Source organism: Pseudorca crassidens, chromosome 3 (genome assembly GCF_039906515.1).
Source record: "Pseudorca crassidens isolate mPseCra1 chromosome 3, mPseCra1.hap1, whole genome shotgun sequence".
NCBI classification, from domain to species: domain Eukaryota; kingdom Metazoa; phylum Chordata; class Mammalia; order Artiodactyla; family Delphinidae; genus Pseudorca; species Pseudorca crassidens.
The window spans coordinates 9,285,874-9,397,813 of record NC_090298.1 but is presented as its reverse complement, the minus strand read 5'-3'; the positions used below and the strand labels follow the sequence as shown (position 1 = coordinate 9,397,813).

Here is a 111,940-nt window from a genome sequence, read left to right as displayed (position 1 = left end):
AGACAGAGCAACAGGGGATGGGTGATAGATGGATGGATACATGGATGGATAGATGGATGGATAGATGGATGGATAGATAGATGGATAGATGGATGGATAGATAGATGGATAGATGATAGATAAATCGATAGATGGATAGATAGATGGATAGATGGATGGATAGCTGGATGGATAGATGGATAGATGGATAGATAGATGGATAGATGATAGATAGATGGATAGATGATAGATAAATCGATAGGTGATAGATAGATGATAGATGGATAGATGATAGGTAGATAGGTGATAGATGATAGATACATAGATAGATGATAGGTAGATAGATATAGATGGATAGATGATAGATAGATGATAGATATAGATATAAAGAACTAGGTAGATGATAGATAGATGGATAGATAGAATAGATATAAAGAAGCAGGTAGATAATAGATAGATGGATGGATAGATAAAGAGATTTAAAGAATTGGTTCATGTGATTATGGAGGCTCACAAGTCCAAAATCTTCAGGGTGGGCCAGCGGGGAGAAGAGCCAATGCAGTTCAAGTCCAAAGGCATTCTGCTGGCAGCTTTCACTCTTCTCTGAGGAGGACAGTCTTGTGTTCTCTTCAGGCCTTCACGTGATTGGATGAGGCCCACCTACATTATGGAAGGTAAACTGCTTCACTCAGAGTTCACTGATTTAAATGTGAATCTCAACCAAAAACACCCTCACAGAAACATCCAGAATTGCGTTTGACCAAATATCTAGGCATCTGGGCCCAGCCAAGTTAACACATGAAATGAACCATGACAGGAGTTCCCTGTAGCTCATTTTTCTTGGGATCCTTGAGCATCTTGGATCTGTTTTTACTTTGACCATGTGGGAGCATCTGCACATGTTCACTACATTCTTTTTTTTTAATTTTTTTTGTATCTTTTTAAATTTGTGGCTGTGTTGGGTCTCCGATGCTGCACGTGGGCTTTCTCTAGTTGTGGTGAGTGGGGGCTACCCTTCATTGCAGTGCACAGGCTTCTCATTGTGGTGGCTTCTCTTGTTGCGAAGCACGGGCTCTAGGTGCGCGGGCTTCAGTAGTTGTGGCGCACGGGCTCTAGAGTGCAGGCTCAGTAGTTGTGGCGCATGGGCTTAGTTGCTCTGCGGCATGTGGAATCTTCCCAGACCAGGGCTCAAACCCATGTCCCCAGCATTGGCAGGTGGATTCTTAACCACTGCACCACCGGGGAAGTCCGCATCTTTACTACATTCTGTGTGAGCAACATTTAGCTTGCTCTTCCAAACAGACATTCTAAAATTCGATTAAAGGCATTCATGACAAGAGAAAATAGTTTTTCCCTCATCCTCCCTTTTAATCCTAAATATTATTATAAATCCAAATGCCATGCTTTAAGAAAAATCCCATTTGTCTACTAGAAAAGACCCAACATGATCTAACATAATGAAATCATATAATCTGGAGGATTTGGGACTCTACCCAGGAGCCTTGAACGAGCTTTTTGATTACATTTCAGCTTTGTCCTTCTGTGCTGCCGAGGGTCACCTAAAAAAGAGAGTTCAACATTTTATAGCACAAGGGCTCAGCTTCTGTGCAAATTAACCAGAAACCTCTTTGTGTCATTCTTTAAACAGAGATGCATTGAGAGCATGTGATGCGCTTGGAGTATTAGTAAGGATCTTCATTATCTCTAGGGCAGTGATTTCCACCGGAAGGGTGGGGTGCGTGGGCAATGTTAGCCCCAGAGAACACCGGGTGATGTCTGAAGACATCTTTGGTTGTCACAACTGGGGATTAGAGAGGAGGGGGATGCTAGCAGGTAGCATCTAGTGAGTGGAGGCCAGGGATGCTCATACAAATCCTACCATGTGCAGGACTGCCCCTGCAACAAAGAAGTATCCAGACCAAAACGTCAGCAGTACCGAGGTTGAGGAACTCTATTGGTCCTGTTCTTATAGTAATGCAATTAAACAATTAAAGGCAAATTCCCCTCATCCTTGAATCTTGAAAAAAGTTTTACATGTGTGTCAGTGACAAGGGCACATTTCGTGGAAGCAGCTAAAGTAGCTCAAGCTTGTTTATGCTTTTCAGTCCCTGGAGCAGAAAACAACCAATTGCTATGATGCAGATTTGCTCCTGGATGCAATGGAAAATTCTAGATAAAGCAAGTCTTTTCCTCCAGGGAGAGCGTGCAACAGCTCTACAGCATAATGATTGTTTTCTCAGACACTGATACAAAGAGGAGCAGAGATGCGTTTCCCTGGGTGGCTTCACTCACCCAGGACAGTCAGGACAGACTCTCAGCCTTTTGGCTCAGCTACTTTCATGTTCTCCAGAGAAGATCTATATAGAAACTCCACTCCGAACAATTGCAGCCTATTTTCCAAAATGGACCGAGTGTGTCTCAAGCTGATTAACCTCAGAGCTATCAGTAAGCGCGGCGGAGCAGGAAGCAGAAGAGGAAAATGAGTCTCTGCAGAGCCAGCGGCTAAGCCTGACTCGGGGGAGGGGAACCTTGCGTGGGTGAAGCTTGCCTTCAGCCCGGTCTGTGTCCTCATCCTGTATCCCTGTCTCCTAGCATAGCTCCCACTCCCACCCCTCCGCTGCCCCTTCTCAAATCCTTGTTTCTATCTCAGAAGGACTGAGGCTAGCTGTGAACTCCTGGGAATGTGGCCATTTCTTACCCCTGGAACTTACCCATAACTCCACACTACCTAGATTGTAGACCTGGGAGGCTGACATCCCTCGGTACTGAAAATGTTCAATGACTTGGTTCTACTTTTAGCTGCAGCATGTACCACTAGATTACATCACAAGGCATATAAAAAACAAATTTCATGGAACAAAAGTTTGCAGAAGTCACATGCTTTGTCACAAAATTCTCTACCTTGGGTGCCAAGGATGCTGACACCTCTGTACGTCAGTTGGCTAGCAACTGTCAGGTTCAGTCACCTCCCAAAAGCATGATTTGTCAGGGTGCCATTACTAATGGGGGAAGCCGTGTGGGACTCCCCAAGTCATTTCGTGTAAATGAGCAGTACTTTCAGCTGGGGGAAGACTCATCTCAATCCCCGTCACCAAAGTTAACAAGCATCAGATGTATCATATCAGAACCAGAAAGGCTTTTAAAGTGTTTGTGGTTCCCGGACCTCCTCAGTCTATCTGAAAACTGGAAACCAGAGTGCTGTGGGTGAACATCCATCCTCACCTAATGGGACCAGTGTGAGAAACCCGCATCCTGACGAGTGCCACCTCTCAGCCAGACACACACTAGACCTAAGAAGGGAGATTTTAAGAGTAGAAAGGATCTCTGAACAAAAACAACAATAACCAAAAAAAACCCCAAACCATAGACAAAACCTAAGAAACAGTGTTTGGGGTAACCATAGTGAGGTTTCCATACAGCATAATAAGGGAACCCCTCAAATTACATATAATGTCACGTCATGTATACTTAACAGCCCTTAGCCCACCTTGCCAGTTAAAATAAGTAATAAAGTCCCTCATATATTTATTGTTTGGGTTTCACAGCTAAAGCTTTTTCTGACTTAATACTAATTTTTTTCAGCTTAATAGGGTAAGTCATGTAATTATCCTCATAAAGGCTCTTAACATATCAAAAGGATCTCCCAGAAAAAGTTTTCCTACGAAACAACAACAAAACCAAAGATTATTAATTTTCAGGCACAAAACTGCAACATCTAAGAATAAGAACTGGCGTTAGTTTGATAAACAAGTAGTTTTCAAGGACAATTAGATAACCTGAACATAAGAAGACATGATAAATGGGCATTTACTAATTAACACTGTGTTTAAACTATATAAACTTAACCAGAGTGACTATTTTCATGTATCACAAAAGCATCCAAGTAGACAGATTACCCTCAGGAAGAGATTCTGAGCCTAAATCGCCGTCATCACCACCACCACCATCATCCTCATCACCTTCACTACCCCCACCACCACCACCATCATGACCACCACCATCATCATCACCTTTGTCATCATAATTCTCATCACTTTCACCACCTCCACCATCACCACCACCACCATCACCAACACCACTAGCACCATCATCATTACCACCAACATCATCATATCACCACCATCATCATCACCATCATCACCACCACTGCCATCCTTCTCACCTTATTGAGCATTTACTATGTACCAGGAACTCATAGCAACTCTACTTAGTAGACATTGTTATTATTGCTATTATACAGATGAGGAAACTAAGGCCTAGTGTGGTCAAAATAATGTATGTAAGTAGTAGATGGCAAAGCTAAGATCAATCTGACACCAACTCCTATGCTTTCCACCACCAACCTTTAAAGACCAGAACACTCCACTGTCATTTCCACACTTAATCCATCCCCCACCCATCTGATTTCCATTGCCACCCTCTGACCACCAGCCCATCTCTGGTGTCCTCTGTCTCCTTACAGAAGAGTTCAGATGTCCCTCTGCTTACACAGTTCCCATCAACCAGCAAATGTCACGCCAGGTGACAGTAGGGCCCTCAGAGTTGGAGGAACAGTTAGGTGCTCTGGTTGTCAAACCCTGATTGGCACCTCAGAGATGTCTAGGTGCTGCTCTCAGGATGGGTAACCCTAGGAGAAATTCGAAACCCATTCCTCTTGAAGGTCTTCATTGGGCCAGATTAGGAAAGGGTAAGTATCTTGAAAGACTAGATTTCACTTTCACTGCATGGAAATCTAGCTCTAAGTTCTCCTCCTGAGGATGGACCTCTTAGCCAGGCTTCACTTATGCTCTGGGGAGAAATCCATTATATATCCTTGGGGCTACCCTTCTTCCTTCTCACCGTGGTTGGAAAGATCTTGACCCAGACAGTCTGGGACACTGTTCTGGGCACTGAGGACACCACAGCAACTAAGTCAAGCACAAGTCATAGAGTCCACTAGACCACGATTGCAGCGTGAGCTGAGATCACCTCTCCACCTGCTTGGAGACCATGTGTGGTCTGAGGCACCTCACCAGAACTGGGGCTCACACAGGGCCTGGGGCTGAAGGGCTCTGGCCTGATTCTCCCTGGGGAGGATACTAGCACTCAGAAGGCCTTTCAAACATGCATCTCGCCTCATCCCCACTGCAGGCCATATTATGCTGATCTACCTTCCATAGGGAGTCACTGGGGTTCTGGAGAGACATTCCTGATCACCTGCTGGGCATGGAGGCAGAGAAGAGATGGAGAACCCTTGAGGACTGTCAATCAAGGTCATGAGCACGGAGTCTGTGCTCAGAGTGGCCCCCAGCATCCCTCTGCCCGGGATGGGCACCAGGCAGGGTGTGTAGCATTCACACAGAGACCCATTCTTCTGTAAGGAAATGACTACCCTGCCAGGATCACAAAGAAAACATGTAGCAAAGCCAGGACCAGACCTTTGTCTGTCTGTCTCCAGAGACCCTTCCCCACACAGCGTTGAATATGCCTACTGTCATTTGGTTTAATTAAGCAAGCCGAGCATCTTCTTCCCGTATGCTTTTCTGGGAGGAGAGACAGGCTGAGTCTGATACCGCAGAGTATTTTCCACATTGCTGCTTCTACCGAGCAGATTTAGCTCGTTTCTGGCTGTCATTTAACGTTCTCCTAGTTAAACACCAGCGCCCTCATCAACAGGATCTAATCAGCAGTGTCCCAAGAGGCATCTGGTAGCAGGACAGCCACCATCACCCCCCGCAGCCAGTGGGAAGCAGCTGATGGCCAGTCAGTTCTGTGACTCCCGGGCAGATGAAGTGAGGGCCACACGGCTGCCCCAGCTGTGTTTCAAGCTTCCTCCAGCCCCTGCTCATATCCCAGGAACAGAGCTCGGGCCCCAGGAACGACCTCCAGAGACGCACAGAGAGCAGCTCAGAAGGCAGCGCAGCCCAAACGGGGAGGCCCTCGATACCCTGGATGACAGTCCTCAAGGCTGTCCCAGGGCGGAAACGGAGAGTGAAGTGAGGCTCTTCTCTCTCTGGTCCTGCCTCCGTGGGGTGTAGGGGCTTTGGTGTGGAAGACACTAAGTACATTTGGTGCAGGAACCAGCTGTAACCATACTTTCAGTCTCAGGATGAAAAGGTTTGGCAGGTCATGGGTGTGGCCTCTGTGAAGTCAAGGAGATTTCAGAGCCGACAGGAAGCGACTGGGTGGGTGCGGAGATGGGGCGGGGGAAGGGGCAGTGTTCAGAGCTCCACTCACTTACCTGGGAGTCCCACCCATTACGCTAAATGAAGTAAGTCAGAGAAAAACCAATACTGTATAATCTCACTTGTATGAGGACTCTAAGAAAACAAATGAAGAGCAAAAAACCCAGCTCACATGTACAGAGGACAGACTGGCGGTTGCCAGAGGCAAGACGTGGAGCGGGGTGTGAAACAGGTGAAGGGGTCCAAAGCCACAAACTTCCCGTTATAAAATAATAAGCCATGGGATGTAACGGACAGCATGGGGACTCTAGTGAATAATCCTGTGCTGCGTATTTGAAAGTTGCTAAGGAGAGTAGATCTTAAAAATTCTCATCACAAGGAAAAACATTATAACTATGTGTAGTGATGGATGTGAACTAGACATTGTGGTCATTGTTCTGCGATACCTACAAACAGCAAATCATTCGGTTGTACACCTGAAACCAATATAATTTTTTACGTCCATTATATCTCAATTATTAAAAAAGAAAAAAAAAAAAAGAGCTGTCTGGGCACATTAGGTCTTCAGCGCCTCTTCCACACCAGATGGAAACATCCACCACCTGTGGGACTGGTGCCCAGGCAGATGTCAGCAAGCTTTCTCTGTAAAGGTTCAGACAGTCAGTACTTTAGGCTTTGCGAGCATATGGCCTCTGTTACAGCTACTCCACTGTGCCCTGGAGAGTGAAAACCACCATAGACAATATGTCATTGAGTGAGCAGGGCTGTGTTTCAATGCAATTGCATTGACAGAAACAGGCAGTGGCTGGATTTGAAATGTGGGCTGTGGGCCCCAGGCCTAGAGGTGGTGGTCAAGGGCACAGCTGAAGGTCGGCAGCCTCTAGCTGGCATTTAAAGCCATGAGCTGTAGAGATGGCCCAGGCAGGGGGGCAGAGAAGGGTCCCCAGGATGGAACCAGCTTCTAGCCTTCAGGGGTAGGGTGGGGCCTGGGTGGGGGGAAGGGATGGTAATGACATGACCCCCGTGGTCAGCAAGGTGGGAGCGAGCGTGAGTGTTGGGTGGGAGCCCGGCAGGTGTGCAGAGTTAGGGAGGGTGCACTCCCAGACTCACAGCGTCTCTGGCTCAGTAGCTCGGCGTGGTGTTGTAGGTGGAATTGTGTCCCCCAAAAGGATTTACTCTAAGTCCCTGTGAATGTGACCTTATTTGGAAACAGGGTCTTTGCATATGTAATTAAGTTAAAACAAGGCCATGCTCAGTTAGGGTGGGCGGGTGCTAATCCAGTGACGGGTGGGCGCTAATCCAATGACTGGTGGCCTTATAAAAAGTGGGAAGTGTGTTGGGCTTCCCTGGTGGCGTAGTGGTTGAGAGTCCGCCTGCCAATGCAGGGGACACGGGTTCGTGCCTCGGTCTGGGAAGATCCCACATGCTGTGGAGGGGCTGGGCCCGTGAGCCATGGCCGCTGAGCCTGCGCGTCCGGAGCCTGTGCTCGCAACGGGAGAGGCCACAGCAGTGAGAGGCCCGCGTACCGCAAAAAAAAAAAAAGTGGGAAGTGTGGACACAGACACACAGAAGGAAGCCGGCCATGTGGTGACAGAGGCAGATGGAGGCTGCCACAGGCCAACGAACGCCAAGGATTGCTGGCAACCACCAGGAGCTGGGAGAGGTGAGGAAGCACCCTCCCCTGGAGGCTTCAGAGGGGCGTGGCCCTGCTGACACAGCGATTTCAAATGTCTGGCCGACCGAACTGCGAGGGAATACATGTCAGTTGCTTGAAGCCGTCCAGGTAATTTGTTACAGCAATCACACGAAACTAATACAGGTTCGGCCTGAGAAGGCGTATTTCTGAAAATTTTCCAAGTGGTGCTGATGCTGCCTGTCCCGGGAACCCCGGCCCGTCAAGCACCATTGCTTTATGCAACCGCAGAGGGCCATCTGCCAGCTCAGGGAGAGCACGAGGGTTGCCCAAATCTCTCTAGAGTCACCTGGAGTCACCTAGAGTCCAGGACTAGGAATGTGTAGAGTTAGAGAACCACAGGCTGGGGCTCAGGACGGGCCCAGCGCCTGCACAGCAGTGGGAGGGAAGGCAGGCAGGGGTGGCTTTTTCGACCCCCAACCTATGACCTTTCACCCTACAGAGGGCATCAGGCACTTCAACCAAGGGAGGCCCATTCCAATGGAGTTTGGTCAGGAAGGACATCGAGTCTGCACCTTTCAATGATCACTCAGGTTAGAAGGTAAAAGCTGGTCCCCCAACCCCCAGGGGCAGGGCGTGAAGGGGCCATGGGATGGCTAAGGGACTCCTCTGCCGGGGAGCGGGGACATTCTGTAATCTTTCTCACTGTAGGGTGACAGCTTCCCCATCACAACCCATGTGCCCGAACCCTCTTGTCTCTGATGGCCCAGGACCTCTTGTCCTGGTCCAGCTTCTCCACTCAGCTCTTGACCCTAATAAACCTTCTAAGAGCTCATGAGAAATTGGTGTCATATCCTTGCAGCTACCTGACTTCTTGATTTTGTGTCACGCTTTTGAAATAGCAAGGTGGATTTGAGTGTCATTTATATACTTATCCAGGAAAATGTATTAACATCTTGTTAGGTTTGGGGGTTGAGTGAGAGCAGTAACGAGCTTGGGCGGGGTGACCAGGCAGATGATGTCGAGTGGGCAGGGTGGCTGCCCCATGCTTGTGATCGGCTGCCCCTGCTGCAGGGGCAGTGGCCCCCTGGCACTGGGAGCTGCGGCTGAGCTAACAATTTACCTGAGCAATCTGCACATCAAAGTTGGTTTTGTTGGCAGACGGCGGGTTTTCGGACCACCTTTCACGTCCCTGGCTGGAAACCAGCTAGGTTATCATCAAGGGAGACAGCCGGAGTGACCTGTTGGGAGCCAGTGACCACGTGAAGGGCTGCTTGCAGAAGCCCGCGAGGTCCTCAAAGGGCAACGCTCTTGACTGCACGACTGCGCAGCACAGACGCACTGCTCTTGGGGCCGGGCCGCCGGACGGGAAGAGCATCCGTCCATCTGTGCTCCTCAGAGCCTCAGGGTGCTCGACGCAGGTCCAGTCGGGGGAATAAAGACCACCTCCCTCACTTTTCATGTCAGTTCTCAGATTTTCTTTCTTTTTTTGGCCATGCCCCTTGGACTACAGGATCATAGCTCCCCGACCAGGGATCGAACCTGGGCCCCCTGCTGTGGAAGCGCGGAGTCCTAACCACTGGACCGACAGGGACGTCCCTAGTTCTCAGATTTTCTAATAAGGACAGTTCCTTGTATATTACCTTCACATCATTTGTCTTTCACAACAATAAATACAAATAATCTCCAATAATAATCTTGGCCTAGAACAAAACCTTATTTAAAATTTGACATCCTTTGTAGGTCCTTAATAATTATGATTCTGGATGAGTAGAATTTAATGACTAAAATTATGGTTTTTAACGTGTCAGACTGCAGATTTTTCAAATGCTGAATAGAACTTCCCAAATAAATAGCTGTTTGTCTTCAGTCCCATCAAAAATTACTGAAAAGATGAATTGTGTATGAATGTCTTTTTAAAAAGTAGCTACAAATCATTAGATAAAACTATAGAAGAAAAATGTTGATTTGGTGTAGGAAAGGCCTTCTTAAATAAGAAATGCAAATATAAACTAAAAAGTCTGGCAAGTTTGACTAAATCAAAATTTAAGACTTACACACGATACCTTAAAGATAAGTGATAAAATGGGAGAAAAAAATGCCGGATGTGTCAAAGAACTGACTCAAAATTTATAGCAAACTCCTATAAATCAGCAAAAATGACACCAAAGGGTAATTTTTTTTTAAATGAGAAACAGATATATATAACAAAATTTTAAAACAAGAAATAAAAAGACACATGAAAAGATGCTCTACTTCACCAGTAACTCAGGCAATTAAAACGAGATACAATTTCTTAACCATCAGACTGGCAAGCAGCAAGTGCGCTGCAGGGGGAAAGGGGCCTCTTTTGTCCATTGTCGACAGGTGAATATTCAGCAGGCTTTGAAAAGGGCAACACAGCAGTGACTACTGAAATAAAACTCGTCTTCCCTTCTACCGGCAAGTCCCACTTCTACACGCTTGTCTTAGAGAAACATTCACTCGTGCATACAAATAGGTAAGTCGGATGAAGGCGCTTCATTACTTACAAGTGGTAAGAACTGAAAAGACTCTAACAGTCCATCATGAGGTCATGGTTAAACGTACCAAAGTGCAGCTCAGCAGAGGAACACTACACAGCAATCAACAAGAACCCTGGGTGAAACTGTATATACCACACTGTACATCACACGAAGGGGAGAAAACATTAAAAATATATTTCTATGTCAAACAGAGAAAAGACAAATATCATGATATCACTTATATGTGGAACCTAAAAAAAATGATACAAATGAACTTATTTACAGAACAGAAATGGACCCACAGACATGGAAGACAAACTTATGGTTACTAAAGGGGAAGGGGCAGAGGGAGAAATTAGGAGCTTGGGATTAACGGATACACACTACTACATATAAAACAGATGAACAACAAGGACCTACTGTTTAGCACAGGGAACTGTACTCAGTTATCTTGTAATAACCTATAATGGAAAAGAATCTGAAAAAGTATATATATATATATATATATACTTTATACTGAAAAAGTATATCTATATCTGAATCACTTTGCTGTACACCTGAAACTAATACAACATTGTAAACCAACTAATAAAAAATAAACTAAATGAACAAAAAAATTATATTATAAATGTATATATTATATAGTATATAACTATATTATATAACATATTATATAATATATATAATAATAATAAATAAATAACAAAACTAAACTTGTTTCTATATACACAGGTAAATAAATCCACAGAAACACAGCTGAAGGATGCCTCCCTACCAGTGGGTACTTCTGAGAAGAGGCAGAATGTAAAGAGATTATTTTAACACGTGCAGAGGTATTCACAGATAGCTCATGAATTTAAAAGTCTTACTTTTGAAATGTGAAAAATAAAAGTGTGTCAGATGAAGGAAGTGCACATCTATTTCGATCAAAATAAGTAACACTAAAAACACTGGTATCATTGTATCATTTTCTAATTTACACACACTTAGGTTTATCCAAGTATCACACCGTTGTACCATAAGACTTTATTTCACAAGTGATTTTAAATTCCGTAGCCAAAACTTCCCCACATTTTTACATGACCCATATCCTTTTTGCTATGTTTTAAACTTTAGATACAGAGTTTGTTAAAAGAGAAGCTAAAAGGGAAAGACACATTCCTTCTGCTGAATAATATATCCTATTCAACTTAAAGATGGTTATTAACCTTTTGGGTATCAAGAATTGAAACTGCTGGGGTCACATTTATTTGTAGATCCCCAAATAGCCCTGAGGTCTAAATAGAAAAATATCTTTTATAAACTGTAACAAAACTCTCACCTCAAAATAAAACACTATGAAATTTACACAACTATATCCTTATTCAACATTTTTACAATATCCGGAAATCTACGGGATTTTTAGAAATGACAATGAAAATAGTTTTACATTCAGAAAACAAAGCTTATACCAACATGACATAACCTGAAACCAGGCACCTGTGCAGAGTCCATACAGTTCTTAAGTCACCCTTGTTAAAAACACACATTCTCAGACACCCAATACATGAGAGTCAGAACAAGGATTTGAATGAAGAGAATTCCAGTGAGATTAGCTTTGCCTGTTTGTTTGAATGGGGTCTATTATTCAAATTCCTTAGGACGGCCGAGAGGCTCACGGGGCTGCTGGTAACACGGCCAGGTTTATAGCATCCTTTTCTGGTTTTCATCCTGTTTGACAGAGCTGTGAGGTTCCAAACCAGCTTCTAGAACTTCTGCTCAAAAGCTGGTGTTAAAGTGCTTCAATGCGTCCTCCCAAAATTTCATAAAGCGTCAAACCAACACAGGCCACTGCCGTGCCTGCAACCGCTGGTTTCATTTTGTTTCTCGTCTTCATTTTCTTCAAAAACAATATAAAGGTGTCCCATTATGATGAAATGATTCTCTCAAAAACCAGACTGTGTTAGTGTTTAGAGTACTGATACTCGGGCAGACTTGGGAACATCTCAGCGCCTCCGCAGGGTAAGATGCTGCCTCTGTGGCTAGCCTGGTGCCAGGGGGTGAATACCTGGTGGGGCTCCCCAAGCACCCTCTCTGGATTCTGCCCCTCCACGCCAAGGACGCAGCCAAAAGCAGAGCGATGGCCCAGGCCCGGCTACACAACCTCGCCCCGGAGCTCCCACATGAGCCGCCCAGGCCAACACCACCTTGCGACAAGAAGACCTGCGTTACGACACACTGGCTGCGTTCTGTGCCACAGGGGACACACTGGAGGGCTCCCAGTGGGGGTCTTGGGCTGTCCCATCCTCCACTACACGCCATCAAATCAGGTCACACCAGACATTACCTGGGAGCCACAACGGCAGTCCCCTCTGTGAGCACAAAACCCGGACTCCTTCCTGTGTGTGTGTGTGTGTGTGCACACTCACATCACATCACACACCTCCACCTGCAGCTGAGGCCATCAGAGCACTGCAGGGCTGTGCCTTTCACATGAGCCTTATTTCAGGCTGGGTCAGGGTAAGGAGAGTTTTGCACGCAGCCCTGGCATTCAACTGAGTCCCTCAGAAATGAGCTAAATCAAACCAGGCAGTGGTGGTTTTTTGTTTTTTTCCATTTCTTTAAAATAAAACGAAAAACCTCCAGAGGAATTGTTTTAGCCTCTTATTTTAAATGTTAACGAAGAAACACGTGAATTCAAGGGCACAGCCGTGAGTAGCTGATTCAAGAGTTACACGGACGTTTGAAACAAAGTCTAAATGCACGGAGAGGAGAGCAACCAGCGTCTTCAGGAAGAGCTGTTTTGTTGTAAGTTCTTCATGGCAACAGCCCTCCCTCCCGCTGCCATGATTACGTACCCAATGCCAGCTGTTTTCGCAAAGGGGACTTTGTTTTATAAAGGATCCGTCGTGGTGGGTCTTCTGCCATTCTTCCCCTAGAAGACCACTGTCCTGCAGGCCCAGCTGAAAGGGGCCCAGCGTGAGCCTGCCGCCGAGGAAACCGAGGACCAGATGCAGACCAGGGCCCTGAGGGATCCTGTGAGCCGGGCACCCACAGCCAAATGCAGAATCCAAACAGTCACCCACGTGGGACGAAAAGGCTCGCAAGGGAACACTTGGGTGGCGCGTTAGGATTTCCCCAAATACTGTGAGAAAGAAGAAGTGTGTCAGCACTTCATCCTATAAAAGATAGATTGCGACTAGCAGCTTACAATAGTTCCTGATAAATCTTAGCACTGCAGGGAACACCTGCATTGTATCAGGATGGGAACTGAGCGAGCACAGGTCTCCAAGTGAACCCGGGGGTAAGCGCTGCACCTGACATCCGTCAGGGCTAGAACTCCTTTAGTGGAGCTCAAGTGAATGATGAAAAGACAGTCTTCCATCTTAATGCAGCGTGGATAAGGGGGGAATCCTGTGATCCTGCCAGAGGCCGCAAGAGTCAAATCGTCCCTACTTCTTAGTCTTAGCTCATTTATTGGCCCCTCGGGGGGGTTTACTTCATAATAACTCGGTACCCATGATTCTTCCCTGGAGACAGCAGGCTTTGCATCCACTTCAGGATTGGGGTGTGGCCCCCCTCACGGGATTGTTTCACAGCCTCATCTCCACTCAGCGGACTTCCAGAGACCCGGTCGTCCACAGCACGGAAGGAAGCAGACAGAGGCAGCCTGGACCGGCCACGCTGCATCCACAAATCCCACTTTCCAACTGACATCACATCCTCCACTGCAGAATGAGTGAGTAGCAGGGGTGCCTGAAGTTGAGATGACGAACTACTGCAATTTCCAATCCTATTTCTGGCATCTAGTGCCGCCAGGAGCTCGTGGGGAGGTGCTGCAGAAAAAGCCACGAAGGTCCGCAATGTCACGTGTTGCATTTCTCAAAGGTAACCAAAGACATGCAAGGTCTCTGAACGACGCGGTCATTCCAGCTTTTCCCTCCCCACTCCCAGCGGTGAGCTTGGCGCTCGACTGACTGCAGATAGAAAACACTGTCACTGTCACACCGCACACCCCTGGATCAGATGGGGAGGAAACAATTGTAGAGGTAAGAGCGATGAACGGTCCGTCTGTGTTGTCACAGCCATCTCTACGTACATAAAGGCTGCAATTTTTTTTTTAATACAAGGGTTCACATCCACAAGAGGCAACTGAGAGGCACTGAAGTGACTTCACATCCACTCCAAAGCCGTTTCAGCTGCCAGAGTCCCGAGTTTCTAATAATCAAGAAATCTCAACACGAGGGGTGATTCCCAGGCATCTCCCCAGAAAACAGCAAAACTGACATTGTCTTAGAAATACTTCTTCCATCTAGTTTAATCATAACTCACTCAGATATTAAAAAGTATTAAAATATACTTCAACTCTTCCCCTAACTGTATTTATATATAAATCCCTGAGAGGGTACCTGTCAAGTTGAAATTCACTATTTACAGTTAACAGACATCAGGAGTGCAAGCAGACACGGGATCTACAGCAGGGCGGTGCTGTCACCCGCCAGGAGGGCAAACCAAGTCTCCCTCCCTAAAGAAAAAAAGGGGGAAAGTGCGCGGTGGAGGTGGGGGAATTGTGCCAACATTCTGCACAGAAGCAGCGGCGGAATCTGCCGTTCATTCACTCCTGGGTGTTGGGAGGGCACGACATGATAATTCCACAGGGCACTGTTGATCTCTCAGCATTGCCTTGCTTTTCCGCCCTTTTTAGATCTCAGAGTAGTGGTGCCAGGGATGATCAAGGCATTTAGCTAAATCTGGAGCAGAAAACAGGCAAAACAAAGAAAATGCAAATAAGGAAAAAAGGAGGCAAAGGGGTCAGCAGGGAATGTATGTGGTGACGGAGCTGGGGGGGACACTGCTCATCAGTGCCGCATCCCTGACCGACACTGGAGGGGAGGGAGGAGGGCTGACTCCTTGGTGAGAAAAATGCAGCTAACCATTCAAAGCAACGAAAATACATAAACACGAAAATGATCTCAAAGGATATGGATTGGACTGCCAGGGAAACGGGTGTTTCTCTCCACGTCGGGGACCAGCTTTCATCTCATCCAAGGGGACTTGGCCAACCTCAACTCTTAGACACGAAAGTGATCCAACAGCCAACTACATCAGTGATGCTCAAAGTGGGTCCAGACCTCTGTGCCTTTCTTCTTGTGCCCTTCTGGGATGAGGGAGGAACCCACTAAAATCTGACTTTAAGAGCTGTATTATCGTCACGCCTGTCTCCCACCAGTCTGGGTGCAGCCTGATGGTCTGTTTATTGAGATTTGGGGGAAGGTGAGTGTGAGATGCTCAACTCTGAAGGATGGGGCAGAAGGGGGAGAGTGGCGCTACCCCGCCCACGTAATGAGACAGACACGTGCTCATTACCGCATAGCCAGGGAGCACGACTTCCCCTGCGAATCTAGAGTTATAATAAAGAGCTTCCAAACTGGTCTGTAATATTTTAAATCTATGGCTTCTGAGCAGAATAATATTTAAATAAAGTGCTGTTGGTAGTGCATATGTGAGAGAGACTCTGCAACCCAGATGGCCAGAGATTCATTAGAATTTCTCAGTGCTTTGGAGATAACTCCCTCGGAGAGCTCAGGGCCCGGGGCAAATCACATACATGCTCTGCCGAAGGCCCAACATCTTGGAAATTCTACAAAGTCGGCATAAGGGTAAAGTGAAGATCAGGGGCAGTCATCAAAGGAAAAATGAAAGTAATTCCACACCAGGGATTCCTTGGAATTGAGTCAGGAGGAGGAAGCAACCCAGCTCACTCCAGGCAAATTTGCCTAAAACATGTTTGCTTAAGTATTCGATTGTAATCCCTGTTTCTCTAAAAAATTTACGCCTGCCCCCATTTCAGCAGTCTGCAGAACACTGGGTTCCTTAGGCTTTTTGCATCTTTTTTACATTTTAAGGATATCTGAATTCAATTTATCTAAGAGCACATACCTTACTTTTGTATTTCTAGTAATAATTTATTAGATTTGCCCCTATTTTCTTAAATACTTTTTTCTTATGTCAATATCTATGTTTCAATATGTTCAAGACTTTGTATACAGTTTATCGAAAATCCCTTGCTTAAAATGAGTTTAGTCCTAGCAATAAATACGTGCTTCTCTACGCAGTCTCACACTTTGACAACTGGGTTTTCATCATTTTTTAGCACTGGATGGACAAGAGAGCTTAAAAAGTAAGATACAAGGAAATCTGATTCCTCTATCTTACTTGATCGTTTTGCTGTAAAGTAAATGTCTCCATCAAATGGAAAGAAATATTCTGCATCACTTAATCCAATTAAGAACGTGCAGTGCTCATGGGCACCCCCATGAGATGGAAAGGCAAAGACCCAAACAAACAGCAAAAGGGGGGAGAATGCCACTAATTCTGTGTGAAATCATAGAGATATCACAAGTAATCATTGCTAGAAACGGTACTTTAAACAAAGGGTCTTCAGACAAATGCATTAAAACCATCCTAAGTACAAAGAGCCCCATCTTTGCATGGGGCTGGTAAAGTGCTGCACATCTGACTGTGATTAAAAACAGAGAATTATACAGAAAACGCCCTTCTGACAAACTGGTCTTAAAAATTTCTTAACTGAGGTTCTAAAGATAAACTTTTAGGTAAAACGCCCACTAAGTGTACTGACTGCTAGGGGAACTGGTTTTAGGCAAATCGATTCGTGCTATGCCCAATTCACTCTTGGGTGCAGCCTGAACAAACACAAACGCTTTCTCGGGCCGAAGGAGCCTGCGGGCACTGGGACGTGTGGTGCGTAAAAGGCAAGGGCCGGGCGGAGGTTCTGCGTCCTTCTCCCCGCCGCCCCCCCCCCCAACACCCGCACCCACCCACCCCGTCACGTCCTTTTCCTCCAGGACGGTGCCCGCTTCTCCTTGTGCGCCGTGGCCAGCCGCTGCTTCTCTGCCTCTTCCGCCTTCCTTCTTTCCTCCTTGGCCTCCTTGTACCGCCACTTGGGGAGCTGCAGGTGGGTGCTGTCCTTGGTGCTGCCCTTCGCGGCCCGCTCGGGCTGGAAGGCGGGCGCGGGCGCCTTGCTGATGCGCACCTTGGGGATGACCACGCCCGGCCGCACGCTGCTCCGCCGCAGCAGCTGCAGGGACAGGAGGCTGGCCTTCCGCGGGGCAGCTGGCAGCTGGGAAGAAGGCGTGGAGCTGGCTCTGGGGGCCCCCTCTCTGGAGACCCCCGCGGTCTGGGAGGTCCGGAATCGCTGCTCGGCGCCTTGCGCTTTGTCCCTCTCTTGGGCTTGCGTGTCCGGGCGCCCCCGTGCCGCCAGGATTTCCTGCACCGCCAGCCGCCTTTTCCCCACACAGGGGGGGTTCTCGGGGCACATGGTCTGGCAGACGACGGCCACGGCGGGGCTGTAGAGGCTCGTGGTCATCCTGACCATGTGGTCCAGGACGCCCCCATCCTCCAGGCCTTGGCGCAAGCGGGAGGTAAGCATGGACCGCACAAACGCGGTGAGCCTCTGCAAGCAGTTCTTGGAGCCCGCAGGCTTCGGACCCGCCTCGGGGGCCAGCGGCAGCTCTGGCTTGTACTTTTCCCCAAACTGCTCTGGGCAGGGTCGCTCCAGCAGCCTCTGGATGACGTGGACCGCTTCAAACCGTCCCGTGTAAGTAGCCCACTCCTGGGACGACATTCCGCGGTGAGGGTCCCTGGCGTGGACATCTGCCCCTGAAAACCGCAAAGTAGAAACAGGAATGGGTGGATGCAATAAGACCTCCCTTCCACAGGCAGAAAACGAAAAGACAGTGAAATGGATCAAAGGCGAAACTTCCAAAACCTTCTAACAGACCCTACCCTGGAGCTGGGCCACCTGGATGAACCCACACCTGACCGTCACCTCTTGCGTTTACTATTGTAACACAACCGACCTTTTGTTTTTGCGGTACGCACTGCTGTGGCCTCTCCCGTTGCGGAGCACGGGCTCCGGACGCGCAGGCGCAGCGGCCGTGGCTCACGGGCCCAGCCGCTCCGCGGCATGTGGGATCTTCCCGGACCGGGGCACGAACCCGTGTCCCCTGCATCGGCAGGTGGACTCCCAACCACTGCGCCACCAGGGAAGCCCCACAACCGACCTTTAAGTGTTCCACTTAATGGTTTATCTTTCCTAAATAAAACCCCCTAAACTCAGCACCTAAATCGTGGAATTTTTTTATAGAAATAAGATTTCATGGCTTTCCAGCAATGGAGGCACAATCAGACCAGAAAGGTGCTTTGTAACACTTGGCAGATGATACTAGAATGTTCTAAAAATACTAACAGTAACTCACGGGCAAAGCATTCAGTGTCCTATTTATTTATCATCTCCCTTTTTCCTCCAAGAGCTCTTGTGGGGACGATTATGGTTCTTATCTTAGGAAACGTGTGGTCCTTCACTTTTCGTGCTGGTGGTTAGTTGGTCGTGGGTCGTGGGCTTCTCCAGGACAGAGGCAGTTTAAGCAAAAACTTAGTCATTTTTGCTTCCTTAACACATATAGTTCTGGCTGGTAGGAGGCATGCATTTAATAAACGTTTGTTACAGAATAGATGGTGGTCCCAGTGGCTGAGGGCACTGCTGGAGACCTCGAAGCTGGTAAGAGAGAAGTGCTCAGACCTGGGTCCTGACCCTCAGCTGCCTGCACTTCCCACCACCGTGCTGGGGGGCTCTTCCTCTGTGACACTTTTCTGTGTCAACAGGGCCAGGGTCAAGTACTCAGGGACTTAATCCAACACTAATCTAGATGCGCTGTGAAGCTGTTTTGTAGGCGCGGTTAGCATCCACAACTGGTTGACTTTTAAGTCCAGATTACCACCCCAAATGTGGGTGAGCCTCGTCCAAGGTCTCAGGAGCAAAAGTTGAAGTTTCCTGGAGAAGAAAGAATTCAGCCTGAAGACTGCAGCATCCACTCCTGCCCAGGTCTCCAGCCCACTGGCCTGTCCTATAGATTCCAGGCTTACCAACCCCCCAAATCACGTGAGCCAATTCCCTAAAATAAATCTCTTAATATATATCTCCCATCGGTTCTGTCTTTCTGCAGGGCAGAGGCTGCATCTCCTACACCCTCACGGTCTCCCTTACACTGGTCACTTCCTTAATCTCCTCCTACCAGCCACTGCCCCCTCTTAACATTGCAAAGTTAAACTTCAGCTCAACTTGATGAAATGTTCGTAAGTTTCAGCTTGGTAGTAAAATAGAAATTAACCAGGGATTGCTGTTCAATTAATCTCGGTCCAATCTCAGCTGAATACACAGTTAAAAATCATTCAGGATTTCAAGTCCCATTAGTCATATTTCCACTGGCAGAGCAATGTGGGAAGTAGGGCAATTATCTAGTCTACCCAGGGACCAGGCCCAGCAGAAGCTTCCGCGTTTACATCCCACACAGACCGGGGCATCGGTGTCCGACACGCGATGGCTGGTGAATACGAACGAGAGCAGCAGGGGGTCTCAGCAACTTCCCCGCCCCATAGCCCTCAGTGGCCCCACGGCTGAGGCAGATGCAGCTCACCTGAGCTCGCCCGGTAATGCTCTTAATTCTGTGACACGTTAAAGAACGTATCAGAAGAGTGGTAATTATTGGGAACTGGAAATCACGATGGAACTCATTAGCTACGGTACAATTTATAAACGGACTCAAACGAAAAGGGGGCAGTAAAAATGTCATTGCAAAAAATAGATGACACATTAAACCTTAATTCGTTGCACGTCACTTAAAAAAGGAGCAAACTGAAAAATTAAAATCTTAATGAATGCTGCTTGAAAGAGACATTTTTCAAATGCTAATGGAAAACTAAAGGAACAGCTGTCAAAAGTTGAGTGCACCTCTTCCTTTTCAAAATCACCTTGGAAAATACAAACACTGTAAAGAATAGAGGCCATTCTGACTGTAATGCAGCTCGAGAATCTGAGTCATGCTGTAAATGAGGGATTCACTTCCTTAAGAAAGTACTATTAAGGGTAATATTAAAGGCCTGGGCATAGTCATTCAATCATGAAAAGCAAGTACTGACGATTAGCACGTTATACTTGTATCTTTTTAGAAAATACGGCGCACCTCTGAAAGGCCAAAGTACCCATCGCCTGCCCCAGAGACGCCCGGCATCCTCATGCCCCCACCCCACGTTGTTTCGCCCAGGGCTCCAGCCGTGCAAAGGCTGGGCTCCTGCCAATGAGTCCCTTTGCTGCCACGTTAAGTGCTGTGAGCTGTCTGTACAGAATCCTCTATTTTATTCAAGGCAGCAACTGCTCAGTTCTAGGCAATGCATCATGACTGCTCTATCCCTGAGGTTCAAAACTTGGCCATACTGACATTTGGGGCCAGATGACTATTTGTTTGGGGGACTGTAGGGCTTTTAACAGCATCCCTGTTCTCTGTGCACTAGATGCCAGTAGCGTTCCACCAGTTGTGACAACCGAAAATGTCCCCTGGGGGATCACACATATCCCCACCCCACTGAGGATTATGGTTCTGACCTCGATGACCTGCCTTGTTGTTCCCCATTCTCCCAGTCTCCCTTGCAGCTGGTCAGTGAGCCCCAAAGAGAAGGCTGCTGCACCCTGATCGAAGAGACCGATGGATCTGAGGCCTGGAGCTCTGGTGACCATCGTGCAGTCATGAGGTGACCAGTCAACACACTGGCAGGTGGCTGGGGGGCTGTGTGGAGCTGAGTGGACAAGAGGAAGAAACCTGGGTCTGTGATGTCCTCACGGAGTCCAGGGCCAAGCTCTGCATGGTGACTTCCAGTGAGGTGAGACAGACAGACACTTGCTTTCTTTAAGCCACCGTCAAGTCAGGATTTCTGTTACTGGAAGCAGAAAGCATTCTAAAAGGGACTAAAGGAAAACAATCTACCTTCCGTTGCTCATTCTTAGGACGCTTTCCCCCAACAGTCAAGGCCAGGTACGTGGGACCAGCAGGAGGCAGGCAGAGCCCAGCGTGTGTCGCTTCCTTTCCTATTTATCTATAAGCCCCCATCCCCATGTTATCTTATCTATAAGCCCCCATCCCCATGTTATCTTATCTATAAGCCCCCATCCCCATGTTATCTACCCTTGAGAGCCCCAATCTGGTCCCCCTCCTGCCGAGAGACCCTTCTGGTCATGTCAGATAGTTAGACATGAGCGGGTCCCTGCCCCAGCCTGGACGGGGTCATCTTTCCCTCCCCCATCTGGACACTGGTGATTAGAACATGCCCAGAGAGCCACCCTTTTGTGGTCAAGGACCGTTAAGTCTCCAGCCTTATCAAGACCAAACAAGACAAAACCACCAGCACAGCTTGGTGCAGGCATACCAAGACCTAAAAGGTGACTCAGAGTAACCCGGGGTCCATTACGCCGTGTTTGTAATAAATTAGCATTGCGGTTTCTGCATCCATCACCCTTCTGTGGGTTCTGCCCGGGTGCCTGTGGGTAAGCGCCTGCGCAGAGGGAAGAAGTTATATAACCTAAAGCTGTCGATCAGCTTGGCAGTCAAATGATGCAGGACCTCAGGGGATTTCCACCACTCTGAAAAACCAACCCCAGCCCTACCGCGGGGCTGCTTCCAGTTTCCAAACAACCCCGCGCCCCTTCTCTCTCTCCGGAGTGTACTTTTGCTTTGCTTAATAAAAAACTCTTGCTACTTAAAACTGCTCTATGTCTCTGGACTGAATTCTTTCTCTTCGAGAGGACGAGAGCCGAGGGAATCGCCTTTTTCCGCCGGTGACAGTCACCACAAGACCACTGTGGACCGGTCCTTACAGGCCTCCTCCTGTGCTGTCTGTGGCCTGTATCTTGGGCACTTGGGGTATACTCAGGATGCAGGGTCACAGGGGAGAGCCCTTGAAGGGGGTGGGGCGGGTGATCCCACCCTACCCTCAGGCATTTCAGTCTTTCAGAGGGTCTCAGCAGGGCTCAAGCCCACAGCCTGCAGGGTAGCCAGCTAATGAGCTCACACTGGTTCGTTCTCCAGTCTTCCCAATCTGGCTTCCTTATCCCTGACCAGCTTCCAAGGGTGACTTTCCAGAACAACGTGCCCCACGGTTGGCTCTCGTGGGTGCCCAGGCTAAGACGGTGCCCTTGGTGATATGAAATGCCTGATTTTTAGCCCTTTCTCTGCCGAATAACTTGACACTATTCCAACTTAGTCACAGAAAATTCATGTTTTCCTCTATAAACAGAAAGAAACCTCTCTGGTGATATCATATCCTTCGGCTTTCCAGAAACACATAGTCAGGGCTTGCCTAAGACAAGGATGAGCACACGATGTACAGCGGGAGTGCCTCTGCTCTCTGTTCATTAAACGAGCCTCCTACACCTTCCTTTCTGTCTGCTTTGTTGCCCGGAATCCCAGGGAGATTCAAGGCTTCTGTTTGCTTGTTTTTGCTCCCCAAGTGCCGCAGCAATGACACCAACACCTCAGGTATGAAAGCCAGCTCTCTTAAGCCAGTCTGGAACCTGCCAACCTCCACCAGGTTCTGCTTCTCTTCAGAGATAATCACGGCTTCCCTCATACGGCTTCTAAGAGCATTTATTAAATACACCTGTCACTTGGGGGTATTAATATTCCACTGAATTAACAAGGCTCTGCAGCCCTATCCCCAACCCCTGGGATCTCATCAGCAGAGCTGACGTTACTCCTCGGGATGCCAAAAACCAAAGAGCCAATATATCAGCTGTTCAGAACTTGGTTATATATATATATATTTTTAAATTTATTTATTTAATTTATTTATTCTTGGCTGCGCTGGGTCTTCGTTGCTGCGCGTGGACTTTCTTTAGTTGCGGCGAGCGGGGGCTACTCTTCGTTGCGGTGCGCGGGCTGCTCCTTGCGATGGCTTCTCTTGTTGGGGAGCACAGGCTCTAGTCACACGGGCTTCAGTAGTTGTGGTGCGTGGGCTCAGTAGTTGTGGCTCGCAGGCTCTAGAGCACAGGCTCAGTAGTTGTGGCCCACGGGCTTAGTTGCTCCGCGGCATGTGGGATCCTCCAGGTCCAGGGCTCGAACCCGTGTCCCCTGCATTGGCAGGTGAATTCTTAACCACTGCACCACAAGGGAAGCCCGAGAACTTGGTTATATTTCTATTAAAAGCCTGAGTTCTGGTAATTCTGACACTATTTCGTTCTGCCCAACAAGGTAAGATAAGAGCTGATATGCACCTACAGGTTATGAACTATTGGAAAATCTAAACAGTCTAGGGGGGCATTCAATTCAATGATTCATTATTTCCAAAAGGAAATAGTTCTTATTGAATATTATGAAACTGCAACTCGGAAATTCAACCCAGGTGCAGAAAGACACTCAGGTTCAGAAGAACACGGCACTTGAAAAAATGAGAATGAGATACACAGTTTTATCCTAACTATTAATATGTAGTAATGCTCATGCCTTTTGCTTTTAAAATGATCACAGGATGACCTGATTCTGTAAACATCAATCCGAAAGAAATACCCAGATTTTAGGATCTTTACAGGCTTAGTTCTTCTTAATATTGATAAATTCAAAAGGCAATAAGAAGACTTTAAAATACTGTTGCAAATTGTTTAACCATTTCAACAAGTATCCTATTGCTATGTACCAAACCCAGGAAAGGCATTCAATCACGTATTGTTTTTTCTTTTAAAACATACACACTCATCTGTAAGAAGAAAATGTGACCCACTTTCCTGGGAAAAAGTATAAGGTAACTTAGTGGCAACAGTAAAAAATGAAAATAGTCTGTAAGTTAAACAAGAAAAGCCTTAGAGGGCAGCTCAGAAGCTCCCTGAAAAAGGCGTCAGATTTTCTTTTCACTTTTCCCTTCATTTCCCATTTACATTCGTTATATCAGTGGTTTTCAACAAGAGGCCACTTTCCCACTAGGGGACGTCTGGCAATGACTGGAGATATTTTTGATCATCACAACTGGGGGGTGCTACAGTCACCTAGTGTGCAGAGGCCAGGCATGCTGCTAAACAACCCACAGGACAGCCCGACCACGAAGAATTATCTGGCCCCAAACATCAGCAGTGCCAGGATGAAGAAACCTGAGTTACCCTCCATAGAAAGTTTAAGTATCTGATCACAAGGATATTTTCAAAGGGAAAAATATACCATAGTTTTTCATTCATTTAACACATAATAGTGAACACATAAAGTCACCAATAACAATGACAACCAACAATGACTGATGGCTTCCTCCATGCCAGGCGAGCCCCTGAGAGCTGTGAAGTGTGAACTCACTCAATACACATCATGACCTCCTGCAGTAACTACTGACATTCACCGAATTTTACAGAAGAAACAGGCCCAGAGCAGGAGGTGGCTGGCCCTGGGTATAGAGAGCCTGAATGGTGGGGCTGGAATTTGAAACCAGGGGTCCTGATTTCCAAGTTGGTTCTATTGGCCATTCTGCTCTGACCAGTCACAGTTCAGGAACAGAGGCACGAGAGGTCTGCACTCGTGTGGATTATTCTAGACTTTGATGGGGTTGTGCTCACGTTGACAGGAACAGGAAAGGTAGGGTATATAAAACCTAATGCCAAATTTGTTATCCAAATAACTAAGGGAAAAGAAAAAAAAACACATGAGCATTGAACACACTGCCCTCAAGCAGGCCCATCTCTCGCGAGATCTGAAAGGTTCTGTGATCTGTAAATGCCTGAAACCTCTACCAGACTCAGGGAAAAAATGACAGCAAATCCCATGCACGGTCCAGACTGATTAGAAGGCAATTAATCTGAAAACAAGAGGGTTTGTAATTCAAATTAATTCATTGGGGAAAATGCCTCGATTGACACCGAAAGGTTTTGGTTGTAAAAGTGAATTGCTAATTTACACTCAATTATAACTAGATCCAGAAGCAGTAAAAGCAGACGAAGCTCCCCCCAAAACACAAAAGCATCCTAATCACCATTAAATTAGGAGGAACCGTCCCTCCCTGATGTCATTGATAAACCCTGTGGAAACGGCTACCTCACTTTAAAAAAATGAAACTGTCACTGAGTCAAAAGAACCACCAATGAGATTAATTTTAATTAGTATCTTTTTTAATTCCAAGAAGGTTTTCATCTTCGAAGCCTCTGTCTTCGCTTACTGAATTTATTTTTCTTACAGCATCCCCTAAAACACTTCAGCTAAAGCAGGAGAAAAAAACAATCCAAAGTAGGTTTGTAACAAATCCTGTAACCCCAATCTAATCACAAGGAAAAAGACAGATGGGCTCAGGTTGGGGGACCAGTGTTCATTGGGCAGTGTCAAGACCAAGTCATGGACAAGGCATGAAGACTGAGCAACTTCTGGGGACCAGAACAGACTGGGGACATGTGACAACTCAGTGTGGGAGCCTGGCTGGGATGCTGGAACAGAAAGGGGCCATCTGTGGAAGAACTGGTGACATCTGGATAAAGTCTGGACTTTAGTGACTTGTATTGTGCAGTTTCTGCCTCTCGGTAAGATGCTAACATGGTCAGGGGAGGGAGGGCGGTGCTGAGTCGGGGCTCTGTGGGTGCTCTCTCTACTATCTCTGTCGCTTTTCCATACACCTAAAATTATCCCCAAATGAAGGTTTATTTACAAAAAGAAGCAAGTTGTCTACACAGAGCTACTAGCCCAGGCTGATGCCTGGAAGAATTTTAACGTGGTCCTCAAGATACTGAGACTGGAGGGGATGCCGCCTCTCTGGGAGCTCGTAGGGCCAAGCAAGACCGGCTGAACCCAGTGCCAAGAACAGAAACAAAATAAACTAAGATAATGAAATCAAATAATGGCGCAACAGCAACTCCCCCTGCTTGAGATGCTCCCTCTGCGCCTGACCCTGGGTGTGTGCTTCACACACATTTTCTCATTTTATTGCCAGAATAACCCAGTGAGGTGGTGCCCTAACAATGATCATCAATTCCATTTTAGAGTGAGGGGGAAAACAGCTAGAGATTAGTCGCAAGGAATTCAGCTCAGTAATTCCTTAAATATGTATAGCCCCAGAGAGTTTACAAAGTGATGTATTTCATCCTCAGGGAGGTGGGGAAGAAGTCATTACTCCCATTTCACAGATGAGGACAGAGAGGCTCAGAGGAGGGGCTTCCCTCAAGATGATGAGGCCAAAAGGGCAAAGGGGGGCCTGCCGTGCTGGCCCAGCCTGAGAACATTCCACTGTGATGCCAGGCAGAAAGAAACTGCCCCACACAGAAACCAAGACCCCTAAAACCCAGTCCCACTCCCGCAATTTATGATGAACCTCTCTACCCAAAACTTTAATCCCTTTCTTGTCCCACTCCTGTTCTCCTCAGGATTGATGCAAATCAAAGAAAAGGGGGGATTGAAACCGAGCAGGACCCTGTGAGGTCTTCCCGGGTGCAAAAGCCCATCTGTGTCCCCTGTTTCTTGTTTGTAGAAAAAGGCTTTAGTCTCCTAGGCCTTCCTCGGGTTCCAAAGAGCAGACTTAAGCAGTTAATGACCAGGACAACAGAGTCACAGGACTCCGAGTTCCTCCTGAAGGGATATAGGTGACAATCTGGTGCATATCTTTGAGTTGTTCTGCAGAAACTAAGACCCCCTCCCAGTGGAGGATGGTGACTCTATGCTGACCACAAGCACTAGATCCCAGACCGGCTGGAACCCAAAGGTTGATGGTTGAGACTCCTGAAGCATCACCCCGTTACCTCACCACCAGCTGATCAGAAGGTCAACAAGCTGGTCAGGCAATCTATGACCCTCTCTCCTAACACCATCTTTAAAAACCGTTGCCTAAAAGCCATCGGGAGGTTCGGCTCTTCTGAGCCTAAGCTGCCGGTACTCCTTGCTTGGCGCCCTGCAAATAAACCCTTACTTTGCTGTGAACAACCACCGTCAGAGTACGGCTTTCTGCACTGCAGGCACACGAGCCCTTGCTCAGTTACAACATCATAGGACCACGTGACTCCACCCACCAGCAAGCAGACACCTGGGATGGCTCCTGGGTAGACCCTGCCATCCCTTTGCCCACCTTCAATAGGACCATCTTACCGGCATCAAGACCAGAGCACACGTTTGTGAAGAAAAATGCAGGCAGGATGAGGCTAGGGGGTGAGGAAACAGGAGGGCTGGCCTACGGGGTGACCAGTGCTGTGACCTCCCAACCCACCCTGAAAGCAGGAGCTTTTTCTTTTTTCTTTTAAAAATTAAGACTGGGGTGATTTATTACTCTTGTTAGGAGCTCTGACACAAAGCGCAGTAAAAGGCCGCAGACCAGTAAATAAGCAATGCGGCTTTGGGTTACTTTACAACTGCTGCTACGGCACTGAGAGGAGAACACGCTTTTTCATCACTTAGAACGAAGGAGTACAAATGGCAAATAAAAGTTTTAATCACGTCTCTGATTAAAAAGTTTAATCAAGCTTTAAGTGTCTGCTGCTTTAAATATTACCAACCTAAAAAAATACTTTAAAAATTTTTAGTTAACGCGAGATTTATAGAGAAAGTTACTTGGTTTTGAAGGCAACGCAGTTGGCTCCTATGCCATAAGAAACTTATCCTCCAGCTTTATGAATTAGTAAAGTAGCGGACCGTATTACAGGCCTTGAGTCACATAAATTTATATAGGTTATTAGCATTATCTTTAAATGTACAATATAAACAAAACTGTACATGTATGGCATATTAACTTTGTTTTCCAAAACAACAGGCAACTCGTTAGCTAAAGACACCATAGTCTGCAAAAAGGCACATCTGTATAAGATATATGCCCTTTTCTCCTCTATGATTGGGTTAGGTAGTCTGTTTACATTTCGACAAAACAATAAACACAGTGCATTCTATTATTTTCGTTCTATTTTTCACTTTTGTCTTCAGCAGCAAATTCTGGCTTTTAAGACATGGCATTAAAGAGTTTAAGAGCAGTGGGTGTTATTCACGATCTTCCGAAATGTAAAAACTAGACATAAAAACTAGAAGATGGTCAAAGAGGCTTAAAAATCAGTATCACCACACACCCCCTATGTGTGTATAAATTCACTGCCTTAAAAAGTCATCTGTCACTCAAATTTGAAAAATTCCACAAATGCACTATCCGCTTTCAGTGCCATCAATGTCACTTTAAACCATATTTTAGCAGAGTCTACAGTGCAAATATAAATTCTTTATACTGGCCTTTGGGCAGCACTGAGGATCCAAGACAAGGCAATGCTACTGATCACCTGAGGATAATGGTAAAGGACTTCTGTATTTTTATTTTTCCAATCTTTAAAAGCTTATTTGATCAGCAGCATTTTTGTAAGAACATTATTTTTTAAAAGTACTAAAATACTAGGCCTTTTTTGAATAAATTTAAAAAAAAACTGTACAAATACCATTCCAGTGTCAACGACTACATACGGCTAGGGTCATTGAGGAGTTTCTGCATTTTCTAGCAAAGGCAGTCTACACAATGGGGGGTGCGAAAGCTCCCGTTTGTAAGTCTTTGGTGGCAGTTTTGGCAGGTGAGGGCTTGAATTCTGCCTTGGTGGAACAGGGGGCGCTTGAGGATGAGCAAGATTATTTTGACTAGAACTGAGCACATAGCATTGATGTGGTACCCTTGGAGAGGGTGTGCTAGGAGGAGTGTTTGGAGAATTGGGACATGTACTAACGTCTCTGAACCAGTCTGGGTCTCTATGAAGATGTCCCAGTGCAGGTGGCTGAAGAGTAAACGGACAGTTTACAAAGCGTTCTGGAGGCCGAAAGGGAACTGGTGGAGGGGTATCGGGAAGAGGATCTCTCGGCGGCGGCGGTGGTGGACTATGCAGAGGCCCGTCAAATGCACCAGAAGGAGCAGGAACTCTGGGTTTTACCTTTGGAGGAGGAGGCTGTCTTGGCAGAATAGCAGGGGGGGTCATCATCAGATTTCATAGTCCCCTTGGAATTTGAAGCATCATGATCAAATTTTTTTCGAGGAGGAAGTGGAGGAGGAATCAGTGGCCCTTCACTTAGTTTATGTAAACTACCACACGAACTAAAGAAAGACTTTGAATGAGGCAAGAGGACTGGAGCAAAGATGCTATTGCTTCCACAGGAACTGTTGAGATCCACATCTAAAAACACACGAAGGTCTGAAGAAGCAGATACTGATGGAGCAGATGGTGTATTCGGAGAGGTTGGTGCTGACACTGTTGATTCAAGCTCTGTTTCAGCAATCCGACTAAAGCTTATTTTACGTGGTTCTCTTTCTAATGGTGTTGGATGACCTCGTAAAGTACCTGAGGTAGAGCCATGTCGGCCTGTATTAGGCCTTATTCCAGGCGATTTTAAAGAGAAAGTTGATTTCCTAGGAAATCAAGATGGCTGTTTGCAGTTTCGGGGTTCAATTTCTAGTGACTTGTTGAACAAATAATCTGTAAACTCGTTTTCAGAAGCATTTCCCATGGGGTTAAGGTTTTCAAAGAACCTCCTCATTTCTGGTTCTATCCGTAAACAGTAAGGCTGATTCTGATATTGCTGAATTTCTCCAGTAATTTCAGCTACTTTTTTCCTCTTACTGAAATTGATTAAATCTTTCCCTTTCTTTTTTAAAAAATCATTATTCCCTTCTTCAGTCTTCAGAATATTTGTTAAATATATTCCAAAAAAGACACACAGGGTGGACTGATTGACTTAAGTTTCACTAGATATTTTTTAAAATGATCTTGACTTAATTCCACAGCTTCATCCAAAATTTTCCTTTTTCTTCCTCAAAGGTATGATCTAGTCTACAGACTGATACTGAATTTATTGCACTGACGATCTCTAATACACCACTGAAATTATTCAAATCTTGAAAAACTTGCAGAATTTCTATAATTCTACTAAGTACTGCCACCCGTTCCTCAAAATTTTCTGCTTCCACAATGCACTTTTCAAACCAGAGAGTGAGATGTGTGCTGTGGCGAATCATTTTTAATAAATTTGGAGAATTTATTTCTTTATCTTCTTTGGTCCATACACTCCCTACAAGTTCAGAAGGTTGAACTTTCCTGTAGAGATCAGATTCCAGAAGTATCATTTGATGTGCAATTTCTATTGGATGAAGTGTCATGAGATCAAATGTTTCAAACTGTCCTGGTCTGCTGATATGCCATTCAATTGGTGGAGGTGGAATTCCAAAGGTAATATTATGGCTTATTCCATTTGCCTGAGCTTGTTTCTTCCTCTTGATGATCTTAGCAACTGACTCTACCCATTTCTTCATAGCTTTCCCTCTTACACTTGAAATGAAGGATTCTAGTCTTTCAAGCAACTCCAAGTCTCTTTCAAAGTCATAAAAATGGTGTTCAACCCTGTGCCGAAACACATTTAAGATCCTAAGTTGTACTGGCTGGACGTATTCCTTGCGAAACCTTTTAAGGTCTGCACTGATTGGCTGCTCGCCTTTCTCTACTGCCAATTTATCTGCTTCACTAGGTTCTGGCTCTGGAATTTCAAATCGTTCAATCAGTAAGCTTAGCAATTCCTGTGGTTTACAAAATGAACGATACGTAGTAAGAAAAGTGGGAACAAAATTGGGATCTGCATACATGTGATGTGTTAACCTTTCAATTAATTTCACCACAGTTCCTCCTTTAATAATGGGGATTCCACTTCTACTTTGCAAGTTGTCTTCAAAAACAATGTTTTCCTCAGAGTCTTTTACCACAAAACGATACACTTCAGGACTCAGTAATCTAAGTGGTTGCTCATTTTCTTCCTTCAATAATACTGAATCTAGCATTCGATGTAGAGTACTATGATAATGAAGAGAAATAAGTGCTGCCATCCAATTATTTTTCTCTTCAGCAAACTTAGCAGCAAATATTATGCTGTTTTCATCTTTGGATACTAATTCAAAAGCATGTTTGCACTCACAAGTATCTTCTTTATCACATATTTGTATTTTCCTCATGACAAATTTTTCTTTTAATCTGTATTCTGTACTACTGTATCCTGGAAGGTGTGACTGGCTGTGACTGGGTTTGTGGCTAATCATTAAGCCATCAAAGAGAAAAATATGCCATTCATGTTTAGCACCAATTCTTGTCAATGGGCCTTCCATAATAAATTCATTACAACACTGTCCAATATCTTTGCCTTCCCATCCATCTATGTTTTTCTGAATTTCATTCATTTTTTTAATAGCCAGGTGCTTGCTTCTTAATTGACGATTATAAAAAGGGCAAGCAGGATCCCCCAGGTCAGCGTCTAGGTGAATACTGCTTGTAAATTCGGTCTACACTACCTTGGAGATTCATGAGAGCAGTAACAGCTTGGTTCAAACATTCTCTGTCTTCATGCTCTTCACTACATGCTTTCAATTGCTTTAATAATTCAAAATAGTGCCAACAATGATATACTGGCACCAGCATAAGGCGTGGAAGGACATAACGAACTGCCTCTTTAAAACCATCAGCAATGGACTGAAAGTGCAGAGCCACTGCAGGTCTGGCCATCAACTTACTGAAATGTTCATGAAATTTTGGTGAAAGAATATCCTGTGATAATGTTTCATAAGGATCAAATGCTTGTTCCTCTGCCAAATCTTCAAAACAGCTTCCAGCTAAGGGATGAGGGCTGCTTTCATCAGTCATTTCAACTGTGTCTTCAATTAAACCCAGAAGTTTCACAGTCAATTCATGTATAGCTAAAATGTTACTGAAAATCTTTTCAATATCAGAAAGTTTAGACAGCTTTCTGTCAGAAATAAAAGCTTCTCAAAACACTTTTATGATCATATTTAGTTCCCGTAGATACTGTCTTTCTTCTGCAATTTCAGTTCTGACAAGGTCATAGTAGTTTAATTCACCTGAAGAACTAGGTTCATCTTCACAAAGAGAAACCAAGCCTATGTCATCCTGATCAAACATGTCCATCAAAACCTTATCTGCAGGGCTTCCCTGGTGGCACAGTGGTTGAGAGTCCGCCTGCTGATGCAGGGGACACGGGTTCGTGCCCCGGTCCGGGAAGATCCCACATGCCACGGAGCAGCTGGGCCCGTGAGCCATGGCCGCTGGGCCTGCGCGTCCGAAGCCTGTGCTCCGCAACGGGAGAGGCCACAACAGTGAGAGGTCCGCGTACCGCAAAAAACAAAACAAAAAAACAAAACAAAACAAAAAACCTTATCTGCACACATTGACACTTTAATGTCCTGTTGGGATATTTCATAATGTCGGATATTAAATACATAATTATAAGCCAATTTCAAAATATCAGCTAAGATATACTCTAGTACAGCCACAATATACAGGGACACATGGTAGTCCACTTCGTACCCTAAAACTTCCTTCAATGAAGGATGGATTTTGTCCACAGGCAGTAAGAGGATTTCTTCGTTTCCGTTTCTCTATGGCAGACTATGCATCAGCAATAGCCCATTTATCCATTGGATGAGGAAAGGTCTTTTGAACTCGTTCCTCCACATCTTCAACAGTCCTTGGTTGGGCCATGCATAATTTATTAAGCAGCTGAAAAATCAGCTCTTCAAGATAATAGACTCTTCATTAGCTGAGAGGTTGGGATGTACTTGCTCCTGAACCTTCCGCAGGGCCGAGACCAACAGTCCCCGCCATTTCGGACTGTTCTCCTCGCTGACGAACTCGTACGGCTGCGGCGCCTGCGGCATGGCCCCGGCGGCAGCGCCTCCGTAGCCGGGGCGGCCCGCGGGCCGAAACGGGCCGGGCCGGTGGCCTGACAGGCAGGGCGTGGGCCGCCTCGCCTCGCCGGCCGCCGCCGCCTCCTGCCCGGGCCGCGGCTACGGCCGAGTTGGCGCGGAGACGGCGCCGGCGGGCGGGCGGGCGGGGGCTCCGGGGGCGGCTTCCTCGGCTCCGCGACGTCGCCTAGTGCAGCGTCCGCAGAGGAAGCGCTGGGGCCCGTGAACCCGGGCGGCCTCCTTTCCCCGCGACGCTGGCCTGCTTCTCGGGCGGCTCCTTCTCCTCTGGGTTCGCAACCCGGCAGGGGTACAGCTGGCCTCTCTCCTGCTCGAACTTCCGCTACGGCGGCGGCAGGCAGAGAGCGGCGGCGGCTTGTCTCCTCATCGCCTCATCTCCGCCCTCCCAACCGGCAACGCCGCCCTGCCCGGCCCGGCCCACCCGAGTCACCTCCAGAGGGCCCTGGGGACAGACCGGGCGCGCGCGTCGGGCGAGAGAGCCACACTGGCGCGCACAGTGCTGGCCACCACCACCTTCGCCGCCGCCCTTCAGCAGCCGCGCACAGCGCCCCAGGGCCGCCGCCAAGCCCCGGGCCCCAGCAAGCGCGGCTCGGCCAGCCCCCTCCGCCCCGCGCTCATGACCCCGTGTCGCTGGAGCAGCCCCGCACGGAGCATGCGCGCCGCGAGCGGGCCGGAGCTTTTGTTTTTGTTTACACTCGGATGATGACAGCCATACATCTCAACAAAGAAACGTTTCTTTGCTGCATCCACTAGACTTGGTTTCTATGGGGGCGGGTTTCATTCCTTCAACACATATCTTTAAAAGAGCCAACTCAGCATTTCCCGGGACCCTGGGACTGCATGGGACAGGTGGGGACGTACCTGCTAGCATCAGCGCTCGGATGCACTCCGTTCGGCCCTGCATGGCGGCTTTCATCAGGGCCGTGAAGCCAAACACGTTCCTCCTTTCAAGGTCAAGACCGGGGAAATAGTTCAACAAGTAGTTGGTGATGGTGACGTGCCCTGCAAAGAGAAATGCACACATGTATGGACCACACTCCACAAAGAGCGGGCGTTCCAGCGGCCTTCCTACACAGACGGAGGGAAACGTGGCATGGTCCACCGCTCTGGGTGTGTGTGTGTGTGTGTGTGTGTGTGTGTGTGTGTGTGTGTGTGTGTGTGTGTGTGTGTGTGTGTGTGTGTGTGTGTGTGTGTGTGTGTGTGTTTGCCTCTCAGGCCACAAAAAATAATTCTCAGGAGTCCAGGAAACGAGAAGACAGAGGGCCCTGCCGTTGCTGCCTCTGGTTCATTATTCCCTCCTGCCAAGCCACTTGCAAGTCCAGCTGTCCCATCAACCTGTTGAGGAGGGAATGTGGGGAGCAGGGACACTGCGGGGGTGGCGTGGGCAAACCCGAGCTGGCCTGACGCAGACGCTGGCTGGTCAGTGGGGAGGCCCTGCATGCTGTCGGCACCCAGCAGGAGACGCCGATGCAAAACAGAAGATGAACCTCAGAGCCATTTCCCAGAACTCCAGAGCCTCAGGGAGGAGAAAGTCTTTATCTCATCATCATAACAACAGGATATGCCAGTGCACACTGCCACCCTATCACCACTCAGAGGCGCTCTCTCTCTCTCTCTCCCTCTCTCTCTCTCTCTCTCTCTCTCTCTCTCTCACACACACACACACACACACACACACACACACACACACACACACAGAGGCAGGGAACCCAGGGAGTATTGCTACCCAGACCCTTATCCATAGACCCAAGCAGGTAAGAATATTCATTTCAAAATATAGATTTCTCCCCTTTATCGTCTCGCACTTCCAAAAAAGGGCCTGATTTTCTGCTCACTCCCAGAGGGTTTTCAAAAAGCCCACGCACGCTTGGATAGCGGTGAATAAGGAGAACATCACGTAACAAGCAGTGTTCCCAGGATGCTCCTGGCTCACCCAGAGAAAGATCCTCAAACGACTCTTGTGCCACATAAAGAGCTCTGGGGTCAAATGCCCATGCTGCCCGAAGCCCACTGGCCACATCTATTAAGTCCTCAAGTGAAATGACACGCCACCCTCCCCCCCGACTCTTTAGTCCCTTAGAGCAGGGTGTCAACCTTGGCACTACTGACACCTGGGGCCGGATTATTCTTTGTTGTAGGGCTGTTCTGTGCAGTGTGGGGCGATTAGCACTGGGCTCTACCCACTAGATGCCAGTAGCTACCATACCCCTCCTCCCTCACAGGTATGACAACCAAAAATGTGTCCAGACGTTGCCAAATATCCCCTATGGGGGCAAAATCACCCCTGTTGAGAGCCACTTCCTAGAGGCTCAGATTTCAGGACCAAGGTGGGAGATGGCCTCCTCTCCTGCTTACCTTCTCCCTGACCCCTGACCCGCCAGCCTGCCTCTTGGTTGCCATTTCCATCCTGGCCCTAATCGTGACGGCTAACACACCCCGGGAGGGTGGGCAGTCTGCAGAAGCTCTCACCTGAGCCTGGATGGAGGGCCTGGGGACCCAGCCTCCATCTTTACACGCCGAGGACTCGCTCGGAAATCCCGCCGTCATCCCCACCCCATACATGTCCCCCGGAAGCCCCGCTGTCAGGGCTGCAGGTGTGACGCCTGGTGGACACTGCACTGCGACTTCTGCTGCTAACTGGGCACCACTAGCTCCTCGAAGGGAGGCCTCTGCACCACGGAGAAGCCAGGACCCCTGAGGCTCCGTCCCCAGCTGCTATCAGGAAGCACAATGGGTGAGACTGGACACATGGCAGAGGAGGTGAGGCCTCCTCCGGAGGGCGGGCAGCCATGGGACACAAGGTGCTCCCGAGATGCAGCCCCCCTTGCCCTGCAGACTGGGAGGCCGAGGGAGCGGAGGCCCCCAGCACAGCAGCGTGGAGACCCCACCCCTCCCCTGCCGTAGCGACGTCTCCTGGGCCTCCATCCGGGTCCTGCCAGTGCTGTGCACGCCCACCAGTAACTCCTCCCACGGCAGGAGCTCCGTACCCCCAATCGCACGCCGACCGAGACAGAGTGCAGCCGGGGACCCAGTTACCCTCCTTGAATGGCACCCAGACACTGCAGGCTGCTGGCCAAGCAACAGTGCATCCTTCTCCTCAACTTCCAACTTAAAAATGAAACAAGCAACAGAAACTAGAGTGTGGGCTCCTCCAGAAGCAGTGCTGTCCCCTCACCATGGACCTCAGCCCACCTCCTGAACTCATCGCAAAAATCATGTAGCTTTCTGACTTTCTGATTTAAGCACTGACTAATATGATCGTGTCCGGGGGTTAACAAGCCAGAAGCAAATGGGTGGGACCTTCCCGCTCTGTGACTCACACGTTCCAACCAGCAGCTGCCACTTTTTGAGTCATTCACACCACTTTGCTTTCTGCTCTCCTTTACAGAGCACACCCCCGCCAGGGGACGATGCTGGCTGTCAGGTGCCCAAAGCAGCTTAACTGCTCTAAACTGTTGGAGCAGGGGCGGGGGAGGGGAGTCCTTTGATCTCAGTTGGGTTTGTCGTCCAGCTAAACACTTTGCAGCACCTGTCAGTTAGATTTAGCCAGGGTCATAGTGAAACGAATTGCAATTGGAGCTGTTTCTTTAAAAACGCGAAAGAGCGTGGCCGCCGTATTTTCAGCACGATGTCCTTTGCACCGACATATCCTAAACACTCTGAACAGGCGGGGAGAGAAAAAACTGACAATCCACAAAACAAACGGCCCATTATATAGACCTGTTCTGCATGTTATGTAGAGATCAGAAAAACCAACGTGCAGTCCACTCGTTCTGACTCCTGACTACAGGCTCGAGCTGCCAGTGACCCGTGAAATCACTCTCAGCTCCCCACTGGCTTTCCCAGAATGACAGCACAATACCTGTTATCACGAAACAACCTCGCTCAACTGAAATCAAGGATGGATCCAGTGCTGCTAAGAATGAATAGATATTAACCTTTCTTCTTTATTTATTTATTTTTATTTTATTATTATTATTTTTTTTGCGGTACGCAGGCCTCTCACTGTTGTGGCCTCTCCCGTTGTGGAGCACAGGCTCTGGACGCGCAGGCTCAGCGGCCATGGCTCACGGGCCCAGCCGCTCCGCGGCATGTGGGATCCTCCCGGACTGGGGCACGAACCCGTGTCCCCTGCATCGGCAGGCGGACTCTCAACCACTGCGCCACGAGGGAAGCCCAACCTTTCTTCTTTAAATCATGCCAATGAACCAAAAAGGAGCTTTTTTTCTTTTTCTTCAGTAAGATAGATAGATGATAGGAAGAACACAGCCTTCCTTGCATAACAGAATGTGCCCCATATGGAAATCTAGTTTGAGCCTAGTCCAACTTTGACCGTATGGTATAGGATTTGCTTCCTGAAGTCCTCAGAGTGGACTTAACGAGCGGGCTGACCACACAGAGCTAAAGAACGTCCTCCACCGACCCCATGAGCCTTACCCTGCCTAAGAGAAGGGCTTAAGCGGCCCAGGGAATAAGTTAATTCTTGATGACATAGCTTCAGTGGAGTAACTAAATGGCCATGCAGACAGAGAACTGAGTACTTAAGAGAGCTGGCTCTGAGAACACTCAAATTCAAGCTCCCAGCCTGCCACTTAAAATCTGGGTGAGCCTGGGGAGGTAGGTCAACTTCACTGAGTCTCTGTTTCCACATCTGGAAAATGGGAGATAATATCAACCTCACAACTGTGACAATGACAGGAGATAAGGTGTTGTATAAAAAGGGCCTAACAGACAAATTTCTGGGCAGAAAAACTCCAGAAAAACTTATGCACTTGCTCCACTCCCAAGGAGGTGACACATAAGCACCCACTCGTCCTCTTGTGGGCTGTGCACAGAGACTCCCCTCCAAAGAGCAGACTGTGCTGGGGAGGGCGGTGGAGCGGTAATCTCACGAGAGAGAAGTGTGGCCAGCATGACCTCAGCCAGTGACCAGGGTCAACGGTCATGTCCAGAGCCTGTGCCGACAAAGATTCTCCGCCTGATCAAACGTCACTCAGGCTCCTGAATCTTCTCCCCAGGCCCATCTGGGCCCTTCCTTGTAAAATCTCATTTCAGTTGAACGAGAACCACCCTCATCCCCACCGTGCTATCGGGTCATTCCTCATCCTCCACCAGCCCCCAGGTGATATCCCATCACCCTGGCCTGTCTTCAGCAAGAATCTTGTTAGGTCGGTTTGGCCGGAATCTCCCTGATGTTTCCTCTTAGTCATTTCCCACCCCAGACCCCCACCCTGCTCCTTGTCTATAAACACCCACATATCCACGCTGCAGTCGGAGTTGAGCCTACCCTCTCCCCTTGTGCAAAATCCCATTGTGATGGCCCTCATACCTATCGAGATGATTTTTGAATAAAGTCTGCCTGACCGTCTCTAACAGGTGTCATTGAATTTTTCTTTAACAAATCCCTTCATATGATGTCATGCGAACGGCACTTTCCTCTGTAGTCCTCCTCTGAAAAACCCGCAACTCCACTCTAATCATGCAAGAAACACCAGACACACACAAACTGAGGGACACTCTACCTGACGAGTACCTGACAAGCACTCCCCAGACTGTGAAAGTCATAAAGTCTGAGAAACTGTCACAACCAAGAGGAGCATGAGGGGACATGACAACAAAATGTCACATGGGATCCTAGCTGGGATCTTGGAACAGAAAAAGGACATTAGGGAAAAACTGAGGAAGTCTGAATAAAAAAATGGACTTTAGTTAATAAAAAAAAATGCATTGAGGAGATTGGTTCAAGATAGCAGAGTACAAGGACGTGCGCTCACTCCCTCTGCGAGGGCACCGGAATCACAACGGCTCAACAATCATTGACAGGAAGACACTGGAACTCACCAAAAAAGATACCCCACATCCAAAGACAAAGGAGAAGCCACAATGAGACGGTAGGAGGGGCGCAATCACAATAAAATCAAATCCCGTAACCGCTGGGTGGGTGACTCACAGATTGGAGAACAATTATACCACAGAAGTCCTCCCACTGGAGTGAAGGTTCTGAGCCCCACGTCAGGCTTCCCAACCTGGGGGTCTGGAAACGGGAGGAGGAATTTCCAGAGCATCAGACTTTGAAGGCTAGCGGGATTTGATTGCAGGACTTCGACAGGATTGGGGGAAACAGAGACTCCACTCTTGGAGGGCCCACATAAAGTAGTGTGTGCATCGGGACCCAGGGGAAGGAGCAGTGACCCCAGGGGAGACTGAACCAGACCTACCTGCTAGTGTTGGAGGGTCTCCTGCAGAGGCGGGGGGTGGCTGTGGCTCACCATGGGGACAAGGACACTGGCAGCACAAGTTCTGGGAAGTACTCCTTGGCGTGAGCCCTCCCAGAGTCCACCATTAGCCCCACCAAAGAGCTGGGTAGGCTCCAGTGCTGAGTCACCTCAGGCCAAACAACCAACAGGGAGGGAACTCAGCCCCACAAATCAGCAGTCAAGCAGATTAAAGTTTTACTGAGCTCTGCCCACCAGAGCAACAGCCAGCTCTACCCACCACCAGTCCCTCCCATCAGGAAGCTTGCACAAGCCTCTTAGACAGCCTCATCCACCACAGGGCAAATAGCAGAAGCAAGAAGAACTACAATCCTGCAGCCTGTGGAATGAAAACCACATTCACAGAAAGAGAGACAAAATGAAAAGGCAGAGGGCTATGTACAAGATATAACCCCAGAAAAACAACTAAATGAAGTGGAGATAGGCAACCTTCCAGAAAAAGAAGTCAGAATAATGATAGTGAAAATGATCCAGGACCTCAGAAAAAAAATGGAGGCAAAGATTGAGAAGATGCAAGAAATGTTGAACAAAGACCTACAAGAATTAAAGAACAAACACCTAGAAGAATTAAAGGACAAACAAACACAGATGAATAATACAGTAACTGAAATCAAAAATACACTAGAAGGAATCAATAGCAGAATAACTGAGGCAGAAGAACGGATAACTGACCTGGAAGACAGAATGGTGGAATTCACTGTCACAGAACAGAATAAAGAAAAAAGAAAGAAAAGAAATGAAGACAGCCTAAGAGACCTCTAGGATAACATTAAACACAGTGACATTCGCATTATAGGGGTCCCAGAGGAGAAGATAGAGAGAAAGGACCCGAGAAAACATTTAGAGATTATAGTAGAAAATTTCCCTAACATGGGAAAAGAAATAGCCACTCAAGTACAGGAAGCACAGAGTCCCAGGCAGGATAAACCCAAGGAGAAACATGCTGAGACACATAGTAATCAAATTGACAAAAATTAAAGACAAAGAAAAATTATTAAAAGCAACAAGGGAAAAACAACAAATAACATGCAAGGGAACTCCCATAAGGTAAACAGCTGATTGATTTCTCAACAGAAACTCTACAAGCCAGAAGGGACTGGCACAATATATTTAAAGTGATGAAAGGGAAGAAACTACAACCAAGATCACTCTACCCAGCAAGGATCTCATTCAGATTTGACAGAGAAATCAAAAGCTTTACGGACAAGCAAAAGCTAAGAGAATTCAGCACCACCAAACTAGCTCTACAACAAATGCTAAAGGAACTTCTCTAGGCAGGAAACACAAGAAAAGAAAAAGACCTACAAAAACAAACCCAAAACAATTAAGAAAATGGTAATAGGAACATACATATCGATAATTACCTTAAACGTAAACGGATTAAATGCTTCAACCAAAAGACACAGGCTTGCTGAATGGATATAAAAACAAAACCCATATATATGCTGTCTACAAGACACCCACTTCAAACCTAAGGACACATACAGACTGAAAGTGAGGGGATGGAAAAACATATTCCATGCAAATGGAAATCAAAAGAAAGCTGGAGTAGCAATTCGCATATCAGATAAAATAGACATTAAAATAAAGAATGTTACAAGAGACAAGGAAGGACACTATGTAATGATCAAGGGATCAATCCAAGAAGAAGATATAACAATTATAAATACATATGCACCCAACATAGGAGCACCTCAGTACATAAGGCAAATGCTAACAGCTATGAAGGAGGAAATGGACAGTAACACAATAGTGGGGAACTTTAACACCTCACTTGCACCAATGGACAGACCATCCAGACAGAAAATTAATAAGGAAACACAAGCTTTAAATGACACAATAGACCAGATAGATTTAATTGATATTTATAGGACATTCCATCTGAAAACAACAGATTACATTTTCTTCTCAAGTGCACATGGAACGTTCTCCAGAATAGATCACATCTTGGGTCACAAATCAAGCCTCAGTAAATTTAAGAAAATTGAAATCATATCAAGCATCTTTTCCCACCACAATGCTATGAGATTAGAAATCAATTACAGGGGGAAAAGAGTAAAAAAAAACACAATCACATGGAGGCTAAACAATACATTACTAAATAACCAAGAGATCACTGAAGAAATCAAAGAGGAAATCAAAAAATACCTAGAGACAAATGACAATGAAAACACGACAATCCAAAACCTCTGGGATGCAGCAAAAGCCGTTCTAAGAAGGAAGTTTATAGCAATACAATCCTATCTCAAGAAACAAGAAAAATTTCAAATAAACAATCTAACCTTACACCTAACGGAACTAGAGAAGGTAGAACAAACAAAACCCAAAGTTAGTAGAAGGAAAGAAACCATAAAGATCAGAGCAGAAATAAATGAAATAGAAACAAAGAAAATAGCAAAGATCATAAAACTAAAACCTGGTTCCTTGAGAAGATAAACAAAATTGATAAACCATTAGCCAGACTCATCAAGAAAAAGAGGGAAAGGACTCAAATCAATAAAATTAGAAATGAAACAGGAGAAGTTACAACAGACACTGCACAAATACAAAGCATCCTAAGAGACTACTACAAGCAACTCTATGCCAATAAAATGGACAAACTGGAAGAAATGGAAAATTCTTAGAAAGCTATAACCTGCCAAGACTGAACCAGGATGAAATAGAAAACATGAACAGACCAATCACAAGTAATGAAATTGAACCTGTGGTTAAAAACCTTCCTGCAAACAGAAGTCCAGGACCAGATGGCTTCACAGGTGAATTCTATGAAACATTTAGAGAAGAGCTAACACCCATCCTTCTCAAACTCTTCCAAAAACTTGCAGAGGAAGGAACACTCCCAAACTCATTCTACAAGGCCACCATCACGCTGATACCTAAACCAGACAAAGATACTACGAAAGAAGAAAATTACAGACCAATATCACTGAGGAATATAGATGCAAAAATCCTCAACAAAATACTAGCAAGCAGAATCCAACAACACACTAAAAGGATCATACACCATGATCAAGTGGGATTTATCCCACGGATGCAAGAATTCTTCAATATATGCAAATCAATGTGATATACCATATTAATAAATTGAAGAAGAAAAACCATATGATCATCTCAGTAGACGGAGAAAAAGCTTTTGACAAAATTCAACACTGATTTATGATAAAAACTCTCCAGAAAGTGGGCATAGAGGGAACCTAACTCAGCATAATAAAGGCTATATATGACAAACCCACAGCAAACATCATTCTCAAGGGTGAAAAACTGAAAGCATTTCCTCTAAGATCAGGAACAAGACAAGGATATCCACTCTCACCACTATTATTCAACATAGTTTTGGAAGTCCTAGCCACGGCAATCAGAGAAGAAAAAGAAATAAAAGGAATACAAATTGGAAAAGAAGAATTAAAGCTGTCACTGTTTGACATGGTACTATACATAGAGAATCCTAAAGATGCTACCAGAAAACTACTAGAGCTAATCAATGAATTTGGTAAAGTTGCAGGATACAAAATAATGCACAGAAATCTCTTGCATTCCTATACACTAACAACAAAAGATCAGAAAGAGAAATTAGGGAAAGAATCCCATTCATTATTGCAACAAAAAGAATAAAATACCTAGGAATAAACCTACCTAAGGAGGTAAAAGACCTGTTCTCAGAAAACTTTAAGACACTGATAAAAGGAATCAGAGATGACACAAACAGATGGAGAGATAGACCATGTTCTTGGATTGGAAGAATCAATATTGTGAAAATGACTATACTACCCAAAGCAATCTACAGATTCAATACAATCCCTATCAAATTACCAATGGCATTTTTCACAGGACTAGAACAAAGAATTTTACAATTTGTGTAGAAGCACAAAAGACCCCGAATAGTCAAAGCAATCTTGAGAAAGAGAAACAGAGCTTGAGAAATCAGGCTCCCAGACTTCAGACTATACTACAAAGCTACAGTCATCAAAACAGTATGGTACTGGCACAAAAACAGAAATATAGATCAATGGAACAGGATAGAAAGCCCAGAGATAAACCCACGCACCTATGGTCAATTAATCTGACAAAGGAGGCAAGAATATACAATGGAGAAAAGACAGCCTCTTCAATAAGTGGTGCTGGGAAAACTGGACAGCTACATGTAAAAGAATGAAATTATAACACTCCCTAACACTATACAAAAAAAAAACACCTCAAAATGGATTAGAGACCTAAATTTAAGACCAGACACTATAAAACTCTTAGAGGAAAACATAGGAAGAACACACTTTGACATAAATCACAGCAAGATCTTTTTTGACCCACCTCCTAGAATAATGGAAATAAAAACAAAAATAAACAAATGGGACCTAATGAAACTTAAAAGCTTTTGCACAGCAAAGGAAACTATAAACAAGATGAAAAGACAACCCTCAGAATGGGAGAAAATATTTGCAAACCAAGCAATGGACAAAGGATTAATCTCCAAAAAATATAAACAGCTCATGCAGCTCAATATTAAAAAAACAAACAACCCAATCCAAAAATGGGCAGAAGACCTAAACAGACATTTCTCCAAAGAAGACCTACAGATGGCCACGAGGCACATGAAAAGCTGCTCAACATCACTAATTATTAGAAAAATGCAAATCAAAACTACAATGAGGTATCACCTCACACCAGTTAGAATGGGCATCATCAGAAAATCTACAAACAACAGATGCTGGAGAAGGTGTGGAGAAAAGGGAACCGTCTTGCACTGTTGGCAGGAATGTAAATTGATACAGCCACTATGGAGAACAGTATGGAGGTTCCTCAAAACACTAAAAACAGAACTACCATATGACCCAGCAATCCCACTACTAGGCATATACCCAGAGAAAACCATAATTCCAAATGACACATGCACCCCAATGTTTGTTGCAGCACTATTTACAATAGCCAGGTCATGGAAGCCACCTAAATGCCCATTGACAGACGAATGGGTAAAGGAGATGTGGTACATATATACAATGGAATATTACTCAGCCATAAAAAGGAACAAAATTGGGTCATTTGTAGAGACGTGGATGGACCTAGAGACTGTCATACAGAATGAAGTCAGTCAGAAAGAGAAAAACAAATACCGTATATTAACACATATATGTGGAATCTAGAAAAAAGGTACAGATGAACTGGTTTGCAAGGCAGAAATAGAGACACAGATGTACAGAACAAATGTATGGACACCAAGGGGGGAAGCAGGGGTGGTGGTGGTGGTGTGATGAATTGGGAGATTGGGATTAACATGTATATGCTAATATGTATAAAATAGTTAACTAATTAGAACCTGCTGTATAAAAAAAGCAAAATAAAATTCAAAAAAAAATGCATCGATATGGGTTTATTTGTTTTGTGCAAGGCATCATCCTAGTGTAAGAGCCTAACGAAAGGGGAAACCAGGTGTGGGGTATACGGGAATTCTCTGCACAATCTTTACAGTTTTTCTGTAATCAAAAGTTCATCTTCTGAAAGGGAGATCTAGGCTAGGGCCACTCGATAAGACTGCAAGGTAGGGACGATGGTTCTTGACTGCCTGCCGGGTGTGGATCCCGTCCACACCGTCCACAAGCCTCACCAGCGGTGGGGGAGGTGGGGTGCTCACCAAGTGGGTGTGCAATGGACAGAGGAGATGGTGGCCAGCCCCCGGGGAGGGCCGGAGGGTAGAGAGGAGTTGTTGACTCAGAGCGAAGTGAATGGACAGGTCTTGGTGATTACTGGGCTGAGCCAAGTAACAGAAAGAGAAAAGTCAAAGATGACTCCTGGTACCACCCCAGCCCCAGGGTTCTGGCCTCGCTTTGGATGGCCAATGGCATTTTCTCTGAAAGTGTACGGGGGATAGAAGTCCATGGTAGCCAAGCTGGACTATCTTTCAAGCTATCTATGTTACCAAAGAAAAGGAAAGCTCCCTTCAGTTCATTGTCATGCTTTTAAAGAAAAAAGGTTAATATCTATATGTTCTTAGAAGCATCATAGCCACTCTTGATTTCCACTGAGCAACAATCCCCCAAACCCCAAGGGGGGAATTCTAAACTTTCCAACTCTTAAGTCACCTACCTCACAGCAAACCCCTCTCCCAGGAGATGACACACCTCCTACTTCATAGAGGGAACTGAAACCACAAGGGAACCCCCTCAACTTTCCCCCATCACTCCCAAAACTTCCCCACATCCCTCTTAGTGAAAAGGAGGGTGTTTCTTCTCCTATTTAAAGATGCCAATCTCTCCTCCCCTTGCAGTGCTTTAAAGCCATTCCCCATCTACTTCTGGGGAATATATTTGTGCTACAAACTACTTCCTCTTTCTCTTCAACCTCTCCCGCCTTGCAAATTCATTCCCACCAGATTGTATTAACGGCCTAAATTCCTCACCTTGCCTTCTGCCACGTGGCTTCTAAGTTCTTCTGTCAAGAAGAACATTGGCTCACAGGACATCTACAGGCATGATGCCAACAGAAGCTTGAAACACACTCACTGATGGGACTCCTTCTACACTTGTGCCTCAGCTATCTCCCTAAGAAGAACGTGCCAGGCTGATACAATGGTCCCAGGTAGAGGATGAGAAATGCACGGAGCAGAGCAGACCCGGCTGAATGGTCCGGCTCACCCACAGACACACGAGCAAAGGGAGTCTAGATCAGCCGATCCCCAGCCCATCCGCAGACGCATCAACTATAAACATATTTTAAACTAGAGTTTGGGGGTGGTCATGCAGCAGTAAGCTGGTATATATGCTCAAGGGTTTCCCATCTTAAAATATATATGACTGTCTTAGTCCATTCAAGCTGCTCTAAGAAACTGCCATTGACTGAGTGGCTTAAACAACAAACATTTATTTCTCACAGTTCTGGAGGCTGGGAAGTTCAAGATCAAAATGCCAGCAGATTCAGTGTCTGGTGAGAGCCCACTTCCTGGTTCATAGGGTATCTTCTTGCTGTGTCCTCACATGGAAAAAAGGGTGAGGGAGCTCTCTGGAGTCTCTTGTATTAAAGCACTAACTATTCATGAGGGCTACACCCTCATGACCTAATTACCTCCCCAAAGCCCCACCTCCTATTACTATCACTTGGGGATTAGGATTCAACATATTAATTTGGAGGGAAGACATAAACATCCAGTTCATTGCAGTGACCAACAGTAATCCCCAGGACCTGTCTTTGTATTCCCGCCACCCAACACCAATCATCTGACTCCTTTTCAGGCTAACTTCCAGAGTCTTCTACTCTCACTCTTGCTACTTATACCCCCCACCAATTCTCCTGAAACCGTCTTCCATCATTCCCCAATGACTGTCTTGTAGCACTATCCAATGGTTACTAGTCAGTTCCCATCTTACTAGACATCTCTGTAGCATTTACCACTTGCTTGTTCCATCCTTTTGAAACACTTTCTGCAAATGTCCTGATAGCTCACCCTTCTGCTTTTCTTCCTCTCTCTCCAGCCACTCAATTTTCTTTGTGAATTCTTCTGTTCTCTGCTTTCTGAAATGCCACTGTTCCTCAGATGTATGACTAAGCCCTCTTCTCATCCCCTACACTCTCCCTTGGTGATCCTATCCCCTCATGGATCAAGTTATCATCCTAAAACTTCCAGATCACTTATTGCTAGCTAATCTCTCTTTCTGAGTTTCTTACCTAAATATCTTTACTGGATATTTCATCTTGGGCATCCCACCAACAAAGCAAACTCAACACATCAAACCCAAAACATGTTTCTTCCAAACTGCTCCTCTCACCCACATTCCTTATTCAATGATGAATACCACCAATAACTGACAGAGGTGCCCAAGACAGAAATCTGGGCTTTCTCTTCAGCCCTCCCCTAATCCCTTCCTCAACCAAGTATCATGGAATTCTGCCAATGCCACCTATTAAACATCTTCCAAACCTGTCCATGTTTCTCCATCCCCACTTCTAACCTACATGAGGGCCACCACATCCTTCCTGGGGTCCACCCCTCTCCTACCTGGACTTCCTGGTCCTATTTCTGCCCCATTCTCCACACTACCAGCAAGAAACTCTTCTGACCAGCACAACAACTACTTAAAACCCGTCATGGTTTCTACTCTTTAGATGAAGTCTCAACTCTTTAACCAGCTAGCTCCTTTTTTATCTGACCCTGCTCTCTGAAGGGCAGCAGAATATGCCACCTCAAACCATGCAACTTTGACATTTATTTTGAGCTGAAGGCAACTGAGAAGAAGCAATTACAAGAAAAGTTCCCTGTCCTCCCCCATTTGCCTAAAAGCAGGACATACATTTTCTTATTTTATTGCTTTATGTTTCCCCAGTTTTACTGAGATATAATTAACATATATCACTGTGTTAAATTAAGGTGTACAGCATAATGATTTGACTTACATATATTGTGAAACATTACCATAGTAAGTTTAGTTAACATCCATCATCTCATATAGGTACCAAAAAGGGGGGGGGGGATGGTTTTTCTTCTTTGTGATGAGAACTCTTCAAAAACTGCTTTCCCTTGTCCTGTCATTTCTCCACAAATGTATTGCTCTTTATGGAAGATGACGTATAAGCCAGAGTTCTAAGCCACTTCCTTGAGTTATTCATTTTTCCCTGGGTGTCCCCCATTTACACACGCGTGTTTATAGATGTCTGGTCCTCTCTTGTTAGTCTTTTATTACAGGGGTCTCAGTTGGGAACCCAGAAGGGTAGAGAGAAGGTTATTTTTCCTCCCCTATATCCCCTCTTCATCCTCAGCTCTTGCACCAATGCCCTTCTCCTCGACTCTTTAATCATAACTCTCTTTTTAATTCAGCCGTGTACCACACTTTCTCTAATCTGGTGGCCTTCGCACCAGGCTAGTTCCCCGCCTGGTATACTCTTTCTTTGCTTTCTACCCAATTACCTGATGAGCCTTCCCTTCCACTGGAAGCTCTGCCCTGGTCCCCCAAGCCTGGATTAGGCACCTGAACCATCATGCCTCATGGTCCACATTTCCATGTGGCCGTGGATTCCCACAGCCACCACTGTTGCTCATAAGTTCAAAACTTCCAACTGACTGCAAGCTCAATAAATATTTAGTAAGTAAAAAGGCGGAAGGATTCCTACTTCTCCCTTGAAAAAATTCACTTATCAAAAAGGTTGCTAATTTTCAAGCCATAACCCACATTAACTAAGATTACATGTCCATCACAATTATTAATTCAACATGTAATTGGGTACCAATGATGGGCTAAATGTCTTGTTTGTTCCTTTATTCAAGGAAAGGAAACAGACAATAAACGTGTGCAGATCTAAAAATGGAATTAGGGTTGTCTAAAGACTTGATGGGTCTGACACCAGGTACTCAAAATATACTTTTCCAAACCAGGCCAGTAGAGGGAACTGTTGATTGGAAATATCAGGTCCCAGCAGCACTGAGGAAGAGAACAGATTCTTCGTCCCCATCCAGAGGAGGGGAAAATGCACAAGGGGAGCAGGGGACGGGCAGCACAGACAGGCTTTCCTCTTGTCTGACCGAGGAGCAGGGCCAGCTGCTGCGAAGGAGGTGGCATTGCTGTGCTCAGTCAGAAAGGCTCCAAAAAATGGAGTTTATGGGAAAAGGCGAGGCGATGCTAGGAAACCTCAGAGACGTGCCAAGTTCTAATGTACTTAAAACAGTAGAAACCGAGTAAAAGGAAAACACTTCAAAAATCCATAAAAATCACAATGAAGTCAGACTAGAAATCGTGATCGGCTGTAGTGATAATAAGATAAATACAATGAAGAGGCGTTGGCCTGCCTCAGGCCAAGTCATACATTCTCCTCTGAAGCGGGACACTCCCCAAACCCAGTTCACAATTCAGAACACACACAGGCAGCCTGAGCCTGCCAGCCACTCCCGGGAGCCTCACTGCCACCCTGTCCCCAGCAAACAAGTGACATGAATAATGCCAGGCTGGCTCTCAGTGCATTTCCTTCAAAATCTTAAAGATAATTTCAAGGAATAACAAGTTTTAAGGACGCACCAGAGGTTACTTGTACTGAACCAGCTTGATAGTATCACCAGTTCAGAAGGACCCCTGCAGTTTTCTCACTTCATCTTACTCCTGCTCTTCTGTTCAAGGGGAAGAAGAAACGGAGAAAGTAAACACCTAACGCCATCCCCGGGGCGTGTAATTCATTTCTTTGGTTATATCCTACTTGATACTTTTGTTAGGGGAAGTAAGGTAGAAATTGAAATTACTGGCTGAATGAGATTTAGGGATTATTTGAGGCTTTATTTTCATATATCCTCTCCATGGTAAAGGCCTAACTTAGATTCAGCTGTATCTTTATTCTGCATAAGGACCTGAGAAGGTGAGACTTCGCAGAGAACACGGCCAGGCAGACCCAGGCATTTGCATCCTCATTTACACTCCCGACTCTCGGACGAGCTACACAGCTGCGATATCAAATAATAGAAACATGTGGTCACTTTACAGTTTTCCTTAACCACACAGATTCTGCGGGGGCCAAAGGTGACTGAGGTCACTCCACCGCCCTGGCCAGCGATTTGTTTTGCCTGGGGCAGGGTGTGTGATGCAACCCTGGCAGATGTAACTGAAGCTGTGCTGGAGGCTTCTGGAGATGTTGTCCCATCTTAGAGAACAGAACACGGACAGGGATTTGTTCCTCCTTCCTGAAGCCTCCTGTGCTGTAACGTGAAGCCACGCTGCTTGGAGCTGCCAGGCCATCTTGGGACCATGAGGCAAAAGGTCAGGAGCATTTCTGAGAAGCCGGCTCCAGGTCCTGACATCAGGAAGTCATGCGGTGAAGCAACCCCCCAACTGTTGCCTTCAGACACATCATGTTGCAAGAGAAGACTGTTTCCTCATCGTTGAAGCTTGTTTTGTTGGGTATTCAGTAGACTGCACCCAAAAGCACTGTAGCAGATCCTAGGCTCCAATAAGCATCAGGGAAACACAAAGAGCAAGCGAAGTCCATTCTGAGTTGACAAACTCTCAACCCTTGGGAACGTGGTGGGAAGTATAAATTGGTACAGCTTTTCCTAAGGGCCACTCGGCAGGGGCTACGTAATGTGCACATTTAAAAGGTGGGCGTCCTTTGATGAAGCGGTTGAGTTCTAAGAATCTATCCGTGCATTTCTTCTTTCCTTCTCTGCCCTGCTCTGACCGCCACAGACCACACCTGCCGGGTTCCTTAGCCCTGAAGTCTCAGGTGTGACTGAGCAGGGGCCCGGTGCAAGGAGGGCGGGTATGAGCCCCTGTCCCCTGCCCACCTCCCTCCTTGAGTGGCTCAGGTGTCCCAGGTCCCAGCTCCTGGGGGCAGCCTTCCCGGGCTCTCTCCCTCTCCAGGGCCTGCCCGTGAGCTCTGCTGCCACCTCTACTCACAGTCCCCTTACCCATTCCTCAGCTTAGACTCTGAGCGCACCTGCCCCTCCACCTGTTTCCGGCCGGGATGCTGACAGGTACGCCCTCCTCAGAGATGCGCCTCTCGTCCCCAGCCCATCAACACAAAGGGCTCCACTCCAGCGTGGTCTGAAACAGCCTCATTCAGAAACCCGTGCACACTAGACTTTAAATTTGGGAGATGGGGTTACGTGTGCCCTTGCCCGCCCTGTAGACCCAGCACTTAGCACAGCCCTTGGACATGAAGTGACTGCTGAATAAATATTTGTTTTAAAAGAGGATCTTGTGGGGCTTCCCTGGTGGCGCAGTGGTTGAGAGTTCACCTGCTGATGCAGGGGACACGGGTTCGTGCCCCGGTCCGGGAGGATCCCACACGCCGTGGAGCGGCTGGGCCCGTGAGCCATGGCCGCTGAGCCTGCACGTCCGGAGCCTGTGCTCCGCAACGGGAGAGGCCACAACAGTGAGAGGCCCGCGTACCGCAAAAAAAAAAAAAAGAGGATCTTGTATAGAATGGATGACCCATGGCTTACCGAACTGTCTCAGTTACTGGACTCGGGGGACACGGCCCCGAACACACCATCACTCGGGTGTGCCGCTGTAAGAGGCAGGGAAATCTCGTGTGCACAAGTCTACACGGAAAGATCTCCTAGATAGACTGAGTGAAAAAAATTAAAATCACAGTCTCTACAGAATTACCCCATTCACGGAAATAAAAGGTGCGTGCACACCCTTTGTGTTTAAAAGGAGAGAGAGTGAGTTCTGGAAACGTAACCAGCTGGAACGTGGTCAGTCAATGAGAGAACTGGGGAGAGTGAAAAGGGACTTCTTTTTTTTATATAATAATACTTTTGTGGTGATTTTTCACTGTAAGCATGTATTACTAGACATCTTTTGGAATTAAGACATCATCAAATAAATAAAGCTGGTTATGGAATTGGATTAAAACGGGACATCATTTGATGCTATCAGCTGAAAGCCCAAACAGCCTCTCTTTGGTCAAACAGTACATGAAAGTCATGAGCAGATGCTCAGTTGCTTTCCTTTATTCTCCCTTTGATTTAGTGACAGCTCTGTGTCCCTCCGACATCTCACCCAGGTCCATGAACCACCCCTACCCCACCCCACCCCTGGCTCTTATACCCACTGACAGGCACCCTGGGTCATCATTCGGTATAGGAACATGGAAAGCCCCAGTTCTCAGAGTGAGGTCCCCAGACCAGCGGCATCAGCATCACCGGGGAACTCACTGAAAGACACAGTCTCGAGCCCCACCCCAGACCTACACAACCCAGAACTCCTGGGGCGGGGCCCAGAAATCCGTGTTTTAACCAAATCTGGGTTAAAACATAGATCACCCACCTGTGGGTGACAGCGATCCCGCTTGTAACCGAGCAGGACCCTATGAGGCCTTCACGGGACAGACCACCACCCCCTGTGTCCTCTGCCTTCCTCTTGTTGGTAGAAAAACTTTAGCCTCGTGGGCCTCCCCCGAGTTCCAAAGAACAAATTTAATCAGAGAAGTGAGAAAACGCAGAAACAAAGGAAAACAGGCAAGCCAGACAAATTAATAATGGTTTCGCCATCACACAAAGTCAAGGCCCTTGAGTTCCTCCTCAAGGGCTATAGACGATAGAATCTGAGTCATGTCCTTTAAGCTATTTTGCAGATCCCAAAGTCCCCACCAGGTGGGAGAAGTTAACCGTATGCTCCCCACAGGCATGTAGACCCCCAGACGGGTCGGAACCAGAAGGTTGATGATGTTGACTCCCAGTTACTTCCCACCAGCCAATCAGAAGAGCGTCCACGAGCTGATCACACACCCCACAGCCCCCTCCCTCACCCTGTCTTTAAAAACCTCTCCCTGAAGGCCTCTGGGGAGTTCGGGCCTTTTAAACCCTAGCTGCCTGGACTCCTTGCTTGGTGCCTGCAATGAACGCTGCCCTCTCCTCCACCACACCTGCTGTCAGGACACTGGCTTTACTGCCTGCGGCGAGTAGACCCAAGTCTGGTTCAGTAACAAGCTCAAGGCTGTGCTCTCAGAGAGGGAAGCAGCCCCGTGAGGTCATGACCTCCTGCGGCAATAAATTAGGGAAAAATCGCTTCCTTACATGGAGGCAATTAAGAGAAAGAAGGACACGCTTTCTAACTGGACTTCTTTTTTTTTTTTTTTTTGCGGTACGCAGGCCTCTCACTGCTGTGGCCTCTCCCATTGCCGAGCACAGGCTCCGGATGCTCAGGTTCAGCTGTCATGGCTCATGGGCCCAGCCGCTCCACGGCATGTGGGATCCTCCCAGACCGGGGCATGAACCCATGTCCCCTGCATCGGCAGGCGGACTCTCAACCACTGCGCCACCAGGGAAGCCCTGGACTTCTTTTAAAGTAGCACAAGAACCATACTCTCCCTCCTTCCCCTCCCCCTAAACAATTCAATCCTAAAGCTCCGGTGGGCAGAGCCAGGAGGCCTCCCCCACCCCCGAAGCCCTGGGTGGGTGTCCCAGGGTTCAGAGCCCCCGTGGTGGGAGCGGGGACCACGCAGAGGTGAGAGTGGTTAAGAAACAGACACTACAGACAGAACTTGGACGAATCAGTCAATAGGCCGAGGATCGTGGAAGCCAGGAAAAAGAGAAAATATGTTACAATATTTTGTTTCTATAAAAGAAGATGGAAAGGAACTTATCTACGCATCCAGTCGTTAACAATGGTTATTACCTCTAGAAAGTAAAATGGGAAAGAACTAAGAGTGAGGAGCTAAGAGATCTTCACCCTTAAGTTTAATTGCTTTATGTGTTTAATTGCTTATGTGTTGTTTTTTTCCAAACACTGTGTATCGTTTTCTACGATCAGCTTATAAGAACATCAGCAAGGCTGAGTGGAGAAAGCACCCACGATGGCCACCACGTTGCCAGCCTCCTGCACGACCCGGTCTGGGTCACATCCCCACCCCCCTGCCACGCCCTCACCTCTGGTACCCATACACTTAAACACACCCCAGCCATGTGAGTCCTGCCAACTGCCCTCCAGTCTAACTCTGTCTGGAGGGGAGGCTCCACTGGGGACCACCAGCGCTCTTGAGGTCACAGCAGGAGGGCCATGAACACAGGAGTCTTGTCCCCTGTCCCAGTTTCCCGCCCATGACCAAAGCAATAGGGAGAAGCCTTATTGGTACTAGAAACCACAGAAGGACACCATCCACTGGCCAGAATTCCAGAAAGGAATTTGTGTCAGAGGCAGTGGAGACAGGAGCCAGCTGTAGGGAAGGATGGGGCATGACAGGGTTTTGTTTTTGTTTCTGTTTTTAACTTTTAATTTTATATTAGGGTAGAGCCGATTAACTATGTTGTGATAGTTTCAGGTGACCCAGCCGTACCTATACATGTATCCGTTCTCTCCCAAACTCCCCTCCCACCCAAGCTACCAGATAACATTGAGCAGACTTCCCTGTGCTGTACAGCAGGTCCTTGCTGGTTATCCATCTTAAATATAGCAGTGTGTACGTGTCAATCCCAAACTCCCTAACTATCCCTTCTCCCCACCCTTCCCCCCTGGTAGCTATAAGTTCGTTCTCAAAGTCCATGAGTCTGTGCATTACATGTGTTTGAGTAGACCTGGGGCAACTCCAGCAGTGCCCCAGGGAAAAGGGGGGCTGCGGAGATGCACGGAGACCCACTGATGCCGTTTCCAATGCCCAGGCACACGAGCCAAGCAGGAGACCTGAGGTGCTCCCACGCCCAGCTCCTGCGGCCAGCAGAAACGACACCAGGTAGGGGTGTGTGGTGCTCAACCTTGGCCGGCCCAGACCGCTGCCCCACCGGATGCCTGCAGCCCAGGGACGGGAGCCGCCGCTGTGACTGCCCTCAGCCCCGCCTGGATTTCTCCCTCTGCACGCCAGGCCTCAGACCCAGAGCCTGGAAAGCACATGGATCCCTTTCCTTCTCCCTTTGCTGGGCCTCTCTCTAACCTTGAAAGGACCTGTGTCATCTTTGACTTAAATAAACCAGTTCAGGGAAGCACAGGCTCTGCTTAAAGATGAGCGTTATGGACTAAACGTTGTCTTCCTCCAAATTCCTATGTTGAAGCCCCGAACCCCCAACGTGACTGTACTTGGACATGGAGCCTTTGTGCGGGTAACTTAAGGTTAAATGAGGTCAGAAGAGTGGTGCCTGATCCAATAGGACTGGTGTCCTCATAAAAGGAGACACCAGAGACCTGGATCTTGCTCTCTCCACCGTACAGGGACACAGCAGGAAGATGCCACATGCATGCCAGGAACCAAATGGTCCAGCACCTTGACCTTGGACTTCCAGCCTCCAAAACTGTAAGAAATAAACTTCTGTTGTTTAAGCTCCCAATTTATGGTATTTTGGTAATAGCAGCCCAAACGGGCTAAGACATAAGTATTCTCATGAAGAAAAAAATAAATTTAACCCAATGAATAGCATAAAAACAAACTGATGAAGAAATATGAAGCATTTCCACAGATCCTGGAGTAGAAGATAGAAAAGAAAAAAAAAATGATGAGAGAAAGCTGTGACGTGAGGACCTAACCTACACCTAAGAGGGAACCCCAGAAAGCAAAAACAAAGCAAGGCAGATGCAGTGTTCAAAGAGATAACAGAAAAGTGTTCCCTGAAGTAAAAATATGCCTAATATAAGTCAAACACAGAGAGCAGGAATGGAAATATACGATAGTGACAGTTGGTTTTTTTTTTGGTGGTGGAGGTTGGTTGGGTTCTTCTCAAGGATAGGGGGCAGGAGATCTTTATAGGCTGAGAAACAGGGTATCAACAAAGACAAAAATTAGGCTGGACTCTTAGACTATTCCTCTGCAACACGAAATTTTTTTTTAAAAAAAAGCAAAAGACAAGTTGTTATTTTCTGAATGAAAAGAAAATAAAAACATTTTCAAATAGGCAAGAATTCAGAAAGTGCCTCATGGGTATTAAACAACCACTAATATCCCTACACACATAAAGAGCTCTCGCAAATCAATAAGTAACCTCGCCTTCCTGTACTTTCTCATACTCCAGGATGAGACTCGTGCTCTCGTCCATGCCTTGGCCCTGCTGCTCAGGAACGCCTGGCATCCCTCCTGTATTCCGGCAGGGACTGAAGTCTGATGCTCCACACTTTCCTCCTGCCGTGAAGACCTCTTACTTAGATGGCTCAGCATTTCAAAGGCCTGGGAACCGAGTGGAGGCAACATTTCTCCGACCACCGCTCCTTTCATGTACACCCCTCTGAGCTGGCGTTCCAAAGGCTGAAAGCCAGCCCAGACCCACCTCTCCCCTACAGCCCACCATCACGACCACCAGGACCTGAGCCTTCTGCCACTCGGCTTCTGCTCCCTCTCTGCTCTCTGCAACAGCCTCTGTGCCCACCAGGATCATCTCGCCCGTCACCACACACCCAGCCTCACGCCACTCAAACGCATTCCCTCGCATTGTATCTAGACCCTTGATGACCTGGTCCCCTGCCTCCTCGTGGGGCCACCCCTCCCCCATCCTAGACACACATGGTCCTTGGCTCTTCCTAAGACATGCCTGGCTCCCTATTGGTCCTGAAGCTCTGTGGTGCATCGGCTGGCATGGCCTCCCTCTGACCTCTGCAATGCCCAGCTCAATGCCCACCCGCTCCATGACCCCTGTCCCAAACCACCAGGCTAGACAGGGTGTTCTCACGCCAAGGCTCTCAGCGCACCCGTTCATCAGAGCCCCATCAGATGGCCATTTAGCTGGACAATTACTCAAGGGCAGAAGTGCCCTTCACTTCACCACCCCTGGTCCCTGCCCAGGTTCTTGGCCAGTGGGGGTAATGAGTGATCAGGTCACGGTCACTGAACGCCTCTCACAATATCCTTTTACTCTTTTGCTGTTCAGGACGTTGTGCACCTGGGCTTTCAAAGTCTGGAGCGCCTCCATGCAGGGAAAGCTTCACGCCCTGCCACCTGACGAGGTGGACGTGTGTGAGCACAGCCCTGACGCCTGGCTAAGTTTGGGGGGTTTTCTGCCTTAGGCTTCTCGATTGAAAAGCAGGTGAGCACAGACTACTTCCCGTTATGGGGACAAAACTGCAAGGTGCTGAGTCTCTGCTTCCACTGGGCTCCGCAATCAGTCACCCACGCTGGATTAGACACAGGGGCCTGTGATGCAAGACAGGACAGGGAAGTCCCCCTTGGGTGGCAGCGGCAGAAATTCCCTTTCCACAATCAACACGCTGTGTGGTTTGGGGCATTTTCTGCAGCGTCCCGGCCCTGAGTCTGGTTCTCAACAACTCTCAGCAACGGTGACCCACATTCTTTCATAAACAAACGCCTTTTCTTCCTAACTCAGCCAGAAGGAGCTTCTCTGCTGGAAACTGAGAACCTGAGTGATGCAAGAGATGTAATTTTGACGGCCAAGAATTTTGAAAGTGGTCTATTACAAACCCGGTTAGTACCACGGTTACAAAGGAAGCGCAGTTCTGAAGGGACAAGCACAGTTTCATGTTTGTCCCCAAAATGTCCGAGTACAATTCCAGAAGAGGAGAGCTGTGCACAGGGCACTTGGCAATGCTGGCGTAAGGACCACCTCTGGAGATGAACATCCCAGGACGAAGTTCACTTACCCTTTCCAAGGCGCTCTCACTACCAGCCTCACCTTGTTACACTGATACACTCTCCGCAAGAAGCCCCTGGTTTCCTTTACATCCCCAAGCCAAGTGCAAGGTTACCTCATAAACACGTCCACTTGTATACATTCACTGTCACTAGTGCCTCTTCCACTCATGAGTTCACCAGCACCTCCCAGATCCCGGGAGCACAGGGTGGGGTGCAGTGCTCTGGGGTAGGGGACGTGGAGCTGGCTTTCTGGGGCAGCTTCTTGTGGAAAGGCTTCAGGCAGTTTCAGAGCTAGCTCTGCCCCACGCTGAGTCCTGCACTAGTGCGTAAACTGCACTCGGCACAGACAGCAGACCTGACTCCCTACTAGGTCTACTCCTTTTGCTCTCACCTTTGTGCTCTGTCGCCTGTGCTTAGTCATGCTGGCTCTGCACCTTTTGTAAAGGAATGTTGCCTATAGCCTGAAATACACAGGATAGCTCGTTCTCCAGGCCCTGACCTCTAAAGGTGTAACGCTTTTCCATCACATAGAGATAAAAAGTTGCAAAACAGAAAACAACTGTCTTGTTGGAGGTTTATAGGAACATTGTGACCAGACCTGCTCAGACAGCTGCAAGAACGAAGGATTCTGGCAGGAAGAAGTTTCCGACAACCAGCCACACCCCCTCCCCTTTTAGTATAAAAGAAGCCTGAATTCTAACTCACGGAAGACGGTTCTTTGGGACGCCAGTCCACCTGCACCATCCTCTTGGTCTGCTGGTTTTCTGAATGAAGTCACTGTTCCTCACCCTAACACCTCACCTCTGGGTTGACCGGCCTCACACAGAGAGCAGTATGAGCTTGGACTCAGCAACACACTGTCCCAAACACACACAGAGAATGTCACCCACCTTCAGCCCTTTCCTTGTCCCTCTTAGCAGCAAAGCACGACCTCTGATCAACTACATCCTTCTGCCGTCAATCTCGGGAGCGAGGTCAAGTGCAGCCCCCAGCACCACTGCCTGGGAGGGAAGAGAAGCTGGGTCTTACCTGCCTGTGCAGCCGTGATCAGGGCCGTGTTGCCCTCGCTGTCCTGCCAGTTGACGTCAACGTGGGGGCAGTCTGCTAAGACCACCACAGTATCCACAAAGCCGTGGTAGCAGGCAACAATGAGGCCGGTCTAGAAATGAAGAGGGAAGCAGGTCAGAGGGGAAGAGCAAGCATCACCACCCAACAGCAGCGTGCATCCCCTGCCCTGCTGGGCACGACGGGCAGGAGTGAGGTGAGAACCCAGTCCGGGTTCTCAGCACCAGGTTAGAGCAGCTGGCCATGGTCCATTCGCAGGTGTGTGCTGAGCGCTGCGAAGAGCGAGGTGCTATGCTTGGAAATTCAGGGACAAAGACCCCGCCCTCGGGGTGTTCCATTCTAACGGGAGGAAGAGGCATCAACTACAGACCTAAGATGTAAGTGTGCTATAAAGCAGACTGGATCAGGGCAGTTGTGAGCCCCGGGGCCATGCGGCTCAGTCTGGAACAGGTGCTGGGGCGGGCTCACTGAGATGGGGCGCTGGGCACAGACCGAGGAGGTGGGGGAAGACGCCAAGGGGACCTGGAGGAGGAGGGGCAGGCAGAAGGCCATGCCTGGCTGCCCAGGGACCAGCCTGGAGGCTGGTGACCACAGGTGGCCTCAGTGGCCAGGGCAGGACTGGAGTTTGCTCTGAGCGAGATGGAGAACGTTTGGGGCAGTCCGCTGTCAATAGTTTGCATCAATTCTGGCTGCTGGGTGGAAAACAGACTCTAAGAGTGGGAGCACGAAGACCAGGTGGGGCTGTGGTGACCCCCTTTCCTGGCACACAGCCCCTAAAACCCTCAGAGTTTGCTTTTTGGATGCTAACAAGATGACTCTTGGTGGCTTCAGGATGGGGGCTGGTCTCTAGGAGAGCTTATTAGAAGGTTAGATCTTTAAGCTCCACTGCCCCTCTCACCCCTACTCCTACCTCTGGGGTGGGGAGGAGAGGGTGGAAAACTGAGTCCAAGGACTAATGGCCAATGACTTAATAGCTGAGCAAATCATGCCTACTTAATGAAACCCCAATAACATCCTAAACAACGGGGTTCAGAAAGCTGCTGGGTTGGTGAACACACAGAGGTGCCGGGAGAGAGCATGGAAGCCCCGCACCCCTCCCCCATGCCTGGTCCCGTGCTTCTCTTCCATCTGGCTGTTCCTGAGTTACAGACTTTATAATAAAGCAGCAGCAGGATGTAAAGCACTTTCCCAAGTTCTGTGAGTCGTTCTAGCAAATTACTGCACCCGAGGAGGGGCGGCGGGAAACCCCAGATTTATAGCCAGTCAGGCAGAAGGTGGCCCATGGGTCCTGCGACTAGCATCTGAGCTGGGGGCAGTCTTGGGGGACTGAGCCCTTAACCCATGGGGTCCTTGCTGACTCTAGATAATGTCAGAATTGAATTGAATTGTTAGACACCCTGCTGGTGTCGGAGAACTGGTGTGGAAAAACGACATGGATTTGGTGTCAGAGAAAACCCCAACGCTTGACATCAGGAAAAAGAAAACACCACAGGGTGTTTTTTCCTGCAGATGCCGGACAGGTGATGACAGTGGTCATCATGCACCAGGAAGCAGGACGAGAACCCCACGTGCTGGCACCATGACCACAGATCTCTAGCCTCCAGAGCTGTGAGAAATAAATTTCTGTTGTTAAGCTACCCATTTTACGGTATTTTGTTATAGCATCCCAAGCTGATTAAGTCACCTTGTAACAAAGGATTCAGGGAGATCCTAAAATTCAACCCAGGGTAAGAATTCAAGATCCAGAGTTAATGATCACGTGACTCTGAGCCCTGCCAGCTGCACCCACCGGCGCTCGGGGACGCAAACCTTAAGTTTAGGGCAATCCCACAGTGGCCCAGCTCTATTTTTACCAGATTTTTAATAAGAATGTAATTGTTCATGGAATGAGGAGAGGGCACGGGCAACCCCTCACGCTTATTTCAATAAGGCTCCTAGTTGCCCGCCCAAATATATTAAATGTCAAATATTAGAATCTTTAAAGTTTTAGAGAATACCATTCATGTTTTAACACTGGCATGCATACTACAGCAAAGTGAACTGTATAATTCTGTGACTACAGTAAAGGCTATCTAATACCCTCCTGCTTGTGCATTCTTTGAAATCGGTCATTCTATCTACAGAATGAAATGTTTCACAATAATTTAATTTTAAGGAGAAACAAGCATGGAGTCAGCCCAGGCAGGCTCTACTTCTAAGCTTTCAGTGTCTCTGATAACCAGAGGTCACTGCCACCAACACCTGCATCCTCCCAGCTAACTTGTCAACTCACTGCTGCATAAATGGTCCAGAAAACTTGGGATTCCCCGCATCGTAAATGCTGCAGTCTCACTCTGAGTTTCTTTGGATGACAGTGTTTCTCGAATATTCTACAATCATCTCCTGACTTATAAATGAGGCATGCTGCACAAACTGTAGCCACTTCCTTTTTATATAATTCCACAAGGAGCTCATAGTTACTACAGAAAAAAAATCCAGAAACATAGATTAGAAAAAAAATTTTCAGTCCGGACACACAATCTCACACAGACACACACACAGAGACACACCCACACACACACCCACACACACATTTTTTTAAAAAATTTTAAACCAAAACACAGGATTATTTCCTATATGTCTGTCAGGAATATACAGCAACATCTACCAATAAAAGTAATTCTGCGTCAACATTTCCAGCGGCTGTGGGGTATCATACATATGGCAGAATCTTAGTTGTTTAATGGATCCCTATTCTTGGACTCTGAGATTTTTTTCCTGTTTTTCTCTGAGTCAAACCTGCAATGAAAATTCCTAGAGCTGAGGCTGTGTGCATATCATTTCTTATTTTCTCAGAGGACATTCTTAGAAGCCGTATTTCTGGATTAAAGGAAAGAGTTATTCTGAGAGTTTTTTAACACATATTTCAAACCCACCCTACAGAAACCTCTCAAAGGACATCTACTTTCACCAATCCTGCCAACCCAACCATTAGTTACGGATTCCAGGGAATTCCCTAGTGGTCCAGTGCACTTTCACTGCTGAGGGCCCAGCTTCAATGCCTGGTCAGGGAACTAAGGTCCTGAAAGCCACGTGGTACAGCCAAAAAAAAAAAAGGATTCCGGATAAAAGGAAGACTTCCCTTTGGCAGGTAATAAATAAAGGGATGCTCTCCAGGGCTCCTGAAGTTCCTGGTTCTTTTGGAATCAGCCTCACCTCCACTTCTTCCTACCCCAATCAAAAGGGGGTCTGTTCTAGAACCACAGCCCCTTCCAGCCCCTAAGGTAAGCCTTCCCTAAATGTGAAGTAAGCCCCTTCTGATGGCGGCCTTGGAAATCTTAGCATAACCTTAGGTCAGAAATGAAGATTATCAGGAAAAAAAAATAGATAATGCAATTTAAGGGCTCAGGATAAAATGGTATTGAACACAGAAGCAGTAGCTCTAGGCTCCACAGAGACTTCCCTTACTACTAAAAATCATGACCTTTGTCACCTATTTTCTGGGAATCTGTTCCAAACGACTGACATTTCTATTTTTAAAACTAGTGTTTAGCTATAACTTAAACTCTGTTTTGGCTGGGTCATCTTAGTGCCCCCGACAGGAAGCTGCGAGGGGAGCTACAATCTTCAGCAACCCCTGACCACGGCCTCCCAAGACCATTCAACAAAGGACCTGTCACAAAGGAAAGTACTGTCCACCCGCCGAATTGTCAGAAGCCCACTGGCACGTGGTTCCCTGAAGCTACAGACAGCTTATTTTTTAAATTACAAACAAAGCATTCATGAGAATAAAATATTATTATTAAGGGAAAAAAAAGTAAGCTACCTACAAGTGGAAGCCCCCATTTAGCGGTCAGCTGGAAACTCTAGGCCCTCGAAATACAGCCCTAATTTTCAAAGCCTACATACGGTGGAAAAGTCAGAGCAATGATAACGGAATAAAGTTGAGATGTTTCTGCTTAAAAATTGTAAGCATTTGTATATGAAAAACCAAAGATAAACAGACCAAAGCCCTATTCCTTGTAGGAAGAAAGGATGATATAACACTAGGATTCTAACCACATCATTTATTACATTAACAGATGAAAGGGGAGGGTGAAGAAAGAAGATCATCCTCTAAGTGTGTTAAACCTCTCAATACACACACACACACAGACACACACACTAGCAAATGCACAGAAACATCTGGAAGGATTGCACCAAAATACTGAATTAGCATCCTCTGTAGAAGAAAGGGGAATAGAGGTCTGTTAGTTTTATGTGTACCCAGATATTTGGTCAAACGTTACTCCAGGTGTTTCTGTGACAGTATTTTTGGGATGATATGAACATTTAAATCAGTAGATACTGACTAAAGCAGATTACCCTCCATGACATGCGTGGGCCTCATCCACTCAGTTGAAGGCCTGAACTGAAAAAGAATGACACCCCCCCCCCCGCCCCCGCAAGCAGGAAGGAATTCTCCTGGCAGACTGCCCTTGGACTCAAACTACACCTCTCCCCTGGGTCTCCAGCCTGCCAGCCACCCTACCGATTTTGGACTCGCCCAAGCTTCCACAATTGTGTGAACCAATTCCTTAAAATAAATGTCTCTATCCCCCTATATACAGAGATACAGATATAAATGGACAGCTATGGATAAATCTCACTAACTATATAGCTGTATCTCTCTAAAAATCAATATATGTATCTATCTAACCATGTATCTCTCTACATGTCGATAGATACACACACACCACACACACACTCTCTACTGGTTCTAGCTCTCTGGAGACCCCGGATTAATACAGGGTAGTTGGGGAAGGAACACTTCAGAGAACTAATTTCACTTTTCACTCCATTTTGGTACCATTAGAATTCTTTAAAACAAAGCCGTATTCGTGAGGAACTTACACGACTTTACTTCACAATGAAAAACAAGAAAGCAAACACGGTGTTTAACAACAGTCTCATGAGGAAATACAGTTTTATAACAACAACTGAAAAAAAGAACCATCTGTGAAGAGGGGAGGGGGGCAGTGGGCAAAAGAAACAGATTGAGACAAACAAGGGGGAGACTGCAGCACCAAGACGCACGTACAAACCCCACAGCCATATGGCACAGTAATAGAGTAATTCCCCTGACCATACAGAAGAAACAGGACAGTGCCCATTTCCGACTGTAAGGAAAAACTCCACCATTCATTGTATAACTTTTAGGTCCAGAACCGAGAGTACACTCAGCTACTTGAAAATTGATGTCTATGCCTTTCTCCATAATAATACCACCGACGGGGGCAGGGAAAAGTTTATGTGACTTTATGAAAGAACTTGAGAATTCTGGTCTTCTTAAGCTACACCATATTTCTAAAAGGTGACCATGCGTCACCGCTACTGTGGGCATAATTTGTTGGGTAAAATGTGTTAGCCATTGTTTCGATAATCTCATTTATGATTAACCACCATGACAAGAAAGTAAATTCCAGGATGAAAATTTGATCTATGTTGGTTACTGCCAGGTCCCCAGCTCTGAGAACATAGCTGAGCTGATATATACTTGTTGAATAAATGAACGAGGACTAGGGCTTCAGTAAAGTTTCTTCCTAGATGGTAAGTGGATCTGAACTTTGCACCATCGCATTCAATGGCAAGGGCATGGCCGGGACCCTCTGGGCAGCAGGCACTGCCCAACCCCGGCCTGGCACGTACACTTACGGGCATCACTCCTGCACATTTGGTGGAAGGCAAAAGAGCCCAGCAACTCTCACAGTAACAATGCCTGAACTTGCGGACTTTAAATAATTCTCATCGAAACTATCACTCTGTAAGTGTGGCTTTGGTGTTATGTATCTCATAAAACATTTTGCAGGGAGTTCCCTGGTGGTCCAGTGGTTAAGGACTCCACGCTTCCACTGCAGGGGACCCGGGTTCCATCCCTGGTCAGGGAACTAAGATCCCACAGTGCCGCACAGTGCGGCCAAAAAAAACCCAACAAAACAAACAAACCAACAAAAACACTTTTGCAGATGTGTGTGACAGGACGTTTTACTCTGAGGATTGTTTCCGGGTTCCTTGAGACATGTTTACAACTGGGATAGCTGATGAGGTCAAGGGGCTGATGGGAGGTAGTCAGCAAAGCCCATAATCTCAGGAGGACTGTTGGTGAGCCTGAAAATCTGTCAGACAGACATAATAAAACAACTACTAGGCTGGCCTTCTAGTACTAAGACTGCAGCAAAGTTTCCCTCTGTTAACTTTAAAGACGATGCAAATTAATACCGGGACTTAAGAAAAGGATATTCCACTGGGGGATGAAGATCGAATCCAGCATGAAAATAAATTATACCATTTGATCACAGCAAATACAATGGTACAATTATACCGTTTGGTCACAGTAAGAGGGATGAGGTCCCCATGAGGGACTGGATTCCTGGTTCAGCCTTGCTCTGTGATGCAGACACACAGACCAGCGCAAGACTGACTTGGATTTTCCATTCTGAAAGTCTTTTGAAAACACCTTCCGACCATCTAATTAAGCTGTTCTCCCACTGAGATTCTAAAGGGAAGGGGTATCTTATAAAAGCCTTAATAATTCTATTTTCCCATGACATCAGTTCATTATTTCAATGTATTACAGAAAAAATGGTGGGTAATGAGGCTACAAGCCCAGCTCCACAGGTGGAAATCCTTTCCATGGGCCTAACCTCGAATGATCGTGAGAGAGGGCGCCCCCGTAAGGTGGAGAATCCTAAAACACGCGGCTTGTGAGGAAGCCCACCATTGCTGGTCTTCAACATTTCACTGAACTATGAAATGGTGTTGTGAAACCCTTCCCGGCTGAGTCAGGGCTGTCGAATGAACCCAACAGCAAAGCCCAAACAGTAGACTTCCCCTCTGCACTGTCTCCCCAGGCATTCAGATTTGCATGCAATTTACATGCTATGACATCTAGTTCCCTTTGAACACGCACAAGACTCTTGGAGGTGTGATTTTTAGTATCTTCAGCTGGATTACTCTCTGCAATATGCCATTAGAAGTTCAGAGGGTGAAGGGCATGTCCAGGTCTGGTGAGGAGCGGTTGGGCCTGGGGGTGACCACTTGGCCAGCAGGCAGGTCCCGAGGGGTCATCGCACTGCAGGGTGTGGCCAAGCACCTCTCAGCAGACAGCTCACAGTGAGGAACCCCACGGAGCATCCCATGTACACCTTGTGCAGCAAACACTTACCATGGGCTGAGCTGTGCCAGGGCCCATGTCGACACTGGGGAACCAAACAGAACCAGGCACAACGCCTAATCACGGGCTGGCACCAGATACTACCGACCCCGCGGCGCACTTCAGCAAGTGCGCAGGCGTGTTCATCGTGGAAAAAAAAATCCAATATTGAAAAAAACTAAAACAGAAAGTAATATAACAAACACCCATGTCTCATCGGCTACAATAACAAAAGCTAATATTTTGTCATAATTTCTTCAAACTTCTGTCCGAAGTCAACATTCCAGAAGTGATTCCCTCATGTACCTTTCTCCCCAGAAGCAACCACTATTTGGTGCTGATGGGTTAACCTTCCTGATTTTGCTTTTGATTTTTTACTCTGCATGCATGCATCTATACACAATACATAAAACATAAAGTACTAGTTTGTAGTTTAAGTATTTATGGAAAATAGTATTTCCACGTACATGTGAGCCTGCAACTTGATTTACTCAGTGCTGGACGGGTGATCTTTCCACATCGTGACTAGTATAGTACCTCCGCGGGTGGGTCCCTCATTAGTCATTTATCCCTTAAACTTACGGACATTTAAGCTGCTTCCAAATTCCCCCAATTGTAAATATGGAGCCCTGGAATGAAAACTTTGATCTGTATCTCCTGATGCACCTAGGCTAGGGCAACCTTGGAATCCGTGCCTAGGTCAGAGTTTCTGGACCACAGAACTATTTTCCTTTGGGGGCCTTTGATAGCTCTTGAGTTTGAGTGGCGGTCCCCTGTATTGTGAGACGTTTAGCTGCATCCCTGGCCTCTACTCACTAGAGGCCAGTAGTATCCCTCACTCTCACTTATGACAACCAAAAATGTCTCCAGACATTGCCAAATGTCCCCTGGGGGGCAAAATCGCCTCTCCGGTGAGAACCCCTGTGATAAGTGGACGAGCTGTGGGTAGAACATATACCAAAATGCTCTCCAAAGTGACTACAACTACCTAGACGCCCCCTTCAGTGTGTGAAAGTTACAATTCTCTTCATTCTCATCAATACCCAGTACTGTGAGTAAACAGCGACTTTTCAACCTTCACCACTGCATGCGTATACATTGTTATTGTGTTTTTGACTTGCACTCTCCTGACTAGCAGTCAGATTGCAGATCTAATCAATATGTGTATTGGCCAACCTCACTTCCTCTTCAGTGAATAATTTATGTCCTCTGCCCAATTCCTATTGGCTTCTTTTCCTTATTGATCAGCCTGAGTTCTTTATATATTCGCGGTCGGCACTAACCAACAGAGATATAACGGGAGCCACAAATGTAAGCCACATATTTAAAATTTTCTGGTGGCCACGTTAAGAAAAGCAAAAAGAAATGGGTGGAATTTATTTTAATAATGTAATATTTTAGTTAACCCAACATGGCCAAAATATTAGGATTTTAACATGTAATCGACATTAAAATTTTTCATGAGACATTAATGAAACAATAGGTCCTAAGAAGATGCCCTAAGACGTGCTTAAATTGCCAGGAATAGGCTTTTGTCACCTAGAAAGGGGCAAAGGGAACTGCTGTGGAGAGCTGTTGCCTCAATAATGTCAAGCTATAAATAATAAATGAACTCAGAGTCTAGCAGCAAAATAAATAGTTGGAAGCTCACCACCTAGTGTGTTTTGCTGTCCTGAGTAAGCCTTAGGATTCTTCCAAAATGTGGTTATGGACATTCTCCCTTCTCTTTCACTTATGCTATCGTTGGCACGTAGAGGGTGCATACTCACCCAAGTATGTGATGGGCCAGGAAGGAGCTGGTGAAGGCACACAACAAAAACTAGATACACAACAAAAACACAAGGACGATTGGTTGCGGTCGTTGCTAACTGTTCCCACATTATCTACTCCTCCCGCCACGTGGTAGAATTGCTTTATCACTCCTTTTTGACCTCTGGCTGGACTCTCTGATTGGCTGGTGAAATGCAAGCAAAATGGCATGTGTCAGTTCCAGGCAGAAGTTTTAAGGGACAGTGCGGGACCTGCCACATTCCCTTTTCTTTTTCTGCCTTGACTCTCCCTGAAGCTGAGAGCCGGAATGTCTCTCTCTGAGCCTGGGTGTGTGCAGGCACGGAGCCCAGAGCCCCACCATCACCTCCAGCCAACCCTCAAGAGCGTGAATGAACAAGAAGCAGGACTTGGTCATTTTAAATGCCAGAGATTTGGGGCTGTATGTTATCACAGTTAACATACCCTATCCAAACACAACTTATTATATAATATGCATAGAAGTGTATATTTATAAATATGTCAATAGTTACTCTTTATTTTTCCCTTGGAAAGAACTGTTCTTTAAGATTATGTCTTTGCTACTCGACTGGGCATAAAACTTATTTTCCTTTATAAAAATGACAGGGATAGGAACTTTAGGGTTATCTTTTTAATTTCTTTCTTAGCTTGAAAAATAAAAATTTGGTAACCATGTCATGCCACATATTCCAAAAATATCTTACACGAGGCCAGTCCACCCACCGGGGAACCACTGTTCCATGGGTACCATTTAGTGCCTGAGCGTGGTTGCCACCCAGGGCTTCTGAACTAAGTCCCTATGGTTGGGTTCTCCCCAGAGCCATCCCTTGTCCCTACTCCTACCTCAGTTTCCTTGCCTCCGAGCCTCTGCAGGTCGTGCAGGCACCTCTGCCTGGGGTGCCCTTCCTCCCACCCTCCAGCCCCCATCACCCAGCCTGCCTGTCGCATGTCTGATTCTCCTCCACATCTTGGTTCAGCCCTTTTCTACCCATCTTCTGATGCTCTCATTGGGCTGCCCTGCACACTCCACTCCTCACTGGGAAGTAAGCTCCAAGTGGAGAAAGACCACATCTTTTTAACTTTTCCCCAGTGCCCCATGTCTGCAAGACACTCAATAAGCATTTACTGAATGAATGAAACGCCCCTGAGATGTGTCAGAACCTCCCACCTCGAGCAAGTACTCAACTTACTCTGAACCGAGGTGCTGACACACGATGACATGAGCTCTGGGCTTTTTATCTTACTTCCACCTTCAAGTAAGGAAATGACCTGAGGTCCCAAGAAAACCTCAAAGAAGACAGTTGCCTTTAGTGTGGTAAGTATCGCTCTAAGCTGGTGCTTTTGATTTGGGACTGAATAATAATAGGCATGAAAACAACAGCTACATTCAAAGAAAACGAAAGCCGTCGGAAGGATTCATTTTAGGGACATCAAAAGTACGTCAAGGGATCTGTACCTGCAAAAGCCTGAAAACAACCCAAATATACTATACGTGGAGATGACGGGCTAAAGAAACACACACTCTATGTGGCACTATGTCACCCCCAATAGGAATGAGGCCAAAATGTGTGAGCTGATGTGGAAAGATCTTCACAGGGTAGCATTAAGTAAAAATAAAAATAGCCACAGGTCAGAACAGTGTACATTCAGCCCTTCGTATCCACGGGTTCCGCATCCTTGGATTCAACCAACTGCGGATGGAAAATATTTGGGAAAAAAAATTCCAGAAAGTTCCAAAAGGAAAACTTGAATTGCTGTGTTCTGGTAACTATTTACATAGCATTTACGTTGAATTAGATATTATACATAATCTAGAGACGATTTACAGTATATAGGAGGGGGACTTCCCTGGTGGGGCAGTGGTTAAGAATCTGCCTGCCAATGCAGGGGACACGGGTTCAAGCCCTGGTCCAGGAAGATCTCACATGCCGCGGAGCAACTAAGCCCATGCGCCACAATTACTGAGCCTGTGCTCTAGAGCCCGCGAGCCACAACTACTGAGCCCGTGTGCCACAACTACTGAAGCCCACGTGCCTAGAGCCCGTGCTCCACAACAAGAGAAGCCACCACAATGAGAAGCCCACGTGCCGCAATGAAGAGTAGCCCCTGCTCGCTGCAACTAGAGAAAGCCCACACTCAGCAACGATGACCCAACGCAGCCATAAGTAAATTAATTAATTAATTAATTAAAAAAATAATAAAGTACATAGGAGGATTGTGTAGGTTCTATGCAAATACTACATGATTTCCTATAAGGGACTTGAGCACCCATGGATTTTGGTATGGGGGGGGCAGTCCTGGAACCAATGCCCCTCGGATACCAAGGGACAACTGTGTGTGATATGACCTCTTTTTGTGTGAACTTCTAAAATGTGTGCATGGCTCCTGCAATGGCACTGTTCATAAAAGATCTTTTATTTTTCTGAAAGAGGATATAAGAAATTTAACTGGCCACCTTCAATCCAAACACTGTGAGAGAGGAGCCTTCAAAGTTGTATTATGTATTTGGGATCTGTTTCAATGTCCTTTCGAGGCACTCACTTTTTTTTCATTATACAAATAAAGTAATATTGGCAGTGAGGTTACAGAGGATATTTAATTGTTATTCATGCTTTCCTGCTTTAAATAAAGAGATGCCTAATAAATAAAGAGATGCCTGTTTTAAATAAAGAAATAACAAACATTACTAAAGATAAAACATATACAATTATATCAGCAGAATTCTTTCAGCAGCAGGGCTTATCTTTAGATTAGAAGTAGAATAAATTCAAGGTTGTCATAATTCAAAATAATTTCCCTATGGATTAAATTTTGCATAAAATGTGAATTTTACTATCACTGGATTTATAATCTTAGATTGTTAGTGATTTTAGGAAACTACTTTGTTCAACTATAGTCTCTTTTCAAATCCAGTTTTTTATACACACACACACACACAAACACACACACACACACACACACACACACACACACATCCCCAAATACTTCTAATTCTAATTCATTTATATACTCCTAATGCAAAGGGTATATATCTCAGAAGATTGTCTAATTTTCCCAATAATGACTGTGAGTTTCAGATAGTCCCCTTACAAGTATTCAGTGTTGGAAAACCACACCTGTTAACTAACAGCTGACCTGAAGGCAGGTCAATTGTCATCAATAATAACACGTTCCTCTCACCATTTATTTACTTAATCTTTTCGAAGTCAGCCTTGGAATTTTTACAATGGATACACAAAGCTCAACAGAGACCTTTAAAGAGAGAGAACACTTGGAAGAGCAAAATATAGAAAACCAAATGGAGCAGAAACCACCCTCCCCGATGAGAACGAGCTCCCACGGGGTGTGCTGCCCTAGCCCCTATCCACACACCAGGGGCCTGGTCTTCCAACCCTAGTCAAGCCTTCAGCTCATACAGCCCCAGCCAACATCTGACGGCAACCTCACGTAGAGATCTTGGGTCAAAACTGCCCAGCCAAGCTGCCCCTGAACTCCTGAGCCTCGGGAACTGTGAGTGAAAATAAATGCTAATTGTTCTTTTAAGCCACTGTATTTGGGGGTGATGCCATGCCGCATTAGATAAGTTAATACAAACACCAGCAAGTCCTAAGGACAGACTAACCAAAATCCAGTCACAGTCTTCTGAAGCCCACAGGTACTGAGACAAGTTATTTATTTAGTTAGTTTGTTATTTATTTAACATCTTTATTGGAGTATAAATGCTTTACAAAGGTGTGTTCGTTTCCGCTGTATAACAAAGTGAATCAGTTATACATATACGTATGTCCCCATATCTCTTCCCTCCTGTGTCTCCCTCCCTCCCACCCCTCCAGGTGGTCACAAAGCACCGAGCTGATCTCCCTGTGCTATGCAGCTGCTTCCCACTAGCTATTTTACATTTGGTAGTGTATATATGTCCATGCCACTGTCTTACTTTGTCCCAGCTTACCCTCCCCCTCTCCGTATCCTCAAGTCCATTCTCTAGCTGGTCTGCGACAATTTATGTTAATAAATTCATCCTGAGAACTGGATCCTTGGATTCAGGTTGAATATATGCTTATATAAAGAAATACATAATTAAATAAAATATACTAGTATTTCATTAATACTCAGCCATTGAAGAGCTACTACTAGATATTATGCTAGTTACAAGAGAGATATAATTAATGCTACAAAGCAGCTAAGGAAACTTTCCTTTTGGGCTTAAATCAAGACTCATTACATTCTCAGAAGACGTGAGAACAATGCTATTTTTTCCTTCTTTCAGAAATGGTCTCCTTTTGAAATTTAAAAAAGTTAAAGAACGTGTTCTTATTATATAATCTTACAGGTTATCAAACATTAGTAAAAATGAGGTATATAAAGAATTTCAGTCATGAGGAAAGGCTTAACTTAAAAAATGAAAAATATATATACTTAAACTAGCCTGCAAAATTCTGCATCAGCAATGCATGAAAAAAAAAAAAAAACTAGTAAGAAATGCACCAAGATTTCAGTAGAGAGTGATTCTGGCTGATGACATACAGGTGACATCTTTTTCTTTATACTTTTCTGTAGTAAAAAGTCCCATTTTTCCTATCATGAACTTACTTCGATTTAATAATCAGAAAATTTTAAATTTTTAAGGAAGCGAAGTTCTGATAAAGCTTCCCAATCTCCTGCTTGCAGTAAACGGCAAGTTCACAGGCTGGGAGGAAACAGTACAAACAAGAGGAAGCTGCTGCTTATCCCCTTCCGGAAAGAAATGGGGAGGGTTTAAGTAAGTTGACCGTCCAGCAAGCAATCAATAAATGAAAAACAAATTGGACCTTTCAGGGTCTGTAGATTATGATCAACTTGAGGAATTTCTTACAAAAACCCTCCATAAAGTTTCAAGAAAGAAATCCAAGTTGTCTATTCTGTGGGCCTCAAAGAATTGAAACCCTTGCTGATGTTTAACTTACTCCAAGTGCTTCTCACCCCAAAGCTCCCATCCAGCTGCTCTGCCGTAGGCTCTCAGACAACGGGACGTTCTACTCATGATACTAAAACTCTACAACTGTTTTTCAAGGCCATTTCTTCCTCAAATATTAGGTCTGTAATGCACAGGTACTGGGTTGGGTCACACAGAAGGTGGCATCCCTTAGTACAATCCAATCCAATCGATGGAGGATAAACAACCTGGGTAATTATTCCCCCAAACCCTCTACCTACTGTGTTCTGATTGGTTTGGGGTCGACCCTGGCCACTCAAAGTGGGGGTCGCTGGACCAGCAGTAAGCAGTATCGCCTGGGAGCTTGTTAGGAATGCAGACCCTTGGGCCCCAGCCCAGACCTAGTGAGTCAGAGCCTACATTTTCACAAGCCCACAGCTGGTCTGTAGGACATAAAGTATGAGGGCCCCTGGGGCACAGGCTGGGGCTCTCCGATGGACGGTGATGGTTGCTATCACTACACCTGGGAGCCTAGGGTACAGGCTTCTCGGTCACATCTTCCGGGATCTCAGAAACAGAGCTCAGCTTGCTTTGCCTGTTAATTTTAGTTTTGATTGGTTTTTCTTTTCATGGGGAGGTGTGTCCACTTTCTTGTCATGCCCAGTTCCTGTCATACATGTATCAGATTCTCACCTGGTCCTGGCCCAGGTGCCAACAGTACCTTCTCAAATGCCCCCTGAGTGCTCTTGTCTGCCACCTGCTCCCTGATCCCTCACCCTGAGTCACCCCTGGTCTCACCAGGGCGAATCGCATCCTCTTGTCTGGGCTGGGATGGAGAAGTCACAGAGAGAATGTGAGATAGCAAGATTTTGTGGTTTGTAATTTGCCTTATAGATTGACTCTTAGCCCTACAATGTATGTAATAGAACAAACGCAATGGAAAGCAGGGTCCCAGGGGAGGGGGGTGGCACTGCTTCCAGAACTCCCTCTCCCCCAACCGAGCATTCGGTCTCCATCCAACAAGCTGGTACAGATAGTCCACAGGTACCTGGGCTGGGTGTTGAGAAGACAAAGATGAACTTTGGAATCAGACAGTCCTACCCCTTAGGACATTCAGCCTGAGGAAAGAGACAGGAAAGTCAACAGTGATGACAAGCCTTCCCACAGGGGACAGAGGACTGGAAACAGGTCCAGGCTGGGGGAAGGCACCCACCCAGCTAGGCCTGGTCAGCCAAACAAAGGCAGGAATCCCAGGGTGCCAGGGAGGATGCGGACGGTGGTCCAAGTGTCAGACACGCAAAGGCTGGGAGCTGACAGCTCCTGGGGAATTGGGGAAGTTACAAGTAGATTCACCTGGCTGCCCACACAGGTGGGGAAGATAGCTCATGAAGTCCTAAGGGTTGACATGCGCTAAGGAGTCTGAATTGCACCTGAAGCTAATGGAGAACCACTCAAGGTCTTAAGCGAGATGTGTCATGAGCAGACTTTCCTTCTAAAATGCTGCTTCTCAGGTGAGAGGAGAGGTGGAAGGGGGGAGCCTCCCCATTTTCTTCTTTCTATTTCCAAAATAGTCATTAAATATGTGCCCTCCCCACTCGCCTTTTTAAACTGATTTGGCAACTCCTTTGTGATTTAAGATGTAATTGAAACTGACATCTGTCTGTCTGACTCATGGCTGTCAGGGCGGACAGCTTCAACAGAACATTCTGGGCTTAGGGCTGTCTGTGCTTCAGGTGTTCCTTAATGTCTTGCAACTTGATTTTCTCTTTAATGTAAAAATTTTAATTATAACCTTTCCAAATGTGAAGGTTCTTGATATCATTAGTCATCAGGGAGATGCAAGTTAAACCCACACTGAGATACACCCACCAAAATGACTAAAATTAAAAAGACTGACAATACCCAATGCTGGTGATGGTTCAGGGCTCCCCGCAGGTGGGCGTGTACAATGGAACAACCATATTGGAAAACTGGCAGTTTCTAATAAAACATACCACACGCCTACCTTACGATCCAGCAATTCCACTCACAGGTATATTCCCAAGACAGATAAAGTCTATATCCACATAAAGGTGTGTACAAGGATGTTTAGGGAAGCTTTAAATTGCAAACAACCCAAATATTCGACATCAACAGACCGGATAAGCAAACTCTGCTATTTTCAAACTTAGAAATACCACTCAGCAACCAAAAAGAACAAAATCCTGATACAGGCAACAATACAAACAGATCTCAAACTCATTACACGGAACAAAATTAGCCAGACACAAAAAAGTACATGCTATTTGATTCCATTTAATGAAATCCAATGACGGACAAAATTGATCTATGGTGATAAAAAAAAAAACAGTGAAGGGGATTACTATAGGTGAGAAATTTCTAGGGTAATGGAAACATCATATATATTGATCTGGGTGATATTTATATGTTTATATTCACCTGTCAAAATTCATTGAGCCGTACCCTTAAGAGTCATGCATTTCTCCGTGTGTAAACTGTATCTCATAAAACACAACTTCACCAAAGATATACAAATGGCCAAAACCACCATGAGATACCACTTTACATCCTAGAAGCCTACTAGGATGGCTACAATTAAAAATAAAACAACAAACAGAAAATAACAAGTGTTATTTCTCCACAGGGAAACCCGTGGAGAAATTGGAACCCTTGGGCACTGCTGACAGGAATGTAAAATAGTGCAGCCACTGTGGAAAACAGTTTGGTCATTACTCAGAGAGCTAAACATAGAATTATCATATGATCCAGCAATTCCACTCCTAGGTGTACACCCAAAGGAATTTAAAGCAGGGGCTCAAACAGATATTTGTACACCTGTGTTTGTGGCAACATTATTCACAATAGCCAAAAGTCAGAAACAACCCAAGTGTCCACTAACAGATGAATGGATAAACAACATGTGGCACACCCAGATAATGGACTATTATTCCTTTAAATTAAGTAATGAAATTCTGAAACATGCTACAACACGGATGAACCCTGAAGACATTATGCTAAGCGAAAGAAGCCAGACATGGAAGGACGAATAACGTATGAGTCCATTTGTGTGAAATATCTAGATTAGGCAAATTCATAAAGACAAAAAGTAGATTAGAGGCTACCGAAACTAGGGGGAGGAGGGCATCGGGAGTTCCTGCTTAATGGTTATAGAGTTTCTGCTTGGGGTGATAACCAAGTTTCGGAAATAGATAGCAGTGACGATTGCACAAGATCATGAACGTAATTCAGGCCACTGAATTGTAAGCGGGTTACAACGGTTAAAACAGGGGTTTTACGTTGTATATTTTACACATTAAACTAGTTCACGGTGATAGAAATCTGAAGGGTGGGGCCTGGGGAGAAAGACTAAGAAGAAATTTAACCATGGTGATAAAAATGCTTTTTATCTTGAGCTGGGGGATGGTCGCACAAGTGCATGAATTTGTCAAAAAATCATCCAGGTGTCCATTTAGAATCTATTATGCGCTTTACTGTATGCAAATTGTACCTCACTAAACAGCTATGACCACAAAATATGGTTAAAAAGCAACAAGGCATCGATAGCGCTGGGAAGAGTGTGGCGAAGGAAAAGCAGGGCCAGAGGTGGGAAACCAATTACAAGCGTCCTCTCAGTCCCCCAGGTAGACATGGCTCCACGGAGTAAGGTGAGGGCCTCGGGAGGCTGAGAGGGAAGCCAACCCCGAACTCATGAGGCAGAAGAGACGCATGGATATGGGAGGGGACGAAAGGACAGGGGAACGGCTTCTGACCTGGGGGCCTAAGAAAACGTCAGTCATCTGCCAAGCAAAGAAACACAGCAAGAAAATCCAGGACTCTTGGTAAACAAATGAAGGCCCAGAAATCTGCAGCCAACTAAAGGAAACACCCCAGGGACACACAAGAAGCATTCAACTTGAATCAGAGGTTCACAGTAGAAAGTATAATTTCCAAGGGTACTGGTGCATATGAAGTCGTTTTGTTGGCGTGTTTCAATTTGTTTCTTTCTGCCCAGGAACAAGTGGCCTGACTTATGCCAAAAACAATGTGTTCCCCAGGTACATGCGAAACAGGATCACCGCAAACTCTCCCATGAGTCAGTGAACACAGTTCCTTTTGTGCCAAGGAACAGATCTCGGGACCCCCCCTCCCCTGCCCTGGCAGCCTCCACCGCCTCCGTCCTCGTTTCATACCTCATACCTGCCCGTCCGGTAAGAAGGGGGAGAAATGAACAATGGGCAGATTTCCAGCGTCATAATCATCCGGGTGGTGGCAGCTAGAAAAAACGGGACAAAATATCTCCTGGGGGTACAGGGATGAGCCCAGAAAGGCGGCATCGCAGGCAGTGATGAACCTCTGAGGATCCCTTTCACCTGTGGAGGGGCCCGTCAGGACAACCCCGCCCGTGGTGCATCCTGCCTCCCAGAGCCCTCTTCTGAGACATCCTTCCCCTCAGGCGTCTGAGCCGTGACCTCTCTCCCTCACCTACTCACTAACCGCCTGCCCTGGGTTGAATTGTGTCCCCCCACAAAGATATACCCAAGTATACCCAAGAGATACCAAGGATATCACAGGTCCCAAGTATATCCCCTGGGACCCGCAAATGTGACCTCATTTGGAAATAGAGTCTTTGCAGATGGAATTAGATTAAGAATCTTGAGATGAGATCATTCTGGAAATCTGAGACACAGACACACAGAAGAGAGAGGCCATGTGAAGATGGCCAGAGATAGGAGTGATGCAGCTAAAGGCCAGGAATGCCTGGGGCCATCAGAGGCTGGAAGATGCGAGGAAGGATCCTCCCCTAGAGTCTTCGGAGGGAGCACGGACCTGCTGGCACCCTGATTCTGGATTTCTAGCCTTCGGATCTGGGAGAGGATGAATTTCTGTTGTTTAAAGCACCCAATCTGTGGTAAGTTGTTACGACAGCCCTAGGAAACTGACACATCGATGCTCCAGCGCCACAATCACCCTGCATCCTCAGAGCATCTCTTCCACCTGACCTTCCCCTCCTCTCCCGCTCAGGATGACACCCGTGGGTCCAGCCTCACCCACCTGCAACGGCAGCAAGAAGCCCCCATCAGATCACCTGCCTCACTCTCCTCCACCCTCTACACTCCTGTGTTCTCCCAGCTCAAAAAAGTCAATTCCTGGGCTTCCCTGGTGGCGCAGTGGTTGGGAGTCCGCCTGCCGATGCAGGGGACATGGGTTCGTGTCCTGGTCCGGGAACATCCCACATGCCATGGAGCGGCTGGGCCCGTGAGCCATGGCCGCTGAGCCTGCGCGTCCAGAGCCTGTGCTCCGCAACGGGAGAGGCCACAGCAGTGAGAGGCCCGCGTACCACAAAAAAAAAAAAAAAAAAGTCAATTCCTGCAAATCCCTGGTTACCCTCAGGAAGAAAAGCCCAGGTTGGCCCCTGCCCCCGTCCCCAGCCTGAAAGGACACCACGAGTGTCGGAGACACCTTTGTGGTAGAAGCAAGTATTGTTTGGTGCATTTGCAAAAAGTAAGATCCAACCATGCTGTGCAGTAAAATACTCAAAATGCCTGGTCATTTGCTCAGTTGTTTTATTCCTCCAGCCACTGGTAACCTCAACTTTTAATAAAAGGGAAAATACGGCTGATTAGGGAAATGAACAGAACGCATACTCCGTAAATAGAGCCCTGTGATATGAATGCTGCCCCTTCAAAGTGGCTGAATGCAAAGAAAACCAACCACCTGGGCCACCGGCACCATCAAAGCGCATCATCCGACGTCGACAGCAGGGAGACCCCAGGCCTGCCTGAGCTTACAGTTCTCTGGAACACGAGTTCTGAGCAGAGCCCGTCAGCTTTCAGCCCACTCACTACACCAAGTTCCTAATTCCCAACGAAGGAGAATTCTACATTCACAAGAATTATTTACCCATGGGAAGATGGTGCCCTGGCATGGAACGCACCTGTAAGTCACAGACTAATGAACTGCGAACACTGATGCTCCCCTGACGCCTCTAATTCATTCTGGTTTCCTGTCTCTTACTTAGAGTGACATGTGCTTTGGGTCCTTCCAAAATCAGCATGTGAGTTGATCAAACGCTCCAAACACACACCCTCAACATCTTGTCGCTGTTGTTCCAACAGACTTTATTTTTTAGAACAGTTTTAGGGAATTCCCTGGCAGTCCAATGGTTAGGACTCCATGCTCTCACCGCCAAGGGCCCGGGTTCCATCTCTGGTCAGGGAACTAAAATCCCACAGGCCATGCTGCACGGCCAAAAAAATAAAAATAGAGCAGTTTTAGGTTCACAGCAAAAGCGGATGGAAGGTGCAAAGATTTCCCTGTCTGTAATGTTTGTTTTTTGTTTGGTTGTTTTTTTTAATAAATGTATTTATTCTATTTATTCATTTTTAAATGTATTGGGTCTTCGCTGCTGCACGTGGGCTCCCTCCAGTTGCAGAGAGCAGGGGCTACTCTTCATTGTGGTGCGCGGGCCTCCCGTTGCGGTAGCTTCTCCTGCTGCAGAGCACGGGCTCTAGGTGCGCGGGCTCAGTAGTTGTGGCTCACAGGGCCCAGCTGCTCCGAGGCATGTGGGATCCTCCCAGACCAGGGCTCGAACCCGTGTCCCCTGCATTGGCAGGGAGACTCTCAACCACTGTGCCACCAGGGAAGCGCTCCCTGGCTATAAAGTTTTGATACCTGAAATGATGTTCAGAGCAAAGGAAGTCCTATGCTACATTCAAATTTCAACAGTGCAGCTATAAAAGCTAAGACTAGCCTTTTATTTATATTATTATTATTTTTTTAAGAGCGTAACAGGTTAACACTAAAGCTTTACAAAAAAGAAATGAAAAAGAAATATAGAGTAAATACGTGTCGTAGTTTAAAATGGGGAATTGCATAGAAAAGGAAAGGTGGTCTGAGCACACTCAATTCTTCAATTAACAAGAGTTTCATTGTTATAATAGTAATATAAATGTCACTTGTTTCCAACTGTTAGAATCAATCAACAGATAAAATCGAGGTGTACATAAGCTTAATTACAGATTAAAGGGAAAAAGTGTTATTAATCTTGTCAGTAGAAAGATAAGGAGGGCACAACAAGAGGTGATGGGAGCAGAGGAGGTAGGGAAAGGCCAGGAATGTCCTTCCCTAAAGGAGAAATCCAGAAATACTGACTACAGCGGATGGAAAGGAAATCAAGGGTGAAATAAAATACATGCGTAGGTGCCTGACGATTAGCTTTTGTGATCTGTAACGTAAGTGCCTGACATTAAGCTTTTGATTGCTGAGGCATCCACTTCAAAGACACCCATCTCGAATAAACACATCGCCAGCTATTCGACTCCAAAAGGAGGCAGGGCCCCCCCCCACCCCCGCACATAATGTTCCTCTTTTTAGAAACCTCCAGGTGATCTAGATAGCTGTGGACAGCTTCCCTTCCTGCACTTTAACTCCCACTCTTTTGTTTTAAATTCACCCATGAAGAGTGAACCCTAGGCCCTCACCCTGCTAATAAAGGCAGAACCCCAGGTGTTCGTTTTCCCTCTCTCTCTCTCCCCCCCCACTTCGACGACCCTCACCCCCTCTGCTGTGTGGCCCCAAGCATGCCGTGTGCCCTACAGGTCCTGAAAGTAATAAAACTTGTTCTTTCAAAGTTTGCTGCTGATTGTGGCTGACGTGTGTCTTGCAGTCCTACTAAGAACCACAAGGGCTGGTCCAGGCATGACCCTGGCTCTGGTGGGGAAATGTCTGTGGAGGCTGCCACAGGTAGAGTGGGCCCAGGTGAGTGCCCCAGGCGGGCCTAGCCTACAGCATCACTGTCAATAGGCTGAGAACACACAAAGCAACAAGGCATTAGAACCATAAATATGAAGAATTCTGGGTGGGTGTGTCTGATTAGAGAGAGGGGGAGATAGGAGTGCAGTTCAGCAAAATCTCCATCTGTCACTGCAGGGAGTCAATGGTATTCTCCCAAATGGATAAATCAATATGCCCATTATGAGCAAGTTGTACATCAGCAGGGAGTGGCTGCCAGAAGAAATGGAAGTGGGGATGGTTATCCGTTCCGGGAAGCAGACAGGAGAGGGAACGGTCTGGGGTGAGTAGCTGCGGCTGTTCATACGAGCCCATCTGTAAGAGCCTCTTTTCTACCATGTACGTGCGTGACTTTAACTGAAAAGGAGGAAGATGTTCAAATGTACAAACGTCCGGTTATGAAATAAATGAGCTGTGAGGATGTAATGTACAGCACGGTTACTAGTTAACAATGTTGTATTTTATATTTGAAAGTTGCTAAGAGAGAAGATCTTAAACATTATCATCAGAAGGAAAAAAAACGTGCTAATGGGTGGTGATGGATGTTAACTGGACTTGTGGTGGTCATTTCACAAGACAGTCGGCCCTTGGTATCCCCAGGGAATCAGTTCCAAGACACCCACGGATACTAAAACCAGCAGACTCTCAAGTCCCTTATATAAAAATGGCATGGTATTTGCACATCACCCACACACATTGTCCTATATATTTTAAATCATCTCTAGATTCCTTATAATACCTAATACAACGTAAATGCTATGTTAACAGCTATAAATACAACGTAAGTGCTATGTTAACAGCTATAAATACAATGGAAATGCTATGGAAATAGCTATAAATACAATGGAAATGCTATGTTAATAGCTATAAATACAATGGAAATGCTGTGCAAATAGTTGCCAGCTGGCAACAAGTTCAAGTTTTGCTTTGGGGAACTTTCCGGAATTTTTTTTCCAAATATTTTTGATCTATGGATGCAGATCTGCAGGTGCTGAACCCGTGGATACAGAAGGGCGACTGTATATACAAATATTTAATCATTATCTTGTACACCTGAAACTAATATAACGTTATATGTCAATTATACCTCAGTTTTTTAAAAATGGGAAGAGGAGAGCAAAATACTAAGAAGGATAAAAAAGTATATTAAATGGGAAAAAATTAAGCAAATAAGACCCTTGTCATTAAAGGTCAAGGTGTGTTTAAAGAAGAATCTGGAAAACGGATGGGTTATTTAACCAACATTGTTGAAAAGTTGACAATTATGCAGGAAAAATACACACACACACACACACATTCCATATATCAAAATACAGATCAAAGAAAATTAAGAGCAAAAATAAATATATACATACATATTTACATCCTAAAATAGTTAACTGATCGTGAGACAAGGAAGGGTTTCAATAGCGTAATAACAACGAATAAAAGAACAAATAAAAATTTTACTGTACATGAAAACATAATTTCCATTTATATAAAAAGTCATAAGCAAAATTAAAGGGAAATTTAAAAGCAGTAACCAAAATTAATGACATATACAGGACTAGTTAAGTAATCACAGAAATATATTAAATATCAGCGTAACTATACTAAGAGTACAATATTTTAAATGGATAAATAACAGAAAAATCACTAGTAAACAAATTAAAATAGTAATGAGACACCACATACCTAACAAAAAAGATGGTACTTCAGATATTCACAGAAGGTGGATTACTCAGTTAACGGTGTTGGACAAATGCCCTAGCCATTTGGGAAACAATAAGGTTGGATCTTTACCTTACGTCTTATGCCAAAATGAATCATTAAATAACATACAACCATAAAAATGCTGCAAGAAAATTTAGATAACTATTAAATGTGCTTTAAAAAAGCATTTCAAAGCATGATAGCAAAGCCAGAAACCATACAGAAAAGGACAGATAAATCTGACTAAACAAAAATCTATTCCTTCTCAGCAAAATAGTATAAAGAAAGTAAAATGGCAAATGATAGGAACTTCCCCGTTCAGCCATGAAAAACCAGCTTTGATTGATCCATTCTCCCACTGAGAACAGTAAGACTGAGCCATTTGTTTTTAAATCTATTTGGAGGCGTCAGACTTCCCAGACAACCAGGACTTGAGGGCCCAATGTCCAAGAAAGAAGGTGAACGCCCTGAGATAAGCTTCCACTCTCATCCCTTTTCCCATCATGGTATTTGCTGATTCATAAAGGCTAAGAGACTGAGAAACCAAGCAGAGAGCAGCAGCAATGATCAGAGGCCTCCGGCAGAGTCATCACAGTCTCAAGGGTTAAGGACACAGCATGGGAGTTCACGCCTTGCCAAGGGTGACAGGCCTGTTGAACACCCCACGTTTTCTGTGGGAAGCCCAAAGGGCTAGGCCCACAAGTGAGGCAAGCCAGAGACAGGACAGACCTTACACAGACCTATGTAGCCTACTATCATCTGCCCCACTCTGGCTGCCAGAAGCAAATTAAATCTTCTCTGGTGAAAGACAACACTATCTAGAACTACTTCAATTTTTCATATACAGTGTCTATCATTAAAAACAACAAATTACCAGAGATTATCAGAGAAAGGACCAAGAGAAAAACAGACAGACAACAGAAAACATCTCCAAGAGACACAGATACTGAAGGTATGAGACCATAATTCACATGTAATGACAAAAGGAGAATTTTAGCAGAGAACTGAAATCTGAAGAAGAATCAAAAGTTTTAGAAATAAAGTATATAATAACTAAAACTAAGAATTTTAAAAGGAATTAAGAAGCAGATTAAGCTAAAAAGAGAATTAGTAAACTGGAAGATGAGTTGACCAAAAATGCCCAGACAGGGAAAAAAAGGATGGAAAAGATAGGGGGAAAAAAAACTCGTAAGAGATACATGGAGCATGGTAGAAAGGTCTAATATATGGGAATGTGGTGTCATAGAATGTTGGCGGGGGGGGGAGGGGGGCGGGAAAGAATGAGACAAAACAATATTTGACAAGACTGTGGCAAAGAATCTTCCCAAACTGACAAAAGATATCAAGCCAAAAATTCAAGAAATTCTACAAACCCCAAATAAGATTTAAAAAATACATGCCGGGGCTTCCCTGGTGGCGCAGTGGTTGAGAGTCCGCCTGCCGATGCAGGGGACGCGGGTTCATGCCCCGGTCCGGGACGATCCCACATGCCACGGAGTGGCTGGGCCCGTGAGCCATGGCCGCTGAGCCTGCGCGTCCAGAGCCTGTGCTCCGCAACGGGAGAGGCCACCACAGTGAGAGGCCCACATACCGCCAAAAATAAAAAATAAAAATAAAAATAAATACATGTCAACTTGAAAAACAATGTGGAACATGTGCTAGACAAAGAATAATATCTTAAGCATATTTTTTAAGTTCTTAGAACTCAGGAAGAAAAGACAGATTAACCCCCCAAAAAAAAGAGAGAGAGCAAGGGATATGAAGAAGTAAATCAAAGAAAGAAGAAAGCTAAACGGCTAGGAACATGTTATAGGAAACATGTTTTAACCTCACTAGTCATCAAAGACACACATGTTAAAGTGAGTTATCATTTTTTGACCATGAGTTAGAAAAGATTAAAAAGAGTTAAAATAACTAGCTTTGGCAAAGTGGAAGGAAAGGCACTCTCTTATCGTGCTGGTGAACACAAGCAGGTTCACTCTTCCTAAAGGGCAATTTGTTACCATGTATTATAGCCAGTCAGGATAAGCAGGTCATGTGGCAGTAACAAGCAACCCCCAAATTTCAATGGCTAGGACAAAAGTCTACTTTCCCACATGACATGTCCACTGTAAGTGGGCTGCAGCTCTTTCCTATGTTGTTTTCTCTCTACCTGGAATGTCACGAGTTTCATCACTGAGGGAAAAGAGGGTATGGAAGAGCATACGCTGGGTCTTAAAAATCATGAGCAAAGCTACTCAAGTCACTTCTCACACTGAATCTGCCAGAGCAAGAGGGCCAGCCAAACATGACGCTACAGAGAGAGAAGTCTACTGCTCCAGGGAGAGGCAGAAGTCTTTGTGAAAATAACAGGACCCACCACGTGGATCCACACTCAAGACCCAACAATTCCTTAAAAATAATCAGATCAGTGTGCAAAGATATATGCAAATTGCTGTAGTGCTCATAAATGACAAACTCGAAATAACCTCAACGTCCATCAGGAAGTCAAAAGTTTAAAAAATCAAAATATCCAAAATACAGAATATATTGCAGAAATTAAAAATAATGATGTGTATGTGCAGAAATGGAAACATTGCCTCAATAAGTTGCTAAGGAAAAAAGTAGATTACATGTAGCATAAGAAATGACTCAACTGATATCGAAAAAATTTAATTATCTCTAGATCAGCGATTTTCACATTTGGCATTTTACCTATCTATGTTATCTGAATATTTACAATAAGCATGTATGATTTTTAATGTTGCAAAGACCAATAAGCCATTTCAACATTTTTAATAATTAATGTGCTGCATGATGAGGATACAGCAAAACAGGCAGTTTTATTGCCTGCTGGTGGAAGGAGAAATTAGTACAATCTTCCTAGAAAGTAAAATGGCCTTTAAAAGGCTCATACTCGTAAAGCTAATATACGTTCTAAGAACTGATCTGAAAAGGAATGCTCCAAGTGCCAATAAAAGATATACTAAGACATCCATTCATCAGAGCGTTATTCACAGAGCAAAATCTCAGAAACAACCAAAACGCCCAAAAATGATTAACATTACACATTAATAAACTATGATGTGTACAGAAATGGGTTTTGAAAAAAATCAAGATTCTAAAGCACTTTTAATATAGAAATGAGCTCAGAGTATGCTTAGAAGTGAAAGAAGCAGGATCCAAAATTGTATTTATAAGATAAACTTTAGAGATAGATAAACAGATGAACAGATCATATCAAACGTTAACTTCTTTATCTACAGGTACTGGTCACTTGTTTTTATTTTCTCCTTTGTACTTTTTTTTCCCCATTTTCCACACCTAAATATTTCTATTGGAAGCAGAAAGAAATATCTAATAAATATTACTGTTAAATGTCAGAGTAAAGGAGCAAGGATCAGAGGGTGGTGTGATCATTCATTCACAGCAAAAAATCAAGCTCTATCCAGGAGTTTCACAAATCACTAACATCAGAAACGTCTGCCCAATGAAACCTTCATGTACCCCAACTTCATTGCCCCTTGAAATTCAGCAAGCAAAAGGGTCTCCCAACCTCTTAGCCAAGAACATACTGCTGTTGAGAGCCAGAAAACACATGATAATGACCAGAGAAATGTAAATGTAGTGGAAAAGACTCACATTTGCACTGGAAAAATCTTTTCCCGTTTGAATCAGCTCTGACTACAGGAGACCAACAGTAATTTCCTCAATTAAACATTAAGAGAGCACAGACACACACACACACAAAAGAGAGCACACCAAAAAATTAAGCATGAAAAGACCAAACAAGAACCATTCTGTTGGTCTAATGTTGTAATGAACTAAATGGAAAATAGAGATAAGAAAACATTATACACATATGTAAACACACACACACAGTGAGTTACAGGAACGCATACACATGGTGTTTTCACAGTGTATCAGATTCAATGACTTCCAACCAGGTAAAGACCCCCTGGCTCTTTCTCCTTCCTGTAGAGTAGCATGGTTTCCTACTATCACATAATGGAAAAGAGAAATACAGCCGACCCTCTAACACCATGGGTCTGAACTGTACAGGTCCACTTACACATGTACTTTTTTTCAATAAATATAGTATGTATTTTCATTTTACAGATCTTGAAATCAACTAAGTGTGAGGGAAAGTTTCTGTCTGATTAGAGATCACAACATATGAATGCAAAACAACTGGGGTTTGAGTCCAGACTGTCCAAACTGTTTCTGCTTCCTGCCCTTGGGTGAGTCACTTATCAATTCCTTTGTTTTTCAGACAGAGATGGCAGTTGTGTGGGTTTTCCACTGCACAGGAGGGTGGAGCCGCTAACCCCCCATTGTTCAACGGTCAACTGTACTACTCAGTGTGGCACTGAGCTCATGGAGAAACTCTCAAGACCATGTTGCCGTTGGTCGGTTCCTTGAGGACGGGGCCCCAGGCCTTGTAGCTCTCTGGGCCTCCAGGCTCCTGCCCAGGGCCTGGCATGCAGAAGGCATCATCCCTGGGCACTGAGAAGGCATCAGGGAAGATCTGGAAAGGATGGAGGATGAATGGGTGCCTCCATGCAGGTGAGGAAGGAGGTGGGAGGGGCCTAGCAGGGCTCAGAGGTGCCATCCTGAATCTCTGACCCCAGAACCTCGCATCTCTCTGTTTGATGCACGCCCCATGCGGTGTTCTCAAACCCAGGTGGAAACCCGTCAAACCCCACGGCCCAGCACCTCCTCTTCCGACCAGGCACCCAGCACACCTCTCAGACAGACAGGCCTCTGGGCAGCCAGGCCACAGGCCAACAGGGGAAGCCACAAGCCCCCAGGAAGTGTTTTTTAGTTTTAGGGGGTTTTCTCAGGGTTTCCTTTCATAAGAGGGAAGCCTCGTGCTCCACAGACTCACATAATCACATTCTTAAATTTCCTGTTCAAGAAATGATCCCCCAGACTTGAAGTCAGATCCAGAAAGCCAAAGCTTGGGACTTGGCTGGAGGTCCAGTGGTTAAGACACTGCACTTCCATTGTAAGGAGCACAGGTTCAATCCCTGGTCCGGGAACTGAGATCCTGCATGCTGTGCGGCACGGCCAAAAAATATAAATAAATAAACGAACAAACAAATAATAAAAAGCAAAGCTTAAGGACACCGGATGACAAGCCCAAATACAGATCTGTCAATCTAAGGACAGTGTTTGGGGAGCTCAGCTTCAAATGCCATGTGCATCCGTGAAATAGTTGATGATCTAATTTCATGAATATTGAAAAGGCATCAGTCCAGTTAGGTATGATGCAAGAGGCAAGCTCACCACACCAGCCCTAAAAAACCTCTGGCCTGGAACACTCTGTCCTCCTGAAAGAGCACCAAATCTCAGTGAGACATTACTAAAACTTTCACATCTGAGTGGAAGTGGGTCTTTTTTCTGCTGCTCTAACTGGTTGCCCAAGTCTGTCTCTTGAGTAGTAACACGAGACCACTGCTCCTGCCGGCTCCCCCACTTCATTCTGCACTAGCCCCTCTGGCCTCCTGGTTGTTCCAGAACATTCCAGGTCCTCCACCTCACAGCCTTTGTCCTTGCTGCTCCATCTGCCTGGACCAATCTTCCGCTACAACCATGCAGGGAGACTCTCCCCTCCACAGTGTCTTTACTCGAAGGTTCTCTCCTCAGGGAGAATTTCAGCATCCACCCAACACTGCATAACCCGTGCCCTGCCTGGTCTACCTCTCCTCCTCCCCAAAAGCATGTGAGCCCCATTTGAATGGGAATTCCCCCCTTTGATCAGCTCTCTGTTCCCTAGAACAGTGCCTGGTGCAGGGTACACACTTTTTTGTGATATTTCTTTTTAAAGGAGGAACTGCTGCACAGCGTTTGATAGTTTTCCTGGTAGAATGCACCGCACACCATCTTGCTAGGCATGAAATGGTCATCTCTGGCTCCTCATAAGCTTCATTATCAATTAAATGTCCACTGAGCATGTGATGGCCGTCTCCAAGGTCCTCCTGGATCTGGATGAAGATGGCGTGATCACCGTGAAAGGCAGACTCTGAAATTTGGAGTGGATGTGTCATGCCTCCTGGGGCTAATCTCCTCGTATTACATTTTTAAAGGCACAACTTGTCCAATTACGAGTATTTTTCAAAAGGAAAATACGGTCAAATGTTAAGATTCTAACCAGAAATACTCCAAATAAGAAACTGAGGAGTGTTTACAAGTGCTGGCAATTCTAATCATAGGTTTCTCTCATTTTGTGGACTCGGAGGAGCTGGTGGATATAATTTTTCCGCTAAGCCATGTAAATTCTTTCACTTTAAACAACACCTGACCAAACTTTCACTGAGAAGAGGGAGGAGAGAGCAACCAGGCTTGACAAATACTCTAGATCCTTCTACAACCTCGGGAATTTGTCCATGTAAAAGGCACTCTTGTCCACAACTCAAACAATTTTGTTGCCTTTATTCTCTATTTCAGTAATTTTCAAGCAGGGAGTGGTTTTGCTCCCCCCACCCACTCAGAGACATTTGGCAATGTCTGGGGACATTTTTGGTTGTCACACTGGGGCAGGGTGGGTGCACTACTGGCATGCAGTGGGTGGAGGCCAGGGCAGCTGCTCAACATCCTACAATGCGTGGGACAGCTCCCACAACAAAGAATTATTCAGCCCCAAATGTCAGCAGTGCCAAGGTTGAGAAGTCTCAACACAATAAAGGCCAATTACAGCAAGCCCACCGCTAACATCATAATCAATGGGGTAAAACTGAAAGTCTTTCCTCTAACTTCTGATACAAGGCAAGGATGACCACTCTCACCATATCTATTCAACACAGTACTGGAAGTACTAGCCAGGGCTATCAGACAAGAAAAAGAAATAAAAGGCATCCAAATAAGAAAGGAAGAAGTAAAATTATCTGTTTGCAAATGGTATGATCCTATATAGAGAAAACCCTAAAGACTCCACCAAAAAAAAAAACTGTTAGAATAAACAAGTCCAGTAAAGTTGCAGGATACAAAATCTACACGCAAAAATCAATTGCATTTCTTTACACCAACCAAGATCTATCCAAAAAGAACATCAAGAAAACAATCCCATTTACGATGGCATCAAAAAGAATAAAATGCCTAGGAATAAATTTAACCAAGGGGGTGAAGATCTTTACACTGGAAACTATAAAACATTGGTAAAAGAAACTGAAGAAGACACAAATAAATGGAAAGATATAGAAGAATTAATATTGTTAAAATGTCCATGCTATCCAAAGAGGTATACAGATTCAACACAATCCCTATCAAAATTCTAATGGCATTTTTCACAGAAATAGGGAAAAGAATCCTAAAATCCATATGGAACCACAAAAGACCCCAACTAGCCAAAGCAATCTTGAGAAAGAAGAACAAAGTTGAAAGCATCACACTTCCTGATTTCAAATTATATTACAAAGCTATAGTAATCAAAACAGTATAGTATTGGCACAAAAACAGACACATGGATCAATAGAACAGAAGAAAGACCCCAGAAATAAACCCAACCATGTATGGTCAACTAATTTTAGACAAAGATGCCAAGAATACACAATGGAAAAGGATAATCTCTTCAGTAAATGGTATTGGAAAAACTGTATCCATTTGCAAAAGAATGAAATTGGACCCTTATCTTACACCAACCACAAAAATCAACTCAAAATGATTAATGGCTTAAATGTAAGACCCAAAACTATCTGTTTAAGTATTTTCAAATCAAGGTTATATAACTGGCAGCAAGACACAGTAGCCCAATTTTATCCAATAAGCAGATACAAATCACCTACTATGTGCAGCAAACTCTGTTTGACTGAAGAGAACACAAGCTGAATGAATGATGCTGAGGACTTTCCCTCATGGAGCTCATCAAGCTCAGAGACAGCAATTATCAACAAATAGTTATAAAACAAAGCAGAAAGAAAGGAGTTTCAGAAACAAATTGCAAATTGTGATGAGATTCCAAAGTCAGAAAGAAACCATCCAGCAAGGGGCACGGGAGTTCACGGGGAAGGTGATGCTGCCTTGCAGTAGAGAGAAGGGAACGATGTATGTCCCAGGGAGAATAAGGATCTACCATGGCTGTGGGGACAGAAAGTCACCCACTTCTGTGACACAAAAGGAAACCGTGGAAAATCAGGCAGGCATTTGAAACACTATTGTCAGGGGCCTTCAAGGAAAGGCTTCTGAAGATGATGCTGTTGTAACATGAGCCACACAAATGAAAATAAATCCAGTAGTCACACAACAGACTGGAAAGTGGTGAGATGCAGTGGGGAGACCAGAGAGGAGGTACCACATTTGTTAAAGTGAGATGTCTCAAAGCCTCAAGCTAGAGAGGTGGTGAGACTCCAGTGAAAAGTGGGGACCATCACTGGAGACTGTGCAGTGCTTAGAACATGACTGGAAGTGGGAGCTGAGCGAGGCTGTGTCACCTCCAGGGTTGCAAATATGAGCAGCCAGCAGCATGGGGCAATCAGAGTCAGCTACGTAATTTGTAGCCTCAGTGCCAAGTGAAAACAAGGGACCCCAGGTTCAAAGTCATTAAGAATGTCAAGACATTTCCCTCATGGAGCTCATCAAGCTCAGAGAGGAGTGTAAACACTCCTCAGCAGAGCAGCACACCAAACACACGCCCTCTCACACACAGAGCGCTGGAGCTGCACAGGTTACATCCCCACAAAGTCTTGGCAACAGAAATGGTGCCCAAAAGTTGGGGCTGGGGCGTTGGGATGACTTCACAGAAAAGTACAAGATGCTGGGAGGTTGGCGGGAGAAACCCTGCAGTTGATCTTGAAGGCAAGTGTGACTCTTAGGAGAGCAGTCGAGGGCTGAGAGCTGGCGTCAGCTGTACAAGCCCGGGGGTCTCTGCCAAGCAAGTGAGATTCCCAAGAAATACGCGAGTCAGCGTTCAGCAGAGACAGAACCAACAGGGGATACAGACACTTAAGGAACTGGCTCACACGATGGTGGGGTTGGCAGGCTGGAAACTCAGGCAGGAGCTGATGCCGCTGTCTGGAGGCAGAATTCCTTCTTCCCAAGAAACCTGCTTTTGCTCTTAAGGCCTTCAACTGATTGGATGAGGCCCACCCAGACTGTCCGTGGTCATCTTGAGTTCAAGTCAACTGATTGTGGCTGTTAACCACATGCACAGAATACTTTCATGGCACTAGTCTGGTTGAATAACCAGGTGTTATAGCTTAACCAAGCTGACACTTAACAATAGCCACCACGGGGAGTAAAGGGAGAAGCGGGTTAAGAGAGTCTCAGGGCAAAGAAGTGGCCACCAGAAGGCCCAGGGGAAACCGGAAGTGGGCAATGTGTGCGAGACCTGTGGAGTCCCAGGAAGTGGCTTCTGGAGGCGTGATCCCAGCTGCAGGGAATGGATGCTTTCACCCCCAGTCAGGCCACGGTCAAGATCATGCAGACAACAGTGCCCAAAATGTTGGGGGGGAGGGGAGGCAGGCAGCCCTGCCACGGCCATGAGCAGGTCCAAGGGGTGGGTTGGGGGGGAAGATATCAGAGCTCAAGAGGGTGAGGCCGGGACCCAGGAAGGGACGCTTTCACAAGCCCCAACAATGAAGCGGAAGACTGAGCTGCAGGGGCAGCCAGAGAAGGTGCCGGAACAGAGCGAGCTGGGGCAGGAGAGCCCCCCAGCCCCCGGGTCAAGGCTGGGCACCGGGCAGGCACCCGCCAGCCCCGCACACCCTTGGCCTTGGGAAGCAGAGAACTTCAGGAGCCTGCAGGCAAGTGAGTCTTGGGCTTGTTTGGAGTTTGTGTGTGTGTGTTCTTTTTTATGACAGAAGAGATCCAAAGATGTAAGAAGGGAAAGAGATGGAAGAGGCCGTGAGAGGCGGCGGTGGACAGTGGCCGGCTCAGGGGCAAGTGGGGACCAAACCCACTGAGGGAGGGGTTTGCACTCAGAGGGGCAGGGACGGCGGTGACAGTCCATCCGCGGCCTTCACTGGGCACTTCCCACGTCCCCTGCCCCGAAAACCCGGACAAGGGCAAAGCCAGGCTGGCCCTCCATCCTCTCTTCAAAATATTTAGACAGCCAGGCCGTGCCCAGGTGGAGAGAGAGCCTCCTAGGCAGAGCTGGCAGAAACATTAAACAGAAGATGGAAATGCAGTCGAGCAGTGGTACCCAAAGTGCGCATCAGAATCCCCTGGGAGGTTGTTGAACAGAGTGCTGATCTGTTCAACAGAGTTCCCGAGTCACGAGGCCCCAGGTGCCCCTGACACTGCTGAACGGAGGCCACACTTTGAGGACCTCAGCGGCAGGTCAGCAAGCCCAAGTTGAGGTGAACAAAAGGACAGCTAGGCCCAAGGCTCACTGGGAAACGGTTCAAGTTTGGGGCTTTGCATACTTTGTAAAAAACGTAATTTTTTATCATACACCATAATTTATAGGAAACTCACAGTTAAGACCCTGAAGGCAGAACCCACACACGTCACCCTGTCTGGCAGGCACCTCTTGTGGTGAAGTGCGTTGTATTCCTTTGCTGAGAAAACTGTCAAGATATGTTGGCATATAGTTCATCTTTCATAAAAACCCTTTTATAAGTCATGTAAACAAAGAAAGGAGCTAGCGGTTGCTTAGGGCTGGAGGGAATGGGGAATAGAGGAGTGACAGCCGAAGGGTACAAGTTTTCTTTCTGAGGTGATGAAAATGTCCTAAAATGGACTGCAGTGATGCCTGCCCGTATCTGTGAATATACTAAAAAAATCACTTAATTGTACGGTTTTAAATGGGTGAATTGTATAGTATGTGAATTATATATCAATACTGCTTTTTTAAAAACAATCCATTTTCTTCACTTTCCTTTTTAGATTATTTCCTTTTATTTGGCATTTTGGGGATTTCCCATCACTTAGAACTTCAAAGGCTCTGTTTTCTTTGAGAATCTTTTTTTTTTCTATTTCTAAGCATCTTGTGACTACTTAATTTTCAATGATTTCATTTTATTCATCTGAACTTTTGTTTTAAATCACAGAATAGCAGGATTCCCTATTTTTAGATATGGATATTCTCTTTATGTAAACCCATCCGATTTTCCACATAGGGACTCTGGAATTTTCTGAATGAAAGTCATACACATAGCAAATTTTGAAAAGTTATGTACCTCTTCTGCAAGTGGAAAGACACTTTAAATGCTTTTTTTTTTTTTTTTTTACTGATTCCTTCAGTAATTGATGTGTTTTGCTCTCGACTGAATGTTTGTGTCCCCCCAAAATTCATATGCTGAAATCCTAACCCCCAGGTGTGATGGTCCTAGGAGATGGGGCCTTTGGGAGGTGATTAGGTCATGAGGGTGGATGACTGTCCCTACAGAGACCCCACAGACCTCCTTCCCCTGCTCTGTCCGGTGAGGACACAGAGAGAAGACGGCCGTCTACGAACCAGGAATCGGGCCCTCACCAGACACCGAATCCGCAGGGCCCTGACCTTTGACTTCGGCCTCCAGAACTGTGAGAAATCAATGTTTGATTTTCATAAGCCCCCTGGTCTGTGGTATTGTGTCACAGCAGCCCAAATGGACTCAAACCTGTTTTAATACTCAACATTCAGGAATACCCACTTCTTTGAAAAACAAGTCTTTTTCTTCTTACTTTGACTTTTTCTAAAGTATGCACGCGATTGATAAGGAAAGACAGACTCCACGCGTTTGCTAAAACACTTAGGCTGAAACCAAGCCATTTGCAGGTGGACAGATGGAACGTGCCAGGTGCAAACAGAATGTTGAGGAGTTTTCAGTTATTTTCAAAGGCCCCTCAACCAAATTAACCTTAGGTTATTTAAAAAAACACGGTAACAGTATCTTAAGTATTCTTGGACCCAATAGTATTATTAGCAGAATCACTGTAACTCACTGCCTTTCACAAACGACATGAGTTAACTCCATACACTTGTACCTCACTCTAAACAAACCCAAAGGAGTTAGATTTGCTTACACCGAACAACATTTTTAAATAATTATTTCTATTAAAAACAAATTCACCAGAGATTCCCTGGTGCATTTTAAGTAGCTGAATTTCTTAGAAAAATGTATTTATTCTACTTTTCATGTATGGCAGTGGAGACTTCACCCCACTCCAGGCCCTCCCGCCATGGGCCCTCCCGATCTAGGGCTCTGCTGTCTCCCAAAAGCCTCCCAAGATAATGTCTCCCTTGGGAGACAGCTCTGTCCTGTGATCAAAGAACCCAGTCTAAGCGACTGCATTTAGGCAAACGCTTCCCTCCCAGTGGGTGTGCCCCAGATACCATAACTTAATGCAGAAGCTTTCCTCCAAAGTAGGGTTTCCAGATTCCGCTAAAGGAGGAATTCTGCATTCAGTGGGCCTTTCAGCTTCTCTGAGGTGACACTGTGTGTGGCCCCAACACGGGAGTGGCTTTCCTAGGTAGGGTGACCAACCACCCCAGCTGGCCAGGGGCACAGGGGTTTCCCAGGATGTGGGACTTTCTGTGCCAACATGAGAAAATCCTGGGCAGACCAGAGCAAGTTGATCCCTCTGTAGGGCCAGTGGATGCCTCCCACCATATGGGGACCCATAGCAGCTGCTTGTTCACGGCAGGACATCACAGCACATGGAGGTTGAGCCTGGGGACCTCAAAAGAGGAGGAACGTGTAGGTGACGAGACACACCTGAGTCACTCTTCCCCTGCTCCGCAGTGTCTCCTGTGTCCCTTTTCACTGCGGATGAACTGGCTCCCAAAGCACTGGGTCATCTGAAGCACGACTGTCAGCAGGGAGAAGCGTCGCCAGGTGACACGAGGACTGCGCACCCCCAGCTGGCCATCGGGCCATCCCGGCGCCGCTGTACATGGAATTCATTTCCTAGAAACCCACCCATTTCCTACGACCAAGGAAAGAAGGCCTGACTCACAGCTCCGCAAAACCTTCCCGGCAGCTGTGTCACCACTGCTATTTTTAGCGCACGACTACTGTGCTTTCCAAATACAAGAGCTGGAAGGTCTAGAAGGCAGCGATGCAGCCTGGCCCTCCTGATCGGAGTGGGCAGGGCCAGCCCCTTGGGGATGGCTGTCTTGACAAAGTGGAGGAGAAGCAGAAATGGAAGGAAACTTTGGGGACCCATAGCAGCTGCTTGTTCATGGCAGGACATCACGACGGAATCAGGCCCTGAAAGTCCCGGGATGCACGAGGGCTCCCATCCGGAGCTCTGCCCTAACTTGAACTCACGGGAAATGCTGAAGAAAGGACAAGGGCTCGTGATCGTCCCTGGCACAACGGTTATCTCTGCCCTGCTTGGGGCGCTCTGCTTCCTCGTTGGTCATCAGTCTGGAGCCCGCTCATTCGCCTCCAAGCCTCTGCCTCCCCACACCCGCAATCACAGGTGCTCCCCAGATGTGCCCAGATGTGGCCCCAGCCCCTGCCCTGCCCCTCCGCCCGCTCCCGCCCTGCTTCACCTGCGCCCATGGCTCCAATTGCCACTTTCCTTGCGGTATGAACACATAACAGGAGATCGACCCTCTTAACTCATGTTCACATTTACAAAAGGGTCCTTACCAAGCGGACACACCATTTTCTCGACCACTCCTCTTTGGTTAGAGGTTTCATGGGCTCCCATCTCTTCCCTTGGCTGAAATTGAAACAGCAGGACTGGACACCCATCTTGAGGTTAACTCACCCATAGAAACAACAGCCGCACTCACTAGGCGCCTGTGACGTGGTACCCGCTGTACGTGTAAGTCACTTTTTCAGGCCCTAGAACCTCTGTGAGGTGTTGTTAGCCTCATGAAAAGCATCCCCGTTTTCTAGACGGGGATCCAGGGGAAACTGAGGATGGAAAGATCATGTGACTTGTCCAGGATCATGTGACCAACCTAAGCCTGCTATCTTTGGCCACCACACTTGTTTTCTACTCTCAGAATAAAGTCCTAGAGCTCTTCCAACAAGCGCACAAACCAATCACCAAGACCAGCTTAAAGTGAGTGTCGGTTCTGGTTCTGTATGTCTAGGGAGGGCCTGGGATCCTGCATTCGGGAAAAACGCCCAGAGGAAGCCATGCTGCTAACTCGTTTTACCACACTCGAGTAGCAGCAGTTCAAACACCCAATACTCCCAGTCGGTCCCACTTCCCCCGTACTAACCAGCTCTGATCCTGCTTCAGTTTCCAAAATCCAGTCTATTCATGCGATAGGGCTGCAGATTAAAGGTAATGCATGCCTTCCTTCATTTTTACTAAACTTTTGATTTTGAAATAGTGATAGACTGGCAGGAAGTTGCCCCCTTGGGCGTTCTTCCCCAGTACCAACATCTTGCATAACTACAGTACAAGAACATCATGAAATGGCCATGGCTGAAATCCACAGAGCTTGTTCAGGTGTCCCCAGTCACGTGTGTGTGTGTGGGCGGGGGGGTTCTCTGCCATTTTAACCCTCATGCAGCTCCCCATAACCACCACCAACACAATCTAGCAGCAGGCCTGTCCCAGTTAGAGTACCACCCACTCCTCTCCCCAAAGCTCTAACCTCAGCAACCTCTAATCTGTTCTCCATCCCTCCAACTGCATTACTTTGCGAAGGTTACATAAACGGAACCGTACAGCATATAATCCTTAGAGATGGACTCTTTTTCACTCAGCCTAATTTCTCCATCTTCCTTTATTTTTAAACTGACTTCACGTGTCTTCCTTTATTCCGGAAAATGTGCTACTGTGAATGTAACACCCTTTACTGGGCAGGCACTGCCCCTGAGCAGGGCTCGTGCCTCTTCGGCAGCCTCATCTCCACACCCCCTCCGCTGGATGTCCCTCACCAGGGGTGGTCTCGAACCCAAGAGTCAGTTAAGTTTCAGAAACAGAAGCCAGAGGGAAATGCTTGGTTCTCCGCCGTATCACATGCCTACCTTGGACGTGAACTTCCTCGGAGCTGACGTAGATGTGCCTTTGTAAGCATACATTGCTTTTCCGTTACTTTGAAATTGCTCTCAAATCCCACCACTCTAATCCAATTTTGCCACCAAGCCAACTGTCGCTCGGGATTTCACGTCTACCCGAATTTCTGTGTCTCTGACTTAGAAGAAATAAATAAGTAAATGCCACCTTCAACTGTCTTTCAAATTCAGGAACACCATTAAAAACAGGCTCTATTCTTTTTGTACACACATACTGAGTGACATCCAGGATTCTTAACATCCTACTTCATCATAAAATCCGACCTCATAAGAACACACACACACACACACACACAGAGCCATATATATACCTTCATTCGACCAGCTGTCTAAAAGAATTACTTCCCAACCATCTGGAGTGAAGCCTATTTCCTTTGTTCACATATTTTAACAACTTCTCTACATCCTTCTTATTTCCTTTAATTAAAGGGAATTACATATTGTTTTACATATGGAACTGTTTTGAGTTAATTTGGAGAAATCATAAAATGTCACATGGTTATGATTTAGAATTACTGGCCCAATAGGCTGTAAAGGCAGTCTCAAGAAATTTCAAAATATCATGCAGACCATAGTCTCTGAATCAGGTTTTAAAAATTATTTTAGGGACTTCCCTGGTGGCACAGTGGTTAAGAATCTGCGGGCCATTGCAGGCGACACGGGTTCGATCCCTGGTCCAGGAAGATCCCACATGCCACGGAGCAACTAAGCCCGTGCGCCACAGCTACTGAGCCTGCGCTCTAGGGCCCACGAGCCAAAACTACTGAGCCCACGCACCACAACTACTGAAGCCAGCGCGCCTAGAGCCCGTGCTCCGCAACAAGAGATGCCACCACGATGAGAAGCCCGCGCACCACAACAAAGAGTGGCCCCCGCTCGCCGCAACTAGAGAAAGCCCGCGTGCAGCAACGAAGACCCAACGCAGCCAAAATAAATAAATAAATATTTTAATAAAGCTTAACAATATGTATTTTAAAAATTTAAATACCATTCTAAATAACTTCTAGGTCAGAAAAAGAGGAAATCATAACGTAAATGAGAACACAGCAATAATAAAATATTACATATCAAAACTTGTGGGGAAAAAAAATGAAAGTGATACTTTGAAAGTTACATGTAGAACAAACCTGAAGGAAGGAATAAAAAGAAAAGCAGAAACTGATGAAATAGTGAGGAAGGAAACAGATCCAGAACAAAAGTTGATTCTCTGAAAAGACTAATAAAATATTTTTGACAATATGTCACAAAAGATAAACAGCATAAATTCAAAAATGTAGAAAAACAGGATATAATAATGTTATAGCAGAGATTAAAAAGAGAACTCTGTAAAAACTTCATACTATTAACCTTTAAAACTCAGGGGGAAAAAAATGGAACAGTTTCCTAGAAAAATAGAGGTTACCACAGTGGGTTCAGGAAGAAAGAAAAATTTGAACAATCCTATAACCATTAGTTACTGACCTAAAGGTCTGATTGGAGGAATTGAACTTACAATTAGCTAAATAACATTTAAAGCTTTTCCTAAACTGTAGTCATATCTACCAGAAGTTGTCATTCAAAATAGCTTTGAATAATAGCTCACATATTATATTGATATGAATGTTAGATGAATAAATGAGGTTCCAAAAGGGTCCCTAAGTTCTCTTATTGTTTTAGATTTTTATAACACCTGCCTTAGTCTCCTTTACAAGCATAGCGTGGAAAAGAAATCAAATGTTCAAAATCACCCAAACCACCTCACAGAATTTCTAGGTAGCCCATTCCTCATGGGCAGCCAGGAGGCAAAGGGGGGAAGCTCAGAAGCCCCTTGGAGAGGCCCACGGGGGGTCAAAAGAAGGATCATGAATAGCTTCCGGGTCATTCTAGAACCCAGCTCCCCTGATACATCTAGCTGTCCTCTTCTCTGAGCCCCACTTTCTTCTACTACAAAATGATGGGGACCACTAGCCTCTAAAATCCATTCCAGCTTCAAAACCCCCTGACAATTGTCCTCCTAGGTTTCTGAAACCTTCATACACACACACACCCCAAAAGCGGCATTAAATCCTATAATCCTTTCCATCAAAATTAAAACCGGCCTTCAGGGGCTGACGCTTGTTGATGCTGAATGATTAGGACATGGGAGGGTCTTGATATCCTCTTCTTGGGCACCTATCTGAAATGTTTTTCAATAAAAATAAATTTTAGGTAAACAGAAATGCTTAGGGTTACTGAACAGCATTCATTACAAACAAAAGCAAATTCACACTTAGAGGGTAAATCTGGGCTTGGCTTTGTAACTTCCTTCAGCAGAATTGACGCTGAACCTTATTTGCTCTGCTTGCTTCCTGGGAGCCCTGCCATGGAGAACAAACCTGGGCCAGCCTGCTGGAGGACAAGAAATCACATGGAGCAGAGACCAGCCACCCCAGCCAAGACCTTCCCAGTCCTGCCATCTGCAGCCAACCCCAGCTAAAAGCAAATCCAGCTGAGACTGGCTGAGCTGGGCCACCCTTAGCAAAATGTGACTGGTGTATACACCCATGAGGTTTCACGGTTCTTTGTTATGCAGCATTGCTGTGGCCATAGATAACTGATACACTTACACGAAGAACACGTGGGACGATATATGATACTACAGTGATGGATAAGCATCATCACGCATTTGTCCAAACCCACAGAATGTCCAACACTAAAGGTGAACCCTAACGTAAACTGTGGACTTGGGCTAATTAGGATGTGTCAGTGTAGGTTCATCAGTTATAACAAATGTACCACTCTGATGGGGGATGCTGACAATGGGGGCATGGGGCAGAATGTGCCTGGGGGACTGGGTAGGGGGTATATGGGAAATCTCTGTGCCCTCCCCTCAATTTTGCTGTGAACTTAAAACTGCTCTTTAAAAAACTGTGTCCTTTTTTTAAAAAAAAATGAAAAAAACAAACAAATGAGCCTCTCAACTGCTTCTGGGCCCAGAGCGGCCATCTTGGTCAGTGGAGAAAGGAAGAGGCCAACACCTGTCAGCCTGCCCGTCCCAAGCCCAGGCTTTCCAGGCTCACTCCAGCTTCCCTGGTCTGGCCCCCTAGGCTCCCAGTCTAATCTGCTTATTCTCCCTTCTCACCCCCCTTCCCACACTTCAGAATGTGCAGCTAACACACTAACATACTGATACATCCCTAAACAGCAAAGCCAGGCTCCTTCTCTGCTGGATGACCCTCGACAGACGTATGGAGGCCTGAGGCCAGAATTCACTGTCAGTACCAACTAGCCAGTTCTAAGCACATGCAAGCCCATGAATACTGAGGCCTGGTAAATGCAGAAGGGGGTGTGAGTTCAAACTTGATTCTCATTTTAGGGAAAGGTGATTCCAAAGTTTATAAATCTTACTATGGCATTCAAAAAACCAACAAAAACAGAAACAAAACATTTCTCACGTATATGTCAAGTTAAAGGTCCCAGTCACTGCTACAAATCTATGAAACATTTAAGCCCCCCAGATGCAAAGGGAGACGCCCCCATACTGGGTCTGCAGTGTGGGCCTTCCTGAGCCATAGAGCAAATGGCTGGAGAGGCCTTCGAAAAACTTCAGCAAGAGGCCCTGGAATTTAAACATGCATGAGAAGAATTATATCAAGAAAGGAGTGGGAATTCCCTGGCGGTCCAGTGGTTAGGACTCCACGCTTCCACTGCCGGGGGCCAGGGTTCAATCCCTGGTCGGGAAACTAAAATCCTGCAAGCCGCGGGCCATGGCCAAAAATCAATAAATAAAAATAAATTAAAAATTAAAAAGAAAAGAAAGGAGTACAATATTTTAAATTTAGCATAATTGGGCCTAATTTGGTACAAGAGCAGCTGTCTGACATTCAAACTGCCGTTCTGTAACAGTGAACACAGCACAGACACTTCCTTTGGTTTCAGTACTGTCTGCAGAGCTGTCAGGGCTGTAAGGCTGAACCTTGAGAGAGAAGTGAAGAATTAAGAAGAAGTGTGGTAGCTTCCATTGCCCCAGTGTCAGTGGGAACAAAACACGCATAAATGTACGAGACAGCAGAGCACACTTTGAATACTGCTGAAGAATTGTTTGACAGATATTTACAGGTTGCATATTCAATTACGCCATCCTTTTAGAGCAATAAATATTTTAGAAGACTGTGTTGAGCCACACCCGAAATTCTACAAACCTCAGGAGCCAGGAAAGAACACACCTTAAAACAAACATGATCCTTAGTTACTCCAACCAAATGAAACCTCTCAGCTCAGGAAAACTCTCAACTGACCAGAGATCAACAGCTCAACAAAAACACACCCCCCCAAAAAAAAACATTTAGAGACATTTTTCTTCTGCGAAGCTGCTGCCGGCAGCACCTGTAATTCTATAGTTAATGCAATTACCTCTCTCCTCCAGCAAAAGCTCTTGGGCTCTCTGTAAGCTTTTTTACTGCTACTAATCATAGACCAGTCCAAAAGGGCTCCTGCCTCAGGGCCTTTGCACATGCTGTGCCCTCTGTCTGGAGTGCTCTTCCCGAGTTATCTTCTCTACATCTTTACTTGAATGTCACATGTCCTCTCAGATGACCACCCTACCTATATACAATTTCAGCCCTTAGTTTCTGAACACCTGGATTGTCCTCCCCAGCTCCCAGTGCCACTGGCTTGGCTAGGCATGGGAGGAAAGGTCTCCCTGAGGAGATGCCCTTCAGACCAGAACCTGAAGGCAGTGAGTGAATGGCCATCTGGGGAGGCACACCACAGCCCCAAGGTCGGACCCTGGCACGCTGAAACCACATTGTGTCCCGATTTCCTGTTTCTTAGCCGGCTGTTCCAGGCCAGCCTCTCATCAGCTAGCCCCGGGAAGCCTCTCGGGCTTTAGCACCCACATCATCCCGCACTGCAACCAACCACACGGCACTTGCCACCACCCCCTTCGTTCCATCTGTCTGGCTAGACTCCCACCACCATCTCCAAAAGGCTCCCCTTGCTGGGCTTCCAGAATTGTCCTCAGCTCCCTGCTTCCAAGACATTTACTCTGCATTATTATAGGGCCCCTCTCACATCCTGCCTTCGGCAATAAGCACTGAGTACTATTACTATCTAAGCACTGGGTACTATTACTCTGAGTTCTTCCTCAACTAAAAGGCAGAGACTGTTTGATTCACCTTGGAGTCTCCTGCAGCGCCAAACGGTGCTTTGTACACAGTAGGTCTGCAATAACCACTCATTTTCCCATTCACTACAGGGTCATGTTTTGGACCTTGAGACACTTTATTCTTTCAAAGTGTTTCAGAATAGACAGAGGCTGTTTGATAATAGCATCAAGAAGCCACTGGGAAGAACAGAAGCTCTCGCCTCACGCCTTCAAAGCCAAGAACCCAGGACGCTCTCCTTCTGATCAGAAGATAAAAGAACCAGGGGTCTTGCTGTTGGTAGGCCGAGTGCCATTTCTCCATCCAGATTTGGTGGCGAGCAGAAAGGAGACTCAAAGCAGAAAAACAAAGGGAGGCTCTTTCATCAAGGGCAAAAGCAGAGAGAAAAAGAGCTTTGCCTGGCCGAAGGAAAAAAGGTAAAAAGCTGGAGGATGGCTCTTCCGAGCAAGGAGAAGGTAGGTGAGTGAAAAACAGGACAAGACAGTAAACACGGCCATGTCAGAGCGCCGTGTGTTAGGGCATCTCATGCTCACAACCCCGGGAGGTTGGAGCTGCTGTCAGCCCTACATCACAACGGGTAAACTGAGGCAGAGGGGCGCTCGGAAGATGGAGCCAGCCTCCTCTGACTCTGCACTGAGGGAGGGGCTTTCAAAGTGGCCCAGAAACTCAGTCCATCAGACCCAAGCCCCTTGGGGATGGTTTACGCTGTTCTCAGTGGTCTCCAATGCAGCTGTTTTCCAGCTTTTATTTTTTGGCCCCAAAGGAAAAAACAAAGCCCAGCCCAGTGGAGCCTCAGAGTGGGGGCTGGGTGAGCCAGACCCACCCCTGCCCACTGGAGACCCCAGGCTGCCCGAAACCCGGGAGGGACCTACCCCACCCGTGTTCTTCCTGATGCTTATCGGGCCTCCTTTAAAGCAGCCCTGGGTACCTGCTTCAGCAAAGTGAGGTCTCACATAAGCATCTGTTTGTGAAAAGCCACCTTAGTAAAAGTGAAAGCAGAGCCTGCAGAAACAGCACCCACCGCCTGGCCACCAGAGGGAGGGCTGAGGTGCAGTCATTGCCGGGTGTCCCAGCGCCACCAGGGTGATCTGCCCACGGAGACCCCAGGTTAGCTCCCCCAGCCCTAGGGGCCTCAGGGCCGGCACCATCTGACACATCACACCAAGTGCAGAACCTTCCCCAAGTTCAAATGCTGTGTCAAGTTAGACCATACGTGTAGCAGCAGAAAATGACCCTTCCCGGGGCTCCTGTCTGCCTAAGGGCTCCTGTCTGCCTAAAGCGGGCCCAGACCACAGTCGGGGGCGAACCAGCCGGCCCCCTGAGATAAACCAAAGGCACAGGGTCCCACCAGTTCCCAAGGAAACGCACATCTTTCTTATCAGGCGTGGGCTCCCGAGCAAAAGCACTTTCCCTCCCGATCTGTGCCAGGCTGAGGCTGCGGATCCCCCGGGGACCGGGGAATGTGACAATCAGGTGAGATCTCTGCCACTAGGCACACAGCACAGACCACGGGCACTTGGCCACCGTGGGCACCCTTTGGTTTTTCCCTCCAGCTGCTTTGGTGGGTTGTGTTGTGAGAGCCAGTTCCTCTCAAGCCAACTTTTTCTAAGTGTTTCTCATCGTCTCTGAGTCTCGCCCTGACTGATGCGTACCCCGTGCCTCTCCCCGCCTCCACGCCCGCCTGCCTTACCTGCTGGGCGCGCGCCCCTCCGCGGCCCTCCCCGGGGCCTGGCTCTCCGCGGTGACCGTGCAGACAGCCAAGTCGGACATCACGCTGGCAGGTCACCGCGTGGGTCACCAGGAGCGGCCGGGCGTGGGAGGGGGGAGGGGTACGGGTAAGCAGGGGGTCCCAGAGGAAACTCCGAACCCGGGGGGCAGGAACAAGCCGATCCGCGCTCGGGCGTGGAAGGGAAAGTGCAGGGGCAGCGCGAGGGCCGAGGACTGGGGACAAGTGGGGCTCTGGGCAGAAGGGCTCTCCCCGGCAGGCGAGCAAGGATGACGGTCAGAGGGGACCGAGGGTGAAGGGAACCGGCGAGAGGCTTCCAACCCGGATCCCGGCGCGGGCCCCAGGCAGGAGTAAGAGGACTCCGGGGGCGGGAAACGAGAGGGGGCTGAGGTGAGCACGCCGGGACTAGCGTTGGCCCCCGCGGCGCTGTGACCTCTGGCAGATCAATCGTGCCGCCCCACCCCAGCCCGGGATGGGCAGGCCACCCAAGGCTCCACACGTGCCCCACGCCCAGAGAGCGAGGAAAAGGGTTCACCGCGGGTGCTGAACAGAGTCAGGATCCGGGTGGCGCGGGCAATAGGAGGTACGCGGAGGGCACCCGAAACCTGCGGGGACGCTCGCTTACCCGGCCGTTGCGGTCGGTCTCCTGTACCTCCTCGGCGCTGGGCCCCCGCCGCACCAGCGCCCTCAGCAGCCCCACATCGTTGGCGCAGGCGGCGCGCAGGAGGGTCGCCGCCTCCGGGACGGCCTCCGGGACGCTCTCCGCGCTCACGGAGCTGTACTCCTCCTCGCCTCCAAAAGGGTAGAAGGAGTCGTCCGAGGCGATGCTGCGGGTGTCGGGCAGACTCGAGAAGTCCTCGTACTCCTCGAAGTCAGCTGGGTCCTCCCCGGCCTGCGCGTCCCGGGGTGGGGACGGCGACTGCGGGGACACGCGGCGCGCCCCGCCGCCCTCCGGCCCGGGCCCGGCCAGCAGCACCATGCTGGCGGCCGGGGCGCGGGCCGGGGGCCGGGGAGCTGGCCAGGAGCCGGGGACGCGGGGCGCGCACCGAGGTCACCGCCTCTTGTCTCTGGCGGCCCCAGAAAAGCAATGCTCTGCGCGCCCCAGCTCGGCGGAAACGCGCGCCCGGCGGCTGCGCTCCAGGACTCCAGTCGCTGGAGGCTGAAGAAAGCCCCTAAGGGGTGGGCGGAGCCGCGGGGGCTTTCTGAGCGCGGCCGGCTGGCGCGGGGTGGGGGGGGGGCGGGGGCGGGGCGGCCGCGCAGGAGGAGGTGCGCGCCCCGGGTCCCGAGCCCGCAGGCCTGATCCTGCCAAAAGTTAAGAGCGAAGCAGCGGCTCCTCGGCCCCGCGGGGACAGCGCACCCGACTGCTTTGCCGGGGAGCGGAGAAATGCACGCGCGGGAGAACCAGAAGCAATAACTACAGAACCCGAACGCCCTTGTGGCGGGCGGCCCCGCCTCTCCCCTCCGGCGGCCCCGGGGATGAGGGCGAAGGTAGGGGTCGGAGAACGCCGCGGGCTGAGCCTGCCCTGGCGTCGGGAACGCCCAGATCCCCGAGGCCCGGAGCCGCCCAGGGCGTCAGGCCTCCGGGCTGGGGTGGGGGAAGTTTTTCAGCGTCCGAGGCTCGGAGCCCATTTTTGCATCTTCCCAGGAGTCTGGGCTCCGGGGCCAACTTCACTCCCGGCTTCAGACCCGGGCATCCCCGGGGCGCACTGGGCACGGAGGACAAGTGGATGCGTGGGAGGTGGTGTCCACCCCGGTGCCCCTCTGAACTGGGAGCTCCGTGCTGCCACGGGGTTGTCCCAACCCGGGGCGGGGCGTGGGGTGCGGGGGGAGGATTCGCGGAGTCCCCAGGTCACTCAGAACCCGGACCAGCTGTCGCTTTCAGGTTACTCCTAGAAGAGCGTCCCTGGGCAGGTGTCCAGGAGCCTCTGGGGGTAACATTTGGGTGGGAAAGGGCGGCTCCCGGCCAGAAGGGTTCCCTCCTCCTTCACCCCTGGCCAATGTCACCGTGCCCTGGATCTGCGGAGTCGAGACGGATTCACTGCGTGAAGCCGAGACGGGGCGCTGACCTCGCGGCTGGCCGCCAAACCCAGAGAGCAGGCCCGCAGGCGACGGCCGTGGTCCCATCGCCGGACTCTCCCTGGCCGGCGCTTGGCCTCTCCCCGTCGGTCCCGGTGCAGGGGTTGAGGATTAGCTGCGGGGAGCCCCTGACCTCCTGGAAGAGGATACACCGTGGGCCAAATCCTCGTTGGAAAGTCTTTGCGTGGAGGCGCGGTGTGAGGGCGCGCCGAGCCTGGGTAGGCGGTGTTGCATCTTTGACAGAAAGCATCGCAGATCCAGGGGCGGATGCGGAGACCACAAGGCAAACACCACCTCTTTCTCTCTGTCCCCTCTCCCTCCTTTCCTTGTTTTCTTTCCACCGCTCTTAACAGCGTGCCTGCCAGGTGCCAGCGCGTAAGAGGCCCTCGGGGTGCAAAGGTGAACCAAACCGGGCCGCCGCAGGCACTGGGGACAAACTAGAAGACCCCAGGCCCCGGGCGGGCAAGCTGAGGGCCACAGTGGGGAACGCGGTCAGAAATACCCGGGGTGGGCGGTGGAGGCCAGAGTGAAGTTTGAACTGCCTGCCGAAGGCCGCTTGGTCTTGAGCCCCTGGCGTTACCCTGCGCTGGGCCGCAACTGCGGTGGTGATCGCGCCGGCCTCCAGTGTCCTCGGGACCGGCTAACGTGGCTTCCTGAGGCAGGGAGGGCCGCGGCCGGAGGACAGCAACTTCTCGTGAAGACAGTTGGACGCCTGAGCGAGCCCTGAGCCAGAAGCGAACTTGCGTGCACTGGCCTCCTTCTGTAGTCCGGGGCTTTCTCTCCGAAGCCCAAAATACCCCAGATCGTTGTTTGCTTTTTACCTTTTCCTGTAACTAGCCGTATTTACGTACATTCCCACTTGGAATTTCCCCCTTTCAAGGTTGATGGCTGTTTTGGTGTTTCCAGAGGCCTGTTAAATGAAGTCAGGGGATTTACAAGTTGAAGTGACCAACACCCCCTCACCCCCAAGGTGGGTTGGGTTTGCTGGCCCTCTTTTTCCCCCAGCCAGTGCAGGGTACCGTGTGGTATTAAAGAAAGAACCCCAGTGGCCTGTGACAGGGTCCCGGCGGAGTTGGGGCAGTGGCCTTCCTGGCTGCAGTCCTGGAGTGGAGCACAGGGCACCCTCTTCTGGAGTGGGCAGCCCCTAGGTCCTCATCCCTGGTCACTTAGCAACAAAATTCAAGCTCTATCTTTAGAGTTCACCACTTCCTCCTTTCCTTCCTCAGAAATTTGGGTGCAAATAGCACTAAATGGTTTAGCCTTTAAAGGTAAACTTCTGAAACAGCCTGCTCCAAATAAGGACTCGTCATTTGTGAGTGATCGGACTCCAAATCTAAACTGATTATTTTCTCTTTCAAAAATGCACCCCTTGGGGCTTCCCTGGTGGCACAGTGGTTGAGAATCCGCCTGCCAATGCAGAGGACCCGGGTTCATCCCTGGTCCGGGAAGACCCCACATGCCGCGGAGCAACTAAGCCCTTGTGCCACAGCTACTGAGCCTGCGCTCTAGAACCTATGAGCCACAACTACGGAGCCCGCATGCCACAACTACTGAAGCCCGCGTGTGCGCCACAATGAGAAGCCACTGCAATGAGAAGCCCGTGCACCTCAACAAAGAGAAGCCCCCGCTCGCCGCAACTAGAGAAAGCCCGTGCGCAGCAACGAAGACACAATGCAGCCAAAAGTAAATAAATAAATAAATTTTTTTTAAATGCACCCCTTCTACCACAAAGACAAGAGAGTCTCGGTGTTATAAAAGAACATAAAATTAGGCATTTAGATTTTTTTGTAAAGTCAACGTTGCATCTTATATGTACAAAATCTACATAAGAAGGTGAAGGTAGCTTATCAAAACTGCCAACACACTCAGGATAACTCTTTTTTTTAGAATAACTCTTAAATGAGTAACATTGTGCAAAACTGTATTTTATCCAGAACTGTTCAATTTCAATGAACTATTTTAATTTATGATTTTTTAAGTGTTGTATATGTATGGCAATTAAGCAACTTACTGATTTAGTTGAATAATTTGTCTCTGAGCCACTAAAAAAAAGATTCACTACTTTATAGTTCTCAAAGAGGCCACCTAACTGCAGCACCTGTAACACCAGGAAGAGCTTTCAAAATTAAAAGCGGTGTATTTAAAGCTTGAAAACCAAATGCACCTGTAATGGCCTCCTCCCGCAAATATGTTTAGAAGGCAAAGTGCTGGGGGGGCAGGATGGGGGACCTAACGGTGGAGCAAACTCAAACCCTCCCCACTGCTCACCAAATAACACCCCACCCCTGGATCCAATGGCAGAGTGATTTTAAACACTTCACATTGTCTGGAATTTAGCACACAAATGACTGTTAACTTTCATTATTATTAAATTTAAAGTATCCATTCGACTTATCATATAAACTGCTCTGCAGGAGCTGCTTCTCCAAACGTGTTGCTCTATTTGCCAGAGAAGTAGCTCACGTGAGGTGAATGAGTAATGCTTTTTATTTTTTCTTTCGCAAGGCAGTGTAGCTGGGGATAAAGAGCAGATTGTGATATCAGACAGAACTGTCTTCCAATTCCGTCTCCTCCACTGCTGAGTTGCAGCCATAATAGTTCTAAATTTTGACTATTACTGGGTATACCTGTGTGTATTTGACCAATCTCCTAGTCTTGATATTTAGGACGTTCCCAGCATTTTCTTACCGTATCTGTAAAGAAAAAAAAACGTTTCTTGCCATTCCAGTTCTACAAAAATCAAGTCATAAGCCACTGCAGTCACCCACTGACAGGGAAATTCAGGATGGGGTGGGGGGGGAGAGGAAGCATTCTGTTCTTTGGACACCTGCCCCTAGATAGTTAAAATACACATCTAAAGAAAAATTTCAATGATCCCAGATTCTTGCACCTTCCCATACAGAGAAAAGCAGTAAAATCATTAATTTTAGGAGGCTGTTCTTTGTGATTAGCAGTGATCTTTTGATGTTCGACTCCATTTTTTTTCCAGCAAAAAATTCGTGTATATTCAGTCTCCCCCCTTACCTCTTTCAAAGCAGTACCTTGGAGCTATCTGAGAGGCTGTTTCCCAGACTGTAGTCCTCAGTAAGATCCCCGAATAAAACTTCACTTGCAACTTTTATGTTGTGTGTTTTTATTTCAGTCAACACATCCAAATGCATCCTTACTTGGTATTTTCTTGAGAGAACCTCCCACATCAGGTGGCTTGAGCATCTTAAACTTCAATATTTTCTTAACTGCTGTGTTCAAAATGGTAACCCAAAGTCTAGACTACTGGGGAAAAAATTCAAGAAATGTATAAAAACTGTTCTCAAGGAAAGAGACATGAGTCAATGGAGAGCCATACCATGATCTCAGATGGGAAATCTCGAATGAAAAGAAAATTGTTACTGAACAAAGTTCATGTGCCCAGCACAGTGAGGCCAAGTAAACCAAAATGTCAGAGTTTGGAGCAGAGAGAGGTTTATGGCAGAGCCAAGCAAGGAGAACGGGTGGCACGTACTCCAGAAACCTGAACTGCCCGATGGTTTTGGGGGAAAAGTTTGTATAGGCAAAATCTGGGGTGAGGGCTGAAGGGTATGTGACTTTCTCTGATCAGCTGGTGGTGAGGTAACAGAGCAGTTATCCAGGAATCTTGCACTTAACCTGAAGTTGCCATCCTGCCCCTGGGTGAGGGCCTTGTTCTGCAGAAAAACTCAGAGGTGTTGCTACATATATTCCTTGAGGAGTTCCTAGGACCCTGCTCCAAAGCTGCACTGTTTTTTCTTGACCGCTCCTCCTTTGTTTCTGCATCCCCTCCCTTCCCTAATTAGCAACTGTCCGAACCTGCCCTTTGGGACTCAGGGAAAGTCAAGGAGGCTGAATGAAGCCTATTTCCTACAAACAAGAAACGGGGGGCACAGAAAGGACTTGTGCCTGGGAGCCTCACAGGGTCCTGCTTGGTTTCAGAACCTGCTTGTCTCCTACTGTTCTAGAAACCACCAAATTCCAGTGGAAATTCATGGGCTGGGGGTGGTGTAGACACAACCAAATTAAAGCAGATCTCATGAGATAATACACATCTAATAATTTCCTTTGTTGTTCTTTAAGCTTCCAGAGCTGGTTTCCATAACAGCAACTAAAAGCACTTTAATTCTGCAAAAATAAATAAATAAAGCATATTTGAATCAACAACAGGGGTGAGGGATAAAAGAGGAGTTTGGGACTGACATATACACACTACTATATATAAAATAGATAACCAACAAGGACCTACTGTATAGCACAGGGAACTCTGCTCAATATTTTGTAATAACCTATGAGGGAAAAGAATCTGAAAAAGAATAGTTATATATGTATGTATAACTGAATCACTTTGCTGTACACCTGAAACTAACACAATACTGTAAATCAACTGTACTTCAATTTAAAAAAATAAAAATAAACAAAACAACAAAAAACGCCAAATGGGGGAAAAAATTAACTGTAGGAAAAACATTCATTGTGCCACCTGTTACAAGTGGTTGATGGCTGGAATATAGGGAGATTGCCTGCAAATCAAGAAGAAAGCACTGGGCATATCTATCTATTTTGTTAACCCTGGTGAGTGGCAATGTAGCTTGCCAAAATGAAAAGGCCTGTTTCTTGCTTTGGGTGGTGATGCTGAAAGCTGGGCCTCTGTGCACCGGTGCCGAATCAGATCTCAGAGACAGAATTTTGGGTGAAGTAGAAAAGAATAGCTTTGTCAGGCAAAGGAGGATACAGCGGGCTCCTGCCCCCAAAAAACTATGTGTCCCAACCCAGAAGGATTTGTTGAGGAGTTTTACAGCAAAGGTTCAAGGCTGGGGTTGCTGATAAGATTAAGGTGTGTGCAGGGCCTGCACTCCTCTAATTACCTGGTCTCCGGTAATCTTCTTGATGAGCTTCTCTGGTTCTTTTCATGTAGCCTCAGTTGGTTTCTTGGCTTCTCTTCCCTTGATTAGCACATGTTGAGTCTGCCCTTTGGAACTCACGGAAGGTCACGGAGGTTGGGGTCCGTTCCCTATAAATGAGAAAATGGGGGATAGAAAGAATTCCGTACGCAGGAACCCCACAGGGTCCTGCTCGGTTTCAGTGGCTGTGGACGAGGGCACCCCAGGCAGGCTTGGGGTCTGGACTGAGTGACGGCTGCAGTTAAAAGCAAAGAAAACTAGCCCAGTGCCTGGGGTTGGTGTCAAGGAAGAAAATGGGGGCTTGGGGAGACCCTGCGCTTGAAGGCTGAGACACTCTACTTTCTTGCTCTCACCTTCCTCTCATAAATCATCTTCAAGGATGGACTTCAGAGAAGCTCATCACCTCCTGAAGTTGGCAGCAGGCTCCTCCAGCTCTCCCCCTGCCCACGTGAGAAGTAGAAGTGCATGGGGGATGGGACTTTTCTTAGTCACTCTTTTTTCAAAAAACAATTTAAGCAAACCAAACATTTTTGGTTGGGAATTTTTGCAAATTTCCTTGAGTTTTTTGTAGTAAATTAAAAGTGTCCTGAAGTCCATCTACAGAATGGCTGGGCCAGATTACCCTTCTGACCTACTTAAAAATACAAGAAAAAGTCTCCTGTGTATTTCTGGGTCTCCCTGTTAAAGAGATTAGCAGGTCTTTGGTGCTAACTTGATTCAGTGGACAGCTGCGAGATCCCTGCCATTGTAATCTGGATTGGCGTAAACATTTAAGAACTTCATTTTCTTTTAGGAAGGATTTCTGCTTTTGTGATTAAATATTTGGAAGAAGTATATGCATGTGTGCATCTAACTGGCAGTTCTTCTGCCTTTTTCCTGTTCTTGATGGGAGTTAACGATAAAAGGGTATCAGTAGGGAAGCCATGTTTACTCCAAGGACAAAAGGCCTTGGATCCTCATCTGAATAAAAGTGATTGGATTTTTAAGGCCAATTTAGGAAGTCATATGTGATGTGAAAAGCTATTAAAGGACCTACTGAACAGAAGGCTTCTCCACGACCCACCCTGGCCTCCCACCCTGGTACAGGGCAAACACTCTTTTCCCCATCACCGCCCCTTTGTTCATGCACCTATAATAGTTCCTATTACCCTGTTTCCCAAAATTTTTTGCAAAACTATTTTCCTTCTCATAAACTGAGAATTCACTAAATTCAAGGACCAGGTCTTATTGGTTTTTGGGTTTTTTTTTTTTAATTGAGGTATAGTTGATTTGCAGTGTTGTGTTAATTTCTACTGTACTACAAAGTGATTCGGTTATACATATATATATATACATATATATATATACATTATTTTTCATTTTCTTTTCCATTATGGTTTATCACAGGATATTGAATATAGCTCCCTGTGCTCTACAGCAGGACCTTGTCGTTTATTATTAATTTACTTAATCTCCAGCATCTAAGAGGGCGTCTCAGCATCTTGATTCATGCTCAGTAGATCTCTATTAAATGAAAGAGAAGATACGGCATCCTAAACCAGGGCCCAGCTGTCTGTCAGGTCCTTCTGAGTTTAGACAAGATCAAGCACAGATCAGGAAACTGAATTTTCTTTAGCCACTTGCATGTCTAAGTCTTTGGATCTTCAGGAATTAAAAACAAACAAAAGAAAAAAAAAATTATCAAAGGTAGGAAGACATAGGACCCTGGGGATGTCTGCATTCTGTACC

General features: G+C 46.6%; 2 protein-coding genes and 1 long non-coding RNA gene across 5 annotated transcripts; 1 reads left to right on the top strand and 2 right to left on the bottom strand.

Annotated features, from left to right (window-relative positions):
- Positions 1-13,259: 13,259 nt before the first annotated feature.
- On the bottom strand, positions 13,260-104,348 carry ANKRD33B (ankyrin repeat domain 33B). Of its 2 annotated transcripts, none has more exons than XM_067730375.1 (5): positions 103,852-104,348; positions 58,100-58,229; positions 33,690-33,830; positions 17,103-17,939; positions 13,260-15,010 (listed from the first exon to the last, which is right to left on the bottom strand). In XM_067730375.1, exons 1-4 carry the CDS (start codon positions 104,203-104,205, stop codon positions 17,107-17,109), a joined length of 1,458 nt encoding a protein of 485 aa, XP_067586476.1. In that variant the 5' UTR covers positions 104,206-104,348; the 3' UTR covers positions 13,260-15,010; positions 17,103-17,106. The 2 variants fall into 2 exon arrangements, with proteins under 2 accessions (XP_067586476.1, XP_067586477.1); XM_067730376.1 differs by having other exon boundaries at positions 13,266-13,404.
- Positions 27,459-33,440, bottom strand: LOC137221133 (son of sevenless homolog 2-like). Its single transcript, XM_067730374.1, is given in 7 exon segments — positions 27,459-29,784; positions 29,787-29,882; positions 29,885-31,361; positions 31,363-32,040; positions 32,280-32,478; positions 32,480-32,651; positions 32,654-33,440. Coding segments are annotated over 7 exon segments (3,567 nt in total). The 5' UTR covers positions 32,784-33,440; the 3' UTR covers positions 27,459-28,969.
- LOC137221136 (uncharacterized) lies at positions 102,466-108,421 on the top strand. 2 transcript variants are annotated; one of them, XR_010941881.1, is made up of 3 exons: positions 102,528-102,607; positions 102,883-105,520; positions 105,656-108,421. It is a non-coding gene; the product is annotated as an uncharacterized lncRNA (long non-coding RNA). The 2 variants fall into 2 exon arrangements; XR_010941880.1 differs by having other exon boundaries at positions 102,466-102,607; positions 102,883-108,421.
- The last annotated feature ends 3,519 nt before the right edge of the window (positions 108,422-111,940 follow it).

What these genes read in the sequence shown, in the direction of transcription:
- ANKRD33B (XM_067730375.1), bottom strand. Translation starts at nt 104,205, where the DNA reads ATGGTGCTGCTGGCCGGGCCCGGGCCGGAGGGCGGCGGGGCGCGCCGC. An exon ending in AGACCGACCGCAACGGCCGG is followed by an intron (nt 58,230 to 103,851) that starts GTAAGCGAGCGT and finishes CTTCATTTCTAG; the next exon opens with ACCGGCCTCATTGTTGCCTG. An exon ending in CCGAGCGCTGATGCTAGCAG is followed by an intron (nt 17,940 to 33,689) that starts GTACGTCCCCAC and finishes TGCGGTTTTCAG; the next exon opens with GGGCAGATGTCCACGCCAGG.